This window comes from Oncorhynchus masou, unplaced genomic scaffold, assembly GCF_036934945.1.
Source record: "Oncorhynchus masou masou isolate Uvic2021 unplaced genomic scaffold, UVic_Omas_1.1 unplaced_scaffold_1583, whole genome shotgun sequence".
NCBI classification, from domain to species: Eukaryota; Metazoa; Chordata; class Actinopteri; order Salmoniformes; family Salmonidae; genus Oncorhynchus; species Oncorhynchus masou.
In genome coordinates, this window is record NW_027005903.1 from 1 (window position 1) to 109,002 (window position 109,002).

At 42.3% G+C, this 109,002-nt stretch overlaps 4 protein-coding genes and 3 long non-coding RNA genes across 10 annotated transcripts; 1 reads left to right on the top strand and 6 right to left on the bottom strand.

Annotated features, from left to right (window-relative positions):
* Positions 1 to 8,102: 8,102 nt before the first annotated feature.
* On the bottom strand, positions 8,103 to 14,031 carry LOC135531410 (uncharacterized). Of its 2 annotated transcripts, XM_064959446.1 has the most exons (5): positions 13,813 to 14,031; positions 13,451 to 13,477; positions 10,434 to 10,721; positions 9,880 to 10,161; positions 8,103 to 8,653 (listed from the first exon to the last, which is right to left on the bottom strand). In XM_064959446.1, the coding sequence occupies exons 1-5, from the start codon at positions 13,868 to 13,870 to the stop codon at positions 8,295 to 8,297; spliced, it is 1,014 nt and encodes a 337-aa protein (XP_064815518.1). In that variant the 5' UTR covers positions 13,871 to 14,031; the 3' UTR covers positions 8,103 to 8,294. The 2 variants fall into 2 exon arrangements, with proteins under 2 accessions (XP_064815518.1, XP_064815519.1); XM_064959447.1 differs by lacking the exon at positions 10,434 to 10,721.
* Positions 14,008 to 17,785, top strand: LOC135531411 (uncharacterized). The gene is made up of 3 exons (XR_010453998.1): positions 14,008 to 14,072; positions 14,798 to 15,059; positions 17,151 to 17,785. It is a non-coding gene; the product is annotated as an uncharacterized LOC135531411 (long non-coding RNA).
* Positions 17,786 to 25,310: 7,525 nt separating this feature from the next.
* On the bottom strand, positions 25,311 to 69,027 carry LOC135531417 (mucin-2-like). The gene is made up of 19 exons (XM_064959460.1): positions 68,961 to 69,027; positions 68,369 to 68,431; positions 68,185 to 68,199; positions 67,903 to 67,950; positions 67,555 to 67,584; positions 66,320 to 66,370; positions 63,908 to 63,955; positions 63,671 to 63,724; positions 38,437 to 38,466; positions 37,202 to 37,252; positions 34,780 to 34,827; positions 34,543 to 34,596; positions 27,168 to 27,260; positions 26,987 to 27,005; positions 26,847 to 26,878; positions 26,636 to 26,740; positions 26,519 to 26,547; positions 26,338 to 26,404; positions 25,311 to 26,078 (listed from the first exon to the last, which is right to left on the bottom strand). The coding sequence occupies exons 1-19, from the start codon at positions 69,025 to 69,027 to the stop codon at positions 26,020 to 26,022; spliced, it is 963 nt and encodes a 320-aa protein (XP_064815532.1). The 3' UTR covers positions 25,311 to 26,019.
* On the bottom strand, positions 38,813 to 41,311 carry LOC135531414 (uncharacterized). 2 transcript variants are annotated; one of them, XR_010454000.1, is made up of 6 exons: positions 41,045 to 41,311; positions 40,040 to 40,329; positions 39,842 to 39,898; positions 39,250 to 39,312; positions 39,066 to 39,080; positions 38,813 to 38,831 (listed from the first exon to the last, which is right to left on the bottom strand). It is a non-coding gene; the product is annotated as an uncharacterized LOC135531414 (long non-coding RNA). The 2 variants fall into 2 exon arrangements; XR_010453999.1 differs by having other exon boundaries at positions 38,819 to 38,831; positions 39,066 to 39,110.
* Positions 42,192 to 43,306, bottom strand: LOC135531409 (uncharacterized). The gene is made up of 3 exons (XR_010453997.1): positions 43,088 to 43,306; positions 42,726 to 42,752; positions 42,192 to 42,298 (listed from the first exon to the last, which is right to left on the bottom strand). It is a non-coding gene; the product is annotated as an uncharacterized LOC135531409 (long non-coding RNA).
* Positions 69,028 to 82,124: 13,097 nt separating the features above from the next.
* On the bottom strand, positions 82,125 to 92,180 carry LOC135531418 (uncharacterized). The gene is made up of 15 exons (XM_064959461.1): positions 91,967 to 92,180; positions 90,912 to 90,974; positions 90,753 to 90,776; positions 90,465 to 90,512; positions 86,651 to 86,698; positions 86,435 to 86,485; positions 86,283 to 86,339; positions 85,395 to 85,487; positions 85,214 to 85,232; positions 85,074 to 85,105; positions 84,859 to 84,963; positions 84,575 to 84,603; positions 84,405 to 84,471; positions 84,048 to 84,088; positions 82,125 to 83,903 (listed from the first exon to the last, which is right to left on the bottom strand). The coding sequence occupies exons 1-15, from the start codon at positions 92,178 to 92,180 to the stop codon at positions 83,811 to 83,813; spliced, it is 984 nt and encodes a 327-aa protein (XP_064815533.1). The 3' UTR covers positions 82,125 to 83,810.
* Positions 92,181 to 93,304: 1,124 nt separating this feature from the next.
* Positions 93,305 to 96,438, bottom strand: LOC135531412 (uncharacterized). 2 transcript variants are annotated; one of them, XM_064959450.1, is made up of 6 exons: positions 96,220 to 96,438; positions 95,834 to 95,860; positions 94,809 to 95,093; positions 94,242 to 94,529; positions 93,899 to 94,017; positions 93,305 to 93,543 (listed from the first exon to the last, which is right to left on the bottom strand). In XM_064959450.1, the coding sequence occupies exons 1-6, from the start codon at positions 96,275 to 96,277 to the stop codon at positions 93,394 to 93,396; spliced, it is 927 nt and encodes a 308-aa protein (XP_064815522.1). In that variant the 5' UTR covers positions 96,278 to 96,438; the 3' UTR covers positions 93,305 to 93,393. The 2 variants fall into 2 exon arrangements, with proteins under 2 accessions (XP_064815522.1, XP_064815521.1); XM_064959449.1 differs by having other exon boundaries at positions 93,450 to 94,017.
* Positions 96,439 to 109,002: the final 12,564 nt, after the last annotated feature.

Here is a 109,002-nt window from a genome sequence, read left to right on the forward strand (position 1 = left end):
TGTGATGTGGAAAAAAAACAAAACATGGAGAAGATGTCAGGACCCGGTTTCGAACCTGGGTCTCCGGAGTGAGAAACAGTCACTTAACCAACTGAGCCACGAATAGACAGCAGAACCCAGAAGATGAGGCAGACACAGCAGTACTTAAGACGGTGTATTTAATAAAGAAAAAATCCTAAAATACAAAAATGGCAAATCCAAAAGGTGGTAGGAAAAACACAAAAGAACTCACCAAAAATAAACAAAAACAAAAAACAGAATACCACAAGAACATCACCCGGAATCGACAAGAGCACACAGAACACTAGGGCAGGGTGCTAACATACAAACACAGAGCACAGAACAGAGGGAAACTAAGGGTTTAAATACACTCAGGGGAAACGAGACACAGGTGCAAATAATAATGGGGATCAAGGGAAAAACATAAGGACAAAAAGCACAATGGGGGCATCTAGTGACCAACAACTGGAACAACCCTGGCCAAATCCTGACAGAATCCCCCCCCTAGGAACGGCTCCTGACGTTCCCACCAGCTCTCTCAGGGTGGAGGACCCTGAACTGACGAATGAGGTCAGGGTCCAGGATGTCTTTGGCAGGAACCCAGGAGCGCTCCTCAGGACCGTAGCCTTCCCAGTCCACCAGATACTGCCAGGACCGCTGCACCCGGCGGGAATCCAGTATCCGGTGGACGGTATAAGCCGGCTGGCCTCCAATGACACGAGGCGGAGGGGGAGGTCTGTCTGCCGGGACAAGGGGAGAAAAAACAACAGGTTTTAACAAAGACACATGTGAATGTGGGATTAATCTTAAGGGATCTGGGTAAGTGTAGGCGATAAGAAACTGGGTTAACTCTCCTGGCAACCTTGAAGGGACCGATGTATTTTTGGGACAGCTTGCGAGACTCCACCCGTAGAGGTAAGTCTCTTGTGGAGAGCCAGACTCTCTGGCCGGGGCGCAGGGTAGGCCCGGGACGGCGACGTCTGTTGGCTTGTTGTTGATACCTCTGTGAGGAACGCATCAGATTAAGACAGGTCTTCCTCCACATAAGCCGACAGCGTCTGACGAACCTCAAGGCTGAAGGCACTCTGACTTCTGCCTCCTGGTCCGGGAACAATGGAGGAGCATAGCCAAACTGACACTCGTGCGGGGACATACCAGTGGAGGAGGAGCGCAAGGTGTTGTGCGCGTATTCGGCCCAAACAATAAAGGATGACCATGTGGACGGGTTGTCACGAGTCATACATCGGAGGGTGGTTTCCAGCTCTTGATTCATCCTCTCTGTTTGGCCGTTGGACTCCGGATGGTACCCTGAAGATAGACTGGCAGAAGCCCCCATGAGTTGGCAGAAGGCCTTCCAAAACCTTGAGGCGAACTGGGGACCTCTGTCAGAAACCACATCTTGAGGAATGCCGAAGACTCGGAACACATGATTAATTACCAACTCAGCAGTTTCCTCGGCAGAAGGTAACTTAGTCAGAGGGACGAACCTGGCCGCCTTTGAAAACCTGTCGATTATGACTAGGATAGTAGTATTGCCATGGGATGGAGGAAGTCCAGTAATAAAGTCCAATGAGATATGGGACCAGGGTCTGTGGGGAACAGGTAAAGGGTGAAGGAGTCCTTGAGGGCGGAGGTGAGAAGATTTGCCCTGGCAGCACACGGGGCAGGCATTGACGAAAGTGGCAACGTCTTCTCTTATGGTAGGCCACCAGAACTTACGCTGGATGAACTCCAAGGTGCGACCTACGCCCGGATGACAGGTGAGGCGAGAGGAGTGCCCCCACAGAAGGACCTGAGTCCTCACTGCCTTGGGGACAAACAACCGATTGGCAGGGCCTCCTTTAGGGTCCGGTTCGCTAGCTTGAGCACGTCTCACGGTATCCTCAACTTGCCACGAGATCGGAGCCACAATCTTAGCAGCAGGAAGGACAGGCATGTCCGTGTCATCTCGAATGGCAGGAGCGTAGACTCGGGACAGGGCATCCGGTTTGAGATTCTTCGACCCGGGCCGATAGGTGAGGATAAACTGGAATCGATTGAAGAAAAGAGACCATCTAGCTTGTCTAGAGTTCAATTGCTTCGCCTGCTGGATATACTCCAGATTTTTGTGGTCCGTAAGCACTTGAAACGGGTGAGAAGCCCCCTCGAGCCAGTGTCTCCATTCCTTCAATGCCATCTTAACCGCTAGGAGTTCACGATCCCCACATCGTAGTTCCTCTCAGTCGGGGTAAGCCGGTGTGAGAAGAAAGCGCACGGATGAAGCTTCTTGTCTTCACCCCTCTGAGACAGGACAGCTCCAACACCAACCTCTGATGCGTCTACCTCCACCACAAATGGTTCATCCGTAGTCGGTAGTATCAGGATGGGAGCAGAGAGGACGCGCTGCTTGAGTCCTTGGAAGGCCGTCTCAGCTTCTCTTCCCCAAAAAAACCTTGCATTGCCACCTTTGGTTAAAGCTGAGAGAGGAGCTGCCACCAAACTGAAGTTCTTGATGAACTTGCGGTAAAAGTTTGTGAAGCCCAGGAAACGCTGAACATCCTTAACGGATTTGGGGGTGGGCCAATCCGCTACCGCCCCTACCTTCCTAGGGTCCATTTGGATTCGACCGGGTTCCACTACAAATCCCAGGAATTGTACTCGGGATGAATGGAATTCACATTTTCCGGCTTAACGTACAGATGGCTGTCCAGGAGGCGTTTGAGTACTTGTCTGACATGCTTAGTGTGTTCTTGAAGGGAGCTCGAAAAGATGAGGATGTCATCCAAGTAAACGAACACAAATATGTTAAGCATATCCCTAAGCACATCGTTTATGAGCGCTTGGAACACCGCTGGGGCGTTGGTCAGGCCGAAGGGCATCACCAAGTATTCATAGTGACCAGTAGGCGTGTTGAAAGCGGTCTTCCACTCGTCACCAGGTCTGATCCGCACAAGATGGTATGCGTTCCGCAGGTCAAGCTTAGTGAAAACAACTGCTTCCTGGAGCAGCTCGAAGGCTGTGGCCATAAGGGGTAGCGGGTAACGGTTACGGACGGTTATGTCATTGAGTCCCCGGTAGTCGATGCAAGGACGTAACCCACCGTCTTTCTTGGCCACAAAGAAAAACCCTGCTCCCGCCGGGGAGGTTGATGGACGCATGAGGCCTGCTTCCAGAGAGTCCTTGATGTAGGTATCCATAGCAGCTCGTTCGGGTGGAGATAGGGAAAAGATCCGACCCCTGGGGGGCAAGTGCCCGGAAACAGGTCGATGGGGCAATCGTAAGATCTATGGGGTGGTAGCATGGTGGCCCTCTGTTTGCTAAACACCAGTTTGAGGTCATGGTAACACTCGGGAACTCGGGTCAGGTCGATGGATTCTAAAGACTCGGGAGTAGAACTCGGGGAATTCTGGAAAATACAAGTAGCTTGGCACGTAGGACCCCACTGCTTGATAGTGCCCACAGACCAGTCGATGTGAGGGTTATGGCTGTGAAGCCAGGGGTATCCAAGGACGAGAGGGAACTCGGAACAGGAGATCAAATGAAAGTTCATCAATTCCTGGTGTTGTGAAACTGAAAGTCTCAAGGAGGTAGTGACATGAGTGACAAGTCCAGATCCCAAAGGGCTTCCATCCAATGTAGTAACCCTCATGGGGTCACTTAGAAGTTCAGAGGGAACGCCATTCTCCTTCGCCCAGACACCATCCATGAAGTTACCTGCGGCTCCAGAGTCTACCAAGGCTTGAAGGTGAAGCTTGTGGTTGTCCCAGGAGAGGGTGACTGGAATGAGCAGACGGGAGTTGGACGGATGGGAGGAGGTTATGTTTCCCGTTACAGTTCCCCCGGTCTGTACGGGACAGAGCGTTTCCCTGGAGCCCGGGACACGTGGAACGGAAATGGCCCGGTTTGCCGCAATATAGACAGCGTCGCTCCCTCATCCGGCGGTCTCTCTCAGCCTGGGAGATGCGTCCAATCTGCATGGGTTCCGGTGGAGCCAGTGATGATAAAGGTGGGGACTCGGAGCTGGGACTGATAGGAGCTAGAGGTCTACGGTTGAGTTCTCTCTCTCTCAGACGCTGGTCAATGCGTGAGGCCAACTTGATCAGGGACTCGAGATTGTCCGGTGGTTCCCGAGTGGCCAGTTCATCTTGGATAGTGTCGGAAAGGCCTTTCAGAAAGCACACCGTGAGCGCCTCGTTGTTCCAGCCACTCGCTGCTGCCACCGTGCGGAACTGGATGGCATAGTCCGTCACGCTGCGCCAACCTTGATGGAGAGTCAGGAGCTGTTTGGCTGAGTCAGAACCACTGCTTGGGCCTTGAAACACTCGTTTGAATTCCTCAGCAAAGGCAGAGTAGCTGGCACAGCAGGAACTATGGGCATCCCACACAGCAGTAGCCCAGGCCAGGGCTTTTTCTGACAGCATGGTGATGATATATGCGATCTTAGACCGGTCGGTGGGAAACGACGAGGGTTGCAGCTCAAAGGAGAGAGAACATTGAGTGAGAAACCCTTTACAAGCACTTGGATCACCTGAGAACCGTTGGGGAGGTGGAAGACGAGGTTCAGCCAGGGGGTTAACTGCCATGGGTACGTGAACTTGAGGTACCGGGACGGGAACTGTTGCCGGGGTAAGTCGATCAGATATTTGCTTAATGGAAGTCAGCATCTCCGACAGAAGATGAGAATGTCTAGCCATTAAGGCCTCTTGCTGAACCAGGGCGGCTTCGTGGCGTTGGACAGTCTCCTGGTGGTGGGACAGCGTGGCAAAAAGGTCCTGGGAACTGGCTGCCTCTGGGTTCATTTTTGGCTCTGTGTTTCTGTCAGGACCCGGTTTCGAACCTGGGTCTCCGGAGTGAGAAACAGTCACTTAACCAACTGAGCCACGAATAGACAGCAGAACTCAGGAGATGACGCAGACACAGCAGTACTTAAGACGGTGTATTTAATAAAGAAAAAATCCTAAAATACAAAAATGGCAAATCCAAAAGGTGGTAGGAAAAACACAAAAGAACTCAAAAGAAACTCACCAAAAATAAACAAAAACAAAAAACCACAAGAACGTCACCCGGAATCGACAAGAGCACACAGAACACTAGGGCAGGGTGCTAACATACAAACACAGAGCACAGAACAGAGGGAAACTAAGGGTTTAAATACACTCAGGGGAAAAGAGACACAGGTGCAAATAATAATGGGGATCAAGGGAAAAACATAAGGACAAAAAGCACAATGGGGGCATCTAGTGACCAACAACTGGAACAACCCTGGCCAAATCCTGACAGAAGATAAAGCAACTCTATTTGTTTTACTTATATTTGCTAACAAGATAAAGATGATTAGGAGAACTGATGAAGGATTCACTGCCCTGCTAGGGGTCAAAGGGGAGGTCAAACCTGGTGAGAAGATATTACTCATATTACACAAGAACAAATGAAAGTTAATGTAATATCTCAGGTCATTCAATAAGCATGAAGAGAGAAGTACACTACACATTACCTACAAATCAGATGGACTAAAAGTGGTTAAAAATCTGGACTGAAATTACAAGCAAGGGCGCTGCTAGAGCCTTCCTCCTCTCCAGCGCTGCCGGAGTCTCCCGCCAGTTCGGCGCTGCCAGAGCTGCCCAGCGCCATCTGAGCCACCCGTCTGCCCAGCGCCACCTGAGCCACCCGTCTGTCCAGCGCCGCCTGAGCCACCCGTCTGCCCAGCGCCGCCTGAGCCACCCGTCTGCCAGGGGCCGCCAGTGCCGCCAGTCTGCAAGGGGCCGCCAGTGCCGCCAGTCTGCCAGGGGCCGCCAGTGCCGCCAGTCTGCAAGGGGCCGCCAGTGCCGCCAGTCTGCAAGGGGCCGCCAGTGCCGCCAGTCTGCAAAGGGCCGCCAGTGCCGTCATTCTGTCAGGGGCCGCCAGTGCCGCCAGTCTGCAAGGGGCCGCCAGTGCCGCCAGTCTGCAAGGGGCCGCCAGTGCCATCAGTCTGTCAGGGGCCGCCAGTTCCGCCAGTCTGCAAGGGGCCGCCAGTGCCGCCAGTCTGCAAGGAGCCGCCAGTGCCGCCAGTCTGCAAGGGGCCGCCAGTAGCGTCAGTCTGTCAGGGGCCGCCAGTGCCGCCAGTCAGCCAGGGGCCGCCAGTCAGCCAGGGGCCGCCAGTGCCGCCAGTCAGCCAGGGGCCACCAGAGCCCCTCGGCCCAGAGGCGCCAGAGCCCCTCGGCCCAAAGGCGCCAGAGCCACTCGGCCCAGAGCTTCCGCCCCTCTGTCCAGAGCTTCCGCCCCTCTGTCCAGAGCTTCCGCCCCTCTGTCCAGAGCTTCCGCCCCTCAGTCCAGTGGGGTCATTTAGTAGGGTCACCGTGGTTAGGAGGCCACGGAAGCGGACAAGAAGGCGGACTAAGACGTTGGTGAAGTGGGGTCCGCGTCCTACGCCAGAGCCACCACCGCGAACAGACACCCACCCAGACCCTCCCCTATAGGTTTTGCGGCCGGAGTCTGCACCTTTGGAGGGGGGGGTACTGTCACGTTCTGACCTTTATTTCCTTTGTTTTGTCATTATTTAGTATGGTCAGGGCGTGAGTTGGGGTGGGCAGTCTATGTTTGTTTTTCTATGATTTGGGTATTTCTATGTTTCGGCCTAGTATGGTTCTCAATCAGAGGCAGGTGTTATTAGTTGTCTCTGATTGAGAATCATACTTAGGAAGCCTGGGTTTCACTGTGTGTTTGTGGGTGATTGTTCCTGTCTCTGTGTTTGCACCAGATAGGGCTGTTTTGGTTTTGTCACATTTCTTGTTTTGTTAGTTTATTCATGTATAGTGTCTTCATAAATTAAACATGAATAACCACCACGCTGCGTTTTGGTCCGCCTCTCCTTCAAGTAAAGAAAAGCGTTACAGTACTTGGTGTCACTGTGGTGTCTGGGGTAAAGGTAGAAGTAACAGTTGAAACTAGTGGGAAGCAATATGATTACACAAGAATAAGGTTTTACATTCACATTTGGGTCACTTAATTTTACAGGCCCGTAATCTAAACTCTTGACTGTATAATTACTCTTTGCAAGAATAAGATAAAGCATTAATCTAAACCCTTGACTACAATTGGTATTTGCAGAGATGGTCATTTAGAGGCCCAACACACCTCCTGTAGGACTCGCTGTCGTGCTGGGCGGCAAAGTAGACCTAGGACCTGAGGTCAAACCCACTGAGAAAACACATAATGAAATTAGCATTTTATTAATGACTGTGTTAATGATCATCATGGTGTTGTTGGCCTTTGACATACCTTCATGACTTGTCTATTCAAAGTGGAAAAAGTAGGACTATAAAATCACTATGGACAGATTGCTTCCTGCCCTGGTAGATTATATTTCTCCTCATTATAGAGATGATAAGACCAATTCACAAGGTGATCAAGTCTTTCAGAACAGATAAGGTGTTGATTGTTGTTGACAGCTTCCTAGAATAAGGTCCCCATGTTATCTAACAGCAGAAGCCTAACAGCGTATAGATACGATCTAAACACTACTAGATGAGCACAGACATTATAATACTTGTGCTGATGATCCCAGCCGTTGGTGTTGAGGCTGGTGTCATATCTATAGAACAGCTTAATTATCTAACAGAACAGCTTCATTTACACATTAACACAACTATTCTTATTGCTGAAACTTGTGTTTGTCAGGATTTGGCCAGGGTTGTTCCAGTTGTTTGTCAGTAGATGTCCCCATTGTGCTTTTTGTCCCTGTGTTTTTCCCTTGACCCCCATTATTGTTTGCACCTGTGTCTCGTTTCCCCTGATTGTATTTAAACCCTTTGTTTCCCTCAGTTCTGTGCTCTGTGTTTGTATGTTAGCACCCTGCCCTAGTGTTCTGTGTGCTCTTGTCGACAACGTTCTTGTGGTTTTTTGTTTTAGTTTAGTTTTGGTGAGTTTCTTTTTTAGATCTTTTTGTGTTTTTCCTTCCACCTTTTGGATTTGCCATTTTTTATTTTTAGGATTTTTTCTTCATTAAATACACCGTCTTAAGTACTGCTGTGTCTGCCTCATCTTCTGGGTTCTGCTGTCTATTCGTGGCTCAGTTGGTTAAGTGACTGTTTCTCACTCCGGAGACCCAGGTTCGAAACCGGGTCCTGACAGTGTTGCTATAAAAATAAAAGTAGTGTCACTATAAAATCACAAATGTGTAGTCTACCTGCTATAGAAGGTGTCTGTATAGTTGTTGGATCACTGATGTGAACTCCCACCAGATGTAAAATCATTTGGGAATGAAATGTGGAATTTAGTTTGTTGGTCAGAATGAATATAGTAATACTAAGAAGATGCTAAAATCAAAGTGAGTCCGATCATGAAGACCTGCAGCCCTGATAGATTTGTTTAGATAATGACTCACGTGCAAAGCTGTGTCCATCACTACGTGGAGAGAGAGAGTTTGGTCCTGAGCTCACTCTGTAGTCACAGCTCACCTCCTTACTCCTCATTGACTGTAGACGACTGATCAGATCACTATGTTTTGGAGTGAATTGACAGAACTGCTGTCCGGGTGCTGAGGTGGCTTTTCTCTTCATGATCTTTACTGTGAAGGACGGCTGACTCTCCTCTCCAACATACAGGTTACAGGTGGTGTCAGGACTGACGGATCCATGAATCAAACAGATGATGTTGAAGTACCCATCTAAATTGACTGTAATGTCTGGTTTTGGATCTGTTGGGAAATTACAGAGACTCCTTTTTGCATCACTCTATTTGAATGTAATGTATATGTCACAAGTGACATTGACTCTTACTAAACTAGACCCTGCCATTCTCATTATATTACGTATCAGCGTGTCTTATTTGATATCATTCCTTTTTATGACTCATTTAATCATGTGTGCTGTATGTTTACAACGATTGCCTTTCACTTAATTCCTTACATTCTCACGTGTGAAATGAAATTGAATCGCACAGACAATTTTGCTTGCTTGTATGGTGTGTAGTGATTCCACAGATCTTCCTCTCCCTGCTCGGGAGGAAGAGCCGAACCCTGTTCGGGTAGAGCCAAACTAATCCTGCTCGGGTAGAAACGAGTGAACAAACCCTACTCGGTAGGACCCAGGTATCACCTGCTGTGTTAGTTTGGCCCGTTGCTTCTAGTTAGCTTACAGCCCTAAATCCCAGCAGATTTATAAGTTTCTAATAGGACCGTAGTGATACTGTGTATTACTGTGTAACGCTGAGTTTATAAAGAACCTTTGATTGCACTTTGGCCTCTCTGTGGGTGTTTGCCGTGGGATCTTAGAACTCTACTTTTGACATATACATTTCAAATATTTATTGTCTTCACAACAACTATTTTGAAATAAAATTGGATGAGATTGTGATTTAAACAGAATCATCCAAGACAATCTGAATATATAATTTCTTACCAAGAATAGTGACAGAGACTGAACCACTGTGCATTGATGGATAGTGAGTTTCTATAGTGTAAAAACATCTCAGTTTGAGCTCAGCAGATGAACTTTGACCTGCCAACGAGAGCAGCTCAGTCCCAGTGAGTGATTGCGTACAGGGTGAGTGTTTAGGATCTCTCCCCTCTGTGTAGAAGTAACACTGAGACACAGAGACAGATGGAGGAGTCTGACAGCTCAGCTGAACTGAGTCTCTCTCTCTGATGACTGTAGAACTGACTGTCAGCCTGGGAGGAGGGTCTCTTTGAACTTTGCATTTAAAAAAACATCACAGGTAATCCATACATACTAACAGTATGGAAAATCCATTAATCAAATGTTCAACTATGTCAGCATTTATGTTTGTACAAAGTACAGTAATTCCTAGCATTATGTGCAATGAAGACATTTAGGAAATACGACAAAATATCTCATTTTCAGAATGAGCATAATTAATACAGTATAACAGTGACGTGTATAATTTTATGAACCACCTACTTACCCTGAACAGTGACTGAGACAGGGTCACTTAAAGGAGATATGTGAGACCTCCTTACAGCATAGTAACACGTCACTTTGACCACATCTGGAAACGTTTGATCTGCCCTCTTGAGCAGCTCTGTTCCTGTGAGTGTCTGACTACAGGATGAGTCTGGAAGATTCTTCCTCCCCTCTATGTTGAAGTAACAGTGAGACACAGGCAGAGATGGAGGAGTCTCACAACTCAGCTGAACTGATTCTGTCTCTCTGATGACTGTAGAACTCACTATCAGCTGGGGAATGTCTGTGAGAATAGGGGAATTAAGCATTTAGCATTTTGTGGTTTTGAGAAATGTACTGATAGCCTAATCACTCCTTGTTATTTCAGACTTAAGGATCTTGAGTCAGTTACTTTATGCAGCGACAGTATTGGAAACTAAGAAGATATAATATATTGCTTGATTGCTTCATGTAATAGATTATGACAACACACAGTATGATAACATATCCCAAGAGGAACGTGGTAATGATGGCACAACAGTTCATTGTTTACAACCATTCAAATGGTCTTCTTACCCGTAATTGTGACTGTTGACGGCTCACTGTATATGGATCTATACTGTGAACCTGTAGCACTGTACTGACATTGTATTTTGACCTCAGCTGGTGAACTCTGACCTGTCCACCTCACCAGTAGTGTTCCTGTGAGTGTCTGTTGACAGGGTGATGTAAGGGTGAATTCCACTTGCCCAGCCATTTTGAAGTAACACTCAGAGACAGATGGAGGAGTCTGACAGTTCAGCAGAACTGAGTCTCTCTCTTTGATGACTGCAGGAATCACTGTTAGACTTGGTTGAGAAAGATCTGTGAGATCAGTGGGATAACGGAGTGTCTTTTTTAATTGAATTATAAATTAATTTTCAATATTTAACTACTCATACAGATAATGTACAACTTAATATTATATGAGATTGAAAGAGAAAACAATTCAGACACTGTTGTCTATTTAAGCAATAAACAATGAGAGCCCATGCCAGGAACAGCCCTTAGGAGGGAGTTATCACACAATAATCCTCGGCTTCGATGGACATTTTGCTTTTGTAAAATGGTTGCCAACATTAAAACTAAACTAAAGATCAAGGACCTGTCTTTCATTCAAGACGTATTATTGTTCTGAGTAAATGTGTTTTATTTACATCCTTCCACCAGGACATACGCTCATTTTGGAAAGTTGCTAAATGGGCACAGCCAAACAACAGAAGTGATGGATTTCTTTCTGACCAGAACTGTCCCAGAGCTTGGGGAGGTGTGTCTGCGCTTGTGCTGCAGCGGCAGGTGCACAAGACAAAACTTTACCAGCATCACACATATCGGTGAATCACTGTGACATATCAAATACAAGTGATAGTGTAATCAATCTGTAATAACTACGTAAAGAAGTAACAAATGTGTTAAATTATTATGTGATGTAGTCATATCTAGGTCCTGATTGGTCAACAAGCTTATTTGACACATCAAACAGTGTTATGTCACATGTATCTTTTTTGAAAAGCAAAGACCCAAATGGTGTTCCATACTTTTACAGATGCACAATCGAGAGCATCCTGTCGGGCTGTATCACCGCCTGGTACGGCAACTGCTCTGCCCACAACCGCAAGGTTCTCCAGAGGGTAGTGAGGTCTACACAACGCATCACCAGGGGCAAACTACTTGTCCTCCAGGACACCTACACCACCCGATGTCACAGGAAGGCCATAAAGATCATCAAGGACAACAACCACCCGAGCCACTGCCTGTTCACCCCGCTATCATCCAGAAGGCGAGGTCAGTACAGGTGCATCAAAGCAGGGACCGAGAGACTGAAAACAGCTTCTATCTCAAGGCCATCAGACTGTTAAACAGCCACTACTAACATTGAGTGGCTGCTGCCAACATACTGACTCAACTCCAGCCAATTTAATAATGGAAAATTGTTGTAAAAAATGTATCACTAGCCACTTTAAACAATGCCACTTAATATAGTGTTTACATACCCTACATTACTCATCTCATATGTATATACTGTACTCGATACCATCTACTGCATCTTGCCTGTGCCGTTCTGTACCATCACTCATTCATATATCTTCATGTACATATTCTTTATCCCTTTACACTTGTGTGTATAAGGTAGATGTTGTGGAATTGTTAGGTTAGATTACTCGTTGGTTATTACTGCAGTGTCGGAACTAGAAGCACAAGCATTTCGCTACACTCGCATTAACATCTGCTAACCATGTGTATGTGACAAATACAATTTGATTTGATTTGATACTTTCCAGTGCACGACACACTGACATCATGTACAGATGCGCGTGACTCTTGGCTGCAGTAAGAAAGCCACGCCATCTGCTTCCATTCAACATAGCCTAGATTTCAATTTGTATTACTTCTAAACAAAATAACATTTGGGGGGGCTCTCCTACGCTTACAATGATGTGTTGATTCTTGCTTGAACAAGAATTATAAGATTATAAGATTATATTTTGGTTGTGATCTTTGTAAAATAACTATTTTGGATGCAGCAAGTTGTTAGCTAGAATGCTAAACACTCACTGACATGGCCATAGGCTGCAGCAAAAGAGACATTTTACGGGTTGAAGTTGAAGTTATTTTTAAGTATAATGCATTTGATTTACAATGATGACACAAACATTATATTAAGCAGGACATTCGTACGAGCCTTAAACTCCAATTATAATCCAAAAGTAGTGTGAAATGCACTCATATGCAACATGTAAATAGAGGCTTTTTTTGTTGGCATTCCGTTCTCTCACCATAGTGAATTGAGCAGTCAAATGGACTGGTGAATAGACCATTTTTTGTGTGTTTGCAAACACAAAAAATGTCCTATTCACTATTTCATTTGACTGCTCAATCTACTATCTCATCAGCCCAGCCAGGCAATTTATTATCTTGATCGCCACTGTAAAAAGCATTTAGATATTATATCCCATTTATTTTAGACTAGCATTTGGTTTTCAACCACGGAGATTTGTATTAATCTTGCTGTCTGTCTCATTCCACAGGGATGCTGACCCATGTTGACTCCAATCCTTCCCACAGTTGTGTCAAGTTGGCAGGATGTCCTTAGGGTGGTGGACCATTCTTGATACACACAGGAAACTGTTGAGCGTGAAAGACCCAGCACTATTACAGTTCTGGCACCTACTACCATACCCCGTTCAAAGGCACTTAAATATTGTGTCTTGCCCTTTCCCCCTCTGAATGGCACACATACACAATCCATGTCTTTAACCTGTCTCCTCCCCTTCATCTATTTACTGATTTAAGTGGCTTTAACAAGTGACATAAATAAGGGAGCATAGCTTTCACCTGGATTTGCCTGGTCAGTCTATGTCATGTTAATGTTTTGTATACCCAGTGTATACAGCATCTCGTGGAAGGATGAAATCGTATGGATGAATTCATCAAAATAACATTTTTATTGAAAATATGTCAATCATTATTTGAATATTTTGGTAATCCGTTGTTTTGTCTGGTTGCCAAAAAGTTACATATTGCAGCTTAAAATTCATAATAATGATACTGACCTTTGGCTTTGAGGAACTGGAAGGTATCTAGACATAACAAAATGGGGTCATTATCATGCTCTTTTTGCCATTATGAAAAATAAGAAAACATGAGATTGGAACACTTTACACAAGCTGGCGAAGCAGAACAGTCTGTAATGTATTCACAGCCATGTTATCAAGCAGTGGTCATTCTTATCTGTACAACATGTAAAATAATGACAGAGAAATAGAAATCAATAGGATGATCAATGGAATAAGACACACTTATTATAACCATAACATGTTGAAATATTAAAAGTTCCTAAAGTAAATACTAAAAGAGGGGAAAGAAGAATGGAATATCCTGTCGCACAAACAGATGGAAGGGAAAAATAACTCACCGAAAAGGAGGATGAGCAAAAACAGATGACCAGCCATATCAGGGATGAACAATGTCATTCTTTAGACAGCTACATACATACTGTTAGTCTGACTTCACAGAAGATGGTGGCAGTGACTGGGACAAAGATTAACTGTTGTTTCAATAGAACAGCAGATGTGGAGCTTGATCACAGGAAAACCACAGATGTCTCATATGACAACTATGGGCTAATGTCATGTTGCAGAGGACAAGGAGGCTGAACATTCAGAATCATTTATGGTAATTATTTTTAGGTTCTAAAGCTACCTGTCTTTAACAAATTGCATTTTGTGTCATTATTGCAGGCAATTCAATTTTTAAAACCAACAAACTAACTTGTCTTTCTGAGAAAAATATTTATCTTCAACTCTTTGTTTTAAGTTTGTAACAGTTGCACAAAGTTTAACTACAAAAACCCTGCATTTGTGGTTGAGTTTTATAATCTCTAAAATGTAGAAGGGTTTTCATATTTCATTTATGTTTGATGAGTCATGTTTAATAATATGCCAGAGCAGTGAAGGTAAACTGATAAGCGCAGTAAAGAAAGGATGGAAGGAAGGAACATGTTTGAATGTTAAATATTGATGCCCAGTCTTGACATCACAACACATCCAGGTATCTCAAGAACCCCGGTAAAACACAAGAGTTGCAGTAATTAATATTTACCAACAGATGGCATCACTGTGCATCTATAACAACAACTCGGACTGATCAGTTAACCTTTAATGCTCTGACTGGTACCTAAATTTCAGCGCCCATTCAAATAAACCGCGTGCTTTGCTTGAAGTGCAAAACATTGAACGTGTGTAGGCTGAACAGTTGCTGTTTTTAAACTAACGTTTTTATAGAGCCTAACATTGATATTAACCGTTTGATCATGCCACCTTAAGAAAGCAGCAGCCGCCAAAGAAGTAACGGCTATTTAGTTAGATTACGGTTGATACATTTGTCAATTTCATTGTTAGAATCCAGCAAAGCGCCTGCTGTGGCACGAAAAACTCCTCTTCATCCACCCACGATGGTGTTGGTTAAAGAAGCGCTGAAGGAGTTGAACTCTCGAATCGTCTCGTCGCAGGCCATTCGTGGCGACAAAACAGGGAAATATCCATCTGTGAACCTGATGAGGTTGAAGTACATGACACACAAGACCCTGAAAATAGGAATCGAGGGCGGGGTATTGGTGAGGACATCAACTCCATATCAAACGGCGCACAGGGGAGGTTTTGGGTAAGTGACCCATGCATGTCTAAATCTTATTAAAGTAAATGCCCAGTGTTTCCAGATTTCTATGAAATATGACCTATAATTTACAACATGAGTGAAATGGTTTTCCTTCCCAAAAATTGTAATTGAGTATGTTAAAGCAGCATTCCTGTTTGAATGGTGGTTTTTATTTATATATTACTACATTGGGCAATTAAATACAATTTCCAGTGGCACACTGACTCACGTAATGATGAACCCACCATAGGCTACTACTCACGGTGATGGCCAATGCGCTCCTCTTGGCAATAGCCTATCTCAAGATGAGCTACTTTGAAAAACAGTGCTGCTGGTCACTAAACATTGGAAGTTGAGAATTATATTGGTTCTAGAGACAGTCTTCTATTTTCAGCAGTAGACATTTGATTTCCAAACTATGTTTTTCAAACGATGTAATTTTTATATTAAAATGTGTAAACAGACAGCTGCTACGAACTACTTATAATCCATGGATGGCAGTTCAGTTCAAATCAGGACTGGCAGCCATTGCTAGTGCACCCATGAGTTTCCACTCAAAATGCCAGGGTAAGAGAAAAAATCCAAAAACAACAAGCTCGATGTATTATCGATTTTACCAAAATAAAGGAAACATTTGAGTAAATGAAGGACAAAGTTTATAGTGTGTGGGGTGCGTTTTCCTGCCATGGTTTAGATCAAAATCTATGCAAATTGAAGCAGCTGCAAACACAAACACTGCATGCTTTGTGATTACATTTAATCCAGTTATTTTTGAGAAGCTATTGATCCTCTGTGGCTAAATATGTTCTCTGGTGTATTTTGAACATTGAGAACAGGTTCCCTTGGTTGGTTAAAAAATAATTCATTTGTTGTTTTGCCTCTTGGGCTCAGCCCCTGACTCACATAATTGACCAGTCACATTTAGTTATTATGCAGTTTATTTTTTCAGTTACCCAATCAAGGCAGGGCCCCCATTTACCCAAACCTCTCCTCCACCCATCTGGTGATTAGCAGAGTGGCAGTAGGAAGCTGTCTACGCTCATTGAGAGCGGGCTCCTGAATCCTTCGGTGGTTTGCAGTTGCAGTAAAAAATATATAGTACATATCTAATATGTACTGTAAAATGTATGTATAAATTTGAGACCTTTTTTCTGCCTTCTGGGCCCAGGGGCTTCAACCCGGGAAGCCCCTTTGTTAATCTTGCCCAGGGCATACCCCAACAATAGAATGGTGTGGGCATATACCTGTTTCAAAAAATATTAAACCAAGTATTCTGTTGATTGGCCAGCTCAGCCAATATGATATAATGTTCAATGAGGAAATGGCAAGCATTATCGAAACTGTCTGTTTTGTATTACAAGTTTGTGTTTTTTTGTTTGTTTTTTCAAGTGATGCTTTGGCTACAAATACAAGTATAGGATTAGTGATGGTGAAACAAAGCTTCCTGGAGCGTTGAGATTTTCCAGCTAATTGTCTGAAATTGGTAAATTACTCAAGGCTTTGATCAAGTGCACACTAGTGCCACCTGCTGGTCAACGAATTTAGAGCAGCCAAATTATTATAGATTATGTCCCACACCCCATAGAGTGTGTGTGCAGTGTAGCCTTTTTGTCTTCTACCAATCAGGTGGTTGTTCGACCAAACAAAGCTTTGGACGTCATTGATCACGTGCTTGTGATAAGGTGATATGGGCATCGGCACACTACGATTTCTACGCATACTTCAGAGCTCAGGCATCAAACATAACATCACTATACCTGATGAGTCCACAACATTATTTGGGTACAAATTAACAGAAAATACTTATTTTTTAAGTGATATCTCCACTGGACAGTTACTTTAATAGGCTCCTTGTGGCAACTAGGCTTTGTTAAGCCAAGTAATTACATCAAGAATAATGTGATCCAAGGTGAATGGACCTTATTTTCTGACTGTGATACCAGCTTACCTGCCAAATGAGCCAAACTTCATGGTACCAGTTTTGAATATAAAGTGGTGTGTTTATTAGATATGTCAACATTATATGACAAACATATTGAACATGGGCTTGCTGTTTAATATAATGTAGCTCAACGTGTGATCACTCTCCCTTGCCAGCAGGCAGTCAGGGGTAGGGTCAAGGAGCCCAAGCCAAAGGCCACTGAGAACACTGATCCCAATGTGGAGAAGTCTCCAAAGACTGCCAAGGTTGGAGCCAAGAAGACTAAGGACAAGGAAGCCGGTAAACTGAATCCACTGAATTGATTGTGCTCATCACTCCTAGGATTTAGACATCACCCTATAATCTGCCCAATTGTATGGGATCATTGTTATTGAGCTACACCCATTGCAATGGATGACATTTAACATTGCTCATTCAATGACTTGTATGGGTATCTCTCTTCTCCTCATTGGGTCTATGATTGCATGTGTAACAGTATAACTTTAGACCGTCCCCTCGCCCATACCCGGGCGTGAACCAGGAACCCTCTGCACACATCATCAAAAGTCACCCACGAAGCATCATTACCCATCGCTCCACAAAAGCCACGGCCCTTGCAGAGCAAGGGGAACTACTACTTAAAGGTCTCAGAGCAAGTGACGTCACCGATTGAAACACTATTTAGCGCGCACCACCGCTAACTAAGCTAGCGTTTCACATCCGTTACACATGCATACACACACATCACTAACTCTTGTCTCTAGAAGCTGAGAAGAAAAAGGTTACAGCCAAAAGCAGAAGGAGAAACCTTCAGAGGCAAGTGTGGTTTCAGTTATGTTCTGACTATTGGCATTGTTCAAGTGGTTTTGGGTTATAGGGACTTTTTTACACATTTGTCATGGGTACTGTTCCCTATTTGGGCTTTACCATGGTTGAATTGAATTTCAAATTGAATCTCAATTTAAATGCTACCACAAACCAGCAACATTGCAAACCTGTCATTTTCATCTTTCAGGATGAAAACTCAGGAAGTCCACAAAAGCATCTGCTTCCAAGGTGGCCCCTGCTAAGAAGCTCAAGTCAAAGAGGACAAAGGGGCAGAGAAGACAGCTGAGGATCAACCCAAAGCACAGAAGACTACCAAGGGTGAAGGGGCAGCCAAGAAGGGTGCAAAGGCCAAAGCTTTCCAGAAGCCTGCAGAAGGTGATGAAGGGGACACTGCTGCTCCTGAAGTTAAAACAACAGGGAAGAGGCAAGAAGACAGCAGCAGAGTGACTGCACTCCTTTTATTCACTTTGTATGTTTTTAAATAAAGCATTTTTTTGTACTACTTGTGTGTGGCATTTAAGTGTAGACCTAGCTGCTGTAAAATGTCATCTCCACTTTTCCTGTAGAGAAGTGTTGGTGGTAGCTAAGGCTTTGTAAAGATGTTTAATGATTCACTGATGCAAGTTTTTATATAAAATACATACACATATATATATATATATATATATATATATATATATAAAGCTGTTAAGTTCTTGTTTCTTGCACCTGCTTAATCAGTACCCTCTTCTGCCAGATTAATTGTATCACTAGTACAGTGACTTCCCGGTTCCTGGAAAATATTGATGGTTGATGGTTGTTTTCTACACAGTCAGGACTTTGTTGTTCATCCATCATAGGTTGATGTCCATGGCACGATTAGTTGGGGAAATCTGGTACAGTGAGTGTGCAGATGGTTGAGATCCATCTGAGCCTGGAACACACTGGACATGATATCTTGGTACCAGTCTCCTGAGGGACAACCCTGATACTGGTCTTTCACTGTCCTCTCCACCATGGAATTTTTGATGCTGCTGGTTTGTGGCAGCAGTCTTTCTATACAGTTAGAACTAACCATCTCAAAACAAACATTTCCCATAACTATGAAGCTATGGGAAGTTATTCAAAACTTTTCTGTTATGGGTCAGTGCCCACAATTGTGCAATGCAACATGTTGTACCACTTCAGTTTGTACACAAGGGGGTGCAATAACTAATTGGGTCTTCAGTTTGGTATTCAAAGATACCCAACCCAGAGCATTGCTGTCCGCTGGTGCTCCTTGTTCTTTATTCCCTGGAAGTCTAACCAGCTTTTACTCAACCACCCCTAAGGAGAAGAATAAATCATTAATGCTGTGGAACTCAAGGCCTGGATTTGAAAAAGGATACACGGGAAGAGAGCATAGGCAACGCCATTGAAGCTGTCACATATGGGGTCTATCTTTTATTTTTTTATTTCACCTTTATTTAACCAGGTAAGGTAGTTGAGAACAAGTTCTCATTTACAACTGCGACCTGGCCAAGATAAATCAAAGCAGTGCAACAGAAACAACAACACAGAGTTATACATGGAATAAACAAGCGTACAGTCAATGACACAATATAAAAAAATAAAGTATATTTACAGTGTGTGCAAATGGCATGAGGAGGTATGGCAATAAATAGGCCATAGTAGCAGTGTAATTACAATTTAGCAGATTAACACTGGAGTGATATATGAGCAGATGATGGTGTGTAAGTAATGATAATGGTGTGCAAAAGAGCATAAAGGTGAATAAAAACAATATGGGGATGAGGTAGGTAGATTGGGTGGGCTATTTACAGATGGTCTATGTACAGCTGCAGCGAACAGTTAGCTGCTCAGATAGCTGATGTTTAAAGTTAGTGAGGGAAATGTAAGTCTCCAGATTCAGCCATTTTTGCAATTCGTTCCAGTCACTGGCAGCAGAGAACTGGAAGGAAAGGTGGCCAAAGGAGGTGTTGGCTTTGGGGATGACCAATGAGATATACCTGCTGGAGCACGTGCTACGGGTGGGTGTTGTTATCGTGACCAGTGAGCTGAGATAAGGCAGAGCTTTACCTAGCATAGACTTGTAGATGACCTGGAGCCAGTGGGTCTGACGACGAATATGTAGCGAGGGCCAGCCAACTAGAGCATACAGTTCGCAGTGGTGGGTGGTATAAGGCGAGTTGGTAACAAAACTGATGGCACTGTGATAGACTGCATCCAATTTGCTGAGTAGAGTATTGGAAGCTATTTTGTAGATGACATCGCCAAAGTCGAGGATTGGTAGGACAGTCAGTTTTACTCGGGTAAGTTTTTTGCGGCGTGAGTGAAGGAGGCTTTGTTGCGAAATAGAAAGTCAATTCTAGATTTGATTTTGGATTGGGAGATGTTTGATATGAGCCTGGAAGGAGAGTTTACAGTCTAGCCAGACACCTAGGTATTTGTAGTTGTCCACGTATTCTAGGTCAAAACCGTCACGAGTAGTGATGCTAGTCAGGCGGGCGAGTGCGGGCAGCGAATGGTTGAAAAGCATGCATTTGGTTTTGCTAGCATTTAAGAGCAGTTGTAGGCCCCGGAAGTGGTGTTGTATGGCATTGAAGCTCATTTGGAGGTTAGTTAACACAGTGTCCAAAGAAGGGCCAGATGTATACAGAATGGTGTCGTCTGCATAGAGGTGGATCAGGGAATCAGCCGCAGCAAGAGACACATCGTTGATATATACAGAGAAAAGAGTCGGCCCGAGATTTAAAACCTGTGGTACCCCCACGGACACTGCCAGAGGTCCGGACAACATTATACACACTGAACTCTATCTGCGAAGTAGTTGGTGAACCAGGCGGGGCAGTCATTTGAGAAACCAAGGCCATTGAGTCTACCAATATGAATACGGTGATTGACAGAGTAACAATGGCGGTGGATCGTTTTAGAAAATGAGGGTCCAGATTGTCGAGCCCAGCTGATTTGTACGGGTCCAGGTTCTGCAGCTCTTTCAGAACATCTGCGATCTGGATTTGGGTGAAGGAGAAGCTGGGGAGGATCGGGCAAGTAGTTGCAAGGGGTGTGGAGCTGTTGGCCGGGGTTGGGGTAGCCAGGAGGATAGCATGGCCAGCCGTAGAGAAATTTTATCGATTAATTATATTATCATGGATTTATTGGTGGTGACCTTGTCGCCTTGCCTCAGTGCAGTGGACAGCTGGGAGGAGGTGCTCTTGTTCTCCATGGAATTTACAGTGTCTCAAACCTTTTTGGAGTTAGAGCAACAGGATGCAAAATTCTGTTTGAAAAAAGCTCGCCTTTGCTTTCCTGACTGACTGTGTGTATTGGTTCCTGACTTCCATGAACAGTTGCATATCGCGGGGACTATTCGATGCTATTGCAGTCCGCCCCAGGATGTTTTCGCTGGCTCCTCATCATCCCCCTCCTTTCCGCTAAGCCCGCCCTGTGTTGGCCTGGCTCCACCACATGCATCCGAGGCAGAGTACGGGTTTGTTAGTCGTCCCCCGCCCCTCACACCAAGCCCCGCCTCTATCCCTCATTGTTCAGGGAGCCCCACCCCGCCGTCGCCTCCCTTCGTCACTCATTGAGAGAGCCCCACCCCTGTAGGTCAACTCGGGGACATCAGGAAGCGATCCAGTTTCTGCGAAATGACCTCCCAGTTCCTCCACAGGAAGGCGGGGAGGAGGACGAAGAGCAGCATGGAGAAGGTGTGGCTGCGCTTCATTAAACTCTGTTTTAAAGTCACCATTGGCCTCATGGTAAAATCTCTGAGCAGGTTTCTTTCTCTCCAGCAACTAAGTTAGGAATGATTCCAGTATATTTGTTGTGACTGTTTATATTGATACCCCATCCAAAGTGTAATTGTGTAATTTTACCAATTAGTGTCCTTCTTTGTGAGACATTAGACAACCTCCCTGGTATTGTTGTTTGAATATGTGTTTGAAATTCACAACGCGACTGACCGACTTTACAGATAATTGCATGTGTGGGGTACAGAGATCAGATAGTCATTAAAATCATGTTAAACACTATTATTGCACACAGTGTGAGTCCATGCAAAGTATTATGCGACTTGTTTAGCAACATTTTACTTCTGAACTTATTTTGGATTTCCATAACAAAGGTGTTGAATACTCATTCACACTTTTTTTGTTGTTGACATTATTCCACTTTGACATTATTTATTTTAATGTTTTATTTGACCTTTATTTAACTAGGCAAGTCAGTTAATAACAATTTCTTATTTACAATGATAGCCAAGGAACAGTGGGTTAACTGCCTTGTTCAGGGGCAGAACGACAGATTTTTACCTTGTTGCTAGATCAAATCCCCAAGCTGACCTTTCGAGTACTGGCCCAAGCTCTAACCAATGATGAGTCGGACCACAGAGTGAAGGAAAAACAGCCAACAAGTGCTCAGCATATGTGGGAACTTCTTCAAGACTGTTAGAAAAGCATTCCAGGTGAAGCTGGTTGAAATAATGCCAAGAGTGTGCAAAGCGGTCATCAAGGCAAAGGGTGGCTATTTGAAGAATCTCAAATATAAAATATATTTTGATTTGTTTAACACTTTCTTGGTAACTACATGATTCCATATGTGTTATTTCATAGTTTTGATGTCTTCACTATTATTCTACAATGTAGAAAATACTAAAAATAAAGAAAAATCCTTAAATGAGTAGGTGTTACACTACACCGGTAGTGTATACAAATCATTTACTTTGCAATCTCATGGTAATTTGTTCTAATTAGTATTATCCTATGGCATTCTTCTACCATGTTCCAATGCATCATTATATATTACAAGATAGGTAATCATTTAATGTAATTCAAACAATTGCAGTGCTGCTTTTCACATGTATTCTTTTAACAAGACATGGGCTAGTTGTAAAACACAGTATGTAATGTGACTGACGCAGAACCAACATTTCCATGTAAATGCAACTGGTATCTTAGTGGAAGACACACAAAGAATGCAGTTTGATTCACTATCAGGAGTTACACTGCTCTTTAATTAATAATATATGAGAAGAATAGTGAACTAACAAATGAAAATGGCAGACACTGCTCTTTGCTTTGGTATTACCCTGCCATTTGCAACATATCATGCCAAGGAAGAAGGCAGTAACTGCTGTTTAAGGGTCAACGGTCATGTCAGAGGTCAGGGTCAACATGAATATAATATTAACTAATAGTAAGGCAACAGATCACCACATCTCAAATGATCTCCCCAGAATTCATTTGACTCAATACCAACGATATATCTGTACACAGTGTATATATACTAGTGCAAGAGTTGGATCAGAGGAATAACTCACAGCAAAGGAGGATGATCAAAAACAGATAACGAGCCAGATCAGGGGTGAATAACGCAATGTTTCAGAGAAACAGACTATCACAAACTACATAATAAGTACTGTGTCTGCGACTGAGAGAATGTATTTAATAGAGAGGAAGACGAGGAGCCTGCTCACAGGAAACCACAACGAAAGTCCATCAACTGGTGTGATTAGAGGTAAATGTCTCCTGCTCCTAACATGAGCCAAAACCATTTGCTTATCTGTCAGAGGAAATAACTATATTTTATCCAGGCTTTCTTTTTAACTACACTGCACAATAAAAAGCAGGTTTCATGTACAACAACAGTATATATTGCCAACATCCAAAAGTAAGAAACAAGAAACAGTCTTGCTGTGTCTCCACATGACTCTCCATATTGTGCATCAGAGGCAATATTTTTCCTATCTACTGTAGTTATTAGCTTAATAAGATAATAGAGGTGCAGATACATAAGCAGTAAACAACAACACTGAATATTTCCATGGAAATATAACATGACAAGTGGGGTTTCATCACTCGTGAGATGCTTGTTGTAATGGTCAGAAGCATGAATACATTTCTCATAATGGTGATTTTGGAGGGTGAATTTAGTTGAGTTTTTTTATATCTTGCTAAAATTGTCTGGTAAAGTATTTGAATAGTTTCAGTTAGATGTATCTGAGGTTTGGTTCAACAGTACTTCTGTCAATCTCCTCAACACAACTAGTCTCTGAAATATGATAAGCTGAAGTTTCAGAAGGACAGGATGCGGCAAGAGTCTCGTCTAACTTTCCACCCGACTGTGGTGTGTGTGTGTGGGTGTGTGTGCATGCATTTGTGCACTCGTGCACCTGTTAGCAGGTGTGGATACGTGACAGCATACATGTGCTGGTTGGTATGTGATCTGTAGACTGTGTGACTGCTGCAGGAGAATGTAGGCATCTTTGCCTCCCTCACAGTAAAACTAACCACAATACAGATAATCTGTAAATTGTCCTTTGAATAATATTTTTAGTCCAGGACTAAGCATTATCTGTCTCTGGGAAAATCAGGGGAGTAGGGCCTTGGTCCGGGAGGTGACCAAGAACCCGATGGTCACTCTGACAGAGCACCAGAGTTCCTCTGTGGAAATGGGAGAACCATCCAGAAGGACAAGCATCTCTGCAGTACTCCACCAATCAGGCTTTTATGGTAGAGTGGCCAGATGGAAGCCACGGCTCAGTAAAAGGCACATGACAGCCAGCTTAGAGTTTGACAAACGGCACCTTAACGACTCTCAGACCATGAGAAACAATATTCTCTGGTCTGATGAAACCAAGATTGAAGTCTTTGGCCTGAATGCCAAGCATCACGTCTGGAGGAAACCTTGCACAATCCCTATGGTGAAGCATGGTGGTGGCAACATCATGCTGTGGGGATGTTTTCAGCAGCTGGGACTGGGAGACATGTCAGGATCGAGTGAATGATGAACAGAGCAAAGTACAGAGATCCTTGATGAAAACCTGCTTCAGAGCACTCAGGACCTCAGACTGGGACAAAGGTTTACCTTCCAATAGGATAATGACCCTAAGCACACAGCGAAGACAATGCAGGAGTGGCTTTCAGACAACTCTTTGAAAGTTCTTTATGTGGCCCTTCCAGAACCCGGACTTGAACCCGATCAAACATCTCTTGAGAGACCTGAAAATAGCTGTGCAGCAACGTTCCACCTCCAACCTGACAGGGCTTGAGAGGTTTTGCAGAGATGAATGGGAGAAACTCCCCAAATACAGTTGCGCCAAGCTTGTTGCATCATACCCAAGAAGACTTGAGGCTGTAATTGCTGCCAAAGGTGCTTCAGCAAAGTACCGAGTAATGGGTCTGAATACGTATTTAAATATCATTTTCAGTGTTGATGTCTAAAAACCTGCTTTTGCTTTGTCATTATGGGGCATTGTGTGTAGATTAATGGGGGGACTAATTTCATCCATTTTAGAGTGGCTTTAACGTAACAAAATGTGGAAAAAGTCAAGGTGTCTGAATACTTTCTGAATGTGCTGTATATGGACTGAAAGAAACATTTAAGGAAAATAGCACCTTCATCTTCACCAATGGCCAGAAAAAGGTGACAGAGACAACTGTAGTATTTGCATTATCTTGAATAATCCAGATCAAATAATGTAAAATACTAACAAAGATGAGGAATGGTCAAAGTCAATTTATTCTGCATAATTTTTTGTTTTACAGAAGAGAGCATTTCAAACGGAGAAAAAAACCATAGGATTTGTATTTGCTGTACCTTAAAGGTCTTACAGTGGGGAGAACAAATATTTGATACACTGCTGATTTTGCAGCTTTTCCTACTTATAAAGCATGTAGAGGTCTGTAATTTTCATCATAGGTATACTTCAACTGTGAGAGACGGAATCTAAAACAAAAATCCAGAAAATCACATTGTATGTTTTGTAAGTAATTCATTAGCATTGTATTGCATGACATAAGTATTTGATCACCTACCAACCAGTAAGAATTCCGGCTCTCACAGACCTGTTAGTTCTTCTTTAAGAAGCCCTCCTTTTCTCCACTCATTACCTGTATTAACTGCACCTGTTTGAACTCGTTACCTGTATAAAAGACATCTGTCCACACACTCAATCAAACAGACTCCAAACTCTCCACAATGGCCAAGACCAGAGAGCTGTGTAAGGACATCAGGGATAAAATTGTGGACCTGCACAAGGCTGGGATGGGCTACAGGACAATAGGCAAGCAGCTTGGTGAGAAGGTAACAACTATTGGTGCAATTATTTGAAAATGGAAGAAGTTCAAGATGACGATCACCCTCAGTCTGGGGCTCCATGCAAGATCTCACCTCGTGGGGCATCAATGATCATGAGAAAGGTGAGGGATCAGCCCAGAACTACACGGCAGGACCTGGTCAATGACCTGAAGAGAGCTGGGACCACAGTCTCAAAGAACCATTTTCTTCAAAAGGACCTGTACAACACAGAAGGAGCGTGAGTGAGTCAGTATGTGCGCACACACACACACACACACAAGTCACTTCTCCTCCTGACTCAAACCATCCTGTAGACCTACAGCTCTCATGCTCTAACGCATTATCTTATGTATAACTTATACATATACATGCTTACTGATATGACTACCTCAGACCAACAAACAAGCCTAAACAACTTTGAGTCCTATAAAAGCCCTACATGTTATGAAACATTGGGACAGAGTTAAACAGACAAACCTAATGGTAAAGTTGTGGATGGTACAGAAGTGACCAGGCTGTAGACCCCTGCATTCTCTGAATCAGCCTGGAGGAAAGAGAGAGAGAAAGATCCTTATTATCCCTCAGACTGTCTGTCTTTTTGTACGAAAACAAGTATATCTGTATCTATATCCAAGGCTATTATTTTTGCTGTACTTACATCTTCATTTGCAGATACCTGCACAGGACCTGCACCTCACGGAGAGAGACAAAGTAAGAGGCTCTGTGTGTGGGTGGGGGGGGGGGGGGGACAGAAGACATTATGTTACAAACTCACCTGAGGGCAAAAACGTGGACGGTACAGAGGTGATGAGAGAATAGATCCCAGCATCCCTTGAATCCAACATGCCTGCACTGCTCATAGCTCCCATCACCAAATCACCTACAACAGAATAAATACATCTTAAATTAGAATTTGTGTTTGTACATGCATGTGTGTAGTTGTTAGTAGTGTGTGTATGTTTTGATGTATTTTGTTTGGAACATACATTGGCTGTGATCATCCTGTCTGGCTGTAGGTCTGTACAACATAAAAGTATATAAGAAGGTTGTGGTAAGAATCTCATCATGGACAATACAGAACTAAAGGTTGATACAATCTGCATCATATTCACAAGGGAATTCTTACCTCAGAGAATTGGTTTTCTCTGAAAAACAAATGAGGCTAAATGAATGATATTGAATATAGCCTACACTACACGATATCACCAAAAGGAGTTGAAAGATTAACCCATGTCAAAGGCACTTACATTAATATGAGAAGGAAAATGTTTGCAAGTTATTTGTTATGCAGAATCAGAAGTACTCACTGGTCCTCCTGCAGAGATAGACAGCTGTCAATCCCATCAAGAACACGCCCACTCCAGAAGCCATACCCACTGCTGTCTGCCATAATTGCACCTCTGTTTGGTGACATGATGTCATCAGGAGATGTCATTAGCTCTAATCCAAATGTAAATACTTCAATTGTAGACAGGTATTAGAATACCACTTTATTAGTAGTCTTCGTAAACATTTCCGTTTTCATATATGTGAGAAAAGACAGCCAGTTAGCTAAACATTTTACATTTGAGTCTGCGAAGGAAAATGTTATGTTTGTGCTTTTCTAATAACCAATTGGACTGGGTCCATGCAACTGACTGATCGTGACTGGGAGGAATCCTCACTATCAGTATAAACAATTTGGCAGTGTGCCAAGAACATTGTTTTGAAAACCTGAAAGGGGTGTCTCAGCTTGAAGAGAAGAAGCCTTGTGAGGTATTGGTTGGTCACATGCATGAAACAAAAGTTAATGATGAATTAATTATGAATTTTGAATAAGCTAAATCTTGCAAACATAACTTGTCTGTTTAAGCACTAAATAAGAGAACTAATGGGACTTCCCCGGCGGAGCAAGATAGATGTCACGACTTCTGCCGAAGTCGTTGCCTCTCCTTGTTCGGGCGGTGCTCGGCGTTCGACGTCACCCGTCTTCTAGCCATCATTGATCCTTTTTTCATTTTCCATTGGTTTTGTCTTGTCTTCCCACACACCTGTTTTCAATCCCATTCATTACCTGTTGTGTATTTAACCCTCTGTTTCCCCTCATGTCTTTGTCAGAGATTGTTTTATTGTCAGTGTAGTGTGAGTGTTGTATAGGTGTGCGTCGGGGTCCTCGTACCCATGTTTTGTTTGTTTGTACATTTATTGTTATGGAGCATACTCTTGGAACTTTATTAAAAGACTCCATTTTAAACTCCATTTGACTCTCCTGCGCCTGACTTCCCTGCCACCTATTACACCTATGCATGACAGAATCTCTGACCCTATATATGAAGTCAGCAGGAGAGGACACTATGCCCATGGACCTGGAGGAACGCGTTCAGGAACAAGCGAGGGAGCTTGACTGTATCAGCTCCGTCATGGAGCACATTGTCCAGAAAATGGATCGCTGGGAGAGACAGGGAGTTTCTCCAGCGCCACCACAACCGGAATCTCCCGTGAACTTTTTTCCTCTCCGGAATCGAGGATCCATTTATCCCTACCTACGGGATACAACGGAGATACTGCCGGCTGCCAGGGTTTCCTCCTCAAACTGAATTTATATCTAGCCACGGCCTCCCCAGTACCATCTGACTGAGAGTTACGCCCTCGTCTCATGCCTCACCGGGAAAGCCCTGGAATGGGCCAGCGCTGTGTGTAGAAGGGAGGATGCGGCGTTGGACCATTTTTGAGGAGTTCACCCGCCAATTCCGGATAGTATTCGATCACCCACCTGAAGGCAAGGCAGCGGGTGAGCTCCTCTATCATCTGAGGCAGGAGACGAGGAGTGCACAGGATTTTGCTTTGGAGTTTAGGACCTTGGCTGCCGGCGCTGTATGGAGCGACAGGGCCCTGACCGACCATTACCGTTGTAGTCTACGCGAGGACGTCCGTCGGGAGCTGGCCTGTAGAGACACCACCTTCGACCAGCTGGTGGACATGTCCATAAAGCTGGACAACATGCTGGCTACTCGTGGACGTCTAGATCGGGGTCTGGTTGTTCCATCCTCCCGCACCCTCTCTCCCGAACCTATGGAATTGGGAGGGATGGTGCGCAGGGAGACCGGAGGGGGTTCCCACTCGAGCACCATTCATGGTCGCAGAGGGCACACTGCTGGTCGGTGCCGGGTTGGTTCCTCTGGGAATAGAGGGCAGGCAGGGCATTCTGGCGTCACCCCAGGTGAGTAGGCACCATTCTCATCGAGAGCCCTCTGCTGCACTAATGTTTGTCTCTTTTCCTGATTTTTTTTTTTTTTTTTTTTTTTTTTACTGCATTCCGAGTATAAGGCGCTAGTAGATTCAGATGCGGCTGGGAATTTCATTAATAAAAGTCAAATCAAATTTATTTGTCACATACACATGGTTAGCAGATGTTAATGCGAGTGTAGCGAAATGCTTGTGCTTCTAGTTCCGACAATGCAGTAATAACCAAGTAATCTAACTAACAATTCCTAAACTACTGTCTTATACACAGTGTAAGGGGATAAAGAATATGTACATAAGGATATATGAATGAGTGATGGTACAGAGCAGCATAGGCAAGATACAGTAGATGGTATCGAGTACAGTATATACATATGAGATGAGTATGTAAACAAAGTGGCATAGTTAGTGTCTAGTGATACATGTATTACATAAGGATGCAGTCGATGATATAGAGTACAGTATATACGTATGCATATGAGATGAATAATGTAGGGTAAGTAACATTATATAAGGTAGCATTGTTTAAAGTGGCTAGTGATATATTTTACATCCTTTCCCATCAATTCCCATTATTGAAGTGGCTGGAGTTGAGTCAGTGTCAGTGTGTTGGCAGCAGCCACTCAATGTTAGTGGTGGCTGTTTAACAGTCTGATGTCCTTGAGATAGAAGCTGTTTTTCAGTCTCTCGGTCCCAGCTTTGATGCACCTGTACTGACCTCGCCTTCTTGATGATAGCGGGGTGAACAGGCAGTGGCTCGGGTGGGGGTTGTCCTTGATGATCTTTATGGCATTCCTGTAACATCGGGTGGTGTAGGTGTCCTGGAGGGCAGGTAGTTTGCCCTCGGTGATGCGTTGTGCAGACCACTACCCTCTGGAGAGCCTTACGGTTGAGGGCGGAGCAGTTTCCGTACCAGGCGGTGATACAGCCTGCCGGGATGCTCTCGATTGTGCATCTGTAGAAGTTTGTGCTTTTGGTGACAAGCTGAATTTCTTCAGCCTCCTGAGGTTGAAGAGGCGCTGCTGCGCCTTCACGATGCTGTCTGTGCGAGTGGACCAATTCAGTTTGTCTGTGATGTGTATGCCGAGGAACTTAAAACTTGCTACTCTCTCCACTACTGTTCCATCGATGTGGATAGGGGGTGTTCCCTCTGCTGTTTCCTGAAGTCCACAATCATCTACTTAGTTTTGTTGACGTTGAGTGTGAGGTTATTTTCCTGACACCACGCTCCGAGGGCCCTCACCTCCTCCCTGTAGGCCGTCTCGTCGTTGTTGGTAATCAAGCCTACCACTGTTGTGTCGTCCGCAAACTTGATGATTGAGTTGGAGGCGTGCGTGGCCACGCAGTCGTGGGTGAACAGGGAGTACAGGAGAGGGCTCAGAACGCACCCTTGTGGGGCCCCAGTGTTGAGGATCAGCGGGGAGGAGATGTTGTTACCTACCCTCACCACCTGGGGGCGGCCCGTCAGGAAGTCCAGTACCCAGTTGCACAGGGCGGGGTCGAGACCCAGGGTCTCGAGCTTGATGACGAGCTTGGAGGGTACTATGGTGTTGAATGCCGAGCTGTAGTCGATGAACAGCATTCTCACATAGGTATCCCTCTTGTCCAGATGGGTTAGGGCAGTGTGGTTGAGATTGCATCGTCTGTGGACCTATTGGAGTGGGTCTAGGGTGTCAGGTAGGGTGGAGGTGATATGGTCCTTGACTAGTCTCTCAAAGCACTTCATGATGACGGAAGTGAGTGCTACGGGGCGGTAGTCGTTTAGCTCAGTTACCTTAGCTTTCTTGGGAACAGGAACAATGGTGGCCCTCTTGACGCATGTGGGAACAGCAGACTGGTATAGCTCATAGTTTAGGGATCCCTATTGTTCCTGTGGATATGCCTTTCACTATTCATGCCTTAGATCGTCGACCATTAGGGTCAGGGTTTATCAGGGAAGTAACCGCACCTTTGTGTATGATAACGCAGGAGGGTCACAAGGAGAAGATTAGTCTTTTCCTTATTGATTCTTCTGCGTATTCTGTGGTGCTAGGCCTACCCTGGTTAGTTTGTCATAACCCCTCTGTTTCTTGGCCACAGAGGGCTCTCACGGGGTGGTCGCGAGAATGCTCAGGTAGGTGTTTAGGGGTTTCCGTTGGTGCTACTACGGTGGAAAGTCCAGACCAGGTCTCCACCGTGCGCATTCCCCCCGACTATGCCGATTTGGCTCTTGCCTTCTGTAAAAAGGTGACTCAATTACCACCCCATCGACGGGGGGATTGTGCGATAGATCTCCTGGTAGACGCTGCATATCCCAAGAGTCAAGTGTATCCCCTGTCGCAAGTGGAGACGGAGGCTATGGAGACATATGTCTCTGAATCCCTGCATCGGGTTCATTCAGCCATCCATTTCACCCGTCTCTTCGAGTTTCTTTTTTGTGAAAAAAAAGGATGGCGGTTTACGCCCGTGCATTGATTATCGAGGTCTTAATAAAATCACAGTGAAATATAGTTACCCGCTACCTCTGATCAATACGGTTATTGAGTTAATGCACGGGGCACGTTTTTTTCACAAAATTGGATCTCAGGAGTGCGTACAATCTGGTGCATATTAAGAAGGGTGATGAGTGGAGGACGGCATTTAGCACTACCTCAGGTCATTATGAGTACCTGGTCATGCCATATGGGTTGATGAATGCTCCATCAGTTTTCCAATCATTTGTAGATGAGATCTTCAGGGACCTGCACGGGCAGGGTGTAGTGGTGTATATCGATGATATTCTGATATACTCTGCTACACGTGCCGAGCATGTGTCCCTGGTGCGCAGGGTGCTTGGTCGCCTGTTGGAGCATGATCTATATGTCAAGGCTGAGAAATGCTTGTTTTTCCAACAATCCATCTCCTTCCTAGGGCATCGGATTTCCACTTCAGGAGTGGAGATGGAGAGCGACCGCATTACAGCCGTGCGTAATTGGCCGACTCCAACCACAGTAAAGGAGTTGCAGCGTTTTTTGGGGTTTTCCAATTACTACCGGAGGTTTATCCAGGGTTTTGGTTAGGTGGCAGCTCCCATTACCTCACTGCTAAAGGGGGCCCGGTGCGCTTGCAGTGGTCGGCTGAGGCGAACAGGGCTTTTGAGCACCTGCAGACTCTGTTTACCTCGGTGCCTGTGCTGGCTCATCCGGATCCCTCTTTGCCATTCATAGTGGAGGTGGACGCATTCGAAGCTGGGATAGGAGCAGTGCTCTCTCAGCGTCCGGGTACGCCACTGAAGCTTCGCCCCTGTGCTTTCTTTTCGAAGAAGCTCAGCCCAGCGGCGCGAAACTATGATGTGGGGAACCGAGAGCTGTTAGCTGTTGTAGAAGCCTTGAAGGTGTGGAGGCATTGGCTTGAGGGGGCTAAACACCCTTTTCTCATCTGGACTGACCACTGCAATCTGGAGTATATCCGGCAGGCAAAGAGATTGAATCCTCACCAGGCAAGGTGGGCCATGTTTTTCACTCGTTTTGTGTTTACTCTTTCTTACAGACCAGGCTCCCAGAACGTTAAGGCAGACGCATTGTCTCGGCTGTATGACACAGAGGAGCGGTCCATGGATCCCACTCCCATACTCCCAGCTTCGTGTCTGGTGGCGCCGGTAGTGTGGGAGCTGGACGCGGACATTGAGCGGGCGTCACGTGCAGAGCCTTCTCCCCCTGAGTGTCCAGCTGGTCGTCTGTACGTTCCGTCTGCTGTCCGCGACCGATTGATATATTGGGCTCACACGTCACCCACCTCTGGTCATCCTGGGATAGGTCGGACGTCTTGAAGGAAGGTACTGGTGGCCCACTTTAGCTAAGGACGTGAGGATTTGTTTCTTCCTGTTCGGTGTGCGCCCAGTGCAAGGCTCCTAGACACCTGCCCAGAGGTAAGCTACAACCTCTACCCGTTCCTCAACGGCCATGGTCGCACCTGTCGGTGGATTTTTTTTGACTGATCTTCCACCTTCACAGGGTTACACCACGATCCTGGTTGTTGTGGATCGTTTTCAAAATCCTGTCGTCTCCTCCCTTTGCCCGGTCTCCCTACGGCCTTACAAACTGCAGAGGCCCTGTTTACACACGTTTTCCGGCACTATGGGGTGCCTGAGGATATAGTGTCTGATCGGGGTCCCCAGTTCACATCAAGGGTCTGGAAGGCGTTCATGGAGCGTCTGGGGATCTCGGTTAGTCTTACCTCAGGTTTTCACCCCGAGAGTAATGGGCAGGTGGAGAGTTAACCAGGATGTGGATAGTTTTCTGCGGTCTTATTGCCAGGATCGGCCGGGGGGAGTGGGCGAAGTTCGTGCCCTGGGCAGAGATGGCTCAGAACTCGCTACGTCACTCCTCCACTAACCTTACCCTAATACACATTGAAAGGGAGTATCAGCTGGTCCTGGCACCTTGGCATCAGAGCCAGACCGAGGCCCCTGCGGTGGACAATTGGTTTCGGCACGCTGAGGAAACCTGGGAGGCAGCCCACGTCCACCTTCAGCGTGCCATAAGGCGCCAGAAAATTGGCGCAGACCGTCGCCGCAGTGAGGCCCCAGTGTTTGCACCAGGGGACAGGGTCTGGCTCTCGACCCGAAACCTGCCCCTTCGCCTGCTCTGCCGGAAGCTGGGTCCGCGGTTTGTGGGGCCGTTTAAAGTCCTGAGGAGAGTGAACGAGGTATGTTATAGGTTACAACTACCCACTCACCGTATTAACTTACCGTATTAACCCCTCGTTCCATGTCTCTCTCCTTAGGCCGATGGTGGCTGGCCCGCTCCAGGAGGCTGAAGTGCGTGATGTTCCGGCGTACTCAGTTCGATCCATTTTGGATTCGAGACGTCGGGCGAGGGCCCTTCAGTACCTCGTGGACTGGGAGGGGTACGGGCCGGAGGAGAGATGCTGGGTTCCGGTGGAGGACGTGTTAGATCTTCCATGTTATCAGAATTCCACCGTCTCCATCCGGATCGCCCTGCACCTCGCCCTCCGGGTCGTCCCGAGGCCGGTGTCGGGGGGGGGTACTGTCACAACTTCTGCCGAAGTCGTTGCCTCTCCTTGTTCGGGCGGTGTTCGACGTCACCGGTCTTCTAGCCATCATTGATCCTTTTTTCATTTTCCATTGGTTTTGTCTTGTCTTCCCACACACCTGTTTTCAATCCCATTCATTACCTGTTGTGTATTTAACCCTCTGTTTCCCCTCATGTCTTTGTCAGAGATTGTTTTATTGTCAGAGTAGTGTGAGTGTTGTATAGGTGCGCGTCGGGTCCTCGTACCCATGTTTTTGTTTGTTTGTACATTTATTGTTATGGAGCATACTCTTGGAACTTTATTAAAAGACTCCATTTTAAACTCCATTTGACTCTCCTGCGCCTGACTTCCCTGCCACCTATTACACCTATGCATGACAGTTTGTTAACAGTTAACACACATCACAACTAGTAAACACCAATAAACAAATCATGTGGCCATACTCACTTTCAGTTGGACTCGTTGGTGTGTCAGTTGTCAAAGTAGGATTAACAGTCAAATCTGGTGCAAAGTCATTGGATCTGGTTATACAATAAGGTATCTTTATGGGAGGATTTAATCAATCCAAGATCAACCTCATTTCTAGTAATTAGGCACATTTGTAATGAGGAAAGAATACAAACACCTGGGTAAGAAACTGAAAACAATTTACTTATTTTAACTAACTAAAGATGACCAACACACCTGATGTAGGATTCACTGCTGTGCTGGGGGCCAAAGGAGAGGTCAAACCTGGTGAGAAGTGATGAGATTTACATTTGTTTCATATCAAATAAAATGTTTTTTTGTCACATGCGCTGAATACAACCTTACCATGAAACACTTACAACAATGCATTTTTTAAGTAAGAAAATATTTGCTAAAAAGATTCTAAAGAAATAAAATGTCATTTAAAAAACGAGGCTATAGGTAATTCAGGTAATATGTATATGTAGGAAGGTGTAAAGTGACTATTTATAGGTAATAAACAGCGAGTAGCAGCAGCGTAAAAAAGGAGATCAATGCAAATAGTCTGGTTAGCCATTTGAGCCTTTTGGACTTAGACTTGGCGATCCGGTACCACTTGCCATGCGGTAGCAGAGAGAACAGTTTTTGACTTGCGTGTCTGGAGTCTTGACAATTTTTAGGTCCTTTCTCTGACCCCGCCTGGTATAGATGTCCTGGATGGCAGGAAGCTTGTCCCCAGTGATGTACTGGGCCGTACGCACTAACCTCTACGAGCAGTTGCCATACCAAGCGGTGATGCAATCAGTCAGGATGCTCTCGATGGTGCAGCTGTATAACTTTTTGAGGATCTGAGGTCCCATGCCAAATCTTTTCGGTCTCCTGAGAGGGGATAGGCATTGTCATGCCATCAAGACTGTCTTGGTGTGTTTGGACCATGTCAGTTTGTGTATTACAGACTCGGTCAGGGAGAGGTTGAAAATGTCCGTGAAGACACTTGCCAGTTGGTCAGTGCATGTTCTCAGTATGCGTCCTGGTAATCCGTCTGGCCCTGCAGCCAAGTGAATGTTGACCTGTTTAAAGGTCTTACTCACATCGGCAACGGAGAGCGTGATCTCACATTCATCCGAAACAGCTGGTGATTTCATGCAAGGTTCAGTGTTGCTTGCCTTGAAGCAAGCATAGAAGGCATTTAGCTTGTTTGGTAGGCTTTTGCCACTGGGCAGCTGATGGTTGGGTTTCCCTTTGTAATCCGTAATAGTTTGCAAGCCTTGCCACATCCATCGAGCGTCAGAGCCAGTGTAGTAGGATTCAATCTTAAACCTGTATTAATGCTTTGCCTGTTTGATGGTTCATCTGAGGGCATAGCAGGATTTCTTATAAGCATCCGGGTTAGTGTCTCGCTCCTTGAAAGCAGCAGCTTTAGATTTTTGCTCAGCGCGGATGTTGCCTGTAATCCATGGCTTCTGGTTGGCATATGTACGTACAGATGAAGTCGGTAATGTAGTGTACTCCTCAATGCCATCGGATGGATCCCAAAACATATTTCAGTCTGTGCTAGCAAAACAGTCATGTAGCATAGCATGCGTGTCATCTGACCACTTCTGTAATGAGCGAGTCAATGGTAAGTCTTGCTTAAGTTTTTGCAGGTTAGCAGGAATCAATATAATTATGGTCAGATTTTCCAAATGGAGGGTGAGGGAGAGATTTGTACACATCTCTGTGTGTGGAGTAAAGGTGGTCTAGATTTTATTTTTCTCTGGTTGCACATTTGACATGCTGGTAGAAATTAGGTAACATGGATTAAAGTTATCCTGCATTAAAGTCTCCAGCACTAAGAGCACCACTTCTGGATGAGCATTATCTTGTCTGCTTATGGCCTTATACAGCTTGTTGAGTGCGGTTTTAGTGCCTGCATCGGTTTGTGGTGGTAAATAGACAGCTACAAAAAATATAGATAAACTCTCTTGGTATATTGTGTGGATTACAGTTTATCATGAGATACTCTACCTCAGGCGAGCAAAACCTCTAGACTTCCTTAATATTTGCCCACCAGCTGTTTTTGACAAATAGACAGACCACCAGCCCTCGTCTTACCGGAGGTTTATTGTTCTGTCTTGCCGATACACGGTAAATCCAGCCAACTGTATATGATCCATGTCCTTGTTCAGCCATGACTCGGTGAAACATAAGATACGGATGGTAAAGCAGGATTATCCACTTGCAGATTAATTCTCACCAAGCATCAGGATCTGCGGCCCCTGTATCGGTCTTCTCCTCTTCATGTGAATGACAGGGCTTTGGGCCTGGTCCGTGAAAAGACGTAAATCTTTCTCCTTCAATTCATTAAAGAAAAAAAATCTTCGCCCAGTGAGTAATCACTGTTCTGATGTCCAGAAGCTCTTTTCAGTCATAAGAGACAGTGGCAGAAACATTATGTGTAAAACAAGTTACAAACAACGCAAAAAAACACCCAGAATAGCACAATTTGTTAGGAACCCGTAAAATGGCAGCCATCCCCTCCGGCGCTATTCATATCGAAGAAAAGTACAATTTAGAGTGAACGTACAAGCAGCCATGAATAAGTCTATGAGTAAACCTGTTGGAGCTTCAGTGAAGTAGAGTGAACTAAAAATGTAATTGCAAAGTAAGGGATACTTACTAGTTGGTCTCACTGTGATGTCAGGGGTCAAAGTAGAAGTAACAGTCGAAACTGTTGGAAAGTAATAAAAGTTAATTCTGGATCTGATTACACAAGAAGAAAGGTATTCATTATTTCTGTTAGAAAACAACACAACTCAGTCAGTAGAAAGATTCACAATTTCAGAATTTTGAATATTATTGTTAAAACCCAGAGCCTTAGAAGCTTATGGTGTACCATGGGATGCCCCTTTAACTTCTTATGGCTGGGGGCAGTATTGAGTAGCTTGGATGAATAAGGTTCCCAGAGTAAACTGCCTGCTACTCAGTCCCAGTTGCTAATATATGCATATTATTCGTATATTTGGATAGAAAACACTCTGAGGTTTCCAAAACTGTTTGAATGATGTCTGTGAGTATAACAGAACTCATATGGCAGGCAAAAATCTGAGAAAAAAATCCATCCAGGAAGTGGGAAATCTGAGGTTGGTCGTTTCTCAACTCATTGCCTATTGAAGAAACAGTGGGATATTGGTCATGTTGCACTTCCTAAGGCTTCCACTAGATGTCAACAGTCTTTAGAACCTTGTTTGATGCTTCTACTGTGAAGTGGGGGTGAATGAGAGAGGATTGAGTAAGGTCTGCCATGAGCTGAACATGCACTGACCATGCGCGTTGACGTGAGATCGAGCTCAGTTCCAACCGAATTCTCCGGTTGAATCATTATTGAAGATTTATGTTAAAAACATCCTAAAGATTGATTCTATACTTAGTTTGACATGTTTCTACGGACTGTAATATGACTTTTCGTCTGAACTTTTGCCTGGACCTGCCAGTCCTGAGTTTAGATTGTGTACTGAACGTGCGATCAAAACAGAGTTATTTGGACATAAATGATGGATATTATCGAACAAAACAAACATTTATTGTGGAACTGGGATTCCTGGGAGTGCATTCTGATGAAGATCATCAAAGGTAAATGAATGTTTAGAATGTTATTTCTGACTTCTGTTGACTGCACAATACAGCGGATATCTTTTTGTCTTGTATGGGCTCTGAGCGCCGTACTCATGCTCAACCATATACACTTGTAAGAAAACTTCATTATTTTTTACCTACATGGTAAGGGAGTTGGGGGACGACATTTATTTTCTGAGAATAATATAGAATAATTTTTATTGTAAACTCCACTTCCTTCCTGTAAATGTCTCATTTGTCTGAGAAAAGACAGGTAGTCAGCTAGAGATGGATGCTTACCCAGAACGCTTTCTGTGGAGCTTTGACCTCCTGGGTACATGCAAGAGAGAGACTGATTAATAACAGTTAACACACAACACAACTTATTACGCCACTAAACTAAAATCATGTGGACTCTTTTGGGTGTCAGTTGTCAAAGTAGAACAAGTCGTTGAACCTGGTGCAAAGCAAAGTTACTGGATCTGATTATACAATAATAAAAGGTATCTAAATGGGTTGATTTAATTAATGGAATATCAACCTCTTTTTTTAATCAGGGGATATTTGTTAGTAAAAACATGGCTAAAATAAAGCTAGTCTATTTGTTTAGGTCCTATCTGCTAAACTAGAGAAAGATGACCAACACACCTGATGTAGGATTCACTGCCGTGCTGGGGTCAAAGGAAAGGTCAAACCTGGTGAAAAGAGATGACACGAGAACAAATGTACATTCATTTAATATCTAAGGGCATTCAATAAGCAGAAAGAGAGAAGTACACTACACATTACCTACAAATCAGATGGACTAAAAGTACACAAATCTGGACAGAAATTACAAGCATGCGTCAATTCATAAATCGGAAGGAGCTTTAGTGAATTCATGTAAACAAAAAATATACATGTAAGTTAAAATTAGTGGGCCTACTTACTGGTAGTTGGTGTCACTGTGGTCAAAGTAGAAGTAACAGTCAAAACTAGTTGGAAGCAATATGATTACACAAGAATAAGGTTTTACATTAACATTTTGTTCACCTAATTTTACAGGCCTGTAATCTAAACCATTGACTGTACAATTGGTATTTGCTGAGATGGTCATTTAGAGGCCCAACACACCTTCTGTAGGACTCACTGTCGTGCTGGGCGGCAAAAATGACCCAGGACCTGGAGTCAAACCCACTGAGAAAACACATATTAATGAAAGTAGTATTTTATTAATGACTGTATTAATGATCATCATGGTGTTGTTGTCCTTTTGAAATACCTTCATGACTTGTCTATTCAAAGTGGGAAAAGTAGGACTATAAAATCACTATGGACAGATTGCTTCCTGCCCTGGTAGATTATATTTCTCCTCATTATAGAGATGATGAGACCAATTCATAAGGTGATCAAGTCTTTCAGGACAGATAAGGTGTTGATTGTTGTTATCAGCTTCCTAGAATAAGGTCCCCATGTTATCTAACAGCAGAAGCCTAACAGAGCATAGATACGATCTAAACACTACTAGATGAGCACAGACATTATAATACTTGTGCTGATGATCCCAGACGTTGGTGTTGAGGCTGGTGTCATATCTATAGAACAGCTTAATTATCTAACAGAACAGCTTCATTTACACATTAACACAACTATTCTTATCGCTGAAACTTGTGTTGCTTTAAAAATAAAAGCAGTGTCACTATAAAAGCACAAATGTGTAGTCTACCTGCTATAGAAGGTGTCTGTATAGTTGTTGGATCACTGATGTGAACTCCCACCAGATCTGAAATCATTTGGGATTGAAATGTGGTATTTAGTTTGTTGGTCAGAATTAATATAGTAATACTAAGAAGATGCTAAAATCAAAGTGAGTCAGATCATGAAGACATGCAGCACTGATAGATATGTTTAGATTATGACTCACGTGCAAAGCTGTGCCCATAACTGCGTGGAGAGAGAGAGTTTGGTCCTGAGCTCACTCTGTAGTCACAGCTCACCTCCTTACGCCTCACTGACTGTAGACGACTGATCACATCACTATGTTTTGGAGTGAATTGACAGAACTGCTGTCCGGATGCTGAGATGGCTTTTCTCTCGGCTGACTCTCCTCTCCAACATACAGGTTACAGGTGGAGTCAGGACTGACGGATCCAGGAATCAAACAGATGATGTTGAAGTCCTCATCAATATTGACTCTAATGTCTGGTTTTGGATCTGTTAGGAAAGGACAGAGACTCCTTTTTGCATCACTGTATTTGAACGTAATGTATATGTCACAAGTGACACTGACTCTTACTAAACTAGACCCTGCCATTCTCTTTATATTATGTATCAGCATGTCTTATTTGATATCATGCCTATTTATGAGTGCAAAATAATCATGTGTGCTGTGTGTTTACAACGATTGCCTTTCACTTAATTCCTTACATTCTCACGTGTGGAATGAAATTGAATGAAATTGAATCGCACAGACAATTTTGCTTGCTTGTATGGTGTGTAGTGATTCCACAGATCTTCCTCTCCCTGCTCGGGAGGAAGAGCCGAACCCTGTTCGGGTAGAGCCAAACTAATCCTGCTTGGGTAGAAACGAATGAACAAACCCTACTCGGAAGGACCCAGGTTTCACCTGCTGTGTTAGTTTGGCCCGTTGCTTCTAGTTAGCCTACAGCCCTAAATTCCAGCCCATTTATACTTTTCTAATAGGGCCGCAGTGATACTGTGTATTACTGTGTAAAGCTGAGTTTATAAAGAACCTTTGATTGTACATTGGCCTCTCTGTGGGTGTTTGCCGTGGGATCTTAGAACTCTACTTTTGACATATATATTTCAAATATTTATTGTCTTCACAACAACTATTTTGAAATGACATTGGATGAGATTGTGATTTAAACAGAATCATCCAAGACAATCTGAATATATAATTTCTTACCAAGAATAGTAACAGAGACTGAATCACTGTGCATCGATGGATAGTGAGATTCTACAGTGTAAAAACATCTCAGTTTGATCTCAGCTGATGAACTTTGAAATGCCCACGAGAGCAGCTCAGTCCCCGTGAGTGATTGCGTACAGGGTGAGGGTTTAGGATCTCTCCCCTCTGTGTAGAAGTAACACTGAGACACAGAGCCAGATAGGGGAGTCTGACAGCTCAGCTGAACTGAGTCTCTCTCTCTGATGACTGTAGAACTGACTGTCAGCCTGGGAGGAGGTGGGTCTGTGAGATCAGGAGAATAGTGTCACTTTGAAAGTTGTATTTCAAAAACATCACAGGTAATCCATACATACTAACAGTATGGAAAATCCATTAATCAAATGTTCAACTATTTCAGCATTTATGTTTGTACAAAGTACAGTAATTCCTTTCATTATGAGAAATTTTGACTTTTAGGAAATACGACAGAATATCTAATTTTCAGAACGAGCATAATTAATACGGTTATAACAGTGACGTGTATAATTTTATGAACCACCTACTTACCCTGAACAGTGACTGAGACAGGGTTACTTAAAGGAGATATGTGAGACCTCCCTACAGCATAGTAACACATCACTTTGACCACATCTGGAAACGTTTGATCTGCCCTCTTGAGCAGCTCTGTTCCTGTGAGTGTCTGGAAGAGTCTGGAAGATTCTTCCTCTCCTCTATGTAGAAGTAACAGTGAGACACAGGGAGAGATGGAGGAGTCTCACAACTCAGCTGAACTGATTCTGTCTCTCTGATGACTGTAGAACTCACTGTCAGCTGGGGAATGTCTGTGAGAATAGGGGAATTAATTTAGCATTTTGTGGTTTTGAGAAATGTACTGATAGCCTAATCACTCCTTGTTATTTCAGACTTAAGGATCTTGAGTCAATTACTTTATGCAGCGACAGTATTGGAAACTAAGAAGATATAATATATTGCTTGAATGCTTCATGTAATAGATTATGACAACACACAGTATGATAACATATCCCAAGAGGAACATGGTAATGATGGCACAACAGTTCATTGTTTACTTTATTATATCCCATTTATTTTAGACTGGCATTTGGTTTTCAACCACAGAGATTTGTATTAGTCTTGCTGTCTGTCTCATTCCACAGGGATGCTGACCCATGTTGACTCCAATCCTTCCCACAGTTGTGTCAAGTTGGCAGGATGTCCTTAGGGTGGTGGACCATTCTTGATACACACAGGAAACTGTTGAGCGTGAAAAACCCAGCACTTTTACAGTTCTGGCACCTGGTAGCATACCCGGTCAAAGGCACTTAAATATTGTGTCTTGCCCTTTCCCCCTCTGAATGGCACACATACACAATCCATGTCTTTAACCTGTCTCCTCCCCTTCATCTATTTACTGATTTAAGTGGCTTTAACAAGTGACATAAATAAGGGATCATAGCTTTCACCTGGATTTGCCTGATCAGTCTATGTCATGTTAATGTTTTGTATACCCAGTGTATACAGCATCTCGTGGAAGGATGAAATCGTATGGATGAATTCATCAAAATAACATTTTTATTGAAAATATGTCAATCATTATTTGAATATTTTGGTAATCCGTTGTTTTGTCTGGTTGCCAAAAAGTTACATATTGCAGCTTAAAATTCATAATAATGATACTGACCTTTGGCTTTGAGGAACTGGAAGGTATCTAGACATAACAAAATGGGGTCATTATCATGCTCTTTTTACTATTATGAAAAATAAGAAAACATGAGATTGGAACACTTTACACAAGCTGGCGAAGCAGAACAGTCTGTAATGTATTCACAGCCATGTTATCAAGCAGTGGTCATTCTTATCTGTACAACATGTAAAATAATGACAGAGAAATAGAAATCAATAGGATGATCAATGGAATAAGACACACTTATTATAACCATAACATGTTGAAATATTAAAAGTTCCTAAAGTAAATACTAAAAGAGGGGAAAGAAGAATGGAATATCCTGTCGCACAAACAGATGGAAGGGAAAAATAACTCACCGAAAAGGAGGATGAGCAAAAACAGATGACCAGCCATATCAGGGATGAACAATGTCATTCTTTAGACAGCTACATACATACTGTTAGTCTGACTTCACAGAAGATGGTGGCAGTGACTGGGACAAAGATTAACTGTTGTTTCAATAGAACAGCAGATGTGGAGCTTGATCACAGGAAAACCACAGATGTCTCATATGACAACTATGGGCTAATGTCATGTTGCAGAGGACAAGGAGGCTGAACATTCAGAATCATTTATGGTAATTATTTTTAGGTTCTAAAGCTACCTGTCTTTAACAAATTGCATTTTGTGTCATTATTGCAGGCAATTGAATTTTTAAAACCAACAAACTAACTTGTCTTTCTGAGAAAAATATTTATCTTCAACTCTTTGTTTTAAGTTTGTAACAGTTGCACAAAGTTTAACTACAAAAACCCTGCATTTGTGGTTGAGTTTTATAATCTTTAAAATGTAGAAGGGTTTTCATATTTCATTTATGTTTGATGAGTCATGTTTAATAATATGCCAGAGCAGTGAAGGTAAACTGATAAGCGCAGTAAAGGAAAGGATGGAAGGAAGGAACGGAGGAGAGAAGAAAAAGCGAGTTCACACTCCTGTTTGAATGTTAAATGACGAGACAGAGGCATTGATGCGAGTAACCAGTCTTGTTCGGTACATCACAACACATCCAGGTATCTCAAGAACCCCGGTAAAACACAAGAGTTGCAGTAATTAATATTTACCAACAGATGGCATCACTGTGCATCTATAACAACAACTCGGACTGATCAGTTAACCTTTAATGCTCTGACTGGTACCTAAATTTCAGCGCCCATTCAAATAAACCGCGTGCTTTGCTTGAAGTGCAAAACATTGAACGTGTGTAGGCTGAGAATGCAGTTGCTGTTTTTAAACTAACGTTTTTATAGAGCCTAACATTGATATTAACCGTTTGATCATGCCACCTTAAGAAAGCAGCAGCCGCCAAAGAAGTAACGGCTATTTAGTTAGATTACGGTTGATACATTTGTCAATTTCATTGTTAGAATCCAGCAAAGCGCCTGCTGTGGCACGAAAAACTCCTCTTCATCCACCCACGATGGTGTTGGTTAAAGAAGCGCTGAAGGAGTTGAACTCTCGAATCGTCTCATCGCAGGCCATTCGTGGCGACAAAACAGGGAAATATCCATCTGTGAACCTGATGAGGTTGAAGTACATGACACACAAGACCCTGAAAATAGGAATCGAGGGCGGGGTATTGGTGAGGACATCAACTCCATATCAAACGGCGCACAGGGGAGGTTTTGGGTAAGTGACCCATGCATGTCTAAATCTTATTAAAGTAAATGCCCAGTGTTTCCAGATTTCTATGAAATATGACCTATAATTTACAACATGAGTGAAATGGTTTTCCTTCCCAAAAATTGTAATTGAGTATGTTAAAGCAGCATTCCTGTTTGAATGGTGTTTTTTATTTATATATTACTACATTGGGCAATTAAATACAATTTCCAGTGGCACACTGACTCACGTAATGATGAACCCACCATAGGCTACTACTCACGGTGATGGCCAATGCGCTCCTCTTGGCAATAGCCTATCTCAAGATGAGCTACTTTGAAAAACAGTGCTGCTGGTCACTAAACATTGGAAGTTGAGAATTATATTGGTTCTAGAGACAGTCTTCTATTTTCAGCAGTAGACATTTGATTTCCAAACTATGTTTTTCAAACGATGTAATTTTTATATTAAAATGTGTAAACAGACAGCTGCTACGAACTACTTATAATCCATGGATGGCAGTTCAGTTCAAATCAGGACTGGCAGCCATTGCTAGTGCACCCATGAGTTTCCACTCAAAATGCCAGGGTAAGAGAATCCAAAAATCGATGTATTATCGATTTTTGTATTATCGAGGCCAAACACAAACACTGCATGCTCTTGTGATTACATTTAATCCAGTTATTTTTGAGAAGCTATTGATCCTCTGTGGCTAAATATGTTCTCTGGTGTATTTTGAACATTGAGAACAGGTTCCCTTGGTTGGTTAAAAAATAATTCATTTGTTGTTTTGCCTCTTGGGCTCAGCCCCTGACTCACATAATTGACCAGTCACATTTAGTTATTATGCAGTTTATTTTTTCAGTTACCCAATCAAGGCAGGGCCCCCCATTTACCCAAACCTCTCCTCCACCCATCTGGTGATTAGCAGAGTGGCAGTAGGAAGCTGTCTACGCTCATTGAGAGCGGGCTCCTGAATCCTTCGGTGGTTTGCAGTTGCAGTAAAAAATATATAGTACATATCTAATATGTACTGTAAAATGTATGTATAAATTTGAGACCTTTTTTCTGCCTTCTGGGCCCAGGGGCTTCAACCCCGGGAAGCCCCTTTGTTAATCTTGCCCAGGGCATACCCCAACAATAGAATGGTGTGGGCATATACCTGTTTCAAAAAATATTAAACCAAGTATTCTGTTGATTGGCCAGCTCAGCCAATATGATATAATGTTCAATGAGGAAATGGCAAGCATTATCGAAACTGTCTGTTTTGTATTACAAGTTTGTGTTTTTTTGTTTGTTTTTTCAAGTGATGCTTTGGCTACAAATACAAGTATAGGATTAGTGATGGTGAAACAAAGCTTCCTGGAGCGTTGAGATTTTCCAGCTAATTGTCTGAAATTGGTAAATTACTCAAGGCTTTGATCAAGTGCACACTAGTGCCACCTGCTGGTCAACGAATTTAGAGCAGCGAAATTATTATAGATTATGTCCCACACCCCATAGAGTGTGTGTGCAGTGTAGCCTTTTTGTCTTCTACCAATCAGGTGGTTGTTCGACCAAACAAAGCTTTGGACGTCATTGATCACGTGCTTGTGATAAGGTGATATGGGCATCGGCACACTACGATTTCTACGCATACTTCAGAGCTCAGGCATCAAACATAACATCACTATACCTGATGAGTCCACAACATTATTTGGGTACAAATTAACAGAAAATACTTATTTTTTAAGTGATATCTCCACTGGACAGTTACTTTAATAGGCTCCTTGTGGCAACTAGGCTTTGTTAAGTAATTACATCAAGAATAATGTGATCCAAGGTGAATGGACCTTATTTTCTGACTGTGATACCAGCTTACCTGCCAAATGAGCCAAACTTCATGGTACCAGTTTTGAATATAAAGTGGTGTGTTTATTAGATATGTCAACATTATATGACAAACATATTGAACATGGGCTTGCTGTTTAATATAATGTAGCTCAACGTGTGATCACTCTCCCTTGCCAGCAGGCAGTCAGGGGTAGGGTCAAGGAGCCCAAGCCAAAGGCCACTGAGAACACTGATCCCAATGTGGAGAAGTCTCCAAAGACTGCCAAGGTTGGAGCCAAGAAGACTAAGGACAAGGAAGCCGGTAAACTGAATCCACTGAATTGATTGTGCTCATCACTCCTAGGATTTAGACATCACCCTATAATCTGCCCAATTGTATGGGATCATTGTTATTGAGCTACACCCATTGCAATGGATGACATTTAACATTGCTCATTCAATGACTTGTATGGGTATCTCTCTTCTCCTCATTGGGTCTATGATTGCATGTGTAACAGTATAACTTTAGACCGTCCCCTCGCCCATACCCGGGCGTGAACCAGGAACCCTCTGCACACATCATCAAAAGTCACCCACGAAGCATCATTACCCATCGCTCCACAAAAGCCACGGCCCTTGCAGAGCAAGGGGAACTACTACTTAAAGGTCTCAGAGCAAGTGACGTCACCGATTGAAACACTATTTAGCGCGCACCACCGCTAACTAAGCTAGCGTTTCACATCCGTTACACATGCATACACACACATCACTAACTCTTGTCTCTAGAAGCTGAGAAGAAAAAGGTTACAGCCAAAAGCAGAAGGAGAAACCTTCAGAGGCAAGTGTGGTTTCAGTTATGTTCTGACTATTGGCATTGTTCAAGTGGTTTTGGGTTATAGGGACTTTTTTACACATTTGTCATGGGTACTGTTCCCTATTTGGGCTTTACCATGGTTGAATTGAATTTCAAATTGAATCTCAATTTAAATGCTACCACAAACCAGCAACATTGCAAACCTGTCATTTTCATCTTTCAGGATGAAAACTCAGGAAGTCCACAAAAGCATCTGCTTCCAAGGTGGCCCCTGCTAAGAAGCTCAAGTCAAAGAGGACAAAGGGGCAGAGAAGACAGCTGAGGATCAACCCAAAGCACAGAAGACTACCAAGGGTGAAGGGGCAGCCAAGAAGGGTGCAAAGGCCAAAGCTTTCCAGAAGCCTGCAGAAGGTGATGAAGGGGACACTGCTGCTCCTGAAGTTAAAACAACAGGGAAGAGGCAAGAAGACAGCAGCAGAGTGACTGCACTCCTTTTATTCACTTTGTATGTTTTTAAATAAAGCATTTTTTTGTACTACTTGTGTGTGGCATTTAAGTGTAGACCTAGCTGCTGTAAAATGTCATCTCCACTTTTCCTGTAGAGAAGTGTTGGTGGTAGCTAAGGCTTTGTAAAGATGTTTAATGATTCACTGATGCAAGTTTTTATATAAAATACATACACATATATATATATATATATATATATATATATATATAAAGCTGTTAAGTTCTTGTTTCTTGCACCTGCTTAATCAGTACCCTCTTCTGCCAGATTAATTGTATCACTAGTACAGTGACTTCCCGGTTCCTGGAAAATATTGATGGTTGATGGTTGTTTTCTACACAGTCAGGACTTTGTTGTTCATCCATCATAGGTTGATGACCATGGCACGATCTTTCTATACAGTTAGAACTAACCATCTCAAAACAAACATTTCCCATAACTATGAAGCTATGGGAAGTTATTCAAAACTTTTCTGTTATGGGTCAGTGCCCACAATTGTGCAATGCAACATGTTGTACCACTTCAGTTTGTACACAAGGGGGTGCAATAACTAATTGGGTCTTCAGTTTGGTATTCAAAGATACCCAACCCAGAGCATTGCTGTCCGCTGGTGCTCCTTGTTCTTTATTCCCTGGAAGTCTAACCAGCTTTTACTCAACCACCCCTAAGGAGAAGAATAAATCATTAATGCTGTGGAACTCAAGGCCTGGATTTGAAAAAGGATACACGGGAAGAGAGCATAGGCAACGCCATTGAAGCTGTCACATATGGGGTCTATCTTTTATTTTTTTATTTCACCTTTATTTAACCAGGTAAGGTAGTTGAGAACAAGTTCTCATTTACAACTGCGACCTGGCCAAGATAAATCAAAGCAGTGCAACAGAAACAACAACACAGAGTTATACATGGAATAAACAAGCGTACAGTCAATGACACAATATAAAAAAATAAAGTATATTTACAGTGTGTGCAAATGGCATGAGGAGGTATGGCAATAAATAGGCCATAGTAGCAGTGTAATTACAATTTAGCAGATTAACACTGGAGTGATATATGAGCAGATGATGGTGTGTAAGTAATGATAATGGTGTGCAAAAGAGCATAAAGGTGAATAAAAACAATATGGGGATGAGGTAGGTAGATTGGGTGGGCTATTTACAGATGGTCTATGTACAGCTGCAGCGAACAGTTAGCTGCTCAGATAGCTGATGTTTAAAGTTAGTGAGGGAAATGTAAGTCTCCAGATTCAGCCATTTTTGCAATTCGTTCCAGTCACTGGCAGCAGAGAACTGGAAGGAAAGGTGGCCAAAGGAGGTGTTGGCTTTGGGGATGACCAATGAGATATACCTGCTGGAGCACGTGCTACGGGTGGGTGTTGTTATCGTGACCAGTGAGCTGAGATAAGGCAGAGCTTTACCTAGCATAGACTTGTAGATGACCTGGAGCCAGTGGGTCTGACGACGAATATGTAGCGAGGGCCAGCCAACTAGAGCATACAGTTCGCAGTGGTGGGTGGTATAAGGCGAGTTGGTAACAAAACTGATGGCACTGTGATAGACTGCATCCAATTTGCTGAGTAGAGTATTGGAAGCTATTTTGTAGATGACATCGCCAAAGTCGAGGATTGGTAGGATAGTCAGTTTTACTCGGGTAAGTTTTTTGCGGCGTGAGTGAAGGAGGCTTTGTTGCGAAATAGAAAGTCAATTCTAGATTTGATTTTGGATTGGGAGATGTTTGATATGAGCCTGGAAGGAGAGTTTACAGTCTAGCCAGACACCTAGGTATTTGTAGTTGTCCACGTATTCTAGGTCAAAACCGTCACGAGTAGTGATGCTAGTCAGGCGGGCGAGTGCGGGCAGCGAATGGTTGAAAAGCATGCATTTGGTTTTGCTAGCATTTAAGAGCAGTTGTAGGCCCCGGAAGTGGTGTTGTATGGCATTGAAGCTCATTTGGAGGTTAGTTAACACAGTGTCCAAAGAAGGGCCAGATGTATACAGAATGGTGTCGTCTGCATAGAGGTGGATCAGGGAATCAGCCGCAGCAAGAGACACATCGTTGATATATACAGAGAAAAGAGTCGGCCCGAGATTTAAAACCTGTGGTACCCCCACGGACACTGCCAGAGGTCCGGACAACATTATACACACTGAACTCTATCTGCGAAGTAGTTGGTGAACCAGGCGGGGCAGTCATTTGAGAAACCAAGGCCATTGAGTCTACCAATATGAATACGGTGATTGACAGAGTAACAATGGCGGTGGATCGTTTTAGAAAATGAGGGTCCAGATTGTCGAGCCCAGCTGATTTGTACGGGTCCAGGTTCTGCAGCTCTTTCAGAACATCTGCGATCTGGATTTGGGTGAAGGAGAAGCTGGGGAGGATCGGGCAAGTAGTTGCAAGGGGTGTGGAGCTGTTGGCCGGGGTTGGGGTAGCCAGGAGGATAGCATGGCCAGCCGTAGAGAAATTTTATCGATTAATTATATTATCATGGATTTATTGGTGGTGACCTTGTCGCCTTGCCTCAGTGCAGTGGACAGCTGGGAGGAGGTGCTCTTGTTCTCCAGTTCAAACCTTTTTGGAGTTAGAGCAACAGGATGCAAAATTCTGTTTGAAAAAAGCTCGCCTTTGCTTTCCTGACTGACTGTGTGTATTGGTTCCTGACTTCCATGAACAGTTGCATATCGCGGGGACTATTCGATGCTATTGCAGTCCGCCCCAGGATGTTTTCGCTGGCTCCTCATCATCCCCCTCCTTTCCGCTAAGCCCGCCCTGTGTTGGCCTGGCTCCACCACATGCATCCGAGGCAGAGTACGGGTTTGTTAGTCGTCCCCCGCCCCTCACACCAAGCCCCGCCTCTATCCCTCATTGTTCAGGGAGCCCCACCCCGCCGTCGCCTCCCTTCGTCACTCATTGAGAGAGCCCCACCCCTGTAGGTCAACTCGGGGACATCAGGAAGCGATCCAGTTTCTGCGAAATGACCTCCCAGTTCCTCCACAGGAAGGCGGGGAGGAGGACGAAGAGCAGCATGGAGAAGGTGTGGCTGCGCTTCATTAAACTCTGTTTTAAAGTCACCATTGGCCTCATGGTAAAATCTCTGAGCAGGTTTCTTTCTCTCCAGCAACTAAGTTAGGAATGATTCCAGTATATTTGTTGTGACTGTTTATATTGATACCCCATCCAAAGTGTAATTGTGTAATTTTACCAATTAGTGTCCTTCTTTGTGAGACATTAGACAACCTCCCTGGTATTGTTGTTTGAATATGTGTTTGAAATTCACAACGCGACTGACCGACTTTACAGATAATTGCATGTGTGGGGTACAGAGATCAGATAGTCATTAAAATCATGTTAAACACTATTATTGCACACAGTGTGAGTCCATGCAAAGTATTATGCGACTTGTTTAGCAACATTTTACTTCTGAACTTATTTTGGATTTCCATAACAAAGGTGTTGAATACTCATTCACACTTTTTTTGTTGTTGACATTATTCCACTTTGACATTATTTATTTTAATGTTTTATTTGACCTTTATTTAACTAGGCAAGTCAGTTAATAACAATTTCTTATTTACAATGATAGCCAAGGAGCAGTGGGTTAACTGCCTTGTTCAGGGGCAGAACGACAGATTTTTACCTTGTTGCTAGATCAAATCCCCAAGCTGACCTTTCGAGTACTGGCCCAAGCTCTAACCAATGATGAGTCGGACCACAGAGTGAAGGAAAAACAGCCAACAAGTGCTCAGCATATGTGGGAACTCCTTCAAGACTGTTAGAAAAGCATTCCAGGTGAAGCTGGTTGAAATAATGCCAAGAGTGTGCAAAGCGGTCATCAAGGCAAAGGGTGGCTATTTGAAGAATCTCAAATATAAAATATATTTTGATTTGTTTAACACTTTCTTGGTAACTACATGATTCCATATGTGTTATTTCATAGTTTTGATGTCTTCACTATTATTCTACAATGTAGAAAATACTAAAAATAAAGAAAAATCCTTAAATGAGTAGGTGTTACACTACACTGGTAGTGTATACAAATCATTTACTTTGCAATCTCATGGTAATTTGTTCTAATTAGTATTATCCTATGGCATTCTTCTACCATGTTCCAATGCATCATTATATATTACAAGATAGGTAATCATTTAATGTAATTCAAACAATTGCAGTGCTGCTTTTCACATGTATTCTTTTAACAAGACATGGGCTAGTTGTAAAACACAGTATGTAATGTGACTGACGCAGAACCAACATTTCCATGTAAATGCAACTGGTATCTTAGTGGAAGACACACAAAGAATGCAGTTTGATTCACTGTCAGGAGTTACACTGCTCTTTAATTAATAATATATGAGAAGAATAGTGAACTAACAAATGAAAATGGCAGACACTGCTCTTTGCTTTGGTATTACCCTGCCATTTGCAACATATCATGCCAAGGAAGAAGGCAGTAACTGCTGTTTAAGGGTCAACGGTCATGTCAGAGGTCAGGGTCAACATGAATATAATATTAACTAATAGTAAGGCAACAGATCACCACATCTCAAATGATCTCCCCAGAATTCATTTGACTCAATACCAACGATATATCTGTACACAGTGTATATATACTAGTGCAAGAGTTGGATCAGAGGAATAACTCACAGCAAAGGAGGATGATCAAAAACAGATAACGAGCCAGATCAGGGGTGAATAACGCAATGTTTCAGAGAAACAGACTATCACAAACTACATAATAAGTACTGTGTCTGCGACTGAGAGAATGTATTTAATAGAGAGGAAGACGAGGAGCCTGCTCACAGGAAACCACAACGAAAGTCCATCAACTGGTGTGATTAGAGGTAAATGTCTCCTGCTCCTAACATGAGCCAAAACCATTTGCTTATCTGTCAGAGGAAATAACTATATTTTATCCAGGCTTTCTTTTTAACTACACTGCACAATAAAAAGCAGGTTTCATGTACAACAACAGTATATATTGCCAACATCCAAAAGTAAGAAACAAGAAACAGTCTTGCTGTATCTCCACATGACTCTCCATATTGTGCATCAGAGGCAATATTTTTCCTATCTACTGTAGTTATTAGCTTAATAAGATAATAGAGGTGCAGATACATAAGCAGTAAACAACAACACTGAATATTTCCATGGAAATATAACATGACAAGTGGGGTTTCATCACTCGTGAGATGCTTGTTGTAATGGTCAGAAGCATGAATACATTTCTCATAATGGTGATTTTGGAGGGTGAATTTAGTTGAGTTTTTTTTATATCTTGCTAAAATTGTCTGGAAAAGTATTTGAATAGTTTCAGTTAGATGTATCTGAGGTTTGGTTCAACAGTACCGCTGTCAATCTCCTCAACACAACTAGTCTCTGAAATATGATAAGCTGAAGTTTCAGAAGGACAGGATGCGGCAAGAGTCTCGTCTAACTTTCCACCCGACCGACTGTGGTGTGTGTGTGTGTGTGTGTGTGTGTGTGTGTGTGTGTGTGTGTGTGTGTGTGTGTGTGTGTGTGTGTGTGTGTGTGTGTGGGTGGGCGTGCATTTGTGCACTCGTGCACCTGTTAGCAGGTGTGGATACGTGACAGCATACATGTGCTGGTTGGTATGTGATCTGTAGACTGTGTGACTGCTGCAGGAGAATGTAGGCATCTTTGCTTCGCTCACAGTAAAACTAACCACAATACAGATAATCTGTAAATTGTCCTTTGAATAATATTTTTAGTCCAGGACTAAGCATTATCTGTCTCTGGGAAAATCAGGGGAGTAGGGCCTTGGTCCGGGAGGTGACCAAGAACCCGATGGTCACTCTGACAGAGCACCAGAGTTCCTCTGTGGAAATGGGAGAACCGTCCAGAAGGACAAGCATCTCTGCAGTACTCCACCAATCAGGCTTTTATGGTAGAGTGGCCAGATGGAAGCCACGGCTCAGTAAAAGGCACATGACAGCCCGCTTAGAGTTTGACAAACGGCACCTTAACGACTCTCAGACCATGAGAAACAATATTCTCTGGTCTGATGAAACCAAGATTGAAGTCTTTGGCCTGAATGCCAAGCATCACGTCTGGAGGAAACCTTGCACAATCCCTATGGTGAAGCATGGTGGTGGCAACATCATGCTGTGGGGATGTTTTCAGCAGCAGGGACTGGGAGACATGTCAGGATCGAGTGAATGATGAACAGAGCAAAGTACAGAGATCCTTGATGAAAACCTGCTTCAGAGCACTCAGGACCTCAGACTGGGACAAAGGTTTACCTTCCAATAGGATAATGACCCTAAGCACACAGCGAAGACAATGCAGGAGTGGCTTTCAGACAACTCTTTGAAAGTTCTTTATGTGGCCCTTCCAGAACCCGGACTTGAACCCGATCAAACATCTCTTGAGAGACCTGAAAATAGCTGTGCAGCAACGTTCCACCTCCAACCTGACAGGGCTTGAGAGGTTTTGCAGAGATGAATGGGAGAAACTCCCCAAATACAGTTGCGCCAAACTTGTTGCATCATACCCAAGAAGACTTGAGGCTGTAATTGCTGCCAAAGGTGCTTCAGCAAAGTACCGAGTAATGGGTCTGAATACGTATTTAAATATCATTTTCAGTGTTGATGTCTAAAAACCTGCTTTTGCTTTGTCATTATGGGGCATTGTGTGTAGATTAATGGGGGGGACTAATTTCATCCATTTTAGAGTGGCTTTAACGTAACAAAATGTGGAAAAAGTCAAGGTGTCTGAATACTTTCTGAATGTGCTGTATATGGACTGAAAGAAACATTTAAGGAAAATAGCACCTTCATCTTCACCAATGGCCAGAAAAAGGTGACAGAGACAACTGTAGTATTTGCATTATCTTGAATAATCCAGATCAAATAATGTAAAATACTAACAAAGATGAGGGAATGGTCAAAGTTAATTTATTCTGCATAATTTTTTGTTTTACAGAAGAGAGCATTTCAAACGGAGAAAAAAACCATAGGATTTGTATTTGCTGTACCTTAAAGGTCTTACAGTGGGGAGAACAAATATTTGATACACTGCTGATTTTGCAGCTTTTCCTACTTATAAAGCATGTAGAGGTCTGTAATTTTCATCATAGGTATACTTCAACTGTGAGAGACGGAATCTAAAACAAAAATCCAGAAAATCACATTGTATGTTTTGTAAGTAATTCATTAGCATTGTATTGCATGACATAAGTATTTGATCACCTACCAACCAGTAAGAATTCCGGCTCTCACAGACCTGTTAGTTCTTCTTTAAGAAGCCCTCCTTTTCTCCACTCATTACCTGTATTAACTGCACCTGTTTGAACTCGTTACCTGTATAAAAGACATCTGTCCACACACTCAATCAAACAGACTCCAAACTCTCCACAATGGCCAAGACCAGAGAGCTGTGTAAGGACATCAGGGATAAAATTGTGGACCTGCACAAGGCTGGGATGGGCTACAGGACAATAGGCAAGCAGCTTGGTGAGAAGGTAACAACTATTGGTGCAATTATTTGAAAATGGAAGAAGTTCAAGATGACGATCACCCTCAGTCTGGGGCTCCATGCAAGATCTCACCTCGTGGGGCATCAATGATCATGAGAAAGGTGAGGGATCAGCCCAGAACTACACGGCAGGACCTGGTCAATGACCTGAAGAGAGCTGGGACCACAGTCTCAAAGAACCATTTTCTTCAAAAGGACCTGTACAACACAGAAGGAGCGTGAGTGAGTCAGTATGTGCGCACACACACACACACACACACAAGTCACTTCTCCTCCTGACTCAAACCATCCTGTAGACCTACAGCTCTCATGCTCTAACACATTATCTTATGTATAACTTATACATATACATGCTTACTGATATGACTACCTCAGACCAACAAACAAGCCTAAACAACTTTGAGTCCTATAAAAGCCCTACATGTTATGAAACATTGGGACAGAGTTAAACAGACAAACCTAATGGTAAAGTTGTGGATGGTACAGAAGTGACCAGGCTGTAGACCCCTGCATTCTCTGAATCAGCCTGGAGGAAAGAGAGAGAGAAAGATCCTTATTATCCCTCAGACTGTCTGTCTTTTTGTACGAAAACAAGTATATCTGTATCTATATCCAAGGCTATTATTTTTGCTGTACTTACATCTTCATTTGCAGATACCTGCACAGGACCTGCACCTCACGGAGAGAGACAAAGTAAGAGGCTGTGTGTCTGTGTGTGGGGGGGGGGGGGACAGAAGACATTATGTTACAAACTCACCTGAGGGCAAAAACGTGGACGGTACAGAGGTGATGAGAGAATAGATCCCAGCATCCCTTGAATCCAACATGCCTGCACTGCTCATAGCTCCCATCACCAAATCACCTACAACAGAATAAATACATCTTAAATTAGAATTTGTGTTTGTACATGCATGTGTGTAGTTGTTAGTAGTGTGTGTATGTTTTGATGTATTTTGTTTGGAACATACATTGGCTGTGATCATCCTGTCTGGCTGTAGGTCTGTACAACATAAAAGTATATAAGAAGGTTGTGGTAAGAATCTCATCATGGACAATACAGAACTAAAGGTTGATACAATCTGCATCATATTCACAAGGGAATTCTTACCTCAGAGAATTGGTTTTCTCTGAAAAACAAATGAGGCTAAATGAATGATATTGAATATAGCCTACACTACACGATATCACCAAAAGGAGTTGAAAGATTAACCCATGTCAAAGGCACTTACATTAATATGAGAAGGAAAATGTTTGCAAGTTATTTGTTATGCAGAATCAGAAGTACTCACTGGTCCTCCTGCAGAGATAGACAGCTGTCAATCCCATCAAGAACACGCCCACTCCAGAAGCCATACCCACTGCTGTCTGCCATAATTGCACCTCTGTTTGGTGACATGATGTCATCAGGAGATGTCATTAGCTCTAATCCAAATGTAAATACTTCAATTGTAGACAGGTATTAGAATACCACTTTATTAGTAGTCTTCGTAAACATTTCCGTTTTCATATATGTGAGAAAAGACAGCCAGTTAGCTAAACATTTTACATTTGAGTCTGCGAAGGAAAATGTTATGTTTGTGCTTTTCTAATAACCAATTGGACTGGGTCCATGCAACTGACTGATCGTGACTGGGAGGAATCCTCACTATCAGTATAAACAATTTGGCAGTGTGCCAAGAACATTGTTTTGAAAACCTGAAAGGGGTGTCTCAGCTTGAAGAGAAGAAGCCTTGTGAGGTATTGGTTGGTCACATGCATGAAACAAAAGTTAATGATGAATTAATTATGAATTTTGAATAAGCTAAATCTTGCAAACATAACTTGTCTGTTTAAGCACTAAATAAGAGAACTAATGGGACTTCCCCGGCGGAGCAAGATAGATGTCACGACTTCTGCCGAAGTCGTTGCCTCTCCTTGTTCGGGCGGTGCTCGGCGTTCGACGTCACCCGTCTTCTAGCCATCATTGATCCTTTTTTCATTTTCCATTGGTTTTGTCTTGTCTTCCCACACACCTGTTTTCAATCCCATTCATTACCTGTTGTGTATTTAACCCTCTGTTTCCCCTCATGTCTTTGTCAGAGATTGTTTTATTGTCAGTGTAGTGTGAGTGTTGTATAGGTGTGCGTCGGGGTCCTCGTACCCATGTTTTGTTTGTTTGTACATTTATTGTTATGGAGCATACTCTTGGAACTTTATTAAAAGACTCCATTTTAAACTCCATTTGACTCTCCTGCGCCTGACTTCCCTGCCACCTATTACACCTATGCATGACAGAATCTCTGACCCTATATATGAAGTCAGCAGGAGAGGACACTATGCCCATGGACCTGGAGGAACGCGTTCAGGAACAAGCGAGGGAGCTTGACTGTATCAGCTCCGTCATGGAGCACATTGTCCAGAAAATGGATCGCTGGGAGAGACAGGGAGTTTCTCCAGCGCCACCACAACCGGAATCTCCCGTGAACTTTTTTTCCTCTCCGGAATCGAGGATCCATTTATCCCTACCTACGGGATACAACGGAGATACTGCCGGCTGCCAGGGTTTCCTCCTCAAACTGAATTTATATCTAGCCACGGCCTCCCCAGTACCATCTGACTGAGAGTTACGCCCTCGTCTCATGCCTCACCGGGAAAGCCCTGGAATGGGCCAGCGCTGTGTGTAGAAGGGAGGATGCGGCGTTGGACCATTTTTGAGGAGTTCACCCGCCAATTCCGGATAGTATTCGATCACCCACCTGAAGGCAAGGCAGCGGGTGAGCTCCTCTATCATCTGAGGCAGGAGACGAGGAGTGCACAGGATTTTGCTTTGGAGTTTAGGACCTTGGCTGCCGGCGCTGTATGGAGCGACAGGGCCCTGACCGACCATTACCGTTGTAGTCTACGCGAGGACGTCCGTCGGGAGCTGGCCTGTAGAGACACCACCTTCGACCAGCTGGTGGACATGTCCATAAAGCTGGACAACATGCTGGCTACTCGTGGACGTCTAGATCGGGGTCTGGTTGTTCCATCCTCCCGCACCCTCTCTCCCGAACCTATGGAATTGGGAGGGATGGTGCGCAGGGAGACCGGAGGGGGTTCCCACTCGAGCACCATTCATGGTCGCAGAGGGCACACTGCTGGTCGGTGCCGGGTTGGTTCCTCTGGGAATAGAGGGCAGGCAGGGCATTCTGGCGTCACCCCAGGTGAGTAGGCACCATTCTCATCGAGAGCCCTCTGCTGCACTAATGTTTGTCTCTTTTCCTGATTTTTTTTTTTTTTTTTTTTTTTTTTTTTTTTTTTTACTGCATTCCGAGTATAAGGCGCTAGTAGATTCAGATGCGGCTGGGAATTTCATTAATAAAAGTCAAATCAAATTTATTTGTCACATACACATGGTTAGCAGATGTTAATGCGAGTGTAGCGAAATGCTTGTGCTTCTAGTTCCGACAATGCAGTAATAACCAAGTAATCTAACTAACAATTCCTAAACTACTGTCTTATACACAGTGTAAGGGGATAAAGAATATGTACATAAGGATATATGAATGAGTGATGGTACAGAGCAGCATAGGCAAGATACAGTAGATGGTATCGAGTACAGTATATACATATGAGATGAGTATGTAAACAAAGTGGCATAGTTAGTGTCTAGTGATACATGTATTACATAAGGATGCAGTCGATGATATAGAGTACAGTATATACGTATGCATATGAGATGAATAATGTAGGGTAAGTAACATTATATAAGGTAGCATTGTTTAAAGTGGCTAGTGATATATTTTACATCCTTTCCCATCAATTCCCATTATTGAAGTGGCTGGAGTTGAGTCAGTGTCAGTGTGTTGGCAGCAGCCACTCAATGTTAGTGGTGGCTGTTTAACAGTCTGATGTCCTTGAGATAGAAGCTGTTTTTCAGTCTCTCGGTCCCAGCTTTGATGCACCTGTACTGACCTCGCCTTCTTGATGATAGCGGGGTGAACAGGCAGTGGCTCGGGTGGGGGTTGTCCTTGATGATCTTTATGGCATTCCTGTAACATCGGGTGGTGTAGGTGTCCTGGAGGGCAGGTAGTTTGCCCTCGGTGATGCGTTGTGCAGACCACTACCCTCTGGAGAGCCTTACGGTTGAGGGCGGAGCAGTTTCCGTACCAGGCGGTGATACAGCCTGCCGGGATGCTCTCGATTGTGCATCTGTAGAAGTTTGTGCTTTTGGTGACAAGCTGAATTTCTTCAGCCTCCTGAGGTTGAAGAGGCGCTGCTGCGCCTTCACGATGCTGTCTGTGCGAGTGGACCAATTCAGTTTGTCTGTGATGTGTATGCCGAGGAACTTAAAACTTGCTACTCTCTCCACTACTGTTCCATCGATGTGGATAGGGGGGTGTTCCCTCTGCTGTTTCCTGAAGTCCACAATCATCTACTTAGTTTTGTTGACGTTGAGTGTGAGGTTATTTTCCTGACACCACGCTCCGAGGGCCCTCACCTCCTCCCTGTAGGCCGTCTCGTCGTTGTTGGTAATCAAGCCTACCACTGTTGTGTCGTCCGCAAACTTGATGATTGAGTTGGAGGCGTGCGTGGCCACGCAGTCGTGGGTGAACAGGGAGTACAGGAGAGGGCTCAGAACGCACCCTTGTGGGGCCCCAGTGTTGAGGATCAGCGGGGAGGAGATGTTGTTACCTACCCTCACCACCTGGGGGCGGCCCGTCAGGAAGTCCAGTACCCAGTTGCACAGGGCGGGGTCGAGACCCAGGGTCTCGAGCTTGATGACGAGCTTGGAGGGTACTATGGTGTTGAATGCCGAGCTGTAGTCGATGAACAGCATTCTCACATAGGTATCCCTCTTGTCCAGATGGGTTAGGGCAGTGTGGTTGAGATTGCATCGTCTGTGGACCTATTGGAGTGGGTCTAGGGTGTCAGGTAGGGTGGAGGTGATATGGTCCTTGACTAGTCTCTCAAAGCACTTCATGATGACGGAAGTGAGTGCTACGGGGCGGTAGTCGTTTAGCTCAGTTACCTTAGCTTTCTTGGGAACAGGAACAATGGTGGCCCTCTTGACGCATGTGGGAACAGCAGACTGGTATAGCTCATAGTTTAGGGATCCCTATTGTTCCTGTGGATATGCCTTTCACTATTCATGCCTTAGATCGTCGACCATTAGGGTCAGGGTTTATCAGGGAAGTAACCGCACCTTTGTGTATGATAACGCAGGAGGGTCACAAGGAGAAGATTAGTCTTTTCCTTATTGATTCTTCTGCGTATTCTGTGGTGCTAGGCCTACCCTGGTTAGTTTGTCATAACCCCTCTGTTTCTTGGCCACAGAGGGCTCTCACGGGGTGGTCGCGAGAATGCTCAGGTAGGTGTTTAGGGGTTTCCGTTGGTGCTACTACGGTGGAAAGTCCAGACCAGGTCTCCACCGTGCGCATTCCCCCGACTATGCCGATTTGGCTCTTGCCTTCTGTAAAAAGGTGACTCAATTACCACCCCATCGACGGGGGGATTGTGCGATAGATCTCCTGGTAGACGCTGCATATCCCAAGAGTCAAGTGTATCCCCTGTCGCAAGTGGAGACGGAGGCTATGGAGACATATGTCTCTGAATCCCTGCATTGGGTTCATTCAGCCATCCATTTCACCCGTCTCTTCGAGTTTCTTTTTTGTGAAAAAAAAAGGATGGCGGTTTACGCCCGTGCATTGATTATCGAGGTCTTAATAAAATCACAGTGAAATATAGTTACCCGCTACCTCTGATCAATACGGTTATTGAGTTAATGCACGGGGCACGTTTTTTCACAAAATTGGATCTCAGGAGTGCGTACAATCTGGTGCATATTAAGAAGGGTGATGAGTGGAGGACGGCATTTAGCACTACCTCAGGTCATTATGAGTACCTGGTCATGCCATATGGGTTGATGAATGCTCCATCAGTTTTCCAATCATTTGTAGATGAGATCTTCAGGGACCTGCACGGGCAGGGTGTAGTGGTGTATATCGATGATATTCTGATATACTCTGCTACACGTGCCGAGCATGTGTCCCTGGTGCGCAGAGTGCTTGGTCGCCTGTTGGAGCATGATCTATATGTCAAGGCTGAGAAATGCTTGTTTTTCCAACAATCCATCTCCTTCCTAGGGCATCGGATTTCCACTTCAGGAGTGGAGATGGAGAGCGACCGCATTACAGCCGTGCGTAATTGGCCGACTCCAACCACGGTAAAGGAGTTGCAGCGTTTTTTGGGGGTTTTCCAATTACTACCGGAGGTTTATCCAGGGTTTTGGTTAGGTGGCAGCTCCCATTACCTCACTGCTAAAGGGGGGCCCGGTGCGCTTGCAGTGGTCGGCTGAGGCGAACAGGGCTTTTGAGCACCTGCAGACTCTGTTTACCTCGGTGCCTGTGCTGGCTCATCCGGATCCCTCTTTGCCATTCATAGTGGAGGTGGACGCATTCGAAGCTGGGATAGGAGCAGTGCTCTCTCAGCGTCCGGGTACGCCACTGAAGCTTCGCCCCTGTGCTTTCTTTTCGAAGAAGCTCAGCCCAGCGGCGCGAAACTATGATGTGGGGAACCGAGAGCTATTAGCTGTTGTAGAAGCCTTGAAGGTGTGGAGGCATTGGCTTGAGGGGGCTAAACACCCTTTTCTCATCTGGACTGACCACTGCAATCTGGAGTATATCCGGCAGGCAAAGAGATTGAATCCTCACCAGGCAAGGTGGGCCATGTTTTTCACTCGTTTTGTGTTTACTCTTTCTTACAGACCAGGCTCCCAGAACGTTAAGGCAGACGCATTGTCTCGGCTGTATGACACAGAGGAGCGGTCCATGGATCCCACTCCCATACTCCCAGCTTCGTGTCTGGTGGCGCCGGTAGTGTGGGAGCTGGACGCGGACATTGAGCGGGCGTCACGTGCAGAGCCTTCTCCCCCTGAGTGTCCAGCTGGTCGTCTGTACGTTCCGTCTGCTGTCCGCGACCGATTGATATATTGGGCTCACACGTCACCCACCTCTGGTCATCCTGGGATAGGTCGGACGATGCGCTGTCTTGAAGGAAGGTACTGGTGGCCCACTTTAGCTAAGGACGTGAGGATTTGTTTCTTCCTGTTCGGTGTGCGCCCAGTGCAAGGCTCCTAGACACCTGCCCAGAGGTAAGCTACAACCTCTACCCGTTCCTCAACGGCCATGGTCGCACCTGTCGGTGGATTTTTTTTGACTGATCTTCCACCTTCACAGGGTTACACCACGATCCTGGTTGTTGTGGATCGTTTTTCAAAATCCTGTCGTCTCCTCCCTTTGCCCGGTCTCCCTACGGCCTTACAAACTGCAGAGGCCCTGTTTACACACGTTTTCCGGCACTATGGGGTGCCTGAGGATATAGTGTCTGATCGGGGTCCCCAGTTCACATCAAGGGTCTGGAAGGCGTTCATGGAGCGTCTGGGGATCTCGGTTAGTCTTACCTCAGGTTTTCACCCCGAGAGTAATGGGCAGGTGGAGAGTTAACCAGGATGTGGATAGTTTTCTGCGGTCTTATTGCCAGGATCGGCCGGGGGAGTGGGCGAAGTTCGTGCCCTGGGCAGAGATGGCTCAGAACTCGCTACGTCACTCCTCCACTAACCTTACTCCCTTTCAATGTGTATTAGGGTATCAGCTGGTCCTGGCACCTTGGCATCAGAGCCAGACCGAGGCCCCTGCGGTGGACAATTGGTTTCGGCACGCTGAGGAAACCTGGGAGGCAGCCCACGTCCACCTTCAGCGTGCCATAAGGCGCCAGAAAATTGGCGCAGACCGTCGCCGCAGTGAGGCCCCAGTGTTTGCACCAGGGGACAGGGTCTGGCTCTCGACCCGAAACCTGCCCCTTCGCCTGCTCTGCCGGAAGCTGGGTCCGCGGTTTGTGGGGCCGTTTAAAGTCCTGAGGAGAGTGAACGAGGTATGTTATAGGTTACAACTACCCACTCATTACCGTATTAACCCCTCGTTCCATGTCTCTCTCCTTAGGCCGATGGTGGCTGGCCCGCTCCAGGAGGCTGAAGTGCGTGATGTTCCGGCGTACTCAGTTCGATCCATTTTGGATTCGAGACGTCGGGCGAGGGCCCTTCAGTACCTCGTGGACTGGGAGGGGTACGGGCCGGAGGAGAGATGCTGGGTTCCGGTGGAGGACGTGTTAGATCTTCCATGTTATCAGAATTCCACCGTCTCCATCCGGATCGCCCTGCACCTCGCCCTCCGGGTCGTCCCCGAGGCCGGTGTCGGGGGGGGGTACTGTCACAACTTCTGCCGAAGTCGTTGCCTCTCCTTGTTCGGGCGGTGTTCGACGTCACCGGTCTTCTAGCCATCATTGATCCTTTTTTCATTTTCCATTGGTTTTGTCTTGTCTTCCCACACACCTGTTTTCAATCACATTCATTACCTGTTGTGTATTTAACCCTCTGTTTCCCCTCATGTCTTTGTCAGAGATTGTTTTATTGTCAGAGTAGTGTGAGTGTTGTATAGGTGCGCGTCGGGTCCTCGTACCCATGTTTTTGTTTGTTTGTACATTTATTGTTATGGAGCATACTCTTGGAACTTTATTAAAAGACTCCATTTTAAACTCCATTTGACTCTCCTGCGCCTGACTTCCCTGCCACCTATTACACCTATGCATGACAGTTTGTTAACAGTTAACACACATCACAACTAGTAAACACCAATAAACAAATGATGTGGCCATACTCACTTTCAGTTGGACTCGTTGGTGTGTCAGTTGTCAAAGTAGGATTAACAGTCAAATCTGGTGCAAAGTCATTGGATCTGGTTATACAATAAGGTATCTTTATGGGAGGATTTAATCAATCCAAGATCAACCTCATTTCTAGTAATTAGGCACATTTGTAATGAGGAAAGAATACAAACACCTGGGTAAGAAACTGAAAACAATTTACTTATTTTAACTAACTAAAGATGACCAACACACCTGATGTAGGATTCACTGCTGTGCTGGGGGCCAAAGGAGAGGTCAAACCTGGTGAGAAGTGATGAGAAATTTACATTTGTTTCATATCAAATAAAATGTTTTTTTGTCACATGCGCTGAATACAACCTTACCATGAAACACTTACAACAATGCATTTTTTTAAGTAAGAAAATATTTGCTAAAAAGATTCTAAAGAAATAAAATGTCATTTAAAAAACGAGGCTATAGGTAATTCAGGTAATATGTATATGTAGGAAGGTGTAAAGTGACTATTTATAGGTAATAAACAGCGAGTAGCAGCAGCGTAAAAAAGGAGATCAATGCAAATAGTCTGGTTAGCCATTTGAGCCTTTTGGACTTAGACTTGGCGATCCGGTACCACTTGCCATGCGGTAGCAGAGAGAACAGTTTTTGACTTGCGTGTCTGGAGTCTTGACAATTTTTAGGTCCTTTCTCTGACCCCGCCTGGTATAGATGTCCTGGATGGCAGGAAGCTTGTCCCCAGTGATGTACTGGGCCGTACGCACTAACCTCTACGAGCAGTTGCCATACCAAGCGGTGATGCAATCAGTCAGGATGCTCTCGATGGTGCAGCTGTATAACTTTTTGAGGATCTGAGGTCCCATGCCAAATCTTTTCGGTCTCCTGAGAGGGGATAGGCATTGTCATGCCATCAAGACTGTCTTGGTGTGTTTGGACCATGTCAGTTTGTGTATTACAGACTCGGTCAGGGAGAGGTTGAAAATGTCCGTGAAGACACTTGCCAGTTGGTCAGTGCATGTTCTCAGTATGCGTCCTGGCCCTGCAGCCAAGTGAATGTTGACCTGTTTAAAGGTCTTACTCACATCGGCAACGGAGAGCGTGATCTCACATTCATCCGAAACAGCTGGTGATTTCATGCAAGGTTCAGTGTTGCTTGCCTTGAAGCAAGCATAGAAGGCATTTAGCTTGTTTGGTAGGCTTTTGCCACTGGGCAGCTGATGGTTGGGTTTCCCTTTGTAATCCGTAATAGTTTGCAAGCCTTGCCACATCCATCGAGCGTCAGAGCCAGTGTAGTAGGATTCAATCTTAAACCTGTATTAATGCTTTGCCTGTTTGATGGTTCATCTGAGGGCATAGCAGGATTTCTTATAAGCATCCGGGTTAGTGTCTCGCTCCTTGAAAGCAGCAGCTTTAGATTTTTGCTCAGCGCGGATGTTGCCTGTAATCCATGGCTTCTGGTTGGCATATGTACGTACAGATGAAGTCGGTAATGTAGTGTACTCCTCAATGCCATCGGATGGATCCCAAAACATATTTCAGTCTGTGCTAGCAAAACAGTCATGTAGCATAGCATGCGTGTCATCTGACCACTTCTGTAATGAGCGAGTCAATGGTAAGTCTTGCTTAAGTTTTTGCAGGTTAGCAGGAATCAATATAATTATGGTCAGATTTTCCAAATGGAGGGTGAGGGAGAGATTTGTACACATCTCTGTGTGTGGAGTAAAGGTGGTCTAGATTTTATTTTTCTCTGGTTGCACATTTGACATGCTGGTAGAAATTAGGTAACATGGATTAAAGTTATCCTGCATTAAAGTCTCCAGCACTAAGAGCACCACTTCTGGATGAGCATTATCTTGTCTGCTTATGGCCTTATACAGCTTGTTGAGTGCGGTTTTAGTGCCTGCATCGGTTTGTGGTGGTAAATAGACAGCTACAAAAAATATAGATAAACTCTCTTGGTATATTGTGTGGATTACAGTTTATCATGAGATACTCTACCTCAGGCGAGCAAAACCTCTAGACTTCCTTAATATTTGCCCACCAGCTGTTTTTGACAAATAGACAGACCACCAGCCCTCGTCTTACCGGAGGTTTATTGTTCTGTCTTGCCGATACACGGTAAATCCAGCCAACTGTATATGATCCATGTCCTTGTTCAGCCATGACTCGGTGAAACATAAGATACGGATGGTAAAGCAGGATTATCCACTTGCAGATTAATTCTCACCAAGCATCAGGATCTGCGGCCCCTGTATCGGTCTTCTCCTCTTCATGTGAATGACAGGGCTTTGGGCCTGGTCCGTGAAAAGACGTAAATCTTTCTCCTTCAATTCATTAAAGAAAAAAATCTTCGCCCAGTGAGTAATCACTGTTCTGATGTCCAGAAGCTCTTTTCAGTCATAAGAGACAGTGGCAGAAACATTATGTGTAAAACAAGTTACAAACAACGCAAAAAAACACCCAGAATAGCACAATTTGTTAGGAACCCGTAAAATGGCAGCCATCCCCTCCGGCGCTATTCATATCGAAGAAAAGTACAATTTAGAGTGAACGTACAAGCAGCCATGAATAAGTCTATGAGTAAACCTGTTGGAGCTTCAGTGAAGTAGAGTGAACTAAAAATGTAATTGCAAAGTAAGGGATACTTACTAGTTGGTCTCACTGTGATGTCAGGGGTCAAAGTAGAAGTAACAGTCGAAACTGTTGGAAAGTAATAAAAGTTAATTCTGGATCTGATTACACAAGAAGAAAGGTATTCATTATTTCTGTTAGAAAACAACACAACTCAGTCAGTAGAAAGATTCACAATTTCAGAATTTTGAATATTATTGTTAAAACCCAGAGCCTTAGAAGCTTATGGTGTACCATGGGATGCCCCTTTAACTTCTTATGGCTGGGGGCAGTATTGAGTAGCTTGGATGAATAAGGTTCCCAGAGTAAACTGCCTGCTACTCAGTCCCAGTTGCTAATATATGCATATTATTCGTATATTTGGATAGAAAACACTCTGAGGTTTCCAAAACTGTTTGAATGATGTCTGTGAGTATAACAGAACTCACATGGCAGGCAAAAATCTGAGAAAAAAATCCATCCAGGAAGTGGGAAATCTGAGGTTGGTCGTTTCTCAACTCATTGCCTATTGAAGAAACAGTGGGATATTGGTCATGTTGCACTTCCTAAGGCTTCCACTAGATGTCAACAGTCTTTAGAACCTTGTTTGATGCTTCTACTGTGAAGTGGGGCTGAATGAGAGGGGATTGAGTAAGGTCTGCCATGAGCTGAACATGCACTGACCATGCGCGTTGACGTGAGATCGAGCTCAGTTCCAACCGAATTCTCCGGTTGAATCATTATTGAAGATTTATGTTAAAAACATCCTAAAGATTGATTCTATACTTAGTTTGACATGTTTCTACGGACTGTAATATGACTTTTCGTCTGAACTTTTGCCTGGACCTGCCAGTCCTGAGTTTAGATTGTGTACTGAACGTGCGATCAAAACAGAGTTATTTGGACATAAATGATGGATATTATCGAACAAAACAAACATTTATTGTGGAACTGGGATTCCTGGGAGTGCATTCTGATGAAGATCATCAAAGGTAAATGAATGTTTAGAATGTTATTTCTGACTTCTGTTGACTGCACAATACAGCGGATATCTTTTTGTCTTGTATGGGCTCTGAGCGCCGTACTCATGCTCAACCATATACACTTGTAAGAAAACTTCATTATTTTTTACCTACATGGTAAGGGAGTTGGGGGACGACATTTATTTTCTGAGAATAATATAGAATAATTTTTATTGTAAACTCCACTTCCTTCCTGTAAATGTCTCATTTGTCTGAGAAAAGACAGGTAGTCAGCTAGAGATGGATGCTTACCCAGAACGCTTTCTGTGGAGCTTTGACCTCCTGGGTACATGCAAGAGAGAGACTGATTAATAACAGTTAACACACAACACAACTTATTACGCCACTAAACTAAAATCATGTGGACTCTTTTGGGTGTCAGTTGTCAAAGTAGAACAAGTCGTTGAACCTGGTGCAAAGCAAAGTTACTGGATCTGATTATACAATAATGAAAGGTATCTAAATGGGTTGATTTAATTAATGGAATATCAACCTCTTTTTTTAATCAGGGGATATTTGTTAGTAAAAACATGGCTAAAATAAAGCTAGTCTATTTGTTTAGGTCCTATCTGCTAAACTAGAGAAAGATGACCAACACACCTGATGTAGGATTCACTGCCGTGCTGGGGGTCAAAGGAAAGGTCAAACCTGGTGAAAAGAGATGACACGAGAACAAATGTACATTCATTTAATATCTAAGGGCATTCAATAAGCAGAAAGAGAGAAGTACACTACACATTACCTACAAATCAGATGGACTAAAAGTACACAAATCTGGACAGAAATTACAAGCATGCGTCAATTCATAAATCGGAAGGAGCTTTAGTGAATTCATGTAAACAAAAAATATACATGTAAGTTAAAATTAGTGGGCCTACTTACTGGTAGTTGGTGTCACTGTGGTCAAAGTAGAAGTAACAGTCAAAACTAGTTGGAAGCAATATGATTACACAAGAATAAGGTTTTACATTAACATTTTGTTCACCTAATTTTACAGGCCTGTAATCTAAACCATTGACTGTACAATTGGTATTTGCTGAGATGGTCATTTAGAGGCCCAACACACCTTCTGTAGGACTCACTGTCGTGCTGGGCGGCAAAAATGACCCAGGACCTGGAGTCAAACCCACTGAGAAAACACATATTAATGAAAGTAGTATTTTATTAATGACTGTATTAATGATCATCATGGTGTTGTTGTCCTTTTGAAATACCTTCATGACTTGTCTATTCAAAGTGGGAAAAGTAGGACTATAAAATCACTATGGACAGATTGCTTCCTGCCCTGGTAGATTATATTTCTCCTCATTATAGAGATGATGAGACCAATTCATAAGGTGATCAAGTCTTTCAGGACAGATAAGGTGTTGATTGTTGTTATCAGCTTCCTAGAATAAGGTCCCCATGTTATCTAACAGCAGAAGCCTAACAGAGCATAGATACGATCTAAACACTACTAGATGAGCACAGACATTATAATACTTGTGCTGATGATCCCAGACGTTGGTGTTGAGGCTGGTGTCATATCTATAGAACAGCTTAATTATCTAACAGAACAGCTTCATTTACACATTAACACAACTATTCTTATTGCTGAAACTTGTGTTGCTTTAAAAATAAAAGCAGTGTCACTATAAAAGCACAAATGTGTAGTCTACCTGCTATAGAAGGTGTCTGTATAGTTGTTGGATCACTGATGTGAACTCCCACCAGATCTGAAATCATTTGGGATTGAAATGTGGTATTTAGTTTGTTGGTCAGAATTAATATAGTAATACTAAGAAGATGCTAAAATCAAAGTGAGTCAGATCATGAAGACATGCAGCACTGATAGATATGTCACAGCTCACCTCCTTACGCCTCACTGACTGTAGACGACTGATCACATCACTATGTTTTGGAGTGAATTGACAGAACTGCTGTCCGGATGCTGAGATGGCTTTTCTCTTCTTGATCTTTACTGTGAAGGACGGCTGACTCTCCTCTCCAACATACAGGTTACAGGTGGAGTCAGGACTGACGGATCCAGGAATCAAACAGATGATGTTGAAGTCCTCATCAATATTGACTCTAATGTCTGGTTTTGGATCTGTTAGGAAAGGACAGAGACTCCTTTTTGCATCACTGTATTTGAACGTAATGTATATGTCACAAGTGACACTGACTCTTACTAAACTAGACCCTGCCATTCTCTTTATATTATGTATCAGCATGTCTTATTTGATATCATGCCTATTTATGAGTGCAAAATAATCATGTGTGCTGTGTGTTTACAACGATTGCCTTTCACTTAATTCCTTACATTCTCACGTGTGGAATGAAATTGAATGAAATTGAATCGCACAGACAATTTTGCTTGCTTGTATGGTGTGTAGTGATTCCACAGATCTTCCTCTCCCTGCTCGGGAGGAAGAGCCGAACCCTGTTCGGGTAGAGCCAAACTAATCCTAATATTGTGTCTTGCCCTTTCCCCCTCTGAATGGCACACATACACAATCCATGTCTTTAACCTGTCTCCTCCCCTTCATCTATTTACTGATTTAAGTGGCTTTAACAAGTGACATAAATAAGGGATCATAGCTTTCACCTGGATTTGCCTGATCAGTCTATGTCATGTTAATGTTTTGTATACCCAGTGTATACAGCATCTCGTGGAAGGATGAAATCGTATGGATGAATTCATCAAAATAACATTTTTATTGAAAATATGTCAATCATTATTTGAATATTTTGGTAATCCGTTGTTTTGTCTGGTTGCCAAAAAGTTACATATTGCAGCTTAAAATTCATAATAATGATACTGACCTTTGGCTTTGAGGAACTGGAAGGTATCTAGACATAACAAAATGGGGTCATTATCATGCTCTTTTTACTATTATGAAAAATAAGAAAACATGAGATTGGAACACTTTACACAAGCTGGCGAAGCAGAACAGTCTGTAATGTATTCACAGCCATGTTATCAAGCAGTGGTCATTCTTATCTGTACAACATGTAAAATAATGACAGAGAAATAGAAATCAATAGGATGATCAATGGAATAAGACACACTTATTATAACCATAACATGTTGAAATATTAAAAGTTCCTAAAGTAAATACTAAAAGAGGGAAAGAAGAATGGAATATCCTGTCGCACAAACAGATGGAAGGGAAAAATAACTCACCGAAAAGGAGGATGAGCAAAAACAGATGACCAGCCATATCAGGGATGAACAATGTCATTCTTTAGACAGCTGCATACATACTGTTAGTCTGACTTCACAGAAGATGGTGGCAGTGACTGGGACAAAGATTAACTGTTGTTTCAATAGAACAGCAGATGTGGAGCTTGTTCACAGGAAAACCACAGATGTCTCATATGACAACTGTGGGCTAATGTCATGTTGCAGAGGACAAGGAGGCTGAACATTCAGAATCATTTATGGTAATTATTTTTAGGTTCTAAAGCTACCTGTCTTTAACAAATTGCATTTTGTGTCATTATTGCAGGCAATTGAATTTTTAAAACCAACAAACTAACTTGTCTTTCTGAGAAAAATATTTATCTTCAACTCTTTGTTTTAAGTTTGTAACAGTTGCACAAAGTTTAACTACAAAAACCCTGCATTTGTGGTTGAGTTTTATAATCTTTAAAATGTAGAAGGGTTTTCATATTTAATTTATGTTTGATGAGTCATGTTTAATAATATGCCAGAGCAGTGAAGGTAAACTGATAAGCGCAGTAAAGGAAAGGATGGAAGGAAGGAACAGAGAGAAGAAAAAGCCACACTAATGTTAAATGACATTGATATTAACCGTTTGATCACAAGAGTTGCAGTAATTAATATTTACCAACAGATGGCATCACTAAGGACTGATCAGTTAACCTTTAATGCTCTGACTGGTACCTAAATTTCAGCGCCCATTCAAATAAACCGCGTGATTTGCTTGAAGTAAAACATTGAACGCTATTTAAACTAACGTTTTTATAGAGCCTTTGATATTAACCGTTTGATCATGATACATTAACGGCTATTTAGTTAGATTACGGTTGATACATTTGTCAATTTCATTGTTAGAATCCAGCAAAGCGCCTGCTGTGGCACGAAAAACTCCTCTTCATCCACCCACGATGGTGTTGGTTAAAGAAGCGCTGAAGGAGTTGAACTCTCGAATCGTCTCGTCGCAGGCCATTCGTGGCGACAAAACAGGGAAATATCCATCTGTGAACCTGATGAGGTTGAAGTACATGACACGCAAAGACCCTGAAAATAGGAATCGAGGGCGGGGTATTGGTGAGGACATCAACTCCATATCAAACGGCGCACAGGGGAGGTTTTGGGTAAGTGACCCATGCATGTCTAAATCTTATTAAAGTAAATGCCCAGTGTTTCCAGATTTCTATGAAATATGACCTATAATTTACAACATGAGTGAAATGGTTTTCCTTCCCAAAAATTGTAATTGAGTATGTTAAAGCAGCATTCCTGTTTGAATGGTGGTTTTTATTTATATATTACTACATTGGGCAATTAAATACAATTTCCAGTGGCACACTGACTCACGTAATGATGAACCCACCATAGGCTACTACTCACGGTGATGGCCAATGCGCTCCTCTTGGCAATAGCCTATCTCAAGATGAGCTACTTTGAAAAACAGTGCTGCTGGTCACTAAACATTGGAAGTTGAGAATTATATTGGTTCTAGAGACAGTCTTCTATTTTCAGCAGTAGACATTTGATTTCCAAACTATGTTTTTCAAACGATGTAATTTTTATATTAAAATGTGTAAACAGACAGCTGCTACGAACTACTTATAATCCATGGATGGCAGTTCAGTTCAAATCAGGACTGGCAGCCATTGCTAGTGCACCCATGAGTTTCCACTCAAAATGCCAGGGTAAGAGAATCCAAAAATCGATGTATTATGTCTATGGCCACAACACAACAAGCTGTACATTTGGCATGCATGCTGCCCAAATTGCAGCCTTCCAGACTGTAGGCAACATGGAACTACCAAAATAAAGGAAACATTTGAGTAAATGAAGGACAAAGTTTATAGTGTGTGTGGGGTGCGTTTTCCTGCCATGGTTTAGATCAATTTCTGGAATCTATGCCAAGGCGCATTGAAGCTGTTCTTGCAGCTGGTGGAGGCCAAACACAAACACTGCATGCTCTTGTGATTACATTTAATCCAGTTATTTTTGAGAAGCTATTGATCCTCTGTGGCTAAATATGTTCTCTGGTGTATTTTGAACATTGAGAACAGGTTCCCTTGGTTGGTTAAAAAATAATTCATTTGTTGTTTTGCCTCTTGGGCTCAGCCCCTGACTCACATAATTGACCAGTCACATTTAGTTATTATGCAGTTTATTTTTTCAGTTACCCAATCAAGGCAGGGTCCCCCATTTACCCAAACCTCTCCTCCACCCATCTGGTGATTAGCAGAGTGGCAGTAGGAAGCTGTCTACGCTCATTGAGAGCGGGCTCCTGAATCCTTCGGTGGTTTGCAGTTGCAGTAAAAAATATATAGTACATATCTAATATGTACTGTAAAATGTATGTATAAATTTGAGACCTTTTTTCTGCCTTCTGGGCCCAGGGGCTTCAACCCCGGGAAGCCCCTTTGTTAATCTTGCCCAGGGCATACCCCAACAATAGAATGGTGTGGGCATATACCTGTTTCAAAAAATATTAAACCAAGTATTCTGTTGATTGGCCAGCTCAGCCAATATGATATAATGTTCAATGAGGAAATGGCAAGCATTATCGAAACTGTCTGTTTTGTATTACAAGTTTGTGTTTTTTTGTTTGTTTTTTCAAGTGATGCTTTGGCTACAAATACAAGTATAGGATTAGTGATGGTGAAACAAAGCTTCCTGGAGCGTTGAGATTTTCCAGCTAATTGTCTGAAATTGGTAAATTACTCAAGGCTTTGATCAAGTGCACACTAGTGCCACCTGCTGGTCAACGAATTTAGAGCAGCCAAATTATTATAGATTATGTCCCACACCCCATAGAGTGTGTGTGCAGTGTAGCCTTTTTGTCTTCTACCAATCAGGTGGTTGTTCGACCAAACAAAGCTTTGGACGTCATTGATCACGTGCTTGTGATAAGGTGATATGGGCATCGGCACACTACGATTTCTACGCATACTTCAGAGCTCAGGCATCAAACATAACATCACTATACCTGATGAGTCCACAACATTATTTGGGTACAAATTAACAGAAAATACTTATTTTTTAAGTGATATCTCCACTGGACAGTTACTTTAATAGGCTCCTTGTGGCAACTAGGCTTTGTTAAGTAATTACATCAAGAATAATGTGATCCAAGGTGAATGGACCTTATTTTCTGACTGTGATACCAGCTTACCTGCCAAATGAGCCAAACTTCATGGTACCAGTTTTGAATATAAAGTGGTGTGTTTATTAGATATGTCAACATTATATGACAAACATATTGAACATGGGCTTGCTGTTTAATATAATGTAGCTCAACGTGTGATCACTCTCCCTTGCCAGCAGGCAGTCAGGGGTAGGGTCAAGGAGCCCAAGCCAAAGGCCACTGAGAACACTGATCCCAATGTGGAGAAGTCTCCAAAGACTGCCAAGGTTGGAGCCAAGAAGACTAAGGACAAGGAAGCCGGTAAACTGAATCCACTGAATTGATTGTGCTCATCACTCCTAGGATTTAGACATCACCCTATAATCTGCCCAATTGTATGGGATCATTGTTATTGAGCTACACCCATTGCAATGGATGACATTTAACATTGCTCATTCAATGACTTGTATGGGTATCTCTCTTCTCCTCATTGGGTCTATGATTGCATGTGTAACAGTATAACTTTAGACCGTCCCTCGCCCATACCCGGGCGTGAACCAGGAACCCTCTGCACACATCATCAAAAGTCACCCACGAAGCATCATTACCCATCGCTCCACAAAAGCCACGGCCCTTGCAGAGCAAGGGGAACTACTACTTAAAGGTCTCAGAGCAAGTGACGTCACCGATTGAAACACTATTTAGCGCGCACCACCGCTAACTAAGCTAGCGTTTCACATCCGTTACACATGCATACACACACATCACTAACTCTTGTCTCTAGAAGCTGAGAAGAAAAAGGTTACAGCCAAAAGCAGAAGGAGAAACCTTCAGAGGCAAGTGTGGTTTCAGTTATGTTCTGACTATTGGCATTGTTCAAGTGGTTTTGGGTTATAGGGACTTGTTTACACATTTGTCATGGGTACTGTTCCCTATTTGGGCTTTACCATAGTTGAATTGAATCTCAAATTGAATCTCAATTTAAATGCTACCACAAACTAGCAGCATTGCAAACCTGTCATTTTCATCTTTCAGGATGAAAACTCAGGAAGTCCGCAAAAGCATCTGCTTCCAAGGTGGCCCCTGCTAAGAAGCTCAAGTCAAAGAGGACAAAGGGGCAGAGAGGACAGCTGAGGATCAACCCAAAGCACAGAAGACTACCAAGGGTGAAGGGGCAGCCAGGAAGGGTGCAAAGGCCAAAGCTTTCCAGAAGCCTGCAGAAGGTGATGAAGGGGACACTTTTGTACTGAAGTTAAAACAACAGGGAAGAGGCAAGAAGACAGCAGCAGAGTGACTGCACTCCTTTTATTCACTTTGTATGTTTTTAAATAAAGCATTTTTTTGTACTACTTGTGTGTGGCATTTAAGTGTAGACCTCGCTGCTGTAAAATGTCATCTCATTAAGTGTAGACCTTGCAGCTGCTGTAAAATGTCATCTCCACTTTTCCTGTAGATTAAGTGTTGGTGGTAGCTAAGGCTTTGTAAAGATGTTTAATGATTCACTGATGCAAGTTTTTTCTATAAAATACATACACATCCATCATAGGTTGATGTCCATACGATTAGTTGGGGAAATCTGTTAAGTTCTTGTTTCTTGCACCTGCTTAATCAGTATCCATCTTCTGCCAGATTAATTGTATCACTAGTACAGTGACTTCCTGGTTCCTGGAAAATATTGATGGTTGATGGTTGTTTTCTACACAGTCAGGACTTTGTTGTTCATCCATCATAGGTTTGACCATGCAGATCTTTCTATACAGTTAGAACTAACCATCTCAAAACAAACATTTCCCATAACTATGAAGCTATGGGAAGTTATTCAAAACTTTTCTGTTATGGGTCAGTGCCCACAATTGTGCAATGCAACATGTTGTACCACTTCAGTTTGTACACAAGGGGGTGCAATAACTAATTGGGTCTTCAGTTTGGTATTCAAAGATACCCAACCCAGAGCATTGCTGTCCGCTGGTGCTCCTTGTTCTTTATTCCCTGGAAGTCTAACCAGCTTTTACTCAACCACCCCTAAGGAGAAGAATAAATCATTAATGCTGTGGAACTCAAGGCCTGGATTTGAAAAAGGATACACGGGAAGAGAGCATAGGCAACGCCATTGAAGCTGTCACATATGGGGTCTATCTTTTATTTTTTTATTTCACATTTATTTAACCAGGTAAGGTAGTTGAGAACAAGTTCTCATTTACAACTGCGACCTGGCCAAGATAAATCAAAGCAGTGCAACAGAAACAACAACACAGAGTTATACATGGAATAAACAAGTGTACAGTCAATAACACAATAGAAAAAAAAGAATGTCTATTTACAGTGTGTGCAAATGGCATGAGGAGGTATGGCAATAAACAGGCCATAGTAGCAGTGTAATTACAATTTAGCAGATTAACACTGGAGTGATATATGAGCAGATGATGGTGTGTAAGTAATGATAATGGTGTGCAAAAGAGCATAAAGTTGAATAAAAACAATATGGGGATGAGGTAGGTAGATTGGGTGGGCTATTTACAGATGGTCTATGTACAGCTGCAGCGAACATTTAGCTGCTCAGATAGCTGATGTTTAAAGTTAGTGAGGGAAATGTAAGTCTCCAGATTCAGCCATTTTTGCAATTTGTTCCAGTCACTGGCAGCAGAGAACTGGAAGGAAAGGTGGCCAAAGGAGATGTTGGCTTTGGGGATGACCAATGAGATATACCTGCTGGAGCACGTGCTACGGGTGGGTGTTGTTATCGTGACCAGTGAGCTGAGATAAGGCAGAGCTTTACCTAGCATAGACTTGTAGATGACCTGGTGCCAGTGGGTCTGGCGACGAATATGTAGCGAGGGCCAGCCAACTAGAGCATACAGTTCGCAGTGGTGGGAGGTATAAGGCGAGTTGGTAACAAAACTGATGGCACTGTGATAGACTGCATCCAATTTGCTGAGTAGAGTATTGGAAGCTATTTTGTAGATGACATCGCCAAAGTCGAGGATTGGTAGGTTAGTCAGGTTTGCTAGGGTAAGTTTTGCAGCGTGAGTGAAGGAGGCTTTGTTGCGAAATAGAAAGTCAATTCTAGATTTGATTTTGGATTGGGAGATGTTTGATATGAGCCTGGAAGGAGAGTTTACAGTCTAGCCAGACACCTAGGTATTTGTAGTTGTCCACGTATTCTAGGTCAAAACCGTCGCGAGTAGTGATGCTAGTCGGGCGGGCGAGTGCAGGCAGCGAATGGTTGAAAAGCATGCATTTGGTTTTGCTAGCATTTAAGAGCAGTTGTAGGCCCCGGAAGTGGTGTTGTATGACATTGAAGCTCATTTGGAGGTTAGTTAACACAGTGTCCAAAGAAGGGCCAGATGTATACAGAATGGTGTCGTCTGCATAGAGGTGGATCAGGGAATCAGCCGCAGCAAGAGACACATCGTTGATATATACAGAGAAAAGAGTCGGCCCGAGAATTAAAACCTGTGGTACCCCCACGGACACTGCCAGAGGTCTGGACAACATTATACACACTGAACTCTATCTGCGAAGTAGTTGTTGAACCAGGCGAGGCAGTCATTTGAGAAACCAAGGCCATTGAGTCTACCAATATGAATGCAGTGATTGACAGAGTCGAAAGCCTTGGCCAGGTCGATGAAGACGGCTGCACGGTACTGTCTTTTATCGATAGCGGTAATGATATTGTTTAGTACCTTGAGTGTGGCTGAGGTGCACCCGTGACCAGCTCGGAAACCGGATTGCACAGCAGAGAAGGTACGGTGGGATTCAAAATGGTCAGTGATCTGTTTATTAATTTGGCATTCAAAGACTTTAGAAATGCAGGGCAGGATAGATATAGGTCTGTAACAGTTTGGGTCTAGAGTGTAATCGCCTTTGAAGAGGGGGATGACCGCGACAGCTTACCAATCTTTAGGGATCTCGGACGAAACGAAAGAGAGGTTGAACAGACTGGTAATAGGGGTTGCAACAATGGCGGTGGATAGTTTTAGAAAGTTAGGGTCCAGATTGTCTAGCCCAGCTGATTTGTACGGGTCCAAGTTTTGCAGCTCTTTCAGAACATCTGCAATCTGGATTTGGGTGAAGGAGAATCTGGGGAGGATCGGGCAAGTAGTTGCGAGGGGTGTGGAGCTGTTGGCCGGGGTTGGGGTAGCCAGGAGGATAGCATGGCCAGCCATAGAGAAATTTTATTGATTAATTAGATTATCATGGATTTATCGATGGTGACCTTGTCGCCTAGCCTCAGTGCAGTGGACAGCTGGGAGGAGGTGCTCTTGTTCTCCATGGACTTCACAGTGTCTCAAACCTTTTTGGAGTTAGAGCTACAGGATGCAAAATTCTGTTTGAAAAAGCACGCCTTTGCTTTGCTTTCCTGACTGACTGTGTGTACTGGTTCCTGACTTCCCTGAACAGCTGCATATCGCGGGGACTATTCGATGCTATTGCAGTCCGCCACAGGATGTTTTCGCTGGCTTCTCATCATCCTCCTTTCCGCTAAGCCCGCCCTGTGTTGGCCTGGCTCCACCACATGCATCCGAGGCAGAGTACGGGTTTGTTAGTCGTCCCCGCCCCTCACACCAAGCACCGCCTCTATCTCTCATTGTTCAGGGAGCCCCGCCCCGCCGTCACCTCCCTTCGTCACTCATTGAGAGAGCCCCACCCCTGTAGGTCAACTCAGGTACATCAGGAAGCGATCCAGTTACTGCGAAATGACCTCCCAGTTCCTCCACAGGAAGGCGAGGAGGACGACGAAGAGCAGCATAGAGAAGGTGTGGCTGCGCGTCATTAAACTCTGTTTTAAAGTCACCATTGGCCTCATGGTAAAATCTCTGAGCGGGTTTCTTTCTCTCCAGCAACTAAGTTAGGAATGATTCCAGTATATTTGTTGTGACTGTTTATATTGATACCCCATCCAAAGTGTAATTGTGTAATTTTACCAATAAGTGTCCTTTGTGAGGCATTAGACAACCTCCCTGGTATTGTTGTTTGAATATGTGTTTGAAATTCACAACGCGACTGACCGACTTTACAGATAATTGCATGTGTGGGGTACAGAGATCAGATAGTCATTAAAATCAGGTTAAACACTATTATTGCACACAGTGTGAGTCCATGCAAAGTATTATGCGACTTGTTTAGCAACATTTTACTTCTGAACTTATTTTGGATTTCCATAACAAAGGTGTTGAATACTCATTCACACTTTTTTGTTGTTGACATTATTCCACTTTGACATTATTTATTTTAATGTTTTATTTGACCTTTATTTAACTAGGCAAGTCAGTTAATAACAATTTCTTATTTACAATGACAGCCTAGGAACAGTGGGTTAACTGCCTTGTTCAGGGGCAGAACGACAGATTTTTACCTTGTTGCTAGATCAAATCCCCAAGCTGACCTTTCGAGTACTGGCCCAAGCTCTAACCAATGATGAGTCGGACCACAGAGTGAAGGAAAAGCAGCCAACAAGTGCTCAGCATATGTGGGAACTCCTTCAAGGCTGTTAGAAAAGCATTCCAGATGAAGCTGGTTGAAATAATGCCAAGAGTGTGCAAAGCTGTCATCAAGGCAAAGGGTGGCTATTTGAAGAATCTCAAATATAAAATATATTTTGATTTGTTTAACACTTTCTTGGTAACTACATGATTCCATATGTGTTATTTCATAGTTTTGATGTCTTCACTATTATTCTACAATGTAGAAAATACTAAAAATAAAGAAAAATCCTTAAATGAGTAGGTGTTACACTACACCGGTAGTGTATACAAATCATTTACTTTGCAATCTCATGGTAATTTGTTCTAATTAGTTTTACCCTATGGCATTCTTCTACCATGTTCCAATGCATCATTATATATTACAAGATAGGTAATCATTTAATGTAATTCAAACAATTGCAGTGCTGCTTTTCACATGTATTATTTTAACAAGACATGGGCTAGTTGTAAAACACAGTATGTAATGTGACTGACGCAGAACCAACATTTCCATGTAAATGCAACTGGTATCTTAGTGGAAGACACACAAAGAATGCAGTTTGCTTCACTGTCAGGAGTTACACTGCTCTTTAATTAATAATATACATGAGAAGAATATTGAACTAACAAATGAAAATGGCAGACACTGCTCTTTGCTTTGGTATTACCCTGCCATTTGCAACATATCATGCCAAGGAAGAAGGCAGTAACTGCTGTTTAAGGGTCAATGGTCATGTCAGAGGTCAGGGTCAACATGAATATAATATTAACTAATAGTAAGGCAACAGATCACCACATCTCAAATGATCTCCCCATAATTCATTTGACTCAATACCAACGATATAGCTGTACACAGTGTATATATACTAGTGCAAGAGTTGGATCAGAGGAATAACTCACAGCAAAGGAGGAGGATCAAAAACAGATAACGAGCCAGATCAGGGGTGAATAACGCAATGTTTCAGAGAAACAGACTATCACAAACTACATAATAAGTACTGTGTCTGCGACTGAGAGAATGTATTTAATAGAGAGGAAGACGAGGAGCCTGCTCACAGGAAACCACAACGAAAGTCCATCAACTGGTGTGATTAGAGGTAAATGTCTCCTGCTCCTAACATGAGCCAAAACCATTTGCTTATCTGTCAGAGGATATAACTATATTTTATCCAGGCTTTCTTTTTAACTACACTGCACAATAAAAAGCAGGTTTCATGTACAACAACAGTATATATTGCCAACATCCAAAAGTAAGAAACAAGAAACAGTCTTGCTGTGTCTCCATTAGAGGCAATATTTTTCCTGTCTACTGTAGTTATTAGCTTAATAAGATAATAGAGGTGCAGATACATAAGCAGTAAACAACAACACTGAATATTTCCATGGAAATATAACATGACAAGTGGGGTTTCATCACTGGTGAGATGCTTGTTGTAATGGTCAGAAGCATGAATACATTTCTCATAATGGTGATTTTGGAGGGTGAATTTAGTTGAGTTTTTTTTATAACTTGCTAAAATTGTCTGGTAAAGTATTTGAATAGTTTCAGTTAGATGTATCTGAGGTTTGGTTCAACAGTACTTCTGTCAATCTCCTCAACACAACTAGTCTCTGAAATATGATAAGCTGAAGTTTCAGAAGGACAGGATGCGGCAAGAGTCTCGTCTAACTTTCCACCCGACTGTGGTGTGTGTGTGTGGGTGCGTGTGCATGTGTGCACTCGTGCACCTGATTGCAGGTGTGGATACGTGGCAGCACACACTTACTGGTTGGTATGTGATCTGTAGACTGTGTGACTGCTGCAGGAGAATGCAGGCCACTTTGCCTCCCTCGCAGTAGAACCAAACCACAGTACAGATAATCTATAAATTGTCCTTTGAATAATATTTTTAGTCCAGGACTAAGCATTATCTGTCTCTGGGAAAATCAGGGGAGAAGGGCCTTGGTCCGGCAGGTGACCAAGAACCTGATGGTCACTCTGACAGAGCACCAGAGTTCCTCTGTGGAGATGGGTGAACCATCCAGACAGACAACCATCTTTGCAGCACTCCACCAATCAGGCCTTTATGGTAGAGTAGCCAGACAGAAGCCACTGCTCAGTAAACGGCACATGACAGCCAGCTTAGTTTGCCAAACAGCACCTTAAGGACTCTCAGACCATGAGAAACAAGATTCTCTGGTCTGATGAAACCAATATTGAAGTCTTTGGCATGAATGCCAAGCATCACGTCTGGAGGAAACCTTGCACAATACCTATGGTGAAGCATGGTGGTGGCAACATCATGCCGTGGGAATGTGTTTCAGCAGCAGGGACTGGGACACTAGTCAGGATCGAGGGAAAGATGAACAGAGCAAAGTACAGAGAGATTATTGACAAAAACCTCCTCCAGAGTACTCAGGACCTCAGACTGGGGCGAAGGTTTACCTTCCACTAGGATAAGGACCTTAAGCACACATCCAAGACAGGGCAGGAGTGGCTTTGGGACAAGTCTCTGAATGTCCTTGAGCGGCCCAGCCAGAACCCGGACTTGAACCCGATCAAACATCTCTGGAGAGATCTGATAATAGCTGTGCAGCGATGCTCCCCATCCAGCCTAACAGAGCTTGAGACGTTCTGGAAAGAATGGGAGAAACTCCCCAAATACAGGTGTGCCAAGCTTGTAGCACCATACCCAAGAAGACTTGAGGCTGTAATTGCTGCCAAAGGTGCTTCAGAAAAGTACTGAGTAATGGGTCTGAATACTTTTTTAAATCTAATGTTCAGTTTGTCTAAAAATCTGTTTTTCCTCTGTCATTATGTGTAGATTAATGGGGGGGACTAATTAATACATTTTAGAATAAGGATAATTGTGGAAAAAGTCAAGGGGTCTGAATACTTTCCAAATGCACTGTATCTGGACTGAAAGAAAAATAGCACCTTGATCTTTACCACTGGCCAGAAAATGTGACATTTACATTTTGTACATATTTTTTGCATTATCTTGAATAATCAAGATCAAAATCAAATCATGTAAAATACTAGCAAAGATGAGGGAATGGTTGTATTCAATTTATTCTTCTTACTTTTTTGTTTTACAGACGAGACCATTTCAAATGGAGCAAAATACATAGGATTTGTATTTACTGTAACTTAAAGGTCTCATTGAAGAGGGATTTATTTTATATTTTATTTTATTTCACCTTTATTTAACCAGGTAGGCCAGTTGAGAACAAGTTCTCATTTACAACTGCGACTTGGCCAAGATAAAGCCAAGCAGTGCAACAAAAACAAAAACACAGTTACACATAAACAAACGTACAGTCAATAACACAATAGAAATATCTATGCACAGTGTGTACAGTGTATATGGGAGCGGAGGGGGAGCCACCCCTTTTCAACAAACAAAGCCATCACCATAATCCCTGACCGCTGGGCTCAAGTGTGCATCGAAACAGAATGTAAGCTCATGGTAACTGGAAAACAATGTAATGAAGTTGTGTTCTCACACCATTTACATCTTAACCACTCTGCAGTCATTGGACTTCAATGCTAGAATGTGTCTACAACACTGCACATTGTAGGAGCGACTGATGTTCTGAGTAAGTTTAAATTAATCTGGGAACATGGAAAATAACAAGTAAACATGGAGAAATTTGGAGATTTGAATAGCATTTAGGTCATCTTAAGCATTTAGGTCATACCACTTTGGATCTTAATGACTTAATTTCAATGAATTTATCTTAATTTCCTATTTACCTGTTTTTTTGCATTGTGTGAATGTTATATATTTATTGATTTTTAATTGTCTGTATCTATCGATTTTGATCACAAATATATTTTATTTAGTAAATTTTATCAAACCATTATGGAAGGAGGTATCACACAGATGACAGAATATATATAAATACAGTGTATATTTATTTGGGCATTTACTTAAAAATATTTAAAGGGGAGTATGCCCCGGACACCTCCAAAATCCCCAAATAAAAATACTAACATATTAACAGATATTATGGATAGGCATGTAACACAATCCAGGTTTCAATATGTGATACAGTAAATTACGTCAGTTCCAAGCATTTTGAGGGCCCTAAGCGAGATTTGCCCACCTCACTGACAAAACATTTTAGTGGCCCCGCTCATGGCGGCGAAGAGAAACATTTGGAGCTTTAAAGTTAATGTCCTGCAATTCTACTCATTTTGCCATGGGGCGGAGAGAACTTAATGTCCTGCAATTCAACACAGTATGCCATTGTCGCTGAAATAATAACATTCGGTTTTAAAGCTAATTTACTGCAATTCTAAACATTTGCCATGACTTATGCTATATTCATTTGATATCTGAGTGAGAGTGACTAACAAAATTATTGGGGGCCCCCTGGGCAGTAATTCAGCGATTACTACAATGCTTAGATAGCTGGCGAGACTAACTGGGCCTAGCAATCTATAAAATCTTAGCTGTCATGGGATTTATTGAGTGACTGTCAGTGACTGACATAACAAGTGAAAAACTTCTGACGAAGAACCACATTTCGAAACTGCACGTTGTGTATTCTACTATCCTACGGTTGTTTTTGGAGGGGGGAGGGGCCTCTAGCGGCTGCTTACTGTATGTCGCTTATAAACAGAAACGGCACTGTGGTAGATGTTTTAGCTACTTATTTAAAGTAACATGATGTGTGATAAATAAAGGACATCCTGATAGAAACCACTTTTCTGTGAGACATACAGAGAGCCAGTGGTGTAGTTTCAGTGTGTCTGCAGAAGACTGTAAAACCCATCCGGCTGGGCTGAGGTTTCTGGTCTGTCGGGGATTGAGCTGTATACATGGTACATATCAGACTAGAGAAAATAAACAAGCAGTTTAGCATCAGTCCTTTAATTCTACAGTACTGTAAATGTAATGTAATTTAAAAGGATGTAACATCAATCTGAAACTGAGAGCCGTTCACATTCACCAAACACAGTGGGTGATTCTGAACTTACATTGTCGTTTTCAGATGACTTTCCATTTTCTTCAAAATGACCTGTACAACACAGAGGGATCCTGAGTGAGTGAGTGAGTGAGTGAGTGAGTGAGTGAGTGAGTGAGTGAGTGAGTGTGTGGTTGCATGTCACTTTGCTGTACTTAATATCCCTTCACACTTCTCCTCCTGACTCAAACCATCCTGTAGACCTACAGCTCTATTCTCATGCTCTAACACATTATCTTATGTATAACTTATACACATACATGCTTACTGATATGACTACCTCAGACCAACAAACAAGCCTAAACAACTTTGAGTCCTATAAAAAGCCCTACATGTTATGAAACATTAGGACAGAGTTAAATAGACAAACCTAATGGTAAAGTTCTGGATGGTACAGAAGTGACCAGGCTGTAGACCCCTGCATTCTCTGAATCAGCCTGGAGGAAAGAGAAAGATCCTTATTATCCCTCAGACTGTCTGTCAGACTGTCTGATACAAGTTTGTATCTATATCCAAGGCTATTATTTGTGCTGTACTTACATCTTCATTTGCAGATTGCTGCACAGGACCTGCATTTCACAGAGAGAGACAAAGCCACAAGTAAGAGGTTGGGGGGGGGGGGTCAGAAGAAGTGAAAATAACAGGGCTTGATGTCACTTCACACTTCTCCTCCTGACTCAAACCACCCTGGAGACTGACAGCTCTGTTCTCACGCTTTCAAGATGCTCTGACTAAAAATGTAAGTTAGTAAGGTTGGCATTGAGTGATTAAGTGTTATTGTGCTGAGGGTCCCAAATTCAGGAGACATTCTGTTACAAACTCACCTGAGTGCAAAAACGTGAACGGTACAGAGGTGATGAGAGAATAGATCCCAGCATCCCTTGAATCCAACATGACTGCACTGCTCATAGCTCCCATCACCAAATCACCTACAATGGAAACAAAATTAAAAATTAAATTAGGATAAGTGTTTGGACATGCATATGTGTAGTTGTGTTTGTAGTGTGTGTATGTTTGATGTATTTTGTTTGGAACATACATTGTCTGTGATCATCCTGTCTGGCTGTAGGTCTGTACAACATAAACGTATCAGAAGGTTGTGGTAAGAACATCTCATCATGGACAATACAGAACTAAAGGTTGATACAATCTGCATCATATTCACAAGGGAATTCTTACCTCAGAGAATTGGTTTTCTCTGAAAAACAAATGAGGCTAAATGAATGATATTGAATATAGCCTACACTACACAATATCACCAAAAGGAGTTGAAAGATGAACCCATGTCAAAGGCACTTACATTAATATGAGAAGGAAAATGTTTGCAAGTTATTTGTTATGCAGAATCAGAAGTACTCACTGGTCCTCCTGCAGAGATAGACAACTGTCAATCCCATCAGGAACACGCCCACTCCAGAAGCCACACCCACTGCTGCCTGCCATAGTTGCACCGCTGTTTGGTGACATGATGTCATCAGGAGAGGTCATTAGCTCTTAATCCAAATGTAAATACTTCAATTGTAGACAGGTGTTAGAATACCACTTTATTAGTAGTCTTTGTAAACGTTTCTGTTTTCATATATGTGAGAAAAGACAGCTAGTCAGCTAAGCGTTTTACATTTGAGTCTGTGAAGGAAAATGTTATGTTTGTGCTTTTCTAATAACCAATTGGACTGGGTCCATGCAACTGACTGATTGATCGTGACTGGGAGGAATCCTCACTATCAGTGCGCCGAGAACATTGTTTTGAAAACCAAAAGGGGTGTCTCAGTTTCAAGGTCTCAGCTTGAAGAGAAGAAGCTTCGTGAGGCATTGGTTGGTCACAGGCATGAACCAAACGTTAATGATGAATTAATTATGAATTATGAATAAGCTAAATCTTGCAAATATAACTAGTCTGTTTAAGCAGTATATAAGACAACTAATGGGACATCCCGGTGGAGCTCCTGACCAACGTGTACTATGGTACATTAAGTTTGCCTCTCCAGCTTGTTGATAATAAATAATTATTCATTTAATATTGACTTCAGGTGTCCCTGATGGTAATTTCCGCGACAAGTAATTTAGCAGAGGCTCTTATCAAGAGAGACTTACGTGTATTCATTTGAAGATAGATTGGTGAGGCAACAACATATCACAATCACAACAAGTACATTTTCCCTCAACAAAGTAGTTATCAGCAAAGTCAGAGCTAGCAGAAAAAGACAAGTGCACTTTTGCTGTGGAATTACTAAATAAGGACACTTACCCCAAACTCTTTTTTGACTGTTTGAATTCACAACGCTGTCTGTGGAGCTTTGACCTCCTGTGCGCATAAAAGATAGAGACAGTTTGTTAACAGTTAACACACATCACAACTTAGTCAACACCAATAAACAAAAATCGTGTGGCCATACTCACTTTCAGTTGGACTCGGTGTGTCAGTTGTCAAAGTAGGACTAACAGTCAAATCTGGTGCAAAGCAAAGTCATTGGATCTGGTTATACAATAAGGTATCTTTAACCTCATTTCTAGTAATTAGGCACATTTGTGATTCAAAAAATGTATACAAAGACCTGGGTAAGATAAAATCATTAAATTATTTTCAGTTTTACTAACTAAAGATGACCAACACACCTGATGTAGGATTCACTGCTGTGCTGGGGGCCAAAGGAGAGGTCAAACCTGGTGAGAAGAGATGAGAAGAGAAATGTACATTTGTTTCATATCAAATAAAATAGTTTTTTTTGTCACATGCTCTGAATACAACAGGTGATGAAACACTTACCTTTAAAACACTGCATTGCTGAAAGTAAGAAAATATTTGCTAAAAAACTCTAAATAAATCAAATAAAGACATTTAAATAAGTGACAATAAAATAACAATAACGAGGCTTTCAAGTGGGTCAGAAGTTCACATACACTAAGTTGACTGTGCCTTTAAACAGCTTTGAAAATTCCAGAAAATGATGCCATGGCTTTAGAAGCTTCTGATTAGCTAATTGACATCATCTGGGTCAATTGGAGGTGTACCTGTGGATGTATTACAAGGCCTACCTTCAAACTCAGTGCCTCTTTGCTTGACATCATTGGAAAAGCAAAAGAAATCAGCCAAGACCTTAAAAAAAATTGGAGACCTTCACAAGTCTGGATCATCCTTGGGAGCAATTTCCAAACCCCTGAAGGTACCACGTTCATCTGTACAAGTAATAGTACGCAAGTATAAACACCATGGGACCACACAGCCGTCATACCGCTCAGGAAGGAGACACATTCGGTCTCCTGGAGATGAACGTACTTTGGTGCGAAAAGTGTAAATCAATCCCAGAACAACAGCAAAGGACCTTGTGAAGATGCTGGAGAAAACAGGTACAAAATAATATTTATCCACAGTAAAATGAGTCCTATATCAACATAACCTGAAAGGCCGCTCAGCAAGGAAGAAGCCATTACTCCAATAACGCCATAAAAAAGCCAGACTATGGTTTGCAACTGCACATGGGGAGTTTGTAAAATATCCCCTGGTCTGATGAAAAAAATTTAACTGTTTGGCCATAATGACCATCGTTATGCACATACACTGAATACAAAAGGTGTTACAATACAACCTTACCATGAAACACTTACAATCAACAATGCATTGTTTTAATGTAAGAAAATATTTGCTACCTTTGTTTAATTTTTTCAATAATTAAAAATAAAAAAACATTTTCAAAAGCAACACAATAACATAACAATAGCGAGGCAATATAAAGGAGGATATTCAGGTAGTATGTAGACGTAGGAAGGTGTAAAGTGACTATTTATAGGTAATAAACAGAGTAGCAGCAGAATAAAAAAGGGGGTCAATGCAAATAGTCTGGTTAGCCATTTCATTAACTCTTCAGCAGTCTTATAGCTTGGGGGTAGAAGCTGTTAAGGAGCCTTTTGGACCTGGACTTGGCAATCCAGTACCACTTGCCATGCAGTAGCAGAGAGAACAGTTCATGACTTGGGTGGCTGGAGTCTTTGACAATTTTAAGGGCCTTGCTCTGACCCCGCCTGATATAGATGTCCTGGATGGCAGGAATCTTGTCCCAAGAGATGGCCTGGGCCGTACGGACTAACCTCTGCGGTCGGATGCCGATTAGTTGCCAATCCAAGCGGTGATGCAATCAGTCAGGATGCTCTCTATGGTGCAGCTCTATAACTTTTTGAGGCTCTGAGGACCCATGCCAAATCTTTTCGGTCTCCTGAGAGGGGATAGGCATTGTCAGGCCGCCTTCACGACTGTCTTGCTGTGTTTGGACCATGATAGTTTGTTAGTGATGTGGACACAAAGGAAGTTGAAGCTCTCGAACTACAGCCCTGTCGATGTGAATGGGGGGGCTGAGGAAGCGCTTGTTGTCTTGGCATCACACTGCCAGGTCTCTGACCTCCTCCCTATAGGCTGTCTCATCATTGTCACCATTGTGTCGTCGGCAAAGTTAATGACGGTGTTGGAGACGTGCATGACCACGCAGACGTGGGTGAACAGGTAGTACATGAGGGGACTCAACACGCACATTTGACTTCCCCCTGTGTTGAGTATCAATGAGGCAGATTTTTTTGTTGCCTACCCTTACAACCTTGGGGCGGCTCATCAGGAAGTCCAGGATCCAGTTGCAGAGGGAGGATTTTAGGCCCTGGGTACTTAGCTTAGTGATGAGCTTTAAGGGGAACTATGGTGTTGAACGCTGAGCTTTAGTCAACAAACAGCATTCTCACGTAGGTGTTCCTTTTGTCCAGGTGGGAAAATGCGGTGTGGAGACGGTGGGATGATGGTGTTGATGTGAGCCATGACCAGCTTTTGAAAGCACGTCATGGCTACCGATGTGAGTGCTACTGGCCAGTAGTTATTTCTGTACAGCACTTTGAGATATCAGCTGATGTACGAAGGGCTATATAAACACATTTGATTTGATTTGATTAAGCAGGTTACCTTGGCATTCTTGGGCACAGGGACTATGGTGGTCTGCTTGAACATGTCGTTATTACAGACTCGGTCAGGGAGAGGTTGAAAATGTTAGTGAAGACACTTGCCAGTTGGTCAGTGCATGTTCTCAATATGCATTCTGGAAATCCGTGTGGCCCTGCAGCCTTGTGAATGTTGACCTGTTTAAATGTCTTACTCACATCAGCTACGGAGAGCGTGATCTCACAGTCGTCCGAAACAGCTGGCGATCTCATGCATGGTTCAGTGTTGCTTGCCTTGAAGCAAGCATAGAAGGGTTTAGCTCGTTTGGTAGGCTTTCTTCACTGGGAAGCGCACAGTTGGATTTCCCTTTGTAATCCGTAGAAGAATTGTTTGCAAGCCTGCTTTATCTGCCGAGCATCAGAGCCAGTGTAGTTGAATTCAATCTTAGCCCTGTATTAATGCTTTGCCTGTTTGGTGGTTTGTCGGAGGGCATAGGGGGATTTCTTATAAGCATCCGGATTAGTGTCATGCTCCTTGAAAGAGGCAGCTCGAGCTTTTTGCTCAGTGCGGATGTTGCCTGAAATCCACGGCTTCTGGGTGGCATATGTACGTTCAGATGAAGTCGGTGATTGATGTGGTATACTCCACAATGCCATTGGATGAATCCCAAAACATATTCCAGTCTGTGCTAGAAAAACAGTCCTTGAGCTTAGCATGCGTGTCATCTGACCACTTCAGTATTGAGCGAGTCACTGGTAAGTCCTGATTGAGTTTTTATTTTGCAGTCACGAAAACGGCGACAACGGCGACAAATATTCCAAATTAGCTCAATAATATCGACAGAAACATGGCAAACATTGTTTACAATCAATCCTCAAGGTGTTTTTCAAATATCTATTCGATAATATATCCACCGGGACAATTCGTTTTTCAGTCAGACCGATTTGAATAATGGCTACCTCTGTATTTTACGCTAGAATCTCTCTGGAAGCATCAGGTGACCAGTTGCGCAATGTAGCCGCTTACGGGTATTCTTCAACATAAATGCGTAAAACTACATAACAATGCTGTAGACACCTTGGGGAATACGGAGAAAAAGTAATCTGGTTGATAGCCCATTCACTGCTCAATAGGGACGCATTGGAACGCAGCGCTTTCAAAACATGAGGCACTTCCGGATTGGATTTTTCTCAGGTTTTCGCCTGCAACATCAGTTCTGTTATACTCACAGACAATATTTTTACAGTTTTGGAAACTTTAGAGTGTTTTCTATCCTAAGCTGTCAATTATATGCATATTCTAGCATCTTGTCCTGACAAAATATCCCGTTTACTACGGGAACGTTATTTTTCGAAAAATGAAAATACTGCCCCCTAGTCACAAAAGGGTTTAATTAATGAAATATCAACATCCTTTTTTAATCAGGGGAAATTTGTGAGTTAAAACCTGGGTTCAATAAAGCTAGTCAATTTGTTTAGGTCCTATCTGCTAACTAGAGAAAGATGACCAACTCACCTGATGTAGGATTCACTGCTGTGCTGGGGGTCAAAGGAGAGGTCAAACCTGGTGAAAGGAGATTACACAATAACAAATGTAAATTCATTTAATTTATTAGGTCATTCAATAAGCAGAAAGAGAGAAGTACACTACACATTACCTACAAATCAGATGGACTAAAAGTGCACAAATCTAGACAAAATTACAGCAGCTATGAATGGGTCAATTCATAAATCAGATGGAGCTTTAGTGAATTAATGTAAACAAAAAATATACATGTCAGTTAAAATGAGTGGATCTACTTACTGGTAGTTGGTCTCACTGTGGTGTCTAGGATCAAAGTAGAAGTAACAGTCAAAACTAGTGGGAAGCAATATGATGACACAAGAATAAGATAAAGCATTAATCTAAACCCTTGACTACAATTGGTATTTGCAGAGATGGTCAATTAGAGGCCCAACACACCTTCTGTAGGACTCACTGTCGTGCTGTGAGGCAAAGTAGATCTAGGATCTGGAGTCAAACCCACTGAGAAAACACATTAATGAAATTAGCATTTTATTCATGATATATTAATATTAATGATCATCATGGTGTTGTTGGCCTTTGAAATACCTTCATGACTTGTCTATTCAAAGTGGGAAAAGAAGGACTATAAAATCACTACGGACAGATTGCTTCCTGCCCTGGTAGATTATATTTCTCCTCATTATAGAGATGATAAGACCAATTCATAAGGTGATCAAGTCTTTCAGGACAGATAAGGTGTTGATTGTTGTTATCAGCTTCCTAGAATAAGGTCCCCATGTAACTAACAGCTGAAGCTGAACAGTGTACAGACATGATCTAAACACTGAACCAGTTCAAAAAATAATTTGTAATTCTTGTGGAAATGATTCCAGGCGTTGGTGATGAGACTGGTTTCATATCTATGAACAAATTACATAAGGTTTCTACTGTAAAGTATTCTTAACAACATCCTCCATCTTCAACACAATGAACTACAGAGAAAGACATTCTAACAGCTACACATTACCAAAGCTAACCCCCTTTTGTCTCCCTGCTGTAGAGGTTGTCTGTGTAGTTGTTGGATCAATGATGTGAACTCCCACTAGATTTACAACCACTTTGGGTTTGGAATGGGGGTCTGTAGTTTGTGGGCCAGAATGTTATTTGGTGGCAGTAGCTCCCTGCCCTCCCTCATCCTCAGGGGGCATTCCCCCAACTGGTCACACCCAAGAGGAAGACCGAGAGCCAGGTGGTCCGGCCAGTTGGGGGACGACCTACACAACCTGGGACTCAACACCAGATCAGCCTGGAACCTGGCCCAGAATAAGACAGTGTAGAGATCCATATGTCAAGGTGCTGTGCTCGAAGGAGCGAGCGAAGAGTGAGTGAGGGATGGAGGGACGGAGGGACGGAGGGTCAGAATGAATATAGTCATACTAAAAAATGTAAGGGGAGTCAGAACATGAAGACCTGCTGCACTGATTATTATTATTGTATAGATAATGACTCACATGTAAAGCTGTTCCAATCACTGCGTGGAGAGAGAGAGTTTGGTCCTGAGCTCGCTCTGTAGTCACAGCTCACCTCCTTACGCCTCACTGACTGTAGACAACTGATCAGATCACTCTCAGCCGCAGAGAATTGACAGAACCAGCATTCGGAATCTTTGTGTTTCTTCTTCCTGATTTGTGCTCTAAAAAAGACACTTACTCTTCTCTCCAACATACAGGTTACAGGTGGTGTCATTACTGACAGAGCCAGGAATTAAACAGGTGAGGATGAGGTTCCCTTTCAGACTGACTGTAATATTTGGTTTCTGACCTGTTGGGAGAGGACAACGACTTAATGAAGTACAAGGCACACTATTCTGCACACAACAATATACTGTAGAGCCCGCAGTCTTTCACTATGCAAAGTCAAATCATGATGGTGATAAACATGACATGGACTTATGAATTGTATAACTATTATGAATTAACTTGGACTGTGATTTAAAAACATGAATTAAAAATAATTGATTTGTTCAAAATAAGATAAAAATAGCATTTGCCCAACAGGCACAGACGTCAGTTCCACACCTAGTTTTGATTTACATTTGATTGAGTTGTCAACATTTCAGCCATGTCATGGGATTTAGGTTCAAGTTGGGTGAAAAATTGAGCCCAGGCTCTGTCGCAGCCGGCCGCGACCGGGAGGCCCATGGGGCGGCGCACAATTGGCCTAGCGTCGTCCGGGTTAGGGAGGGTTTGACCGGAAGGGATATCCTTGTCTCATCTCGCACTAGCGACTCCTGTGGCGGGCCGGGCGCAGAGCACGCTGACCAGGTTGGTAGGCGCACGGTGGTTCCTCCGACACATTGGTGCGGCTGGCTTCCGGGTTGGATGCAGGAGTGTGTGTGGAGGACGCATGGCTCTCGACCTTCGCCTCTCCCTAGTCCGTGCGGGAGTTGTAGCGATGAGACAAGACAGTAAAGATTAACAATTGGACACCACGAAATTGGGGAGAAAAAGGGGAGTAAAAATAATACAATTTTTACTTTATTTTTTAAGTTGGGTGAAAAAAAGACAAATTTCCCCCAAATTATTTCAGCAAATCCAATATATTTTCCACGTTGATTTAATGTCATCAGAAGGAAAAACATATTTATACATATATATTTTTTGTTGAAATGGCGTGAAAACAACATTGATTCAACCAGTTTTTGCCCATACCATTCTAAACTTACATTTTTTACATATAATACATATTTCTGTATTTGTTTGTGTAAGTATCTTACCAGTAATTATGTATTTATCACTGCGGGGAGACAGTGAGTGTGATCCTGTGTTCACTCTATAGTCACAGCTCACATCTCTCTCCAACTGCAGATGCCTGAACAGATCATTCTTAGTAACACTGAAGGTACAGAATAGTTTGGATGATGCTGCGTTAAATCTCCTCACCAAAACCTCTTTGTAGGCCTGAGGCTGGTCTCCAGTGTACAGGTTACAGCTATGACCATCACTGACAGACTCAGGAAGTACACAGGCAATAGTGATGTCATGAGAAGATTCGTCATTGACACTAATGTCTGGTTTCTGCAGTTTACCTGTGAGGAGGACACATCAATAACTGTCCATTACTTTAGCTTAATGAGAATACACACCTCTTTCTTTACCAGATAACGAAAAGAGTAAGAACTAAAGAGTCTGTATATGATAGCATGACATTACATATTCCAATCTGATTACAGTGAGCCAATCAGATCAGTGTATTCATAATAATAATACTATTTTACCAAGAATAGTGATAGGCGCAGGATGACTGTGCATCGATGGATAGTGATTCTCTACTGTGTAAAAACATCTCAGTTTGACCTCAGCAGGTAAACGTTCACCTGCCCACGAGAGCAGCTCAGCCCCCGTGAGTGACCTCATACAGGGTGAGGGTTTAGGATTTTTCACCTCTGTGTAGAAGAAACACTGAGCCACAGAGACAGATGGAGGAGAGTCACAGCTCAGCTGAACTGAGTCTCTCTCTCTGTTGACTGTAGAACTCACTGTCAGCCTGGGCTGAGGGAGGTCTGTAATATCAGAATCAGGAAGTAAACCACTCAACAGTTTGCTAAAATACATCGGATGAAATAATAAACCCTAAAATCTAAAAGTGCATAACTTCATCTCTTATTACTTCAGCCAGTATTTAAAATGTATATTATATAAATAATATAAAATAATCTGGTGTGTTAATCTTGGACCAGAATAGAAAAACACTGGGGTATAATAATACATAAACTACCCTGCTTACCCAGGAGAGTGACTGAGACAGGGTCACTGTAAGGAGAGTAGATAGACATCTCTACAGCATAGTAGATACATCTCATGTTGACCTTGGTGGTTGGACCATGACCTGCCCATTCAAGCAGCTTGGTCCCTGTGAGTGACTGCTGACAGGATGTAGGATATTGGAGATGTTGTCTTTCCGCTATGTAGAAGTAACACTGAGACACAGAGGTAGATTGAGAAGTGTGACATCTCAGCTGAACTGTGTCCGTATCCCTGATGACTTCAGGACTCACTGTCAGCTGAGGAGGGACTGTGAGTTCAGAGGGAAATAGTATGTTAATCTAATATTCAACAGATTACTATGTACATAAAATCTTCATGTGTAACAGACGTGAGCATTTCAAGAACATGACTCATCACACAAAGTACTTCTAGATTGTAAAAAGACAGTAAATAATTTTGTGAAACATTGTCTTTGAAATCAGAATGATATTGTTGCGTGTTAATGTATTGTTGCTGATTGAATCTCAGAATATGGTAATATGTAATAGGAGGGTTATGTTCACAATGATGTAAATAACCTGCTTACCTTGGACAGTTACTGAGCCAGGGTCACTGTGAGAGGATGGGGAAGAACTACCAATAGCGTAGTAGTAACATCTCACGTTGACCACAGCAGGTGAACGTTGATCTGACCACGAGAGGAGCTCAGTCCCTGTGAGTGTCTGCCGACAGGATGGTTTATCGTCTCCCTTCTCAGTGAAGAGATAACACTGAGTCACGGAGACGGATGGAGGAGTCTCACAGCTCAGCTGAACTGAGTCTCTCTCTCTGATGACTGCAGGACTCACCGTCAACCTGGGAAGAGGAGGGCCTGTAAGATCAGAAGAGAGGAGTATTTCAAATGTTTGACTTGTTTTGAGAAATGTACTAACAACCATTCAATTGGATTTAAATATGTCTATAAAATCAAGTAAATCTATCAACATTTAATGTCTAAAAACATTTATCTTCATGTTATTTAGACTAAAGGTTTTTGATAATAAGGCCCATTCCTACATATAATTATAGTATGTGAAGTATATATTGTTTTAAGTAGTGGCTTATTGCAACATACATAGAAATATTCCAGATTGTGTTGAGGAAGCTCTGAGAGGACAGAGGAACTGAGCATTTTGTTACTGGTTTGGGAAATCTACTGTCAGCCGTTAAACATAAAGCAATCACACTTTGTTTTCTCAGACCCTAGATCTTTGAGAATAATTCCCAGCGATAGTATGGTAGTATTTTTTTCATGCAATTACTCTTTGCAAAAAGTCAATATGGCAATGTGTTTCTAGATGACCAACTGAGCAGAACAGTGTTTGCAGTGTTTACAGCTATAGACATTAGTTTTACCCTGAATTTGGACAGAAGTAGGTTCACTGTATACAGATTTAAACTGCCAACCTTCAGCACTGTATTGTATTAATCATTTATCCGTAATTCCTTTTGAATTCATAGTGTCAGATGGATACGCTATCAGCTAATGTTATATTTGAATAATAAGAATATATACCATGATTATTATAATATTTTAACTGGGTAACTAAAAACTCAAATAATGATACTGACCTTGGGCTTTGATGGATTGGAACGTATCTAGAAATGATAAAATAGATTATCATCATCTGCCATTCAAAAAAATATGTTTTAACAGGAGACACCTGAACACTTCACACAAGTTGGTAAAGTAGCGTAATCTACTGTAATGCATTAATGGGGATCAAGCAGTGGTCATTCTTATCTGAACAAATTGTAAAATAATGATAGAGAGAAATAAATAAGATGATTGATGGAATAAGATATAAGACACTCATCATAGCCATGAGATTTAGAAATATCAAGAGTTCCTAAAGTAAAAGAGTAAAAAGTAAAAGACTAAAAGAGGGGAGAGAAGAAGAGGAATATCCTGTAGAACAAACAGATGATGAAACTGTAGAAATGTAGAAATAACTCACCAAAAAGGAGGATGACCAAGAACAGATGACCAGCCATATCAGGGATGAACAATGCCATTTGTCAGACAGCTACATACTGTTAGTCTGACTTCACAGTAAGGTATGACTGTGTCAGAGGATTGTTTAAATAGAGACGTAAATGTGGAGGTTGTGCACAGCAAAACCACAGAGAGGAGAAACCTAAACAACAGTCTCATACAGCAAGTGTGAGCTAATGTTGCAGAGGTAAGGTTATCTGAACAATCAGAATAATTTATCGGTCATACACTCTACTCCATATGCATTTGGACAGTGAAGCTAAACATATATATTTGGCTCTATACTCCAGTATTTTACATTTGGGATAGAACGTTTCATGTAAGGCGACAGTACAGAATTTACCCTTTATTTTAGGACATTTTCAAAAAGTTTTCATTCCCCTTGACTTTTTATTATTATTACTATTGTGTTACAGCCTGAATTCAAAATGTATTTAAAAAAACAAACATGTCTGAACCATCTGCACACAATACCCCATTATGACAAAGTGAAAACATGTTTTTTGTCATTTTTTGCAAATGTATTGAAAATTAAATACCAAAATATCTCATTTAGATAAGCATTTACACCCCTGAGTCAATACTTTGTAGAAGCACCTTTGGCAGCGATTACAGCTGTGAGTCTATCTGGGTCTCTAAGTCTCTAAGAGCTTTCCACACCTGGATTGTGCAACATTTGCACATTATTCTTTTCAAATTTCTTCAAGCTTGGTCCAATTGGTTGTTGATCATTGCCAGACAATAGTTTTCAGGTCTTGCCATAGATTTTCAAGTATATTCAAGTCAAAACTGTAACTCTGCCTTTCACTGTCTTCTTGGTAAGCAACTCCAGTGTAGATTTAGCCTTGTGTTTTAGGTTATTATCCTACTGAAAGATGAATTCATCTGGAAAGCTGAATCGACCAGGTTTTCCTCTAGGACTTTGCCTGTGTTCAGCTCCATTCTGTTTCTTTTCTGTCCTGAAAAACTCCCCAGTCCTTAATGAATACAAGTATACCCATAACATGATGCAGCCACCACTGTGCTTGAACATTTGGAGTGGTACTCAGTAACGTGTTGTATTAGATTTGCCCCAAATATAACATTTTGAGTACAGGACATAAAGTGAATTGCTTTGCCACATTTTTTGCAGTATTACTTTAGTGCCTTGATGCAAACAGGTACAGGCTTCCTTCTTTTCACTCTGTCATTTTATTTAGTATTGTGGGTTAACTACAACATTGTTGAACTATCTTAAGTTTTCTCCTATCACAACCATTAAACTCTGTAACTGTTTAAAAGTAATGACTGGGCTCATGGTGAAATCTCTGACCGGGTTTCTTCCTCTCCGGCAACTAAGTTAGGAATAATGCCAGTGTCCAAAGTGTTATTAATACCTTCACCGTGCTCAAATGGATATTCAATGGCTGCTTCTTCTTTTTTTCCACATCTACCAATAAGTGTCGTTCTATATGAGGCATTAGGCAACCTCCCTGGTCTTTGTGGTTGAATCTGTGTTTGAAATTCACTGCTCGACGGACCGACCTTACAGATAATTGTATGTGTGGGGTACAGTGATGAGGTCATTAAAAATCATGCTAAACACTATTATTGCACACAGAGTGAGTCCATGCAACTGATTATGTCACTGGTTAAGCACATTTTTACTCCTGAAGATACTTAGGCTTTCCATAACAAAAGGGGTTGAATACTTATTTACTCTTTTTTTACCTGTTGGATGCATTTGCGGTTTGTTTTGGTTATGTTTTGGATTATGTTTTGCTCAATAGGAAATGAATTGTATCCAACCATTATGAAAGGAGGTATCACACAGGTGAAATAATATACATAATTACAGTAGATTTGGCATTTACTCGGGGGAAGAATTTTTTAAAAATGCTCGAAGGGGAATATGCCCCGGACTTCTCCAAAAACTACAAAATATAAATATTAAACACAGTAACAGATATTATGGATAGACATTGTAACGGGTTCCTTCCAACTCCTCCTCTGACGAAGAGGTGGAACAAGGATCGGACCAAAATGCAACGTGATTCGTTCGATACATCTTTAATGATGAAGAACACGAACAATACAAAACAACAAACGCCGAAAACCGAAACAGCCGTGACTGGTGCAACAAACACAGAGACAGGAACAATCACCCACAAACACACAGTGAAACCCAGGCTACCTAAATATGGTTCCCAATCAGAGACAACGATAATCACCTGACTCTGATTGAGAACCGCCTCAGGCAGCCATAGACTAATCTATACACCCCACACAACCCCAAGACGAAACACACTACAAATAAACCCATGTCACACCCTGGCCTGACCCAATAAATGAAGATAACATAATAAATATAGACCAGGGCGTGACAGACATGTAACAGAAACCAGTTGTCCATGTGTAATACAGTAGAAATATTACCTGTTAACCAACTTATTTACAGTAACTGGATGTGTGATAAACAAAGGATGTTGTGTGAGAAAGAATGTATTTGTGTGAGATGTGTGAGACAGATACAGAAAGCCAGAGGTGTAGTTTCAGTGTGTCTGCAGAAGACTGCACAACCCATCAGGCTGGGCTGAGGATGCTGGTCTGTAGGGGCTTGAGCTGTATACGTGGTACATATCAGACTAGAGAAAAGAAACAGATTCACTTAAGGGCTTCGAATCTACAGTGGAGTAAATGTAATTCATAAGGGAAATTTTACGAGGATGTAACACCAATCTTAAACTGAAAGTCATAAAACACAGGGAGAGAGACTTTTTAAATGTTGTTTTTTTAACTAGGCAAGTCAGTGAAGAACAAATTCTTATTTACAATGACTGCCTACACCGGCCAATTGTATGCCGCCCTGTGGGACTCACAATCACGGCCTGGTGTGAAACAACCATGTTGTGACGCCAGTGCCACTCGGGAGCCACTACAGAGTTAGAGTTAGAGTTAGAGTTAGAGAGAGAGAGTTAGAGAGAGAGAGTTAGAGAGAGAGAGAGAGAGAGAGAGAGAGAGAGACTTTAATCTTCTAGTCAGTCTGTCTGTGAAAACAATGCTACATATCATAATATAACAATATAATACAATGAATTGTATAACAATATATCTATACTCCATGCAATTATTTGTGCAGTACTTACACGTTCATTTGCAAATGCCTGTGTATCCACATCAACGGGACCTGCACATCACAGAGAGACAATTCCATGAGTAAGAGGTTGTGTATGTATGTATGAGGGTGTGTTTGAGGGGGGATCATGTGTATATTACATGTCTACATTGCATGTGTGTTACTTAGTCGAGTTTGACCTATTGCGTTACTAACAGCCAAACAGAAGAAGTGCAAGTAACAAGGCTTGATGTCATTTCACACTTCTCCTCATGTCTCAAACCCCCCTGCAGATCTACAGCTCTATTCTCACACTGCTGATGCTCTGACACATTCATTTCTGTTTTAAGTGTCATATATGCATTTTGAGAAGGTTGATATGGTTCGGCCCAAAGTTTAAGCATGTACAGTAGCTGTGCACGTACAGATGGTTCTGAGGGACAAACCTGAGGGCATGAATGTGGACAGTACAGAAGTGATCTGAGAATCGATTCCAGCATCTCCTGAACCCACCTGTAGTGGAGAGAGAGGGAGAAGAGAGAGACTTTTTATCCTCCAGTCGTAACAAACTGTCTGTCTATTCTATTCTCTAACTCGAGACATGAACTGCACCCTCCATTGTATCACAGGAAGTGTTTGTGGGTTTTGTGTTATTCTGAGGTCTACACATGTCCAATGCAAGATGTAGGTTATTTGATCAAAAATAGTTTAGAAGACTGAACTCTGTACCTACTTAGGAACACATTTACAAGGTTTAACATGAATTAATGTATTAAGAAATTATTCCTGGGGAAAAACATCTTATTTGATACTAAATATAAATTGCCATATAAATCTGTAAATAAATATAGCTGTTTGATTTGATACTTTGAACATTCATATGTTGAAGCACTACTAATGTAACATTAAGGTCTTGATCCTCAGATCAGACAGTCGGAGGGTAGAGGATGCTGGTGAGAGGAGTTATAGGAGGACAGGCTCATTGTAATTGTTGAAATGGAATGAAGAGAATGGAGTCAAACACGTAGTTTTGATGTGTGTGATGTGTTTGACTCTGTTCCGTTAATTCCATTCCAGCCATTACAATGAGCCTGTCCTCCTATAACTCATCCCACCAGCCTCCTCTGTCAGAGGGGTACATGTGTACAGATTCCACTGTAATGTAGAATAATCACCATGACTTCACTGCTCACCGCTCCCATAGACACCAAATCATCTACAACAGAAACACATTGAAAATGGGACTACAGTGTTTGTACATGCGTGTATATAGTTCTTTAAGTCGTATGTGTGTGTATGTTTGATGTATTTTGTTTTGGAACGTACATTGTCTGTGATCTTCCTGTCTGGCTGTAGGTCTGTACAACATAAAAGTATAAGAAGGTTGTGGTAAGAACATCTCATCATGGACAATACAGAACTAAAGGTTGATACAATCTGCATCATATTCACAAGGGAATTCTTACCTCTGAGAATTGGTTCTCTGAAAATGAAATGAGGCCAAATTAATTATATTGAATATACTCTAACCTATACAATATCATCAAAAGGAGTTGCCAAAGGCACTTACATTGATGTCCGCAGAGTAAATTTTAAAAATGATTTGTTACGCAGAATCAAATGTACTCACTGGTTCTCCTGCTGAGACAGACAGCTGTCAATCCTACCAGGAACACGCCCACTCCAGAAGCCACACTCACTGCTGCCTGCCATAATTGCCCCACTATTTGGTGACATGATGACATCGGGAGAGGTCATTATCTCTTGGACCACATCATTGTTCTTCCAAGAAAATGTGCACAGCTCTGTTTTCATGTGTGAGAAAAGACAACTAGAAAAGGATTCTTACCCAGAATGCTTTCTTGACTGCTTTCATGACTCCTGGGCACAAGCAAGAGAGAAGGATAACTTAATAACAGAGTTAGGTAAATATTTCTAAGAAGAGACAAATTGTTTGATTAGTCCTAAAGCCTTGACTGAATTTAAATTTGGCTATATTTGCAAAATTGGTTTATGCTTTAATAGACAAAAATATTTATCAAACTAAATTAAACCTATTGGCTATACTTACTTTCAGTTGGACTTGCTGGGGTGTCAGTGTTCAAAGTACAGCAAACAGTCAACCCTGATGCAAAGCAAATCATTGATCTGATTATACAAAAATACATCTAAATGGGTTGATTTTAATCAATCAAATATCAATCTCTTTTTGTAATCAGGCAAATTTGTGATGTGAAAAAAAATATTAACATGGAGAAGATAAAGCTACTCTATTTGTTTTACTTATATTTGCTAACTAGATAAACATGACTAAGAGACCTGATGAAGGATTCGCTGCCCTGCTAGGGTTCAAAGGGGAGGTCAAACCTGGTGAGAAGAGATTGCTTATATTACACAAGAACAAATGAAAGTTAATGTAATATCTAAGGTCTTTCAAAAAGCATAAAGAGAGAAGTACACTACACATTACCTACAAATCAGATGGACTAAAAGGGGTTAAAAATCTGGACTGAAATTACAAGCAGCTATGAATATATTTATTAGTTAACCGGTCAGAGCTTTAGTGAATGAATGTGAACAAAGTCATTGTATTTGCAAACTAAGTTAAAATTGGTGGATCTACTTACTGGTAGTTGGTGTCACTGTGGTGTCTGGGGTAAAGGTACAAGTTACAGTTGAAACTAGTGGGAAGCAATATGATTACACAAGAATAAGGTTTTACATTCACATTTGGTTCACTTAATTTTACAGGCCCGTAATCTAAACTCTTGACTGTTTAAATACAATTTGCAGAGATGGTAATTTAGAGGTCCAACACACCTTCTGTAGGACTCACTGTCGTGCTGTACTGCAAAGTAGACCCAGGACCTGGAGTCAAACCCACTGAGAAAACACATATTAATGAAATGATCATCATGGTGTTGTTGGCCTTTTGAAATACCTTCATGACTTGTCTTTTCAAAGTGGGAAAAGTAGGACTATAAAATCACTACGGACAGATTGCTTCCTGCCCTGAACTGTGTCCGTATCCCTGATGACTTCAGGACTCACTGTCAGCTGAGGAGGGACTGTGAGTTCAGAGGGAAATAGTATGTTAATCTAATATTCAACAGATTACTATGTGCATAAAATCTTCATGTGTAACAGACGTGAGCATTTCAAGAACATGACTCATCACACAAATTACTTCTAGATTGTAAAAAGACAGTAAATAATTTTGTGAAACATTGTCTTTGAAATCAGAATGATATTGTTTGCGTGTTAATGTATTGTTGCTGATTGAATCTCAGAATATGGTAATATGTAATAGGAGGGTTATGTTCACAATGATGTAAATAACCTGCTTACCTTGGACAGTTACTGAGCCAGGGTCACTGTGAGAGGATGGGGAAGAACTACCAATAGCATAGTAGTAACATCTCACGTTGACCACAGCAGGTGAACGTTGATCTGACCACGAGAGGAGCTCAGTCCCTGTGAATGTCTACTGTGTCTACTGTCAGCCGTTAAACATGAAACAATCACACTTTGTTTTCTCAGACCCTAGATCTTTGAGAATAATTCCCAGCGATAGTATGGTAGTATTTTTTTCATGCAAATGCTCTTTGCAAAAAGACAATATGGCAATGTGTTTCTAGATGACCAACTGAGCAGAACAGTGTTTGCAGTGTCTACAGCTATAGACATTAGTTTTACCCTGAATTTGGACAGAAGTAGGTTCACTGTATACAGATTTAAACTGCCAACCTTCAGCACTGTATTGTATTAATCATTTATCCGTAATTCCTTTTGAATTCATAGTGTCAGATGGATACGCTATCAGCTAATGTTATATTTGAATGATAAGAATATATACCATGATTATTATAATATTTTAACTGGGTAACTAAAAACTCAAATAATGATACTGACCTTGGGCTTTGATGGATTGGAACGTATCTAGAAATTATAAAATAGATTATCATCATCTGCCATTCAAAAAAATATGTTTTAACAGGAGACACCTGAACACTTCACACAAGTTGGTAAAGTAGCATAATCTACTGTAATGCATTAATGGGGATCAAGCAGTGGTCATTCTCATCTGAACAAATTGTAAAATAATGATAGAGAGAAATAAATAAGATGATTAATGGAATATGATACAAGACACTCATCATAGCCATGAGATTCAGAAATATCAAGAGTTCCTAAAGTAAAAGAGTAAAAAGTAAAAGACTAAAAGAGGGGAGAGAAGAAGAGGAATATCCTGTAGAACAAACAGATTATGAAACTGTAGAAATGTAGAAATAACTCACCAAAAAGGAGGATGACCAAGAACAGATGACCAGCCATATCAGGGATGAACAATGCCATTTGTCAGACAGCTACATACTGTTAGTCTGACTTCACAGTAAGGTATGACTGTGTCAGAGGATATTTAAATAGGGAAGTAGATATGGAGCTTGTTCACTACAAAACCACAAGGAGCAGAAACCTTAACAAAAGTCTCATACAGCAAGTGTGAGCTAATGTTGCAGGGGTAAGGGTATCTGAACAATCAGAATCATTTATCGGTCATACGCTCTACTCCATATGCATTTGGACAGTGAAGCTGTCTGAACCATCTGCACACAATACCCCATTATGACAAAGTGAAAACGTGTTTTTTGTCATTTTTTGCTACATTTTTGAAAATGAAATCCAGAAATATTTCATTTAGATAAGTCTTTACATCACTGAGTCAATACTTTGTATTAGCACCTTTGGCAGCGATTACAGCTGTGAGTCTTTCTGCGTCTCTAAGTCTAAGAGCTTTCAACACCTGGATTGTGCAACATTTGCCCATTATTCTTTTAAAATTTCTTCAAGCTCTGTCCAATTGGTTGTTGATCATTGCTAGACAACCATTTTCAGGTCTTGCCATAGATTTTCAAGTAGATTCAAGTCAAAACTGTAACTCTGCCACTCAGGAACATTCACTGTATTCTTGGGAAGCAACTCCAGTGTATATTTAGCCTTGTGTTTTAGGTTATTATCCTGCTGAAAGGTGAATTCATCTCCCAGTGTCTGGTGGAAAGCAGACTCGACCAGGTTTTCCTTTAGTACTTTCCCTGTGTTTAGCTCCATTACATTTATTTTCTATCCTGAAAATCTCCCCAGTCCCTTAATGATTACAAGTATATCCATAACTAGATGCAACCACCACTGTGCATGAAAATATGGAGAATGGTACTCAGTAATGTGTTGTATCCTATTTGCCCCAAACATAACATTTTGTATTCAGGACAAAAAGTGAATTGCTTTGCCACAGTTTTTGCAGTATTACTTTAGTGCCTTGTACAAGCTTCCTTCTTTTCACTCCGTCATTTAGGTTAGTTTGGTAGATTAACTACAATGTTGTTGATCCATCCTCAGTTTTCTCCTATCACAGCTATTAAACTCTGTAACTGTTTTAAAGTCACCATTGGCCTCATGGTAAAATCTTTGAGTGGGTTCTTTCCTCTCCGGCAACTGAGTTAGGAATGATGGCAGTATCTTTGCTGTGAGTGGGTATATTGATACACCATCCAATGTGTAATTAATACCTTCACCTTGTTCAAATGGATATTCAATGTCTGCTTTTTTCCCAATAGTATCCTTCTTTGTGAGGCATTAGACAACCTCCCTGTTTTTTTTTGGTTGAATCTGTGCTTGAAATTCACTACGCGACTGACCGACTTTACAGATAATTGTATGTGTGGGGCACAGAGATGAGGTAGTCAATAAAAATCATGTTAAACACTGTTATTGCACACAGAGTGAGTCCATGCAATGTATTATTCAACTTATTTTGGATTTCCATAACAAAGTAATTGTCACGCCTTGGTCTTAGTATTTTGTGTTTTCGTTAATTAGTTGGTCAGGCCAGGGTGTGACATGGGTTTATGTTGTTGTATTTCGTATTGGGTATTTGTAGTTATTGGGATTGCGGCTGAGTAGGGGTGTTGTTTAGGCTTGGCTGCCTGAGGCGGTTCTCAATCAGAGTCAGGTGATTCTCGTTGTCACATTCACTTTGTATTTCGTGGGTGATTGTTCCTGTCTCTGTGTAGTGTTCACCAGATAGGCTGTAATTAGTTTTCACGTTCCGTTTGTTGTTTTGTATTTATTTAAGTTATTTCATGTATCGCTATCTTCTTCATTAAAGACATGAGTAACCACCACGCTGCATTTCGGTCCGACTCTCTTTCAACAAATGAAGAACGCCGTTACAGTAATTGAATACTTATTGACACTTTTTATTATTATTATTATTTTTTTTACATAATTCCACTTTGACATTATGCGGTATTGTGTGTAGGCCAGGGACATAAAAAAATATCAATTTCATACATTTTAAATTCAGGCTGTAACATAACAAAATTTGGAAAAAGTCAAGGGGTGTGAATACTTTTTGAAGGTATTGTATGTTTTACCATTTAGATATAAAAGCACTTTATGTATATAGTCCCCTCAATTCAAGAAGTCATAAGTATTTGGACAAATTCATTTATAGTTTATTAAAGTAGTCAAGCATGATGTATTTTGGTCCTAGATTCTTTGCACCCAATAAATGCATCAAGCTTGTGACTCAACAAACTTGAGTTTGTATGCATTTGCAGTTTGTTTTGGTTGTGTTTTGGATTATGTTTTGCCCAATAGGAAATTAATTGTATCCAACTGTTATGGAAGAAGGTATCAAACAGTCAACATAATATACTTAAATACAGTAGATTTAGCATTTACAAGGGAGAAGAAATAAGAAAAATGCTCAAAGGGGAGTATGCCCCGGACCCCTCCAAAATCCCCAAAATATAAATATTAACACAGTAACAGATATTATGGATAGACATGTAACAGAAACCAGTTGTCCATGTGAAATACAGTAGAAATATTACCTGTTAATCAACTTATTTACAGTAACTGGATGAGTGATAATAAAGGATGTCGTGTGAGAAAGAATGTATTTGTGTGAGATGTGTGAGACATAGATACAGAAAGCCAGAGGTGTAGTTTCAGTGTGTCTGCAGACTGTACAACCCATCCGGCTGGGCTGAGGATGCTGGTCTGTCAGGGATTGAGCTGTATACATGGTATGTATCAGACTAGAGAAAAGAAACAGATTCAGTTTAGGGCTTTGAATCTACAGTACAGTAATTGTAATTCATAAGGGGTATTTTATGAGGATGTAAGACCAATCTTAAACTGAAAGTCAAAACACAGTGAGAGAAAGAGAGATACTTTTGTCCTCGAGTCAGTCTGTCTGTGAAAACAATGCTATATATAATTAGAACATAACAATATATATAACACAATGAATAGGACATTTGTGCTGTACTTACATGTTCATTTGCAAATGCCTGTGAATCCACATCAACGGGACCTGCACATCACAGAGAGACAATTCCATGAGTAAGAGGTTGTGTATGTATGTATGAGTGTGTGTTTGAGGGGGGGATCATGTGTATATTACATGTCTACATTGCATGTGTGTTATTTAGTCGAGTTTGACCTATTGCGTTACTAACAACCAAACAGAAGAAGTGCAAGTAACAAGGCTTGATGTCATTTCACACTGCTCCTCATGTCTCAAACCCCCCTGCAGATCTACAGCTCTATTCTCACGCTTCTGATGCTCTGACACATTCATTTCTGTTTTAAGTGTTATATATGCGTTTTGATATGGTTAGGCCCAAAGTTTAAGCATGTACAGTAGCTGTGCACGTGCAGATGGTCCCGAGATCTGAGGGACAAACCTGAGGGCATGAATGTGTACAGAACATAAGTGATCTGAGAATCGATTCCAGCATCTCCTGAATCCACCTGTAGTGGAGAGAGAGGGAGAAGAGAGAGACTTTTTATCCTCCAGTCGTAACAAACTGTCTGTCTATTCTACTCTCTAACTCGAGACATGAACAGCACCCTCCATTGTATCACAGGAAGTGTAGGTCGGATTTGTGTCATTCTGAGGTCTACACGTCATTCGGAGGTCTACACGTCATTCTGAGGTCTACACATGTCCAAATTTAATCAAAAATAGTTTATAAGACTAAACTCTGTACCTACTTAGGAACACATTTACAAGGTTTAACATGAATTAATGCATTAAGAAATTATTTCTGGTGAAGAACATCGTATTTGGTAATACATACAAATATAAATAATAAATCCATCTTTATATGGTAATTATAAATATTAAAATATAAATAATAAGTCCATCTTTATATGGTAATTATAAATATTACCATATAAATACAGCTGTTAGTTTGATACCTTGAACATTCATATGTTGAAGCACTACTAATGTAACATTAAGGTCTTGATCCTCAGATCAGACAGTCAGAGGGCAGAGGATGCTGGTGAGAGGAGTTATAGGAGGACAGGCTCATTGTAATTGTTGAAATGGAATTAATGGAATGGAGTCAAACATGTAGTTTCAATGTGTTTGATTTGTTTCACTCCATCCCATTAATTCCATTCCAGCCATTACAATGAGCCTGTCCTCCTATAACTCATCCCACAGCCTCCTCTGTCAGAGGGGTACATGTGTACAGATTCCACTGTAATGTAGAATAATCACCATGACTCCACTGCTCACCGCTCCCATAGACACCAAATCATCTACAACAGAAACACATTGAAAATTGAATTACAGTGTTTGTACATGCGTGTATATAGTTCTGTAAGTCTTATGTGTGTGTATGTTTGATGTATTTTGTTTGGAACGTACATAGTCTGTGATCATCCTGTCTGACTGTAGGTCTGTACAACATAAAAGTATAAGAAGGTTGTGGTAAGAACATCTCATCATGGACAATACAGAACTAAAGGTTGATACAATCTGCATCAAATTCACAAGGGGAATTCTTACCTCTGAGAATTGGTTTTCTCTGAAAAACAAACGAGGCTTAATTAATTAAATTGAATATAGTCTAACCTATACAATATGATCAAAATGAGTTGATAAATTAACCCATTCCAAAGGCACTTACATTGATGTTAGCACGGTAAATGTTCAAATGATTTGTTTTGCAGAATCAAATGTACTCACTGGTCCTCCTGCAGAGACAGACAGCTGTCAATCCTACCAGGAGTACGCCCACTCCAGAAGCCACACCCACTGCTGCCTGCCATAATTGCCCCACTATTTAGTGACATGATGACATAGGGAGAGGTCATCAGCTCTTGTTCTTCTAAGAAAACATGCACAGCTCTGTTTTCATGTGTGTGAGAAAAGACAACTAGAAAAGGATACTTACACAGAATGCTTTCTTGACTGTTTGATTCCACTTCACTTTCTGTGGAGCTTTGACCTCCTGGGCACATGCAAGAGAGAAGGATAACTTAATAACAGAGTTAGGTAAATATTTCTAAGAAGAGACAGATTGTTTGATTAATCCTAATGCCTTGACTGAATTTACATTTGGCTATATTTGCAAAATTGGTTTATGCTTTAAAAGACAAAAATATTTAGCAAACTAAATTAAACCTATTGGCTAAACTTCCTTTCAGTTGGACTTGCTGGGGTGTCAGTGGTCAAAGTACAGCAAACAGTTGACCCTGATGCAAAGCAAATCATTGATCTGATTATACAAAAATACATCTAAATGTGTTGATTTTAAACAATGAAATATCAACCTCTTTTTGTAATGA

Bases quoted from the DNA above. Each gene is read 5' to 3' on its own strand.
- LOC135531410 (XM_064959446.1), bottom strand. From the start codon at position 13,870: ATGACATTGTTCATCCCTGATATGGCTGGTCATCTGTTTTTGCTCATC. The intron at 13,478-13,812 runs GTGAGTTATTTT...TGTTATGTCTAG, and splicing joins TTTGCTCATCCTCCTTTTCG to ATACCTTCCAGTTCCTCAAA. The intron at 10,162-10,433 runs GTAAGAAGACCA...CTATTCTCACAG, and splicing joins GTCAACAGTCACAATTACGG to ACATTCCCCAGCTGATAGTG.
- LOC135531417 (XM_064959460.1), bottom strand. From the start codon at position 69,027: ATGATTTCAGATCTGGTGGGAGTTCACATCAGTGATCCAACAACTATA. The intron at 26,741-26,846 runs GTATGTTCCAAA...ATTCTGTTGTAG, and splicing joins ACAGGATGATCACAGCCAAT to GTGATTTGGTGATGGGAGCT. The intron at 26,079-26,337 runs GTTTGTCTGTTT...TGTGTTGTACAG, and splicing joins ATCCACAACTTTACCATTAG to GTCCTTTTGAAGAAAATGGT.
- LOC135531418 (XM_064959461.1), bottom strand. From the start codon at position 92,180: ATGTTGGAGAGAAGAGTAAGTGTCTTTTTTAGAGCACAAATCAGGAAG. The intron at 86,699-90,464 runs GTGAGTTGGTCA...TCTTCTCACCAG, and splicing joins AGCAGTGAATCCTACATCAG to GTTTGACCTCTCCTTTGGCC. The intron at 84,604-84,858 runs GTGAGTTTGTAA...TGTGAAATGCAG, and splicing joins GTTCACGTTTTTGCACTCAG to GTCCTGTGCAGCAATCTGCA.
- LOC135531412 (XM_064959449.1), bottom strand. From the start codon at position 96,277: ATGGCATTGTTCATCCCTGATATGGCTGGTCATCTGTTCTTGGTCATC. The intron at 94,530-94,808 runs GTAAGCAGGTTA...CTGAACTCACAG, and splicing joins TGGCTCAGTAACTGTCCAAG to TCCCTCCTCAGCTGACAGTG. The intron at 94,018-94,241 runs GTAAGCAGGGTA...CTGATATTACAG, and splicing joins TGTCTCAGTCACTCTCCTGG to ACCTCCCTCAGCCCAGGCTG.